Source organism: Coregonus lavaretus, assembly GCF_964263955.1.
Source record: "Coregonus lavaretus genome assembly, chromosome: 9".
Classification (NCBI taxonomy): domain Eukaryota; kingdom Metazoa; phylum Chordata; class Actinopteri; order Salmoniformes; family Salmonidae; genus Coregonus; species Coregonus lavaretus.
In genome coordinates, this window is record NC_139996.1 from 60,794,706 (window position 1) to 60,938,884 (window position 144,179).

Consider the following 144,179-nt stretch of genomic DNA (forward strand, 5'->3'; position numbering starts at 1 on the left):
TCTGCTGACTGGAAGTATCTCAGCAAGTCAACAGTTTGCCCAAGAGATGCTAAGCATGGCGACTTCTAAGATGTATTCCCATGCCATAGAGCATATTGCGCTCGGCCACAAGTCTCCCCTTGAGTAAGAGAGGGAGCTTGAGGCCATCTTGGGTCCTCTGGCTGGACAGGTCATAGTCATCATCATAGAGAGCATCATCAAGGCTAAAACCAACGGAGGAAATGAGGGGAGAGCGACCAGCCCCTTGACCTATTTTCTAACTGCCATTTCGGCAGAAATACAAAGCCTAGTGGTTCACAGATCGGCTAGCAGACCATCCACCAGACTGTCCAACAACGACCCACTGCTGAACATTTCCAAGTTGAAGGTCTTAAGATCAGTTCTGCTCAAAATGGCAGAGCTCTTTGGCCAAGGTCCAAGTGAAACCTGTCTAGTTCCACTAGTCCAGAGTCAGTCCAACAACTCCATTTGCGACTGGACTGTGAATGCAGGCACCATTCATCCAAGTACATTTCTGTCCGACAACAGAATGACAGAAGTGTCATCCGATGTTGTGGATCTTGTACTTGAGGTTTTTTGGATAACAGGATTTTTGGATAACAGGAACCCGTCAAGGGCACAGAGTGCCTGCTCCCACAACTCAGCTAGTGGAGCAATAGATATGAGAGCTCTTGCTGGGGACTTGGTCAGACAGGTGTCTGTCAAACTCAGTCCGTTTGTATCTGACAGTCAACTCTCCACCATGTCCATGACAGATCTGTCATCATCTTTTTCTGACTCCACCTTGAAGCAGTTGTGTTCTCGCTCTGCTGTTGCTCTGGCAACTGCCTGTCAAGCAATCAAAACAGAGCTCGAGAACCAGAGACCTACCAACCTGGCAGCCAGAGACCTACTATCGTCTCTGGTAGAGACCATTGAGGACATGGATATCTCTGACATCCTCCAGGGCCCGTCGGCCATTTTGGAGGAGGCTGCTGTGATAAAGCACCCAGAGATGTCCACCTCGACAATATACAGATCTCTGCTTCTCGACTCATCTCTCGCCTCCTCTAAGATGGTCACTGAGAGCATTATCTTCAACAACCGATGCCCATCAGAGGAGAATGTGAGTATTCAGAAGGAGCTCCCTGCTGATAAAGTTAACATCCTCCATGGTCAACCAGTGGAGGAGTATATTGTCAAAGCTGAGCAATGCATCATTCAGGTCATTCAGGATGCAGCTGTGACATATACTGCTGCGCTGGATAGAACCGACTCTTGTGGGAAACTGTCGGAAATCCTATCTGTCCATGTTTCCTCAGAGAATATTGAGGAGGCATCCTCTGATCTCTTTGGTGGAATTATTTCCGACCTGCATGAGGTATCTGAGGTCAATAAGGCCTCCATGCGTACGAAATCAGGTCGCAAAATGTTTTGGGTGGAAGTGAGTTCAGGTTCCCAGATGATTTATACCAAAACCCTGGACAAACTAAGGAAACTGTTCACCTCCCACCATCTCACTGAGGGAAAAAATACTCCTGTGCAAATCGAGCTCTCTGCAACTGGACTACTTGTAACTGAGGCCACTGTGGAGGAATCTCCTGTACAGAAGACAGACAGTAAGACCCCTTCTAAGTTCTCAGCCTCAGCCCACCAGCTCACCCTCGACACCTGCACTAAAGGGGTAATCAAACAGGTGATCTCGGTGCTGAGGGTGGACACTTCAAAGGAAGACTGCTCCGCTTCCGTTGGGGAGAGCACGTCAAATTCATCCTTCGATTTCAACCAGAAGTTGGACTCGATAATTTCGAAATTGGAGGACCTCACCATTTCGAGTGACGTGACGTCAGCCGAGATTGCCACACTCACGCAATCTCTTAGTGCAGCCAGCAGAACCTCTAACATTTCCATCCAGAGCTTTCACAGTGCTGAGTTCCGAGCTAAGGCCAAACACATTGTGAGTGAGACCATTCTCAGAGCTGCTAGCAAAGCCAGCCATTCTTTGCTATGCATGCCTAGCACCACCTTCTCACACCATGCGGTTTCTACAGCCGAAGATATAGTAAATATTATCATGCAAGACCTTGAAAGTGTATCCCAGTACACTGTGGATGACGCAGACTCCTTCCCACTAGGAGAGAAAAAGCTGGAGTCCCAGCTCAAACCCAGAGTTGTCTTTGACAACTTATTGAATGCTGCTCAAACCATGTACCACAGAGTAAAGGATAGACTGAACATCTTTTTCTCTTTTCCACCGGTGTCAGTCACCACAGCCAAATATGTGCTGGACTCCACCCCTGTGGAGACACTCAGACGTTCTAAGTCCGCTGACACTGCTCTTGTTGAGGACAGGAGCCGCCCTCCGTCTTTGAGAAGTGAGAAGCCTTTGTCAAAAGTCTGTTTGGCTAAATGGTCTAAAGCCCTTGTGTCTTCGAGTGGCTCTTCAACAGACCACCATGTAATTGACACATGCAGTGAGGATTTCACTCTGCCCACCAGGAGTATGTAAGTTGTGAGCAACAACAGTTTGAAGAGAGCCTCTCCTCTCCAAGGCAGTGGATTGAGTGAAAGTTGCAAACCTCTTGTGGCTCTAAAAGACGTAACAGTGGCAGTCAGCCAAGAAGGCTTTAGCAAAACTGCAAAGAAGACGCTCAGCTTGATCCTAAATGTGATCAAGTGTAGAGTGGCCAACTCTGAGAGTTCATCTGTTGGGCAGATTGCAAGTGAGGAGTGTCTGATGGCCACTAACATGTTAGACTCTGTACTGGAGAGCCTTGACCAGTTGCCAGACATGAGTGCTGCCGATGAGATCACAAGGACAGAATCCCATTCCTCTATCGCAATGGATGAGAAAGGTTCACGGTCAACGCTTGTGAGCCAACAAGAAATAAACATATCTGACACCAATATCATAGTGAAAACTATAATGGACACAATCAAGACGGACGACCCAGAGATGACTTCAGCAGAAGAAAATCTGGATAGGCTCCTGTCAGTTGAAGCCCTTCAAGGTGCGTCTGGCAACCTGATTGCAAAGGTCCATGGTCTTATTCAGGAGATAACCATAAACCGCCAGCTTCAATCCATGGTTGGCCACAGAAGCCTCTCTCAACCAGCGCTGCCTAAACCAGCCCTGAGGAAGCTGTCAAAGGACGATGCCTCAGAGCTCATTTACAACTTTGCCCAGACTTCTGTTAGGAGACTCCTGGGGCAGTGTATGGGAAGGCCTATGCAACCATCGGCTGAAATGGTTTTGGATCAGGTCATCAAGTTGATGACAGACGTGGTGATGGACAGCCTGACTTATGTGTCCAAGTCTACAATGGAGGATGGTAAGTGAAAGGACCTATTTTCATCTGCATAGGACTTAATTGTAACATGATGCTCAATACATTGCGTTTTATGATGTGAAATTCACTGGTTGTGTCCAAAATGGCACCTTCTTCCATATTTAGTGCACTACTTTTGACCCTATGGGCCCTGGTCAAAAGTAGTGCACTATTTGGGATGCAGTGACTGACTTCAATGGCTGCATCCTCTTCTCCCAGTTATTGTACACAGGTCGGTCACACTAGCGTGCTCTTCTCACTCAGACACCAGCAATGCCACAAGTGTCATCACTCATGGTGTTGTAGCTGACCTTAATGCTACTGAGGAATTCCCTGCCAGGAGCCTTAGCCCGGCTGATGTAAAGGCTGACGGCATGGCCCGTCTTCCCTCTGCCAGAGGGGAAGAGACTAAGAAGAACAGGAAGTGGCGTTTCCTACCGAAAATGCATTAGTTTCCAAAGATCATGATTAAGGCAGGGTGCTCTGTGTTTTGAGATTACCTCTGTAAGGCAGGGCTGAAATTTACCCTACAGATTCACTACACCCCTATTGTCTCTCAGCATTAGAACAAAACTGTTGTCATTGTCTTTAGGAGGTTGAGTGAGGACGCTGTAATGCAATCCTAATACACATGGGAGAGAGTCAATGGCTATGTCCCAAATGGCACCCTATTCCCTATATAGTGCACTACTTTTTACCAGAGCTCTCTGGGCCCTTGCCAAAAGTAGTGCCTTACGTAGCGAATAGGGTGCCTTTTGGGATGCACACTCTGTATTTTACACAGGCTCAGTTGTCCTGATGTGTTTTGTCAACAGCTGTTCAAGACAAAAGGGGAACCGAAGAGACACCCTGAACTGGATGCGCTGCCTACCAAACGTCTCAGAGAGACTCATATTTCACAGGGTAAGTGATAAGCATCGATAATGTCATATTGATGTATCACCCTATGACAAGCTTGTTAAAACAGTGACAACAGATACAGGCAGACCGACGGACAGACATGCAGACAGACAGGCAGACTGACAGGCAGACGGACAGGCAGACAGACAGACAGGCAGACAGAAAGACAGGCAAACAGGCAGACAGACAGACAGGCAGACAGGCAGACTGGCAGACTGGCAGACTGGCAGACGGACAGACACAAACACACACATTCATTTTCTGATTATGAAATGTTCTTATGACAGATGCTGAGTGTGAGGTTCCAGAGTTTCCATCCACTTCCCCACCCAAAGAGGACCTGACAACCACACCAGCCCCTGCTCCCCAGGAGTCCCAGTCCCGTAAACGCCCACTCATAGTCAGGGTGTTACACGCTCTCTCCAGAGCCATCTCCAAACCATTCAGAGGAGCTTCTGGGAAGAAGAATTAGCCAAATGCCTGATTTTATTAATATGATATTTTAATCAGAGCCTTTATTTAATAAAACAATACTGCATTGATTTCTGTCTATAGTAGTCTTCATGTATGTGCAAGATAACGGTAAAGTACTTCAAACCACATAGTCAAAAGTATTCATAGTGAAGTACCGTTTATGATTATTGATTGTGGAAATACACATAATACAGAAAAGTTGTTGTCACATATAAAGACAGACATAAAGGAGAACTCTGTAGACCAGTCACATTCTCAAGCCATAACTAAATCCATGAATGGATCTCCTATAAGATGACAGGAGAACATTTGTAACACTTTCTATGAAGCCTATATCTATAATGCATACACTCAAGTCATTTACATTTTACATTTTAGTCATTTAGCAGAAGCTCTTATCCAGAGCGACTTACAGTTAGTGAGTGCATACATTTTTTTTTCATACTGTCATACACTCATAATGACTTAATTGAGTTAAGTGTTAAGTTAAGTGCAGTTATAAACACATAATGAGGGCTTATTATGTATTTCTTGCAATAAAATAGAAAAATGCTACTAGTTTATTAAATATTCATGACTGCTATTGCACGGCTCATGTCCACACTTCTGTACAATAGGGGGCAGTAATGCACCATAACGTTGGATGCCAACTGCCTATAAACCCCACTGAAGAAGAAAAAGCTACTCATGTAATGCATGCTGGAAAGCAGACAAAAGCTAATGATTTGCAAGAGATCTAAACAAGATTTATAAGCTACTGAACAACAAGTCCAAGAAATCATTGCTAACCGCGTTTGCACTTTGAACAGATTTCTCGACAATAATAATGGAAGATGTGACTGGGGCTCAGCTCATTGCAGAGGCACTAAAAGCTCAGGTGAAGTGTGTGCAATATATATAAAACAGTGTTCTACTGTGTAACCGTGTTACTAATAATATATTAGTCGCTGATCATGTCCTTGGCAGTGAGAATGTAGCACTACGAGTTGTGAAAGTGTGCCATAGGTCATTGCACTGGTATAGCTAACTATTAATATTGTTGTAGAAAAACATTTAGATGTTTATGTGGAATAGTATATGTTAACACCCTTGTTGATGCATGCCAATGTGTGTGTCAATGCAAAGAAAATCTAAACTACATTGTAACAATTCATATACAATTCAGTATGAAAATGCTAAATGACTAAAAATGTAAAAAAAAAAAAGGTAAATATACTGTATCTACATGTAACTCTCTACAGAATGTAGAATATATGTTTGGAATAGTTGGTGTTCCAGTCATTGAAGTAGCTATGGCAGCTCAATCCTCAGGAATAAGCCACCTTTTTATTACTAAACCAGCTCTCCCCAAATCATGTGATATTAACTACCCGTACATAGACTACAGGAGCGTGTAGTGTGTGAGGGTCAGTTTCATAGCTTTTTTGCATTGCTAATTATGTCTGCCTGTCTGTCTGATCCTTTGTGTGTCTGTCTGCCTGTCTTCCTGTCTGTCCCTCTGTCTGTCTGTTCCTCTCCAGTCCAGGTGCGTGTCTGGTTGTGTCTGGACCGGGACTCATCCATGCACTTGGTGGAATGGCCAACGCTAACATGAACTGCTGGTATGCTAGAACTCCACAAACAGAAGACCCTACTACTCATGTTCAGTGGTCCTTTCAAAAGAAGGGATGCTATCCGCACACTGCAAAAAATGATCTGAGGACTCCAAACTATCTCAGATTGTCAGTTGATGTCATTGTGTGATACCTCTCTCTCTGTAGGCCTGTGATTGTTATTGGAGGCTCCTCCGATCAAAACCAAGAGACCACTGGGGCGTTTCAAGAGTTTCCACAGGTACCGATTCAACCATGATATTTCTGACTTTTGAACATTAGGGGGTTGTTTCCCAGGACACAGATTAAGCCTAGTCATGGCCTAAAAAGCAAACTCAATAGAGAATCTCTGTCTGGGAAACTGGCCCTAGCAGTTGAATTGCTGAAAAAGGAAATCATGTGTTATTTGTGGTCCTCTTTCTCTGTCAGGTGAAGGCATGCAGATTGTACAGTAAGTTCTCTGCTAGGTCTAGCAGTCTGGATATGATCTCCTCAGTGGTAGAGAAGGTATACAGTCTACTCTGACTCCCTCTGTGTAGTCCTCTTCATATCATTTGGTATCACCTGCAATTGTCTGTTTTCTGACCTCTAATTTTCCAGCTTAGCAAGGTACCTTAACTGCTTCATAAGAGCACAGCACAGCCTTAATTGATCTGAATGGAAGGGTGTTTTGTCTGTCTAAGGCAGCACGCACTAGCATGTATGGACGTCCAGGTGCTGTATACGTAGACATATTTGGGGACATGGTCAATGCTAAATTGGACAGGAGCAGAGCCAGGTTAGTGGCCATCACTGTCTTTCATCCATTTAAAAATGTCTACTAATGTGTTACTGTTGAATATGTATACCTCTGAATTCACATCACTGTAGTCATTTTTATTTTATCTTGTTATACCTTTTTAACGTCTGAAGTGAACCAGAAATTAAATTACTTAGAAAATATAGCACTATATCAAAATATTCTCATCAGAGAATAGCAATAAGCCTCGATAGACCTTCATGGTTTATTTACATATGCAATAAAGTTGCTAGGTAACATGTTTAATGTTTGACCTATTATTTATTATTTCCTTTGTCAGAGAGGTGCCCTGTAGTCCACCTCCTCCTGTGAGTATGGCTGACCATATGGCGATCACAGAAGCACTGGCGGTCCTGAAAGGAGCCAAACGGCCTTTACTCATCATTGGCAAAGGTAGGCATTGCTTTTTTAATAGCCAGATAATCTGGGGGAAACAGAACTAAAATCTTGCATAATTGCGTCAGATACTTGGATAAGGTCTGGGGAGATGCTAAGAGAAAGATACTAACGCCACTTGCGAACTCTCCACCCCCCTAAACGGAAACTCTCTGCAAGGTTCCGGCAAGTTTATGGGCCAAATGTCCCCTCCCGTTCTGAAATTGAAAAGATGCGAGCACCTGCGAAATCGGGATTTGTCCAAATGATTAGTGGTGAAAAATCAGCGTACCGGAACAAAGTTGTCACATCCCAGTCTGTTGACAGACGCTACTTCCAGTTATGTTACGTGCGTCTGTCCAAGAGAGATCAATAGCCAGCTGAGACGCACTGTAACACATATAGCACTGTACCACGGTTCAGTTGAAAACTGGGCCACGTTCAGTCGACAAATGTTGTTGACATGATTTCTCATTCTACCTGTCCGAGAGGCACGTTCGTTCTACATGCTATATTTCTATCTGAACGTTGCACAACGTTTTGCTCAGCTGAATGCATCCCAGTTGTGAAGGCCAGTCTGTTGAAATCCGTGTGGCAGTGCCCTCTGTCTGTGTCCCTCTGCAGGTGCAGTCCATTGAAGAGCAGAGGGGGCTCTGAAGGAGCTGGTGGAGGGGTGTGACCTGCCCTTCCTGCCCACCCCCATGGGTAAAGGGGTGCTGCCTGACGATCACCCCAACTGTGTTGCTGCTGCCCGCTCCAGGTCAGCCTCTCCTTCTCTCAGCTGGCATCATATTCATGTACAGACCATTGACTGTATAAGTAGGACCAAGAATTTCCCTGACCATTTGAACGGACCAGGAAACTCCTGAAATCCCTATCTATAACTAGTCTCTCCTGGCCAGGTCATGTCAATGTAAACTGGTGTCAATCAAACAACTACACTACTCCTATAACTAGCCTCTTTTCATTACATTTTGTTTTGTCCCTGCTCTCCTCCTCCTCTCTTCCTATCCTCCTCCTCCTCTCTTCCTAATAATAATAATAATAATAATAATAATAATAATAATAATATGCCATTTAGCAGACGCTTTTATCCAAAGCGACTTACAGTCGTGCGTGCATACATTTTTTTTTTGTGTATGGGTGGTCCCGGGGATCGAACCCACTACCTTGGCGTTACAAGCGCCGTGCTCTACCAGCTATCCTCCTCCTCCTCTTCCTATCCTCCTGGTTCTATGGTCTTGGTGGGGACTGCAGAGCTCTGCTCCAGTCTGATGTTGTGGTCCTACTTGGTGCCAGACTCAACTGGATCCTGCACTTTGGCCTTCCCCCCAGGTTTGACACCCAAGTAAAGGTCATCCATCTAGGTCAAAGGTCACCAGTAGGGTTTCTTTTTTTTCCTTATTTTTTTTGGATTCCAGATTTTCTGCTTATTCCGTTATGATTTTTGGAATCTTCCAACAGGGATTTCTGGGAATTTTGGGAAAGTAACTGTAACTTTGCAACCCTAGTCACAGGTCATTTCATAGTGAACTACATTTCATTGTAACCAGGTATAAAGGTATTTGACTCAGTCTATTGGATTTAGTCTATCAATTATATAGCTTCTCTATAAGTCTTTGTGGTCTCTCCAAATAATGTCATGGCTGTCTTAATGCTGTACAGTACATCTATATTTAAGCAATAAGGCCCGAGGGGGTGTGGTATATGGCCAATATACCACGTCTAGGGGCTGTTCTTAAGCACGATGCAAAGCGGAGTGCCTCGATACAGCCCTTAGCCGTGGTATATTGGCCCTATACCACAAACCCCAGAGGTGCCTTATTGCTATTATAAACTGGTTACCAACGTAATTCGAACAGTCAAAATACATTTCAAATCAAATCAAATCAAATTTTATTGGCCACATGCGCCGAAATACAACAGCTGCAGACATTACAGTGAAATGCTTACTTACAGCCCTTAACCAACAGTGCATTTATTTTTAACAAAAAAGTACAAATAAAACAACAACAAAAAAAGTGTTGAGAGAAAAAAAGAGCAGAAGTAAAATAAAATAACATTAGGGAGGCTATATATACAGGGGGGTACCGGTGCAGAGTCAATGTGCAGGGGCACCGGCTAGTTGAGGTAGTTGAAATAATATGTACACGTGGGTAGAGTTAAAGTGACTATGCATAAATAATTAACAGAGTAGCAGCAGCATAAAAGGATGGGGTGGGGGGGAGTGCAAATAGTCCGGGTAGCCATTATTAGCTGTTCACGAGTCTTAAGGCTTGGGGGTAGAAGCTGTTGAGAAGTCTTTTGGACCTCGACTTGGCACTCCGGTACCGCTTGCCGTGCGGTAGCAGAGAGAACAGTCTATGACTAGGGTGGCTGGAGTCTTTGCCTTCCTCTGACACCGCCTGGTATAGAGGTCCTGGATGGCAGGAAACTTGGCCCCAGTGATGTACTGGGCCGTAAGCACTACCCTCTGTAGTGCCTTGCGGTCGGAGGCCAACACAGGTGTATTTGGACCATGATAGTTCGTTGGTGATGTGGACACCAAGGAACTTGAAGCTCTCAACCTGTTCCACTACAGCCCTGTCGATGAGAATGGGGGCGTGCTCAGTCCTCTTTTTTTTCCTGTAGTCCACAATCATCTCCTTTGTCTTGGTCACGTTGAGGGAGAGGTTGTTATCCTGGCACCACACGGCCAGGTCTCTGACCTCCTCCCTCAACGTGACCCATGTTATACGGTCAGATATACCACAGCTTTCAGACAATCAGCATTCAGGGCTCGAGTCACCCGGTTTATAAAAGGGAACGTGTGTGTGTCAGCCTTAGCATTATGTGGTGGTGCCTGGTTATTTCTGTTGTGTTTAGCTTGAGGTTTGGCCACTCCTCCAGCTGCTGTTACATGTGTCACGCACGGCGCTCTTCCTGTCGTGTCGTTGCTGGTATGTTGTAGTAACGTTCAACATACGTTATTTATGTCAAGGTCAATGTCAAGGTTGATCTGTGTGCTGAGGAGATGGGGAACAACGTGCAACCTGCTGCTGCTCTCCTGTGGGACATCATTACTATTGTCAAGCCTGTAACACAACTCAGTCCTGGGGGACATCAATACTATTGTCAAGCAGGTAACACAACTCAGTCTTGGGGGACATCAATACTATTGTCAAGCAGGTAACACAACTCAGTCCTGGGGGAAATCAGTGCTATTGTCAAGCAGGTAACACAACACAGGCATCTAATATCTGCCCTATATCTGCATATTCTTTTTTAAAGAAACAAGCATTGATTGTCCTGCAGCACAGCAATGTGAGTTATTATATGGATTATAATGAATGGACATTTATGTAAGGGTTGATAGGGAAAATGATGTCTGACATTTCTAAGAGTACAAACTTCAGAAGCCTTTTTAAACCTCAAATACACTACACGTTTTAAATGTCCTGCATTGCAGGAAAGTTCTCCTGCAACAAGGTGATCAAATTAAGATCCTACATCTGTACTTGATTCAGTTTGTTTAGTTTCTACTCCTCATCTTTACGTTCAGCTCCTGGAGGACGTTCATAAAGATGGCTGAAGGTATCCAGCTGATACAGAATGGTGGACCACGTTGAAAGAGAATATGGTTGCTATGACAAAGGTGACAAAGGTGTGTTGGTGTGTCCGTCTGTGACCTGTGATCTGTGACCTAAGCATGTTAGATTCTGCCTGTGTGTCTGTATTACTGACTCTTTGTTATCTGTGAAATAACTTGACTTAAATCCAACAGGTAGAATACATTATGGTACAGATGTAGTATTGCACTTAAATCCAACAGGTAGAATACATTATGGTACAGATGTAATATTGCTCTTAAATCCAACAGGTAGAAGACATTATGGTACAGATGTATTCTGAGTCTTGTCATAGGCATGTATGATCCCGTCCGGTCAGGTCCAACAACTTTGCTGTTTGGGTACCTACCACTCCTGATTTGATTGTGTTTCTCTCTCCAGGAGTTAGCTCTACAGTCGACAACACCCATGAACTACTACCAAGTGTTCCACCACATCTCCCAGCTGCTGCCCCACGACTGTGTCATCGTGAGTGAGGGGGCCAACACCATGGACATCGGGCGCACCATGTTGAACAACTACCTTCCTCGACACAGACAAGGCATGCCGCCTCACACAGAGATCAAAGGTCAAATCCGCCAAGTATCCTGTGCCTTTGCCCTGAAGACAAGAATGAATGAGTTGGGATCTGTTGATAGTTCTGCCTGAGAAGACTTCTCAATGTAGTGCTGCCTGACAGGCTGACTGGATGACTTCTCAATGTAGTGCTGCCTGCCACGCTGACTGGATGACTTCTCAATGTAGTGCTGCCTGACAGGCTGACTAAATTACTTCTCAATGTAGTGCTGCCTGACAGGCTGACTAAATTACTTCTCAATGTAGTGCTGCCTGACAGGCTGACTAAATTACTTCTCAATGTAGTGCTGCCTGACAGGCTGACTAAATTATTTCTCAATGTAGTGCTGCCTGACAGGCTGACTAAATTATTTCTCAATGTAGTGCTGCCTGACAGGCTGACTAAATTACTTCTCAATGTAGTGCTGCCTGACAGGCTGACTAAATTATTTCTCAATGTAGTGCTGCCTGACAGGCTGACTAGATGGCCTAGTTACAGTATGTAGCCTAGTTGCTGTATGTAGCCTAGTTGCTGTATGTAGCCTAGTTGCTGTATGTAGCCTAGTTGCAGGATGTAGCCTAGTTGCAGTACGTAGCCTAGTTGCAGTACGTAGCCTAGTTGCAGTACGTAGCCTAGTTGCAGTACGTAGCCTAGTTGCAGTACGTAGCCTAGTTGCAGTACGTAGCCTAGTTGCAGGATGTAGCCTAGTTGCAGGATGTAGCCTAGTTGCAGGATGTAGCCTAGTTGCAGGATGTAGCCTAGTTACAGTATGTAGCCTAGTTGCAGTATGTAGCCTAGTTGCAGGATGTAGCCTAGTTGCAGGATGTAGCCTAGTTGCAGGATGTAGCCTAGATACAGTACGTAGCCTAGTTGCAGTACGTAGCCTAGTTGCAGTACGTAGCCTAGTTGCAGTATGTAGCCTAGTTGCAGGATGTAGCCTAGTTGCAGGATGTAGCCTAGTAACAGTATGTAGCCTAGTTACAGTATGTAGCCTAGTTGCAGTATGTAGCCTAGTTGCAGTATGTAGCCTAGTTGCAGTATAGGCTAGTTGCAGGATGTAGCCTAGTTACAGGATGTAGTCTAGTTGCAGTACGTAGCCTAGTTGCAGTACGTAGCCTAGTTGCAGTACGTAGCCTAGTTGCAGTACGTAGCCTAGTTGCAGTACGTAGCCTAGTTGCAGTATGTAGCCTAGTTGCAGTATGTAGCCTAGTTGCAGTATGTAGCCTAGTTGCAGTATGTAGCCTAGTTGCAGTATGTAGCCTAGTTGCAGTATGTAGCCTAGTTGCAGGATGTAGCCTAGTTACAGGATGTAGTCTAGTTGCAGTACGTAGCCTAGTTGCAGTACGTAGCCTAGTTGCAGTACGTAGCCTAGTTGCAGTATGTAGCCTAGTTGCAGTATGTAGCCTAGTTGCAGTATGTAGCCTAGTTGTTGTATGTAGCCTAGTTGCAGTATGTAGCCTAGTCGCAGTATGTAGCCTAGTTGCTGTATGTAGCCTAGTTACAGTACGTAGCCTAGTTGCTGTACGTAGCCTAGTTGCTGTACGTAGCCTAGTTGCAGGATGTAGCCTAGTTACAGTACGTAGCCTAGTTGCTGTACGTAGCCTAGTTGCTGTACGTAGCCTAGTTGTTGGATGTAGCCTAGTTGCAGGATGTAGCCTTGTTGCAGGATGTAGCCTAGTTGCAGTATGTAGCCTAGTTGCAGGATGTAGCCTAGTTGCAGGATGTAGCCTAGTTGCAGGATGTAGCCTAGTTGCAGGATGTAGCCTAGTTGCAGTATGTAGCCTAGTTGCAGGATGTAGCCTAGTTGCAGGATGTAGCCTAGTTGCAGGATGTAGCCTAGTTGCAGTATGTAGCCTAGGTGCTGGATGAAGCCTAGGTGCAGGATGTAGCCTAGGTGCAGGATGTAGCCTAGTTGCAGGAAGTAGCCTAGTTGCAGGAAGTAGCCTAGTTGCAGGAAGTAGCCTAGTTGATGTATGTAGCCTAGTTGCAGTATGTAGCCTAGTTGCAGGATGTAGCCTAGTTGCAGGATGTAGCCTAGTTGCATGATGTAGCCTAGTTACAGGATGTAGTCTAGTTGCAATACGTAGTGTAGTTGCAGTACGTAGCCTAGTTGCAGTACGTAGCCTAGTTGCTGTACGTAGCCTAGTTGCAGTACGTAGCCTAGTTGCAGTACGTAGCCTAGTTGCAGTATGTAGCCTAGTTGCAGTATGTTGCCTAGTTGCAGTATGTAGCCTAGTTGCAGTATGTAGCCTAGTTGCAGTATGTTGCCTAGTTGCAGGATGTAGCCTAGTTGCAGGATGTAGCCTAGTTGCAGGATGTATCCTAGTTGCAGTACGTATCCTAGTTGCAGTACGTAGCCTAGTTGCAGTACGTAGCCTAGTTGCAGTACGTAGCCTAGTTGCAGTACGTAGCCTAGTTGCAGTACGTAGCCTAGTTGCAGGATGTAGCCTAGTTGCAGGATGTAGCCTAGTTGCTGGATGTAGCCTAGTTGCTGGATGTAGCCTAGTTGCAGGATGTAGCCTAGTTGCAGGATGTAGCCTAGTTGCAGGATGTAGCCCGTTGCAGGATGTAGCCTAGTTGCAGGATGTAGCCTAGGTGCAGGATGTAGCCAAGTTGCAGGAAGTAGCCGAGTTGCAGGAAGTAGCCGAGTTGCAGGAAGTAGCCTAGTTGTAGTACGTAGCCTAGTTGCTGTACGTAGCCTAGTTGCAGTATAGGCTAGTTGCAGTATGTAGCCTAGTTGCAGTATGTAGCCTAGTTGCAGTATAGGGTAGTTGCAGGATGTAGCCTAGTTGCAGGATGTAGCCTAGTTGCAGGATGTAGCCTAGTTACAGGATGTAGTCTAGTTACAGGATGTAGTCTAGTTGCAGTACATAGCCTAGTTTCAGTACGTAGCCTAGTTGCAGTACGTAGCCTAGTTGCAGTATGTATCCTAGTTGCAGTATGTAGCCTAGTTGCAGTATGTAGCCTAGTTGCAGTATGTAGCCTAGTTGCAGTATGTAGCCTAGTTGCAGTATGTAGCCTAGTTGCAGTTTGTAGCCTAGTTGCAGGATGTAGCCTAGTTACAGGATGTAGTCTAGTTGCAGTACGTAGCCTAGTTGCAGTACGTAGCCTAGTTGCAGTACGTAGCCTAGTTGCAGTATGTAGCCTAGTTGCAGTATGTAGCCTAGTTGCAATATGTAGCCTAGTTGTTGTATGTAGCCTAGTTGCTGTATGTAGCCTAGTTGTTGTATGTAGCCTAGTTGCTGTATGTAGCCTAGTTGCTGTATGTAGCCTAGTTGCTGTACGTAGCCTAGTTGCAGGATGTAGCCTAGTTGCAGGATGTAGCCTAGTTGCAGGATGTAGCCTAGTTGCAGGATGTAGCCTAGTTGCAGGATGTAGCCTAGGTGCAGGATGAAGCCTAGTTGCAGGATGTAGCCTAGTTGCAGGATGTAGCCTAGTTGCAGGAAGTAGCCTAGTTGCAGGAAGTAGCCTAGTTGATGTATGTAGCCTAGTTGCAGGATGTAGCCTAGTTGCAGGATGTAGCCTAGTTGCAGGATGTAGCCTAGTTACAGGATGTAGTCTAGTTGCAATACGTAGTGTAGTTGCAGTACGTAGCCTAGTTGCAGTACGTAGCCTAGTTGCTGTACGTAGCCTAGTTGCAGTACGTAGCCTAGTTGCAGTACGTAGCCTAGTTGCAGTACGTAGCCTAGTTGCAGTATGTAGCCTAGTTGCAGTATGTTGCCTAGTTGCAGTATGTAGCCTAGTTGCAGTATGTAGCCTAGTTGCAGTATGTTGCCTAGTTGTTGGATGTAGCCTAGTTGCAGGATGTAGCCTAGTTGCAGGATGTATCCTAGTTGCAGTACGTAGCCTAGTTGCAGTACGTAGCCTAGTTGCAGGATGTAGCCTAGTTGCAGGATGTAGCCTAGTTGCAGGATGTAGCCTAGTTGCAGGATGTAGCCTAGTTGCAGGATGTAGCCTAGGTGCAGGATGTAGCCGAGTTGCAGGAAGTAGCCGAGTTGCAGGAAGTAGCCGAGTTGCAGGAAGTAGCCTAGTTGTAGTACGTAGCCTAGTTGCTGTACGTAGCCTAGTTGCAGTATAGGCTAGTTGCAGTATGTAGCCTAGTTGCAGTATGTAGCCTAGTTGCAGTATAGGCTAGTTGCAGGATGTAGCCTAGTTGCAGGATGTAGCCTAGTTGCAGGATGTAGCCTAGTTGCAGGATGTAGCCTAGTTACAGGATGTAGTCTAGTTGCAGTACGTAGTGTAGTTGCAGTACGTAGCCTAGTTGCAGTACGTAGCCTAGTTGCAGTACGTAGCCTAGTTGCAGTACGTAGCCTAGTTGCAGTATGTAGCCTAGTTGCAGTATGTAGCCTAGTTGCAGTATGTAGCCTAGTTGCAGTATGTAGCCTAGTTGCAGTATGTAGCCTAGTTGTTGGATGTAGCCTAGTTGCAGTACGTAGCCTAGTTGCAGTACGTAGCCTAGTTGCAGTACGTAGCCTAGTTGCAATACGTAGCCTAGTTGCAATACGTAGCCTAGTTGCAGTATGTAGCCTAGTTGCAGTATGTAGCCTAGTTGTTGAATGTAGCCTAGTTGTTGGATGTAGCCTAGTTGTTGGATGTAGCCTAGTTGTTGGATGTAGCCTAGTTGCAGGATGTAGCCTAGTTGCAGGAAGTAGCCTAGTTGCAGGAAGTAGCCTAGTTGCAGGAAGTAGCCTAGTTGCAGGAAGTAGCCTAGTTGTAGTACGTAGCCTAGTTGCTGTACGTAGCCTAGTTGCAGTATAGGCTAGTTGCAGTATGTAGCCTAGTTGCAGTATGTAGCCTAGTTGCAGTATAGGCTAGTTGCAGGATGTAGCCTTGTTGCAGGATGTAGTCTAGTTGCAGTACGTAGTCTAGTTGCAGTACGTAGCCTAGTTGCAGTATAGGCTAGTTGCAGTATGAAGCCTAGTTGCAGTATGTAGCCTAGTTGCAGTATAGGCTAGTTGCAGGATGTAGCCTTGTTGCAGGATTAGTCTAGTTGCTGTACGTAGCCTAGTTGCAGTATAGGCTAGTTGCAGTATGTAGCCTAGTTGCAGTATGTAGCCTAGTTGCAGTATAGGCTAGTTGCAGGATGTAGCCTTGTTGCAGGATGTAGTCTAGTTGCAGTACGTAGCCTAGTTGCAGTACGTAGCCTAGTTTCAGTATGTAGCCTAGTTGCAGTACGTAGCCTAGTTGCAGTATGTAGCCTAGTTGCAGTACGTAGCCTAGTTGCAGTACGTATCCTAGTTGCAGTACCTTGCCTAGTTGCAGGACGTAGCCTAGTTGCAGTACGTAGCCTAGTTGCAGTACGTAGCCTACCGACGGAGCTGTGCATGTGGATGAGGTGCACGACCTGCGCATGTGAATTTGTTGATGGCTTACTGTAAGTGAATATATACTGTAAACAGTGAAAGTGAATGTAGCATATTCATTAGATACAGGTATTCGTGCTTATTTGTATGTTTTGGATGAATTTGTTTATTGCATTTATTTTGGGGGTTATTTGAATGCACTAAATTACATTGTATTTTAGTGCTCTGTTGAGCCATGGAAGATTCTCAAATCCATAAGACGTGTTATGCTGGGGATTTTAGTGTGGGTAGAGGGATGGGTGTCCTTCCATTTACACCAATTGTACAGTCAGCTCCTGGGAGTAGAGCGTTTGCTAGTCCTGAGTTTGCAAGCACTGGGAGGGGTAGGCTGTTTGTTCCACCTGACCAGGGTATCCCACCTCTGTCTTTTGATGTACCATCATCCACAGTACTCGGTGATAATGGGACGCCTCCGAGTCAGCTTAGTGACCTTATTAAGCAGATTGGTTCAGAGATAGGAGAATCTATCAGAGCGAGTTTACTGCAGCCTGGGGTTTCAAGTCTTTCTCCTGCCCGTCCCCCTCACCAACCCCAGCAGTTTCCCCTGCCTGAGCAGTGTGGGTCAACCTTTATTGATGCGTCCAAGCTGAATCTGGTTGTGAAGTCAGATGTTAGTGCTCCACCTCTTTTTAGGGGTGATGGCTCAGATAAGTACTCTGTCCTGGAGTGGGAGGAGTTAATGGAAGTCTACCTAGAGAAGAGGGGTTACACTGGGTCTTGGAATGTTGGGGAGGTGATGTCTAGGCTCATGGGGAGGGCACGGGATGTGACCAAAGTCTGGAAGCGTAACAACCTTGTTGTCACAGATGTTAAGGCGTTGTTCAGTGTTTTCAAGCAACACTTTGGGGATACTGTCTGCTCAGGTATGCCATTAGCTGATTTCTATTCAATCAAACCATATGCTAATGAGGGTCCAATAGATTTCTGGATTAGGCTTAACAAAGCTGAAGAGGCAGCCGAACAGTACCTTGTGAGCGAGGGCAGGATCTTACCCAATCAGTGCTCAGAGTTGGCAGTCATGTTTGTACGCAACTGTCCTGATAAAGAGTTGGCCCAAGTGTTCAAGAGCAAACCCATTCGTGACTGGACAGCCAGTGAGGTACAGGATCGGTTGGATGAAGTGTTAAGGGAACGTAAAGCATGCAGAACACAACTATCTCAGCAGGTTGCTGCTGTTTTTGACTGCCCTCAGGAGGGAGTGGGTCCTGTGAAAAGACCTAATGTGTCATCTTTTTCTCAATGTGGCCGTGAACCAGACCAGGCACCATCTGTATCTGAGGGTGGGACATTAAAGAAAGTTTTAACTTTGTTAGAGAAGGCTCTGGTCAGCAATACTCAGTCTGTGAGTGGCGCAGTGGTCTAAGGCACTACATCGCAGTGCTAGCTGTGCCACTAGAGATCCTGGTTCGAATGCAGGCTCTGTCGTAGCCGGCCGAGACCTGGAGACCCATGGGGCAGCGCACAATTGGACCAGCGTCGCCTAGGGTAGTGGAGGGAATGGCCGGCTCAGTTCGTAGAGCATGGTGTTTGCAACGCCAGGGTTGTGGGTTCGATTCCCACGGGGGGTATTGTAGTGTCTGAAGGTCTATTGATTTTGCTGATGTTTGCAAATTGTGTAATAGATGAACTTTACTCTGCTTTGCTGAAGCATTTGGAAAAGCATTGCTACATAGGTTTCTTGGAATAGAGGACATTTGGAGATATGTGAAAGCCGGGGATTGGTTTATTAAAATCACGCCATACTATGTCACATAGGATATAAATACCGTGTCTTAAACAATGGACTGGGAGAGAGACAACATATTGGATCAACAGATTGGCCGTTTCTCTCCAGATATAACTGCAGATATCTGTAAATTAATACTGTGAACTTTGATACAATAAATCTTTATAATCAAAGAACAGTGTAAGCGGACTTCTTATCATCACAGCATAATTAGCAACGCTGTCTTGGACACCACAGTATGAAAAAAAAAAAAAGTAACGTATGCACTAACTGTAAGTCGCTCTGGATAAGAGCGTCTGCTAAATGACTTAAACATGTTAAATGTAGAGGGCCCCGTAAACAGTTCCACAAATGTCAGCATGAGTGCGCTGACTGTGGAAGCACTAATCACTGGACCAAAGCTCACTGTCAGATGCACCAGATGTGCGTCAAGTGCTTTTCTCCGGGCCACATGAGCTTTAACTGTAGTGAGCCTGGGCAGCGACAGAACCCTGGATGTGGACAGACTGGCAGGTTTCAGGAAAACTAGAAAGCCTCCGTTCTGAGGAGGGTAATGTGGGGCATTCTTATTTTTCCTCCACTGATGATGATATCCAATCTGTTTATTCTTACTTTTGTGAGTCAGTACCCAAGAACAACACAGTCATTTTTCAGAACACAATGAGAATTACTCAGAATGACAGTTTGTTTTACACCACTGTGCTGTACAGGATAAAGTTGAGCTGAAGGGGATGTTAGATAGTGGGTTCATGGCTACTACTCTGCGCGCAGATATTGTACCTCGGTTGAGGGAGGTAGGAGTGGTAGAGGGGAACTTTCTAGCTCCTTCAGACATCATCCTGGTGGGTTGTGGTGGGAACAAACTAGCCCAGTGGGCATGTGTGACTTAAAAATTCAACTTTATGGCTTCTGTTATGTAGTCCCAGTGCTTATTGTTGATGGGCAGGTTGATGAATTCATTGTGGGCACTAATGTGTTGAAGTCTCTGATTAGACAGTTCAAATCAAATGACAGCTACTTTCGGGTGGCGGGTACACCAGGTTCCTCTAGCCAGTGTGATGTCAAATCTGGAGAGATGGAGAGGAGACTCCATCCCAGATAAAGTGGGCACCATTAAGTTGAAGAGAGCAGTAACGCTCCAACCCATGCGTGAGCATCTGGTGTGGGGCAGCCTACCCCCAAAGACAAAACTCTCTGTGGGCAGTACTGTTGTTGTCGAGCCCAGCACGTCTCGCTGTGTGAATCGACACATACTAGTGGGGAGAGTAGTTACGCCTCTGTGGGGGGATGGATGGCTCCCTGTGAAGATTGTGAATCCAACAACATCGCCAGTTACCCTGAGACGAAATGCTAAAGTGGCGGATGTGTACCCTTGCATTGCATTGGAGTATTTTAATGATGTCAAGCAGCAAGCAGCTCATCAGAATGTGGCAAAGGCTCAATGTGACAGATCACATGGCAGTCTGACAGCTAAGAGTTCAGTTGGTGGCAGTGTAGATAATGGCAACAGTACACTGAGGAATCTTGGAATTCCAGGCCTGTCTGTTGAGGAGTGTCCAGTTTCACAGTTCTGGAAAGATAAACTTGTCAACTTAATTGGGAAGTATGACACAGTGTTCTCTAGACATAGCCTAGATTGTGGCGAGGCAAAGGAGTTCTGCCATCACATACGGCTGACTGATGACCGCCCATTTCGATGACCTTATCGTAGGCTGTCTCCAGCTCATTACCAAAAACTCTGGGAAACACTGGATGATATGGAGGAAAAGGAAATCGTCAGAAAATCCAGCAGCGAGTATGCCTTACCATTGGTGCTGTTGTGGAAAAAGAATGGGGACTTGCGCCTATGTACTGACTTCAGGTGGTTAAATGCCCGCACAGTAAAGGATGCTCATCCCCTGCCTCATCAGGCTGATGTACTGGCCGCGCTGGGAGGTAATGCCTTCTTCAGCACAATGGATTTGACGTCAGGGTATTACAACGTGCCCCTGCATGAAGAGGACAAGAAATACACTGCCTTTTCCTCCCCTTTAGGTCTGCATGAGTACAATCGGTTACCTCAGGGCCTCTGCAACAGCCCGGCTACTTTTATGAGAATGATGCTGACCATCTTTGGTGACCAAAACGTTCTAAGTCTCCTTTGTTACTTGGATGATCTGATGGTTTTTGCTAAGACGGAGGAAGAGAGTCTGCAGAGACTTGAGATGGTTTTTCAGCGGTTGCAGGAGCACAACCTTAAACTGTCTCCGTCTAAGTGCAAGTTTCTGAGGAGGTCTGTAAAGTTTTTGGGCCACATCATTTCTCAGGAGGGTGTAGCCACTGACCCTGCTAAAGTTCAAACCATTTTGAATGTGACTGAGAGTGAAGCTGAGAGTGAAGCTGATGGTGTCACACCGTCTCCTATCAAAATGGGTGCTTTCCTTGGTATGGTAGTATACTATCAGCACTACATTGAGAATTGTTCCCTGGTTGCTAGGCCATTGTTTCAGCTAACTACAGGTCAGAAGAAGCCTAGGAGAGGCAAGGGTAGGAAGAGTGATGTATGCACTCATAATGATGTATGCACTCACTAACTGTAAGTCGCTCTGGATAAGAGCGTCTGCTAAATGACTAAAAATGTAAAATAAAAATGATATCCAGTACATACGGTGGGGAGAACAAGTATTTGATACACTGCTGATTTTGCAGGTTTTCCTACTTACAAAGCATGTAGAGGTCTGTAAATTTTATCATACGTACACTTCAACTGTGAGAGACGGAATGTAAAACAAAAATCCAGAAAATCACATTGTATGATTTTTAAGTAATTAATTTGCATTTTATTGCATGACATAAGTATTTGATACATCAGAAAAGGAGAACTTATTATTTGGTACAGAAACCTTTGTTTGCAATTACAGAGATCATACGTTTCCTGTAGGTCTTGACCAGGTTTGCACACACTGCAGCAGGGATTTTGGCCCGCTCCTCCATACAGACCTTCTCCAGATCCTTCAGGTTTCGGGGCTGAGATCCCCAAAGCCTACAAGAATTCTGATAGTGAAACTCCACTCAGCTGGGATGGTGCTGTGCCTGATGTTGTTAACTTGATTGAAGATGCTTTGTCAGTCTGGTCTGTGACAATCTACCAGGATTCTGATCAGTCGTCTGACACTACTAGTGTTGAGTCGGAAATTGAAAGTGTGCTGGCTCCGGATATGCTGATCTGTAGTACTCCCCAACCTGAGGTTAGACCTTTGAGCACGGTTGGTGCTGTCCGTGACATTCCTGCTAGGTTTTTGGGTGAGGGTGTTCGGACTAGACTAGGTAGATTTATTAATCCAGTGAATAGGCTAATCCAAACTATGTCTACACAGGAAATGAAACAATTCTTGGTTTCTCAGTGACGGTAGGATATTGCCTACCTTTTTTGTTGTTGTGTATATGTGGTAATCTAAGTGGGTCTTAGAGTGATTTGTGGGTTTGTATAATATTTTTGACAATTCATGTAACTTTGTGTGTAGTTCATCAGCATAAAATGTATTTGGCATTTTATGTATAGGGTTGAATAAGGGATTAGCTACCTCTTATTTTTCCTAATCCTTCACGGGATAGCTTTCCAGCTGATCAACCATTTGTGGGTCTAGAATTAAGGGACTACACTGGGTTACTCTGTCGCCCTGTGGGTGTGAAATGTTTTTTTTCTTTCTTTGCTTTGTTACCTTCGAGGTAATGTGTTTTGTTTTGTGTTTATAATCTAGTGTAAAACAGTAGGGGTGAATGTAGTAGTGTGATGTTGTTCCCCTAGATTATGCACCAAGTTGCACACAAGGACAGTTCAACTAGGCCAGATCAAGAGGGGATGTTAATAAGTTAATAATAATAATAATAATAATAATAATAATAATAATAATAATTCAATGTGGTTTTTATTCAATTACAGATGCATAGCTAATGTAATTTTTTGGTGTACAAACATTTTTATATATCTATATTGTAAATACACCTAATTGTAAAAGTTTTGTATATTTTGGTTTGGTCCATCGCGGGTTATCTGTATTTATGTACCCTCTTATTGTTCTCTTTTGCCTGTCCTTCAACTAGCAAGGTATGTTGTCCTTGGCGCCGTAATTTGTCAATATAAAACTGTGGTAAAGTTACACAAAGTGCTGTTACGCAACTATAGGTTTTGTTACAATGTGGACAATATAAAGATTTATGTTAACAACGTTCACCAAGCTCGCTAATTTGGGTACCTATTGTAACTCGGGAGTATTTGGGTCAGTGTTTGAGTGAGTTTCTATGTGCTCACGCAGGTGCCCGAGAGCTGTGGCTGCACCAAGGGCTAACCTATTGTGTGTTGTCTCTTCGTGTACAGGTATGTCTTTTATTTTGTCAGAATTATGTTGTATATCATTTTACTTGTATTGTATAGTGTGTTGTTAGGCACTGAATGTGTGCATGCAACACCTGTTCTCTTTTGCCTGACCTTCAACTAGCAAGGTGCCCGAGAGCTGTGGCTGCACCAAGGGCTAACATCATTTTTTTGTCTCTTCGTGTGCAGGTCGAATAAAAATTATCCAACCATCAGAATTCCAGTTGTGGCAGTGTCCTAATTAAAAGTACACAACGCAGAACGAACCACGCTACATATGCATAATGATGTAGTAAACAACATCGCTCTGCGTGGGAACTTTTGGTGGGGGGGAAGTAGCCTTTATAAGTCTCCATGGTGGGTAAAGACCATCACTTCGTTGTCTTGTTGGGAATAGTAATAATTTGTGACAGTACGCATTGTATTAGTCTAACGGTTGTTTTTAATTTAGTTTCTCACATTAAACAGACATTTGAGAAGGATTTGAGAAGCAAATTGCTTGCAGTTGTACCTATGACACACAGACACACTAAAGCTGTACAGTGTAGTTAGAAAAGTCAATTTACATTATTTGCAGATGTGTTCCCTTTTATTTACAAATCGAAAAATGTAACATTTGAAATGAATGTGGCAGAACAGTTAAGCATAGAGTTCCTGTGGGAGTCTTCTCCTTCAGTCTTTTTGCCTCCTATGCCTCGTTTCCTATTAGATGGGATTTTCCCAATGCCAAGTTCACCTGAGACAGCCGCTATCCAGTGTCATGTGTTGCTGAATTACAGATCTCGCTAGCCCAATGTCGCTGCTGTCCATGGTGCTGAAATATCCAATCTCGGCTATTTGCATACATAGGACCATCCACACTTGACACCACACACACAAGTTAATGCTAATATCACACACACTTTTGAACATTGCACAACCTGCAACAAGACACTGAAACAGCACTTAATTTCAAGTTTGTTTGTTTCTGAATAAAGATGCAAAGAATGAAATCAATGTGTGGAAGGAGATTGGACAATGTATAGGCATTCCCTATAGCTGTATTTGACTGGAGCATGATCAGATTGCTTTGTTTCAGCCAGAATGGAAATTTGGTCTGAGAAACTATGCCCATTATAGCATGACTATTTCAGACAGAATTCACTTAATATTGTCTGTAAAAATATAAATAAGCCAATGATTATATGACCCCCTTTCAAACATTCACATATTTATCATTTTCTTGCAGATATACAGTGCATTCAGAAAGTATTCATACCCCTTAACTTATTCCACATGTTGTTTTCTTACAGCCTGAATTCAAAAAGGATTCAATTATAATATTTTCTCTCACGCAGCTACCTACAATACCCCATAATGACAAAGTGAAAACACGTTTTTGAAATTTTTGCAAATGTATTGGAAATGAAATACAGAAATATCTCATTTATATAAGTATTCACACCCCTGAGTCGATTAAAGCTGTATCTTTCTGGGTAAGTCTCCAAGAGCTTTGCACAACTGGATTGTAAAATATATGCAATATACATTATATAGACCAACATTTTTTTTTTTTGCCATAAGTTTTCAAGCCGAATTAAGTCAAAACTGTAACTAAGCCACTCAGGAACATTCAATGTCATCTTGGTAAGCAACTACAGTGAATATTTGGCCTTGTGTTTTAGGTTAATGTCCTGCTGAAGAGGGAATTTGTCTCCCAGTGTCTGTTGGAAAGCAGACTGAACCAGGTTTTCCTCTAGGATTCTGACTGTACTTAGCTCTATTCCGTTTCTTTTTATCCTAAAAAAGTCTCTAGTCCTTGACAATGACATGCATACCCATAACATGATGCAGCCACCACCATGCTTGGAAATATGAAGAGTGGTACTCAGTGATATGTTGTGTTGGATTTGCCCCAAACATTACACTTTGTATTCAGGACATAAAGTTAATTTCTTTGCCACATTATTTGCAGTTTTACTTTAGTGCCTTATTGCAAACACAATGCATGTACAGGTTTCCTTCTTTTACATTTACATTTTAGTCATTTAGCAGACGCTCTTATCTAGAGCGACTTACAGTTAGTGAGTGCATACTCTGTCAATTAGGTTAGTATTGTGGAGTAACTACAATGTTGTGTCACGATTCAGACAGACGACCAGAGGACCACAATTGCGTCACACCAGAAAGTTTATTAAAACTTAAGGGAAAAGGGAAGTAGGGAGTGAGTGAAGGCTCCAGGGGTAACAGGGATCCCGTCCAATGTGCTGGGTCTGTGCCCCCCCCCAGTGGCAGCGATGCGTCCTATGAAGCCGGTGGTGGGTGGTCCAGAAGTCCTGGGGGGGGGGAAGACACAGACACAACAGGGCGGATGAAACAAGGCAGCAGTACAGTTCAAGGGAAATCCAAATACGTAGTAGCAAGGCAGAAGGCTGGTCAGAGTTACCGGGATCGAAGAGTAGTCAGGAGTCGTTATGGCAAAAAGCAGGTCTGGATCTCCTGGGGCAGAAGAGTATCCAAACATCAGGCAGGTCCGGGAACACAAAACCAGGGTGAGCCAGAAGCGCGAGCAAACAGGTTCCGGGTGTGAGCTTTGCAGACGATCTGACAAAGGAGAGCTGAAAGACAGGGCTTTAAATACTGGGAGAGGTAGTGGGTAATGCAGCGCAGCTGGCAGAGTAATTAGAGCAGAGCAGAGCAGGGACAGGTGGAGCTAGTTAGGCTGAGTAGAGAGAGTGGTGAGCAGAGTGGAAGAAAATTAAGGTGGTAACCCGGTGGAGTGAGAGGCTCATGACAGAACCCCCCCCCCAAGGGACGGCCCCAGAAGTCCCAAGAGCAACACCACGCCGGGCGGGAGGAGGGGAGCCGGAGGAGGGCTAGAACTCCTCCGAACGGTCCGAGTGAACGTCCTCATCCTCGGAGGAAGCCGGAGGGCCGTGGTCGGGAGATGGGACAGGTCCCGAGACAGGATCAGGCACAGGACAGGAAGCCGAGCGGGCAGGACGGTTAGGGACCCCTCTGGGGCGGCCCCTACGGATTGCAGGTTGATCAGGATGCCGTTGGTGGAAGGCGGTGATGAGAGTCCTATCCACAATCCGACTAGCTGGCACCCAGGTCCTTTCCTCAGGTCCATAGCCCTCCCAGTCAATGAGGTACTGGAGACCCCTACCCCTCCGTCTGGACCGAAGCAGGCGGCGGACGGTGTAAACCAGACCACCATCGACGAGCCGTGGAGGAGGAGGACAAGGCGCAGCAGGGACCAGCGGACTCTCATGAATGGGCTTAATCTTAGACACATGGAAAGTGGGGTGCACCCTCAGGGAATTAGGCAGTTGGAGCCGGACAGCAGTTGGGCTAATCACTCTTATGATAGGGAATGGGCCAATGAACCGAGGTGCCAGCTTCTGCGACTCCACCCTGAGTGGCAGGTTCTTCGATGACAACCACACCCTTTGACCAACATGGTAGGTGGGAGCAGGAATTCTCCGACGGTTGGCCCCGGTAGTGTAGCTGGCAACGGATCTGAGGAGTGTGGCTCGGGCTTGTGACCAGGTGCGGCGACATCGACGGGCAAAAGCAAGTGCAGATGGGCAAGTAACCTCCTCTTCCTGGCTGGCAAATAGAGGAGGCTGGTATCCATAAACACATTGGAAAGGGGACATACCGATGGCAGAGCAGGTCAGAGAATTGTGTGCGTACTCCACCCATGTCAATTGCTGCGACCAGGAGTGGGGGTTGCGTGAAGTCATGCATCGCAGTGCCTTCTCGAGCTCCTGATTTGCCCGCTCTGACTGCCCATTGGATTGGGGATGGAATCCGGAAGTCAGACTGACTGTGGCTCCCAGCAGGTGACAGAACTCCTTCCAAAAAGCGGAGGAGAATTGTGGACCACGGTCAGAAACTACATCCTTTGGCAGTCCGTGGATCCGGAAGACGTGTTCCAGGACCACCTGGGCGGTCTCCTTGGCGGTTGGGAGCTTGGGGAGGGGAATGAAGTGTGCCATCTTGCTGAATCGGTCAACTATGGTGAGAATGACGGTCATGCCACTTGAAGGGGGCAGCCCCGTGACAAAGTCAAGGGCGATGTGAGACCAGGGACGTCTGGGCACAGGCAGGGGCTGCAGCAATCCGGCTGGGGGCTGGCAGGACGACTTGTGTTGGTTGCAGATGGGGCAGGCTTGGACGAATTCCCGTACATCCTTTCTCAGAGAGGGCCACCAGAACCTCTGGGCGAGCAGGTTGTAAGTGCGGGTGGAGCCAGGGTGACAAGCTAGGCGGGAGTCATGTCCCCACTGAACGACCTGGGACCTCAGGTTTTCGGGGACAAAAAGGCGGTCAGCTGGGCAAGTGCTGGGACCTGGCTGGTTACGGAGAGCTTCCAGCACCTGTTCCTCAACAGCCCAGGTCAGAGCTGCTACGATGCAGGGACTTGGCAGAATCGACACAGGGTCCTTGGAGGGGGTGTCATCCTTCTGGAATTGACGGGAGAGGGCGTCTGGCTTGGTGTTGCGTGATCCAGGCCGGTATGACAGAGTGAAATTAAACCTGGTGAAGAACAGGGCCCAGCGGGACTGCCTGGAGTTCAACCGTTTGGCCGTGCGGATGTACTCCAAGTTCTTATGATCGGTCCAAACGAGAAATGGAATGGTGGACCCCTCCAGCCAGTGACGCCACTCCTCCAAGGCAAGCTTCACAGCCAGCAGCTCACGGTTCCCTATGTCGTAATTGCACTCAGAGGGGGACAACCGACGTGAGAAAAAGGCACAGGGATGGAGCTTCCTATCCTCCGCAGCCCACTGAGAAATCACAGCACCAACTCCCACATCCGAGGCGTCCACCTCCACAATGAATTGCCGGTCCACATCAGGCATCTGGAGGATGGGAGCGGAGGTGAACCTCACCTTGAGGGTACTGAAGGCTTTGTCGGCTGCTGGGGTCCAGGTGAAGGGTTGCTTGGTGCTGGTTAGAGCAGTGAGAGGGGCAGCAACGGTACTGTAGTTCCGGATAAACTTTCTATAGAAGTTAGCAAACCCCAGAAACTGTTGCAGCTTCTTTCTGTTCTCCGGAACTGGCCATGAAGTGACTGCTGATACTTTGGCAGGATCCATTTGGATACTTCCCTCTGCCACTATGTACCCCAGGAAGGCCACTGTCTTGACGTGAAACTCACATTTCTCTGCCTTGGCGTAGAGGGAATTCTCCAGAAGACGGTGAAGGACTTGCTGGACATGGCGGGTGTGTTCAGACAGGTTTCTGGAGTAGATTAAGATGTCATCCAGGTAAACGAAGACAAACTTGTTTAACATGTCCCGCAGAACATCATTCACTAGAGCCTGGAACACAGCAGGAGCATTGGTGAGGCCAAAAGGCATAACCAGATACTCGTAGTGGCCTGTTGGTGTATTGAATGCGGTTTTCCATTCATCTCCCTCCCGGATCCGCACTAGGTGGTAAGCGTTTCTGAGATCCAACTTGGTAAAAACAGTGGCTCCCTGGAGCAACTCAAAAGCAGAGGTGAGCAGAGGCAGAGGGTAACGGTTTTTCACTGTGATGTCGTTGAGTCCCCTGTAGTCGATGCAGGGGCGAAGAGATCCGTCCTTCTTCCCCACAAAGAAGAAGCCAGCACCAGCAGGAGATGAAGATGAACGGATTAATCCTGCGGACAGAGAGCCATTGATGTAGTCCTCCATGGACCTTCTTTCAGGAGCAGACAACGAATAAAGACGGCCCTTTGGAGGGGCTGTTCCAGGGAGGAGGTCGATGGCACAGTCGTACGGTCGGTGAGGGGGCAGAGATGTGGCTCTTGCTTTGTTAAACACTTCTCTGAGACCATGGTAGCATTCTGGGACATTGGAGAGGTCAGGAGCGGAGTTAGTAGGTACTGGCCGAGGGGGTAGTGCGGCAGCAAGCAGGCAGGTTCGGTGGCAGTCCTCTCCCCACTCCCTGATCACCCCGGTCACCCAGTCGAGCTGAGGGTTGTGCCGGCGGAGCCATGGGTAACCCAGGATGAGGGGTTGGCCTGGAGAGGGGAGCAGGTGAAACTGGATAGTTTCTTGATGGTTTCCGGACAGACCCATCGAGACCGGGGCCGTGACATGAGTGACCGATCCGAGTAAGTGTCCGTCCAGTGCCCGGGCAGGAATAGGAGGTGTCAAACGGAGGTTCTCCAGTCCCAGTTGGCGTGCCAGCTTGATGTCCATTATGTTGGCTTCGGCGCCAGAATCCACCAGAGCAGCCAGGGTGTGAGTTGAGTCAGAGAGGCGGAGGTGAACTTGCAGCAGGGGTTTGCGGTCGGAGGACTGGATGGTCATTGAACTCAACCGGACTCCCCCTATGCCCGGTGAGCTTCGGCCCTTTAAAGGGCAGGTTACCACACGATGTCCATCACCTCCACAATAGAGGCAGAGGTTTGAGGTGAAGCGGCGCTGGCGCTCTGCAGGAGTGAGAGAGGCTCGCCCAATCTCCATAGGCTCAGACTGATCAAGCTGACCTGGGTGAGTGGCAGTAGATGACAGGAGCCCAGTCGGATCTCTCCGAATGCCGGTAGTAGGTGGACCTTGGCGCCCCCTCTCACGACGACGGGTCTGTATCCTTCTGTCGATCCTGACAGTCAGTGCGATGGCTTCATCAAGAGTGGAAGGCAGTTCATGGGAGACCAACTCGTCCTTGATATAGTCAGCCAAACTATGGAAGAACGCGTCCACCAACGATGGTGTGTTCCAAGAACTTCGTCTAGCCAGGGTTCGGAAGTCGATGGAATGGTCTGCGACTGTACGTCTGCCTTGTCGAATACTGAACAGTTCACGAGACGCCTCTGCGGTTGGTGAATCCAGGTCAAACACCTTCAGCATCTCCTCAGCAAACAGGTCGAAGGTTGCACATGCGGGGGTTTGACGTTCGAACTCTGCTGTTCCCCAGAGTCGAGCTCGGCCCGTCAGGTGAGTGATGGCATACCCAACTTTAGCCCCCTCCGTGGCGAAGGTCCTTGGCTGCAAGGAGAACTGAAGTCGGCAGCTAGTCAGGAATGGCCGGACCTGGGTTGAATCGCCGTTGAACCGCTCGGGGTTTCCAATCTTGGGTTCCGGAGCAGCGGCTGCAATGACCGGGGCAGGTAACTCGGGGGCAGGGCTGGTGGGCAGACTGGCTGGGGTAAGGTTGGTGAGGAGTTGAATGATCATGGCGAGTTGTTGTTGCTGCTGCTGGAACTGCTGCTCATGCTCGTCGGTTTCCATGTCGGGGGAAGTGTGCGCTGAGTCCATAAGTGTCAGATCGTACTGTCACGATTCAGACAGACGACCAGAGGACCACAATTGCGTCACACCAGAAAGTTTATTAAAACTTAAGGGAAAAGGGAAGTAGGGAGTGAGTGAAGGCTCCAGGGGTAACAGGGATCCCGTCCAATGTGCTGGGTCTGTGCCCCCCCCCAGTGGCAGCGATGCGTCCTATGAAGCCGGTGGTGGGTGGTCCAGAAGTCCTGGGGGGGGGGAAGACACAGACACAACAGGGCGGATGAAACAAGGCAGCAGTACAGTTCAAGGGAAATCCAAATACGTAGTAGCAAGGCAGAAGGCTGGTCAGAGTTACCGGGATCGAAGAGTAGTCAGGAGTCGTTATGGCAAAAAGCAGGTCTGGATCTCCTGGGGCAGAAGAGTATCCAAACATCAGGCAGGTCCGGGAACACAAAACCAGGGTGAGCCAGAAGCGCGAGCAAACAGGTTCCGGGTGTGAGCTTTGCAGACGATCTGACAAAGGAGAGCTGAAAGACAGGGCTTTAAATACTGGGAGAGGTAGTGGGTAATGCAGCGCAGCTGGCAGAGTAATTAGAGCAGAGCAGAGCAGGGACAGGTGGAGCTAGTTAGGCTGAGTAGAGAGAGTGGTGAGCAGAGTGGAAGAAAATTAAGGTGGTAACCCGGTGGAGTGAGAGGCTCATGACATGTTGATGATTCATCCTCAGTTTTCTCCTATCAAAGCCATTAAACTTTCTAACTGTTTTAAAGCCACCATTAGCCTCATGGTGAAATCCCTGATAGTTTTCCTTCCTCTCCGGTAGCTGAGTTAGAAAAGGACGCCTGTATTTTTGTAGTGACTGGGTGTATTAATACACCATCCAAAGCGTAATTAATACCTTCACCATGCTCAAAGGAATATTCAATGTCTGCTTTAATTGTACCCATCTACCAAAAGGTGCCCTACTTTGCGAGGCATTGGAAAACCTCCCTGGTCTTTGTGGTTGAATCTATGTTTCAAATTCACTGCTGGACTGAGGGACCTTATAGATAATTGTACGTGTGGGGTACAGAGATTATGTAGTCGTTTGAAAATCACTATTATTGCACACATAGTGAGTCCATCTATCTGATTATGTGACTTGTTAAGCACATTTTTACTCCTGAGATTATTTAGGCTTGCCATAACAAAGGGGTTGAAAACTAATTGATTAGATTACTAGATACTAGACTCTGTCAATAATTTTTTTGGAAGTGGCTCTGCATTTCTTGCATACACATCATATTTATGTAAGGATTATGACGACCTTCTAAAAGGACAAAGCTGTTTATGTGTGTTCCCTTGTCTCCACTGTCACCACATCCCTCGATGTGTGCAAACAGAGCATCTATATCAGGGATGGGCAACTCCAGTCCTCGGGACCTGATTGGTGTTACACTTGTTCCCCAGCCCCAGCTAACACATTTGACTCTAATAATCAAGTACTCATGGGTTTCAGTTTAGAATGCAATAAGTTTAATCAGCTGTGTTTGCTAGGGATGGGGAAAAAGTGTGACACCACTCCGACCCCCAAGGACTGGAATTGTCCATGCCTGATCTATATGGTAGGACCAGTACCAGATTAATATGGAGGCGAAAGAAACGCACACCTATTTAGGCGAGGTGCTGGCTATCGGAGTAGAACACTTGAAAAAGAAAAGGAGAGCCGCACACTCTAGGAGCTCAGATGCAATAATTTAATCACTTAATAACCAACGTCAGGATACCCTGATGAAGACAGCTTGTCTGTCAAAACTTTGGTTATTAGGTTATTAAATGATTGCATCTGAGCTCCTAGAGTGTGCGGAAAAAGTGTGACACCACTCCGGCCCCCAAGGACAGGAATTGTCCATCCCTGATCTATATGGTAGGAACAGTACCAGACCTGAATGAATGTGTCTGTTTTGAATATTCACGGAGACAGAATGATGTGGTTGATAGCACGAGACGTCATGCCCAAAGGGGGCACAGGGTCACCTGCCCCCTCAGATTTGTGATGTTTAAATTTGTATTGTTATTTTTTCTCTGTCATACTACTAACCATGAAGTTGGCTTTAGCTAGCCCAGATAGGATCCCATTCTCCCAACCTAATAACTACACTGAACAAAAATATTAACGCAATATGTAAAGTGTTGGTCCCATGTTTCATGAGCTGAAATAAAAGCGTGAAATATTTTGTTTGCACAAAAAGCTTATTTTTCTCAAATTGTGTGCACAAATTTGTTTACATCCCTGTAAGCGAGCATTTCTCCTTTGCCAAGATAATCCATCCACCTGACAAATATGGCATATCAAGAAGCTGATTAAACAGCATGATAATTACACAGGTGCACCTTGTGCTGAGGACAATAAAATGCCACTCTAAAATGTGCAGTTTTGTCACACAACACAATGCACAGATGTTTCAAGTTTTGAGGCAGCGTGCAATTGGCTTACGGACTGCAGGAATGTCCACCAGAGCTGCTAACAGATACGTTTATGTTAATTTCTCAACCATAAGCCAAGGCGGCTTTAGAGAATTTGGCAGTACTTCTAACTGGCCTCACGACTTCAGACCACTTGTAAAGCAGCGTATGGGCGAGCTGTTGGCTGATGTCAACGTTGTGAATGCTCCATGGTGGCAGTGGGGTTATGGTATGGGCAGGCATAAGCTACAGACAATGAACAAAATTGCATTTATCGATGACAATTTGAATGCACAGATATACCATGGGATAGTGTACGTGCACAAAGTGAATTTGTAACATGTATATCATTCTTACTTGTTGTTCTTTATATTTACTACCATTGCCTATTGTAAGTTGCCTCTCTGTGTTTTACTGTGTTGTGTAATACTCCGCAGGTAGCATTATGCCATTAATACAGCCCTTCCTTTGTTAATAGCGTTGTTGCTCTACTTGTGCTATCAGATATTGTGCATATTCATTACCCCTGTTATCTGTCCATTACAGGACCACTATCATTCCACTACCTTTCCATGTCCATTTCATCCGTGTGTGTCAATAAAGTATCCTTGAATGTAACTCTGAGGTTGCCTTATTCCCGTCTTACCGGGGGAGGTGAAAGCGCGACCTGGTCTCAGAACATTTCGTATTATTCTGTATTTACAAAGCTGTGATCAAGGCAAAGGGTGGCTACTTTGAAGAATCTCAAATCTGAAATATATTTTGATATGTGTAACACGTTTTTGGTTACTACATGATGCCATATGTGTTATTTAATAGTTTTGATGTCTTCACTATTATTCTACAATGTAGAAAATACACAAGACACAGAGGAGGAGAAACTATCCAACACCCTGGGAGAGAGAACGAGTGACCTCAGTCGAACTCACAGCCAGGAAGATGGGTTAGATACAGGAGAGGAGGAGGTTACCCCGGATGCCATCACCCCTGCTCCTGTGAACAAGAAATGAGAGGGGAAGCCTTCTAATCAGGCCAACGGGCAGGCGGAGCGAGAGGTCATAGTGATAGTGATTCACACCCAGAGAGAGACAGACAACCCATACAACCTCTTGGCTGAGATTAACCACACAGAGGTAGAGGCAGAGGGCCTTCAGGGCAAGCCAGTCAGCCTGCCTGCTCTGATCCTCAAGTCAATTGTATTTAAATTCATATTCATTAAAGATTTTTAGTCAAGACTTGAAAAGTGCCATTTATTTCAAATGATAATTATTCAGTGTCTGCAACCCTCAAGAACCAGGGTGAGTCTGGGTCCCCCTTTAACTGGGCAAACACAACTTGCATATTGTCATAGACTAGGCCGAAACGTTAATCTTTTAACCTTGCTTAAATAAAACAATGCATTTTTAATAGTGAGCAAGAGTTTTCTATGATGATTAAAGTTTTTTTGTCGCGCCCTCCACTTTTTTGTCAAATAATACATCAAAAAAATAAATAATAAGTTAATTATTAAAAGCATTACAATTGGGATTGGGATGTTTCCCACCTATTTATACAACCTACTCCAAAAAGTTTAGAGAAATGTTCTGAAATTAATTAAGAATGAAACAGAAGAAAATCAGAATTGAAGGCAACTATAATGCAAAGAATTTAATGGTATATGGTTCAATCCTGTTTCTGGTCTAATGAATAATTAATATTGTTCCTCCTCTTCCTTGTGGCAAGCGCAGCAGCACACTGCCCTCCAAAGCCTGCAAAAAAAACGCTGGACTGCCCCTTTCCTCGCCCTGCATGGAACATCCAGGGTCACGTCCTTGGTGACGTGTGGGGTGACGTCCAGGGTGACCACAGCAACATCCTCTGGAAAGGGACAAAAGCGGGACAGAATGTAAATAAATGCAAACCGTAGGTTCTAAACACTGGCCAGTTGAATGGGATCTTTTATTTCAGCTCATGAAACATGGGACAAACACTTTACATGTTATCATGATGAACGGCACCTGTCAGAGTGCTTTCTATAAGTCTTACTCACCTGCTTGGATGTCAGATGGCAGAGTGGCGTAGACGGCCACCATGAGAGGCTTTTCTTCAGGTGTGACGTCCACAACCTCCAAGAGTGAAGAAGCAGGGTATGCATCTGTGTTAGGGGTGAGGTCCACAAGCTCCAGGTGGGAAGAAGCAGGATCTGCCTCTGTGTTTGGGGTGATGTCCACAACCTCTATGTGGGAAGAAGCCGGGTCTGCATCTGTGTTAGGGGTGATGTCCACAAACTCCAGGTGGGAAGAAGCAGGATCTGCCTCTGTGTTTGGGGTGATGTCCACAAGCTTCAGGTGGGAAGAAGCCAGGTCTGCCTCTGTGTTAGGGGTGATGTCCACAACCTCCAGGTGGGAAGATGCTGGGTCTGCCTCTGTGTTAGTGATGATGTCCACAACCTCCAGGTGGGAAGAAGCCGGGTCTGTCTCTGTGTTAGGGATGGTTTCCACAACCTCCTGATAGGAAGAAGCCGGGTCTAACTCTGTGTTAGGGGTGATGACCACAAACTTCAGGTGGGTAGAAGCCGTCTCAGCCTCTGTGTTAGGGGTGATGTCCACAAGCTCCTTGTGGGAAGAAGCCAGGTGTGCCTCTTTGTTAGGGTTGATGACCGCAATCTCTAGGTGGGAAGAAGCTGGGTCTGCCTCTGTGTTTGGGGTGATGTCCTCAACTTCCAGGTGGTAAGATACCGGGTCTGCCTCTGTGCTACGGGTTTTGTCAGCAACCTCCAGGTGGGAAGAAGCCGGGTGTGCCTCTGTGTTAGGGGTGATGTCCAAAACCACTATGTGGGAAGAAGCCGGGTCTTCCTCTCTGCTACGGGTGATGTCAACAACATCTAGGTGGGGAGATGCTGGGTCAAACTCTGTGTTAGGGGTGAATCCTACAACCTCCAGGTGGGCAGAAGCTGGGTCTTTCTCTGTGTTAGGGGTGATGTCCACAATCTCCGGGTGGGAAGAAGCTGGGTCTGCCTCTGTGTTATGGGGGATTTCCACAACCTCCAGGTGGGAAGAAGCCTGGTCTGCATCTGTGTTAGGGGTGACAATTAAAATCCTGATTGGCTCTACTACTACAAGGCACCAGGATGTCATGACAAAAAGCATCTGTCAGAGTGCTTTCTATGAGTGCTACTCATCTGCTTGGATATCAGCTGGTAGTGTGGCGGAGAAGGCCACCACTAGGACAGGGGGAACTCGCAGGGTGTCTGCAGTAGGCTGGAAGTAGCTTTTCACCTCGTCCGCCACAAAGGCACAGACAGAGCTCATAAAAAAAGGGGTCTTGAGGTCATCCAGGGAGAAGGACTGGCTGATTCTCCCGAGGATCGACCTCACAGAGTCAAAAGCAGCAGCCCGGGAGAAAGGGGTGTGAGGAGAAGAGGCCTTCAACGTGTTGCAGAGCTTCTCCCCTACGGCCACCACCATACTCACAGCCATCCCGCTTAGGAGGATGGGGTGATCTGAATGGCCTTCCTCTGGCTGAAGCCACAGGGCCAGGAGGATCCTGGGTACCAGCTCCACCACCACCTGGGATGGGCTGAGCAGGTTGCTACAGGGCTTATTGGACAGCTTGTCCAGAATGCTCCTCACAGCTCTCTCCACGATGATGTGGACCTTGGGGTCGCTGAAATCAACAAAAAGCAGCAGAGAAAGCTAAACGATGTGCAATGTTCACACAGAGAACACTGCCCTAGTTATTTTCTGCATAGCTCCAGATGTGTAGATGAATGGAGCAAGCTGTATGCAGGGCATTACATGGAACTCACATGTCAGCGCCAGCTGGAGAGGTGGTGTGCATAGAGCGGCGGAGCTTGCAGACAGCCTTGTGCTCCATGTCAATCATTTTTAGGCAGGTGTTTACTTCCCAGGTCTGCCGTAGGAAACAGGAAGTCCCATTAGTGTAATTTCACAACAGATATATTCTGCTGTACTGACTAGTTGTTGAAAGTCTAGAAAGGAGCTCACTGACTGATAGTCTAAGTCTCTAACTCTCATTCTCTTACCAGCCGAGCGAGTTCATTCCCCTCCTCCAGGGTTTCCTTCCACACCCTTCAAATAAAACACAAAGCATTTCAACTTTCCTGGCTTCCTATTTATCTGTTGTTTATTTTACCCACACCTCCTGGAGTGCTGCTGGTGACAGAGAATGGCAGTGAAGGTGAGAGCTGACGTGGTACTCACCTCTCCCTAAGGGATTTTTTGCCCTGAGACACCAGCCAGTCGCTCATGTGCTCCATGGTGACATGGGGCGAGACCTGGCCTCGACTCTGGAGCAGCAGATAGTGGACCATGAACTTCTTCTGCAAGATGAGGTAAGGTGTGAGACCGTGCCACTAAAGACCATATAATGTGCTTTCAGAAAGGCCTCCCGCAACATTTCACAACTGCTCATGTCTCACAATTTGCAAGTGATATTAAAAACTCTTATGACCATCTTCTCTAAACTGTCTTGAAATAAAACTCTTGTTTTGGGATTAAATCTATCTCTTTTTTTCTGTGGTTACTGTTTTTGTGGGATGAATCTTACCTGTTTATTATAATATGCTTCCTCCCAGCAGGCCTGCAGAGTCTGCAAATAAAGGCTGCTTCTACAGAATTCCTTTGAAGATAATTAAAATAATTATGCTTTATTAGGTACATTATGCACAGGCATTTACAGTATGCCAAAAGGAATATCTCCTAAGATTACCTTAGTGGGACCATAAGTGAACTCAGGAATGCTCCCAACCCTATCCATGGTCAGAGGGGGACGAAATGCAGCGCTATAAATATACGGGATGCTTTAGAGATAACAGGAATTATTTAAAGTCGCGAATGATCAATGCCTGTGGAGTCGTCCAATATGCTGCGCTGAGAATTGAGTTGTAGGCGATATTTGGATATGTTTGGCGCAATTTACATGTTTACATTCTATTGCCATGGAGAAATTGAGTTTCTAGAACCTGTTTTCTTCTATGTCTTTATTTCGTGAAATATTAAGATCTTTATTTTGTCATAATGTGTATATGAGGACGTTGGAGCCCGTTCCGATTCATGACGCGGTTATCCAGGTGCATGTTGCATAGACTTTATAATCCAACCTTGGTTTACAAGTTAAATTAAATTAGTATATATGCCTATACAAATCTATTGACCACATCCATTTAAATCAATGATTGTCAATTGAAAATGTGGTAGTTGTGTTATCCTGTTGTGCGTGTCAGGGCTCCTCTTAAGCACGTTATTCCAATATTTCCTAGAATTGACGCAGGTTACACTTTTGCAAAACTACTAGGTTAAAAATAAGAGCATGAATGACAATAAAGGTATGACTTGAATTATATGTGTAGTAGTGTGATGTTGTTCCCCTAGATTATGCACCAAATTGCACACAAGGACAGTTCAAGTAGGCCAGGTCAAGAGGGGATGTTAATAAGTTAATAATAATAATAATAATTCAATACGGTTTCTTTATTTAATTACAGCTGGATAGCTAATGTTATTTTTTGGTGTACAAACATTTTTATGTATCTATATTGCAAATACACCTAATTGTAAAAGTTGTGTATATTTTGGTTTGGTCCATCGCGGGTTATCTGTATTTATGTACCCTCTTATTGTTCTCTTTTGCCTGACCTTCAACTAGCAAGGTATGTTGTCCTTGGCGCCGTAATTTGTCAATATAAAACTGTGGTAAAGTTACACAAAGTGCTGTTACGCAACTACAGGTTTTGTTACAATGTGGACAATATAAAGATGTATGTTAACAACTTTCACCGAGCTCGCTAATTAGGGTACCTATTGTAACTCGGGAGTATTTGGGGCAGTGTTTGAGTGAGTTTCTATGTGCTCACGCAGGTGCCCGAGAGCTGTGGCTGCACCAAGGGCTAACCTATTGTGTGTTGTCTCGTGGTGTGCAGTTATGTCTTTTATTTTGTCAGAATTATGTTGTATATCATTTTACTTGTATTGTATAGTGTGTTGTTAGGCACTGAATGTGTGCATGCAGCACCTGTTCTCTTTTGCCTGACCTTCAACTAGCAAGGTGCCCGAGAGCTGTGGCTGCACCAAGAGCTAACATATTGTGTGTTGTCTCTTCGTGTGCAGGTCGAATAAAAATTATCCAACCATCAGAATTCCAGTTGTGGCAGTGTCCTAATTACGTGACCTGCCGACTGGTCAGCTCAAGCCGACCGCCGGAGCTGTGCATGTGGATGAGGTGCACGACATGCGCATGTGAATTTGTTGATGGTTTACTGTAAGTGAATATATACTGTAAACAGTGAAAGTGAATGTAGCATATTCATTAGATACAGGTATTCGTGCTTATTTGTATGTTTTGGATGAATTTGTTTTTTGCATTTATTTTTTGGGGTATTTGAATGCACTAAATTACATTGTATTTTAGTGCTCTGTTGAGCCATGGAAGATTCTCAAATCCATAAGACATGTTATGCTGGGGATTTTAGTGTGGGTAGAGGGAGGGGTGTCCTTCCATTTACACCAATTGTACAGTCAGCTCCTGGGAGTAGAGTGTTTGCTAGTCCTGAGTTTGCAAGCACTGGGAGTGGTAGGCTGTTTGTTCCACCTGACCAGGGTATCCCACCTCTGTCTTTTGATGTACCATCATCCACAGTACTCAGTGATAATGGGACTAATCAAATGTTCTGGTTCTGTCCCCGTCTGGCAGATTAGTTGTCCACTATTTAAAACCCTTTCTGAAGCATTTGATATAAAGTTGCAGCCTAGTGCAGAAATTGCTATTTTTGGAGTACCAAACAACTATCCTTCTCTGACCAATAGACAGCTAGATGCCATTGCCTTTGCCTCCCTGTTAGCCCGCAGAAGGATTTTATTGGATTGGAAATCTATCAATCCTCCCTTAGCCTCTCTTTGGCTCAAAGATCTGAAGCTGTTCCTAAAATGAGAAAAAATGAAGTTACCATTCGAGGGTCAACCAACTCATTTTATTCCTCCTGGGACCCGATGATATCCTATTTTGAACAGCTCCAAACACTTCCTCCAGATTAGTACTCTTGGCCCCACCTTGAGATTACTGCTATATAGGCCTATAAAATCACTTAATCACCTGAAATTGTTAGGCTATTACATTTTTGCTTGAAGTAACGTTGTTGTATACTTTTGTTTTGTTTTCTGACATGTAACTCAATTACTTTCCCTTTCTTTTTAAATGTGTTTGGAGGCATTCTGGGGGGAGGGGGAGGTCAAAGGGGGACTAAAAGGGGAGAAATGTACCATGTCTTTACATGTTATCTTTCATTAATTGTGAATACAAAATATATAATTTTAAAGGGAAGGCTTTGAAGCCAGATTTAGCGGATTTTGCTGTTTAGTTTTCCTCAACCTGTGTTTTGTTTCTCTCTCCTCTCCCTGTTAGATGGTGAGGCTGCTTCTCTCCAGAGGAGCCAACATTAATGCCTTTGACAAGAAGGATCGCCGAGCAATCCACTGGGCTGCTTACATGGGTGATGAGTTTACCACATCATTTACATTCTGACTAATGTCCTTTATACCAATGAATGAATGAATGAATGGACTGTGTGTTAGTCTCACAGCTCAGCTGTATGAGCCACGTCTAGTGTGTTATTATGTCAGAATCATGTACTAAGTAGGTTGATTAGATGTTTTCAGTTGTACTAACATGATGTAGGTGTTGCTTATGGTGCTGTGTACCACTGTAAACTAATCTATCTCTCCCTCTCTCTGCCTATCTCTCTGTGTTTGTATCTCTGTTTCTCTCTCTCTCTCTCTCTCTCTCTCTCTCTCTCTCTCTCTCTCTCTCTCTCTCTCTCTCTCTCTCTCTCTCTCTCTCTCTCTCTTTATCCCTCCCCCTCTCTCTCTACCATAGGGCACATTGAGGTGGTGAAACTGCTGGCCTCTCATGGATCAGAGGTGTCCTGTAAATACAAGAAGGCCTACACCCCTCTCTACTCTGCAGCCTCCAGTGGAGTGATCAGTGTGGTCAAGTACCTGCTGGACCTTGGTGTGGATGTGAGTCAACACGCATTCAAATGTGTAGGGGGTTTTCATAATAGTAATGAAGAGAGAGAGGTTAGAGCCAGTGATTTGGACCAGGGGGTTTTCATAACCAAGTAATGAAGAGAGAGAGGTTGGACCAGGGGGTTTTCATAACCAAGTAATGAAGAGAGAGAGGTTGGACCAGGGGGCTTTCATAACCAAGTAATGAAGAGAGAGAGGTTGGACCAGGGGGTTTTCATAACCAAGTAATGAAGAGAGAGAGGTTGGACCAGGGGGTTTTCATAACCAAGTAATGAAGAGAGAGAGGTTGGACCAGGGGGTTTTCATAACCAGGTAATGAAGAGAGAGAGGTTGGACCAGGGGGTTTTCATAACCAAGTAATGAAGAGAGAGAGGTTGGACCAGGGGGTTTTCATAACCAAGTAATGAAGAGAGAGAGGTTGGACCAGGGGGTTTTCATTACCAAGTAATGAAGAGAGAGAGGTTGGACCAGGGGGTTTTCAGAACCAAGTAATGAAGAGAGAGAGGTTGGACCAGGGGGTTTTCAGAACCAAGTGATGAAGAGAGAGAGGTTGGACCAGGGGGTTTTCATAACCAGGTAATGAAGAGAGAGAGGTTGGACCAGGGGGTTTTCATAACCAAGTAATGAAGAGAGAGAGGTTGGACCAGGGGGTTTTCATAACCAAGTAATGAAGAGAGAGAGGTTGGACCAGGGGGTTTTCATAACCAGGTAATGAAGAGAGAGAGGTTGGACCAGGGGTTTTTCATAACCAAGTAATGAAGAGAGAGAGGTTGGACCAGGGGGTTTTCATAACCAAGTAATGAAGAGAGAGAGGTTGGACCAGGGGGTTTTCATAACCAAGTAATGAAGAGAGAGAGGTTGGACCAGGGGGTTTTCAGAACCAAGTAATGAAGAGAGAGAGGATGGACCAGGGGGTTTTCAGAACCAAGTGATGAAGAGAGAGAGGTTGGACCAGGGGGTTTTCATAACCAGGTAATGAAGAGAGAGAGGTTGGACCAGGGGGTTTTCAGAACCAAGTAATGAAGAGAGAGAGGTTGGACCAGGGGTTTTTCATAACCAAGTAATGAAGAGAGAGAGGTTGGACCAGGGGTTTTTCATAACCAAGTAATGAAGAGAGAGAGGTTGGACCAGGGGGTTTTCATAACCAAGTAATGAAGAGAGAGAGGTTGGACCAGGGGGTTTTCATAACCAAGTAATGAAGAGAGAGAGGTTGGACCAGGGGGTTTTCATAACCAAGTAATGAAGAGAGAGAGGTTGGACCAGGGGGTTTTCATAACCAAGTAATGAAGAGAGAGAGGTTGGACCAGGGGGTTTTCATAACCAGGTAATGAAGAGAGAGAGGTTGGACCAGGGGGTTTTCATAACCAAGTAATGAAGAGAGAGAGGTTGGACCAGGGGGTTTTCATAACCAAGTAATGAAGAGAGAGAGGTTGGACCAGGGGGTTTTCATAACCAAGTAATGAAGAGAGAGAGGTTGGACCAGGGGGTTTTCATAACCAAGTAATGAAGAGAGAGAGGTTGGACCAGGGGGTTTTCATAACCAAGTAATGAAGATAGAGAGGTTGGACCAGGGGGTTTTCATAACCAAGTAATGAAGAGAGAGAGGTTGGACCAGGGGGTTTTCAGAACCAAGTAATGAAGAGAGAGAGGTTGGACCAGGGGGTTTTCAGAACCAAGTGATGAAGAGAGAGAGGTTGGACCAGGGGGTTTTCATAACCAGGTAATGAAGAGAGAGAGGTTGGACCAGGGGGTTTTCATAACCAAGTAATGAAGAGAGAGAGGTTGGACCAGGGGGTTTTCATAACCAAGTAATGAAGAGAGAGAGGTTGGACCAGGGGGTTTTCATAACCAGGTAATGAAGAGAGAGAGGTTGGACCAGGGGGTTTTCATAACCAAGTAATGAAGAGAGAGAGTTGGACCAGGGGGTTTTCATAACCAAGTAATGAAGAGAGAGAGGTTGGACCAGGGGGTTTTCATAACCAAGTAATGAAGAGAGAGAGGTTGGACCAGGGGGTTTTCAGAACCAAGTAATGAAGAGAGAGAGGTTGGACCAGGGGGTTTTCAGAACCAAGTGATGAAGAGAGAGAGGTTGGACCAGGGGGTTTTCATAACCAGGTAATGAAGAGAGAGAGGTTGGACCAGGGGTTTTTCAGAACCAAGTAATGAAGAGAGAGAGGTTGGACCAGGGGTTTTTCATAACCAAGTAATGAAGAGAGAGAGGTTGGACCAGGGGTTTTTCATAACCAAGTAATGAAGAGAGAGAGGTTGGACCAGGGGGTTTTCATAACCAAGTAATGAAGAGAGAGAGGTTGGACCAGGGGGTTTTCATAACCAAGTAATGAAGAGAGAGAGGTTGGACCAGGGGGTTTTCATAACCAAGTAATGAAGAGAGAGAGGTTGGACCAGGGGGTTTTCATAACCAAGTAATGAAGAGAGAGAGGTTGGACCAGGGGGTTTTCATAACCAGGTAATGAAGAGAGAGAGGTTGGACCAGGGGGTTTTCATAACCAAGTAATGAAGAGAGGTTCATTACTTGGTAATGAAGAGAGAGAGGTTGGACCAGGGGGTTTTCATAACCAAGTAATGAAGAGAGAGAGGTTGGACCAGGGGGTTTTCATAACCAAGTAATGAAGAGAGAGAGGTTGGACCAGGGGGTTTTCATAACCAAGTAATGAAGAGAGAGAGGTTGGACCAGGGGGTTTTCATAACCAGGTAATGAAGAGAGAGAGGTTGGACCAGGGGGTTTTCATAACCAAGTAATGAAGAGAGAGAGGTTGGACCAGGGGGTTTTCATAACCAAGTAATGAAGAGAGAGAGGTTGGACCAGGGGGTTTTCATAACCAAGTAATGAAGAGAGAGAGGTTGGACCAGGGGGTTTTCATAACCAAGTAATGAAGAGAGAGAGGTTGGACCAGGGGGTTTTCATAACCAAGTAATGAAGATAGAGAGGTTGGACCAGGGGGTTTTCATAACCAAGTAATGAAGAGAGAGAGGTTGGACCAGGGGGTTTTCAGAACCAAGTAATGAAGAGAGAGAGGTTGGACCAGGGGGTTTTCAGAACCAAGTGATGAAGAGAGAGAGGTTGGACCAGGGGGTTTTCATAACCAGGTAATGAAGAGAGAGAGGTTGGACCAGGGGGTTTTCATAACCAAGTAATGAAGAGAGAGAGGTTGGACCAGGGGGTTTTCATAACCAAGTAATGAAGAGAGAGAGGTTGGACCAGGGGGTTTTCATAACCAGGTAATGAAGAGAGAGAGGTTGGACCAGGGGGTTTTCATAACCAAGTAATGAAGAGAGAGAGTTGGACCAGGGGGTTTTCATAACCAAGTAATGAAGAGAGAGAGGTTGGACCAGGGGGTTTTCATAACCAAGTAATGAAGAGAGAGAGGTTGGACCAGGGGGTTTTCAGAACCAAGTAATGAAGAGAGAGAGGTTGGACCAGGGGGTTTTCAGAACCAAGTGATGAAGAGAGAGAGGTTGGACCAGGGGGTTTTCATAACCAGGTAATGAAGAGAGAGAGGTTGGACCAGGGGTTTTTCAGAACCAAGTAATGAAGAGAGAGAGGTTGGACCAGGGGTTTTTCATAACCAAGTAATGAAGAGAGAGAGGTTGGACCAGGGGTTTTTCATAACCAAGTAATGAAGAGAGAGAGGTTGGACCAGGGGGTTTTCATAACCAAGTAATGAAGAGAGAGAGGTTGGACCAGGGGGTTTTCATAACCAAGTAATGAAGAGAGAGAGGTTGGACCAGGGGGTTTTCATAACCAAGTAATGAAGAGAGAGAGGTTGGACCAGGGGGTTTTCATAACCAAGTAATGAAGAGAGAGAGGTTGGACCAGGGGGTTTTCATAACCAGGTAATGAAGAGAGAGAGGTTGGACCAGGGGGTTTTCATAACCAAGTAATGAAGAGAGGTTCATTACTTGGTAATGAAGAGAGAGAGGTTGGACCAGGGGGTTTTCATAACCAAGTAATGAAGAGAGAGAGGTTGGACCAGGGGGTTTTCATAACCAAGTAATGAAGAGAGAGAGGTTGGACCAGGGGGTTTTCATAACCAAGTAATGAAGAGAGAGAGGTTGGACCAGGGGGTTTTCATAACCAAGTAATGAAGACAGAGAGGTTGGACCAGGGGGTTTTCAGAACCAAGTAATGAAGAGAGAGAGGTTGGACCAGGGGGTTTTCAGAACCAAGTAATGAAGAGAGAGAGGTTGGACCAGGGGGTTTTCAGAACCAAGTAATGAAGAGAGAGAGGTTGGACCAGGGGGTTTTCAGAACCAAGTAATGAAGAGAGAGAGGTTGGACCAGGGGGTTTTCATAACCAAGTAATGAAGAGAGAGAGGTTGGACCAGGGGGTTTTCATAACCAAGTAATGATGAGAGAGAGGTTGGACCAGGGGGTTTTCATAACCAAGTAATGAAGAGAGAGAGGTTGGACCAGGGGGTTTTCAGAACCAAGTAATGATGAGAGAGAGGTTGGACCAGGGGTTTTTCATAACCAAGTAATGAAGAGAGAGGTTGGACCAGGGGGTTTTCAGAACCAAGTGACCTGATCAGGAATGTATTGTTTTGTTCTCTCTCCCCCCCCCCCCCCCCCCCCTCCCTCTCTCTCTCTCTCCACTCTTCTCCCTCCCTTGCTCCCTCCAGATAAATTAGCCCAATGGGTTCGGTAACACCCCCCTCCACGTGGCATGCTACAACGGGCAGGATGTGGTGGTGAATGAGCTGATCGAGTGCGGCGCCAACGTGAACCAGGTGTACGAGAAGGGTTTCGCCCCACTCCACTTCACGGCCGCCTCGCGCCATGGGGCGCTCTGCCTGGAGCTGCTGGTGGGCAACGGGGCCCTCGTCAACATCAAGGTGAGGAGACCGGATGACCAACACTGTGTCTGAACTAAATAACACCCTATTCCCTATGTAGTGCACTACTTTTGACCAGGGGCCCATAGAGCAAGGAGCCGTGATGACACTGCCTGTGTCCCAAATGTCACCCTGTTCCCTTTATAAGTACACTACTTTGGTTCAAAAAGTAGTGTACTTATAAATAGGTTGCCATTTGGGACTTACACACTGACGCAGCACATGGCTTAGTATTTGGCCCTGGTCTACATTCAAATACCAATGGAATAGGCCTAACAATGCAAACTAAATGCAATCAAGCGCTCCTCCAATACGTGTTTGATTTTGCCTGTGGTCAGCAGCACAGACTGCCGTGTGAACCATCTTTGTCTTTCTATCTGCAGAGTAAAGATGGAAAGACCCCCCTCCACATGACGGCCATCCACGGACGCTTCTCCAGATCTCAAGCCATCATCCAGAATGGTGAGTCGCTGTGAATGCTCTCAACTGAATATATATGAACCAGTAGGCTCTTCAGCATTGTCTTTTGTCTTCAAACCATGATTCACTGGCACAGAGCAATGTTACTTGCAATGTGGTTGAACATGAAGCTTCATGAGGCCTCTAGGGTCAAGTGGTTGACGTGTGTGTGTGTCTGTGTGTGTGTCTGTGTGTGTGTGTGTGTTCTGTAGGTGCTGAGATCGACTGTGAAGAAAATAATGGAAACACACCTCTGCACATCTCTGCTCGCTACGGCCATGAGTTACTCATCAATACACTCATCACGAACGGAGCTGACACAGCCAAGTGAGAACACACACAGTTTCCAGCAAAAATGCAACATGCATCTGCAATTCTGTCATTGACCGAATTCCCGCTTGGAGACTATGCTCAACACATTGTGGTGTGTGGGGGGTTGATAGACAGGGCATTGCAGCATGCTGATGTGTTGATCTGCTGTGGGGTTTAATGAGGACTGTGATGTGGTGCTGTTTCCAATCTTAGCTGAATCAACTGTAAGTTGCTCTGGATAAGAGTGTCTGCTTAAAGTCTAAAATGTAAAAATGTGTTGCAGGCGAGGCGTCCATGGGATGTTCCCCCTCCACCTGTCTGCTCTCAGTGGGTTCTCTGACTGCTGTCGGAAGCTCCTCTCATCAGGCTTTGATATAGACACCCCTGACGACTTTGGAAGGACCTGTTTACATGCTGCAGCAGCTGTTGGGTGAGTGGACTGGTCCAGGCTTTACACCAAGGAATATTTAGTTCATGAACTGGAAAGCCACCAGAAAGAACAAACACATATTCACACTCTTACATTTCACATTGTTTAGCAGTATTAAAAAATCGTATAGATCATTAGTGCGGTATCATTTCTGTATAATGTGGTTCCATGCCATGGTGGTATTGACTTGCGCTCTGGTCTAAATTGTCTTTATATCTTCTTGAAAGAGAAGAGAAACCTGCAAACTGCTCTTGCTAGTATCACTTTTTATTATTGCTTTTATTAGCATTATAAAAACAGTGATACTAGCAAGAGCAGTGTACGGGTTTCTCTTTTCTTTAAGGTTCTCATTGTTACCATCCACCTGATAGCTCAGATGTGAAAGGGCCTTTCTGAACTTGATATCTTGTTACCAGGAACCTGGACTGTCTGAATCTGCTGCTCAACACAGGGGCAGACTTCAACAGAAAGGACAGCTTCGGAAGGTCTGTCTGTGGCATCAAATAACTTTCATATGTGATCTTTATGATAATGGGGAATATAGTATAGGGGCATATAGGAATTATTATGAGAAATATTGGGCGGCAGGTAGCCTAGCGGTTAAGAGCGTTGGGTCAGTAACCGAAAGGTTGCTGGTTCAAATCCCCTAGCTGACTAGGTGAAAAATGTGTCTATGTGCACTGCAGCAAGGCACTTAACCCTAATTGCTCCTGTAAGTCGCACTGGATAAGAGTGTCTGCTAAATGACGTAAATGTAAATGTTTTACAGCTCCAATAAGCTGTTTCTGTTGTTGATGTTGAATGGTTTCTGTGCGTTCTTCTAGGAGTCCTCTGCATTATGCGGCAGCCAATTGTAACTACCAGTGTCTGTTTGCCTTGGTGGGGTCTGGGGCCAGTGTGAACGATCTGGATAAAAGGGGTTGCACCCCGCTCCACTACGCTGCTGCCTCCGACACAGACGGAAAGTACGTCTCACACCTCTCTTACTGTTGTGTGTGTTGTGGTGCCATGACCTTTCACATTTCACTGTAGTCTGGAGAGTATGTTGTGGTGCCATGACCTTTCACATTTCACTGTAGTCTGGAGAGTATGTTGTGGTGCCATGACCTTTCACATTTCACTGTAGTCTGGAGAGTATGTTGTGGTGCCATGACCTTTCACATTTCACTGTAGTCTGGAGAGTATGTTGTGGTGCCATGACCTTTCACATTTCACTGTAGTCTGGAGAGTATGTTGTGGTGCCATGACCTTTCACATTTCACTGTAGTCTGGAGAGTATGTTGTGGTGCCATGACCTTTCACATTTCACTGTAGTCTGGAGAGTATGTTGTGGTGCCATGACCTTTCACATTTCACTGTAGTCTGGAGAGTATGTTGTGGTGCCATGACCTTTCACATTTCACTGTAGTCTGGAGAGTATGTTGTGGTGCCATGACCTTTCACATTTCACTGTAGTCTGGAGAGTATGTTGTGGTGCCATGACCTTTCACATTTCACTGTAGTCTGGAGAGTATGTTGTGGTGCCATGACCTTTCACATTTCACTGTAGTCTGGAGAGTATGTTGTGGTGCCATGACCTTTCACATTTCACTGTAGTCTGGAGAGTATGTTGTGGTGCCATGACCTTTCACATTTCACTGTAGTCTGGAGAGTATGTTGTGGTGCCATGACCTTTCACATTTCACTGTAGTCTGGAGAGTATGTTGTGGTGCCATGACCTTTCACATTTCACTGTAGTCTGGAGAGTATGTTGTGGTGCCATGACCTTTCACATTTCACTGTAGTCTGGAGAGTATGTTGTGGTGCCATGACCTTTCACATTTCACTGTAGTCTGGAGAGTATGTTGTGGTGCCATGACCTTTCACATTTCACTGTAGTCTGGAGAGTATGTTGTGGTGCCATGACCTTTCACATTTCACTGTAGTCTGGAGAGTATGTTGTGGTGCCATGACCTTTCACATTTCACTGTAGTCTGGAGAGTATGTTGTGGTGCCATGACCTTTCACATTTCACTGTAGTCTGGAGAGTATGTTGTGGTGCCATGACCTTTCACATTTCACTGTAGTCTGGAGAGTATGTTGTGGTGCCATGACCTTTCACAGTTCACTGTAGTCTGGAGAGTATGTTGTGGTGCCATGACCTTTCACATTTCACTGTAGTCTGGAGAGTATGTTGTGGTGCCATGACCTTTCACATTTCACTGTAGTCTGGAGAGTATGTTGTGGTGCCATGACCTTTCACATTTCACTGTAGTCTGGAGAGTATGTTGTGGTGCCATGACCTTTCACATTTCACTGTAGTCTGGAGAGTATGTTGTGGTGCCATGACCTTTCACATTTCACTGTAGTCTGGAGAGTATGTTGTGGTGCCATGACCTTTCACATTTCACTGTAGTCTAGAGTATGTTGTTGGCCGTGTTTGAATACATACTAGTGTTAAATCTGCAGTGTGAAAGCTTGGCCACGTCTCCTTTGGGAAAGTGTCTCTGCTTGCTTATCTGTCTGTCTTGATGTTGGTATAATGATTAGTGAACTCTTGACCTCTGACCTCTAGGTGTCTGGAATATTTGCTGCGAAACGACGCTAACCCAGGGATCAGGGACAATCAGGGCTACAACGCAGTCCATTACGCGTCTGTGTACGGACACCGCCTCTGTCTGGAGCTGGTGAGTCAGAACCACAGGGGACTAGACGCCCTGCATTCACAGACCATTTTGTCTGCGTCCCAAATGGATGTAGGGCCCATAGGGCTCTGGTCAAAAGTAATGCACTATATAGGGAATAGGGTGCCATTTGGGACAGACGTTGATATTCAGTAGGTTTTAAGGTGTGGTTGCATGTTTGTCGTGGCCGCATCGTCACTCTTGATGTTCTTTTTCCAGATTGCAAGTGAACACCTTTAGATGTGGTAAGTACCAGTTGGTTACTTTTCCTCACACTAGCTTGTTTAAGATACGAATGCAACACCCCAGTATGTCTGCAGGGGCTGGTCACTGAGATTTACAACATGAAACATGCTACTAGACTAACCTTCAAAGTAAACATGTTACAAGTCTAAACTGGCCCGTCCTTGTCTTTCCCCAGGAAACCTCAGGGACAGACATCCTGAACGACTCTGATGTCAGAGCTCCCATCAGCCCCCTACACTTAGCTGTGAGTAAAGCCTACCTGCTCCTGTAGGGGTCTCGCCACATGACAAATGGCACCCTCTTCCCTATTTAGTGCACTACTTTTGACCAGAACCTTATGGGCCCAGATCAAAAGTACTGCACTACATGGGAAATAGGGTGCTATCTGGGATGCAAGCATTGTGTTGTTTTTCCACGAAAAGTTGATTGTCCAGACACTCACACACCATGTTCCTATCTGTTCCTGATTAGTTTAAAATACATGCATATTTTGACACAGTGATGATGAGGATGATTTCCTTATTTTGCCATTTGAGTTAATCAACCTCCAACAGAGGAGTAGTAGTGTGTTTGTTTCTAAATCTCACGCTTGGCAGGGACCTTTGATGTTGATGCTGGGCGGGAGAAAAAATGGGCACCCGATTTGAGAGACACTGGTCTACTTTAGAGGTCTAGGACTGTTTCTGTTCAGGCATACCACTGGTCTACTATAGGACATTGATTATATTAAGAGTGTATATCTGTTCAGGCATACCACTGGTCTACTATAGGACATTGATTATATTAGGAGTGTATATCTGTTCAGGCATACCACTGGTCTACTATAGGACATTGATTATATTAAGAGTGTATTTCTGTTCAGGCATACCACTGGTCTACTATAGGACATTGATTATATTAAGAGTGTATATCTGTTCAGGCGTACCACTGGTCTACTATAGGACATTGATTATATTAAGAGTGTATATCTGTTCAGGTGCACCACTGGTCTACTATAGGACATTGATTATATTAGGAGTGTATATCTGTTCAGGCATACCACTGGTCTACTATAGGACATTGATTATATTAAGAGTGTATATGTTCAGGCGCACCACTGGTCTACTATAGGACATTGATTATATTAAGAGTGTATATCTGTTCAGGTGCACCACTGGTCTACTATAGGACATTGATTATATTAGGAGTGTATATCTGTTCAGGCATACCACTGGTCTACTATAGGACATTGATTATATTAGGAGTGTATATCTGTTCAGGCATACCACTGGTCTACTATAGGACATTGATTATATTAGGAGTGTATATCTGTTCAGGCATACCACTGGTCTACTATAGGACATTGATTATATTAGGAGTGTATATCTGTTCAGGCATACCACTGGTCTACTATAGGACATTGATTATATTAGGAGTGTATATCTGTTCAGGCGTACCACTGGTCTACTATAGGACATTGATTATATTAAGAGTGTATATCTGTTCAGGTGCACCACTGGTCTACTATAGGACATTGATTATATTAGGAGTGTATATCTGTTCAGGCATACCACTGGTCTACTATAGGACATTGATTATATTAGGAGTGTATATCTGTTCAGGCATACCACTGGACTTTGCTTCAGACTGTGTGTTTGTTTCCATTCAGGCGTACCACGGCCACCACCATGCTATGGAGGTCCTGGTTCAGTCTCTGCTGGATCTAGACGTGAGGAACAGCCAGGGGCGCACCCCTCTGGACCTGGCTGCCTTTAAAGGCCATGTGGAGTGTGTTGACGTCCTCATCAACCAGGGAGCCTCCATCCTGGTTAAAGACTTCACACTGAAGAGGACCCCCATCCACGCTGCAGGTACGCATAGGATATCACGTAAGACCTAGAGATTCTGTAATTCAAAAGTTTTCCTTACCAAGATGGACATTTGTTTGGTCATGTTGCTAGGATGCCAATGTCCACTCTAGGGATATTATATAGCATAGTGTGAAAATGCCCTCTACACACTGATCTAAGGTCATTTTTTGTCATTATTGCTGAGGATCTGGGGAGGGTAAGCTGATCCTAGATCAGTGCACAGGGGGACTTCTATCCAGAGCCAGGTACACAGCTAGCAGGTGACAGGCTTCGAGGGCCTCAGCCCCAAAATATTTTATTATCTGCTGTGTTAACATCCTGAGGATGTCATCTACCAATACCACTGTTCTAGAAATCTGTCTGTTCATGTGAAGGTAATAGTCGTCCAGCAATCAGCTCATATCCTCTCTGTTTAGCCTCCTCTAGCTACCAACGGTCAATCATCTCACATTCTTATATCCTCTCTGTTTATCCTCCTCTAGCTACCAACGGTCAATCATCTCACATTCTTATATCCTCTCTGTTTATCCTCCTCTAGCTACCAACGGTGATTCGGAGTGTTTGCGTTTGCTGATTGGAAATGCTGACCTCCAGAGTGCAGTGGACGTTCAAGACGGGAATGGACAGTAAGTCAATTGGGTTTTGGATACAATTCCTGAAATAAAGAGATTTTGACACTAGGTCTACGTCCCAAATGGCACCCTATGCCCTACTTGGTGCACTACTTTAAACCAGAACCCTATGGGCTCAGGTCAAAATTAGTGTACCATATAGGGAATAGGTTGCCATTTGGGACTCAACCTGGTTATTACCAATTTGTAATATGACCTTGTTGTCTTGTGTATCAGAACCCCTCTGATGCTGTCGGTGCTGAGCGGACACACAGACTGTTTGTACTCACTGCTCAACAAGGGAGCCAGCGTAGAAGCCAAAGACAAGTGGGGCAGAACAGCGCTACACAGAGGGGTGAGGAGGAGAGCTGGCTGTATACGCTCACACACAGAAAGAGACGGGGAGGCTCAAATATACATATTATCTTCAGAAAAGTAGTTGTCCATGGGTAGTGGTGTATTCATCCCTGTAGGGGGACCTGCCTCCAGACATCATTTGTAATAATTGATGATTCATTATTATATCATTGATTATTAGTTATTTCAAATCCATTCTTGTCTCCCCGCCCTTCCTCCCAGGCGGTGACGGGTCATGAGGAGTGTGTGGAGGCCCTGCTGCAGCACAGCGCCAGCTTCCTGGTTCGGGACTGTAAGGGGCGGACCCCTGTCCACCTGGCTGCGGCATCCGGACACATCGGGGTGCTGGGGGGGCTCCTACACGCCGCCCAGTCAGTGGAGACCCTCCCCGTCATCACAGACAACCAGGGCTACACGCCACTACACTGGGTCTGCTACAACGGTACGTACTGGACTAACGGAACACTAGATCTTTTCTGATTTTCTCTCTTCAGCACCGTAAACATGTCCCTGAATTAGGCAGGCCATACAACGGTACGTACTGACTAACTGGACTGTAGCTCTGTTCTCTCCTCCATGAAGTGTACACTCATTCACTCCCTCTTGTGGCTTGAAAAGCATTCGATTGGTGTGGACGGAGCCATGTGGGGGAATGAACAAGACTACAACAGAATTAGGGGTTATGACTCTCAGTGGAGGACCTTACACTGAAACAGGACTTTGTCAGGTATTGACATAGCATATGTTGTAGCTAAAACATCTTTTGTGACTTCACCATTGTCAGATGTGTAGCTTTCTCTGAGAGTATTGTTGTGGTCTGCAGCGACGTCATCTTTTTCCTGTATGAATCAATCTTCCACTAGGCCATGACACGTGTGTAGAGGTGCTGCTGGAACAGGAGGTTTTCCACAAGACCGAGGGCAACTCGTTCAGCCCCCTCCACTGAGCTGTGATCAATGACAACGAGGGGGCTGCAGAGATGTTGATTGACACTCTGGGGCCGGCCATTGTCAACGCCACTGACACCAAGAACCGGTAACTACAGCACATGACACAGTCCTTTTCTTATGGAGAATAATGTTGTCTGGGGAATAAAATGACCTCTGGGGTTGGATGAGGGATTGTAGATTACTTTTAATACATCTATTAGTGATTTTATATTTCTATGGTATAAACAGGGTTAATTGAACAAACTTGTTTATAACAGTCCTACATGATATCGGTGAAATAAGTTTCCTCTCTCTCCAGGACCCCCCTGCATGCGGCGGCTTTCACGGACCACGTGGAGTGTCTTCAGCTGCTGCTAGGCCACAACGCCCAGGTCAACTCCCCCGATGCCTCCGGGAAGACCTCCCTCATGATGGCTGCTGAGAACGGACAAACCAACGCTGTCGGTACGCAGCCCCCTCTCCTCCGCTTTGCCTCGCCCAGCCGGTTTAAGTTCAACATGTCTGTTTTACATTTTAATAAGTCGCTTCATTTCCTAATTGAGTTTCTTTATGTTTCTCTGTCTGTGTCAGAGCTGTTGGTGAGCAGTGCCAAAGCAGAGCTCACCCTGCAGGATGCAGTCATGAACACTGCTCTTCATCTGGCCTGCAGTAAGGTGAGCATCCCCACATGAAGATGACGTTCATCTGAACAGTTGGCTCTCTCTGGTTAAAATTTTGGTCTGACATGTTTGACTCTGGTTTTTAAAGGGGCATGAAACCAGTGCCTTGTTGATATTGGAGAAGATTACAGACAGGAACCTCATCAACTCGACTAACGCAGCCTTACAGACGTACGTATGGTTCAGCTGTATTAATTGGGCCAGAAGTATTAGAAGAAGTGCACTATATAGGGAATAGTCTGGCATTTGGGAGGTATCCTCATTTGCTGCTGGCTAATCTGACGGTACTTTCTCCTCAGGCCGTTACACGTTGCAGCCAGAAATGGTCTGACGGTGGTGGTTCAGGAGCTACTAGTGAAGGGTGCTAGCGTGCTCGCAGTCGATAAGAATGGTAAGATCCATAACGCTAACACCGTTTTCTTCTGTACTTCTCTTCTCAATGTGTCCACAAATGTTTCTCTCTAGTCCACTGCTTGGTTATTGTCTTAACTTTGTATCTCCTAGCCTGCTGTTATTTCATGTTTTTCACCAAAAGTGTTATAGTAAACTGTGATGCTCCTGAAGTGACCCTCTGCTGTTCTGTTTGAACCCCTCAGCTTACACGCCAGCCTTGGCCTGCGCACCCAACAAAGACGTGGCGGACTCCCTGGCGCTGATCCTGGCCACCATGATGCCCGTGTCCCCCTGCAACCCGGTGCCCAGCCTGTCCTTCAGTGCCATTAACCACTACACCACCAGCCCCTCCCAAGAGTGTGACCTTCGACAGCCTGCCCGTGCTGCGCAGCGAGCACAGCTCCTACTGCAGCTTCAACAACATCGGCCACCGCGAACACGATGGAGGCTTCTACAAGGATGAGGAACTCAACGACTCAGACTCAGAGACATACTGAGGGGGGTGGTGGTCGCTGCCCAGGAGGGGAGCCAAGGGCAGGCGGATGGACAGTGAAGTGGGGCAGAGGCCACAAACAAATACACACATACACACCGTTTCTTAAATCACCACAGCCAGCTTTGGGAGGGCACGAGCCGAGACAGTCCGCACAGGAGCCTTAAGAGTCCCGCAGATGGAGAGAGAGAAATGGAGGGAGGGAGGGAGAGGGGGAGGCACAACAGGCTGGCTGGCCACACTCATCCTCTCATACCACCAGGTGTCCTTCCAGCAGATACTGGACTTCAGAGGAACTGCTGCTGCTATACCCCACCTTTACCTTTACCCACAAAGGTCCTAAACGGTAGAAACTGTCCAGCCAACAGACAGACGGACACCTTATGACGGCAATAACCTGTAGTCCAAGGGGATAGTAGCACTTCACTGAGTGAAAAACAGACATGGACCAAAAGATGTGGAAGAAGCCTTTTCAAAACCTGTTTTGACAGTAGAAATGGGATTGAGTGTTTTGGGCTGAGAAAAAACATAAGGAGTGATGTTTCATTTAAGTTTTATGAGAGTGATGGTCATGTTTATCCGCACACTAAGACAGTCAGAACGCACCTAGCCTCTTGTCTGTAATCCATGTGGGAGGAGGGGAAATCATTGATTTTTTATGAACAAACATTTTAATAAAATCATTCATGTCTTAAGCTCCTGACCCTCTGTGGGAACCAAAAAATCGTAGTATTTGCTCTCATGAGTAATTTCAAAGAATTTCCATCCCCAATGGCACCCTATTCCCTTTATAGTACACTACTTAAGACCAGGGCCCATAGGGTTCTGGTCAAAAGTAGTGTACTCTATAAAGAATAGGGTGCCATTTAGGACGTACAGTTTTGCATTTGTATGACAGGACTATTTACATTTGTGTTTTTAAACCTACCTGTCCTTTGCCCTCTAGAAAATATTTTAGAAAGAATACATGAATGAATAATTTACTTTCTTGTGATATTTATGTCATCATTTTGTGCCTTCTTTAGTTACTGAGGGGAGGTTAGGAGAGTAGAGGCAGCTGTATGAGCGAAAACAATGATGCACACTAAGTACTACAACGTTTGTGAAAAGCACTGATACTATTCCGAGGCAGAAAACATGCCTCCCTTGGAGAGGAGAAACACTGTAAACCAATGGTAGGACAGCAGCATTTAGATTCTCTTCTGTTGAAAAAAATATATATATATATTATTTGTCTTGGTCTTATAATCAATTTATTTTGACAGGTTTTGCTTGCTTTAACTTCTTCAAAAAAATGAAACCACTCAATCCTTTTATGTGATTGCTTGTTCAAACCCCCGTTTCTGTCTCTTTTTGAAAATCATTTTAACTGGAAATATGTACAATACACATGTTTGTCAAATCAGGATCAGGAGGTTCACAGGTTTTTTCGTGTCCTTTTTTTTCTTTAAAAGGATGAAACTAACATGTACATATGAAATAGTGACTGAATTCGAAACTCCCATGAATTCTTTCAGTATCTGAAGATTGCTGTATATTTTATGAGTAATAAAATAAAGAAATGAGTTGTGTTATTTAATAATGAACTATGGGTTATCTGTTTTATGTGACAACCGCAGTATCAATTTCTAGGTGACAGTGGTGCTAATCCCAAAAGAAAGGCTACATGTGGTCCTCTGTAGCTCAACTGGTAGAGCACGGCGCTTGTAACGCCAAGGTAGTGGGTTCGATCCCCGGGACCACCCATACACAAAAATGTATGCACGCATGACTGTAAGTCGCTTTGGATAAAAGCGTCTGCTAAATGGCATATTATTATTATTATTATACAACAAGGAACAAGAAGTCTATTGGCAAAGTGATGAATATTTTTTATTTATTTATTTTTATTTCACCTTTATTTAACCAGGTAAGCCAGCTGAGAACAGGTTCTCATTTACAACTGCGACCTGGCCAAGATAAAGCAAAGCAGTGCAATAAAAACAACACAGTTACATATGGGGTAAAAAACATAAAGTCAAAAATACAACAGAAAATATATATACAGTGTGTGCAAATGTAGCAAGTTATGGAGGTAAGGCAATAAATAGGCTATGGTGCAAAATAATTACAATAGTATTAACACTGGAATGCTAGATGTGCAAGAGATTATGTGCAAATAGAGATACTGGGGTCCAAAAGAGCAAAATAAATAACAATATAGGGATGAGGTAGTTGGGTGGGCTAATTTCAGATGGGCTGTGTACAGGTGCAGTGATCGGTAAGGTGCTCTGACAACTGATGCTTAAAGTTATTGAGGGAGATAAGAGTCTCCAGCTTCAGAGATTTTTGCAATTCGTTCCAGTCATTGGCAGCAGAGAACTGGAAGGAATGGCGGCCAAAGGAGGTGTTGGGTTTGGGAATGACCAGTGAGATATATATTATTATAATATATTGCATGTACCTTGGCCTAACGGTGTGGGTTATGTATTTTATTTTTCATGGCGTCCTCAACATTACAGTTTTAAGGGCAACAATAGCCTAAATTTGTTTACAGCTCGCAGGATTTCCATACGTGAGCTTTCAACAACACAGATTGTTGCATCAGCACGAGATCGAAAGTGCATCAAATCTGTACAGCATTGTTACGTCATCACTGATAAACGTTGAAACTGATCAAAAACCGCTGCAGCAGTTCAGTCTAATCCTCCCTAGTGCTGGAGGATTGCGTTAGTTTTCGCTCTGGATGCGCGTTCATTTTGGCAAGGAAATGTGCTGATTTTGCAAGGAGATGGAGAATAAAGAGTTCAAGGTAGACATGTTATTTATTTTTAAATCTTCAATTATATTAATTACTGTGGATTAAATATTGTTTAACAAATGAAATAATGTGCTATTCATGCTGTAATATCAAACTAGAAAGTATATGGCCGGGGAGTCATGAGAGTTGGCTAAAGGTACAGTAGGGTCAAATGGGGGTCAAAGGTTATGACAGCACCTTCATAAATTCGTCCAAAATGGCACCCTCTTCCCTATGTAGGCTAGTGTACTACTTTTGACCAGGAACCATAGAAGGGTTGGCTGACGTCACGAAAATGATGCTCGCGCATCGATGGCCGGAAGTCGTATATCTTGTTATGATTCTGAACCTCAGCTAACAACAAGCTGCCATGTGGGGAATCGTAGCTCTGTGGCATGTTTCAGCTCGTTGTATGGTGTTATTGATACCAAGTCTTGTTTTGAGGTGTTTTGACTGATATCATGTCTATGCAATGGCTAAAATTCGCTACCTAGCTAACCAACAACAACTGTAACAATGTAGTTGATACGAGTTCATTGTTCAAATGTATTTATGTTTGCATTAAACATTTAGAGACTAAATATAGTTTACATGTTGTCAACAGTCTAAGTCAAACCCTGTCTATTTTGCCCCATAGTTGCATGCCAGTTTTGTTGCTTAACAACCAACCCCTCTATAGAGTCCCACAGTGGAGGTGTGATAATACCCATAAAACCTAGCGGTCAAACAGGGAAATGGTTCCAATCGTTTTCCACCATTCATTTTTCCCATAGGCGATTTTAGAAACACATAAAATAAGGGCTGTATTTCGTGTAGGCTTACCCTGGCGTGACGTTTTTGTAACCATGTAAATCTCTCTCGGACAAGTTGATGTATTTGATGTATTTTTCTATTACATGTATGACATTTCATTGAGATATTTTGTGTTTTAATGACGCAAAATTGAATTACAGCCTAACTCTGCTTTCTGTTGTCGCCATCAGGCTGCAGTGGTGACCTTCACTACCGTGACCCACAAGGATGAAACTTCCCAGACCAGCCTCACCCTCAGCAGGGGAAAGAGAAGCTACCCAGACCTACACACCTTTGTGCAGGACATGAAGGACGAGTAAGTTGCTCTTTGGCTTCCCCATGCATCCCCTAGATATGTTCCCTATCTCAATTGCATACTCCTCGTGTCCTCTCTTCTCAAAACCCATTGGATGAGAAAGCCAGAGGTCCCGCCCTTCTGACCTTCTCATCCAATGGGTTTTGAGAAGGAGGCGAGGAGATTGAGAGTCTCCCATAGTCTCGGGCCAATACAAAGGACTCAACGGACCAAATAACCAATCAGGGATGTCTGGGTGTGGCCTAGTTCCATAGAGGTCCATCCATAACGTAGTCTAAGATAATAGAGGTAATGTCCATCCATAACGTAATCTAAGATAATAGAGGTAATGTCCATCCATAACGTCATCTAAAATAATAGAGGTAATGTCCATCCATAACGTAATCTAAAATAATAGAGGTAATGTCCATCCATAACGTAATCTAAAATAATAGAGGTAATGTCCATCCATAACGTAATCTAAAATCATAGAGGTAATGTCCATCCATAACGTAATCTAAAATCATAGAGGTAATGTCCATCCATAACGTAATCTAAAATAATAGAGGTAATGTCCATCCATAACGTAATCTAAAATAATAGTGGTAATGTCCATCCATAACGTAATCTAAAATCATAGAGGTAATGTCCATCCATAACGTAATCTAAAATCATAGAGGTAATGTCCATCCATAACGTAATCTAAAATAATAGAGGTAATGTCCATCCATAACGTAGTCTAAGATAATAGAGGTAATGTCATGTAGTTCATTGTGTACTTGCATTTATTTACTTTTCAGCCATTGGAATCTGCTGAGTGAGAATATGCGTGCCGGGGTGAGTTTGAGTCACCTCTAAAGTAGTTAATGTTGGTAAAATGGACCAAACATTCATTTGTGGAAATCCTGCAGGACCTTTAATCCTGAACCACTGCTTTAATTGACTAGCTTGAGTAAATGGTTCTACGTTTTATATCAGTGCAGCCCCTTTAACAAACTACCTCTGTATGGTCTTTTAACATTGCAGATGAGCAGACATGAATTTAGTGCCAAGTGCATGGATATTGTAGCATGGGTGATGGAGTCTACATCCACTGTGGTTGTTCCCGCCCTTGACCTCACCATGTAGATAGAGCTCTCTGATTCGCCAAGCTCTTCTGGATCAGGAAGTAATGAGGCAGGAGAGGTGACCTCTCTTGGCCGTAGCGTCAGATTCAGCTGTAGTGAAGGACCCATTAGGTGCACCAGCGCCAGAACCGCCTGCAGCACACGCACTCCCACGCCTATCCCCTCCTCTCACAGGTACCTAGCCCTATCCCCTCCTCTCACAGGTGCCTAGCCCAATCCCATCCTCTCACAGGTACCTACCCCTATCCCCTCCTCTCACAGGTACCTACCCCTATCCACGCCTCTCACAGGTACCTAGCCCTATCCCCTCCTCTCACAGGTACCTAGCCCTATCCCCTCCTCTCACAGGTACCTAGCCCTAATATTGAATTATCTTTACAATTTTTCACATATCAACTTGAAATCAGTGAGTAATATTTTTGTTTTGCTTTGAAATGTTATATTGCTCATGTTTATGAACACATAACCCTAATGTCTATGATTAATACTCTTTGATTTAGATTATGTCCCACATGGAACCCTATTTCCTATATATTGAACTACTTTGACCAGACTCCTATAGGCCTTGGTAAAAAGCAGTGCACTACATAGGGAATAGGTTGCCATCTGGGAGACACCCAGAGCTGAGCTAGGTAGGCCTACTGAACTGATGCCATGCATTTCATTTTGCTAATATTGAAGCATTTTCTTTTCCACAGGCACTATTGACCATGGGATCTGCAATGTCTATCTCACTCCGCGAGAAGGCAGTCCACTTCAAAGATGGGCCGGACACGGTGGGCCACTTCTTTAAATCCAGACCCGTAAGAGCGGCAAAGACAAGACCCTGAAGCGCTACTCGCCATGGAGGCGGATTGTGAAGAAGAAGGGCTCCAAGAAGGTGCAGGCCCACGAGAACATCAACCAAAACAACATCGCCCATCTGAGTAACGAGAACCGGGAGAAGTCTCAGTCCTCCTCCAACTTGTCCACCCTCACCCTGGAGAAGTCTCAATCCTGTGACAAGCTGTCCACCCAGTACCAGAGCACTCCAGCCATTGCCAACAGCTCCAACAACGCCGCCTCGTTGGTCGAGAAGGCCCCCTTGACCAACTCCAACACGGCCCCCGACACGCCCCAAACGGTTATCGCCCAGGACCTCGACACGCCCAAGAGGCTGGTGATGGTCCACGCTACAACCGGCGAGCTGCTGCGCTGCCTGGGTGAGTTCCTGTGCCGGCGCTGCTACCTGATTCAGGACATGTCTTCCATGGACCCGGCGCTGTGGCTGCGGGTGGTTGACCGTTATCTGCTGGACAACTGCTATCAGAACCAGAGCTGCATTAACCCGGCCATGGTGGTCTTCCTCTACATGCTGTGCCGCGAGGCGGTCTCCTCCGAGGTGGCCACCTTGCATGAGCTGCATGCCGTGCTGCTTACCTGCCTCTACACGACCTGCTCCTACGTGGGCAACCAGATCTCCTACCCCCTGAGACCCTTCCTGGTGGAGACCTGCAGGCAGACCTTCTGGATCCGCTGCATGTCCATCACCAAGCTGATGAGTGGTAAGATGCTCCAGATGAACACAGACCCTAACTTCTTCTCCCAGATGTTTGCTGACCTGAAGAACGAGAGCCAGAAGGAGGAGAAGAAGAGCCGCCTGCTCAGCGGTGTGTACAGCACTCAGTGAGGGACCTAGGGTAGAGGGGCCAGGGGAGGGGAGGGGCCTACTATAGCCTGACATTTCAAAATGGGAGGGAAGAGGATTGGTTCAGTGAATGGGTAGAGGGTGAGCTTTGATGGGAAAATATGATTTATAGATTTTAAGGGTTAATATGAGGGTTAATTTGGCTTGAAAGAGAACACAAATCGGTAGGTATGAATGTGTAGAGGACTGAGGCTGTAGCTTACTATCTACTGTACCAGCTGACTGTCTGACGTGTGCACTGCCTACCACGGGAGGATTGGAGGCACACGAGTGACTGTGCTAGTGCTCACATCACACAGGCTGCAGCCTACCAGCCTACTGTTCTGACTGTGTGAGATGTGCACTTTCTACCACGGGAGGGAAGGAGGCACCCTTGTGTGAGTGGGCTAGTGCTCAGATCATGGTTGAACAGACAAGCTGCAACCCTGCCGCTTTAGACTGTGAAGTGAACACCCATGTTCCCGCACAGCAAGCACAGGACTGGACAGTTCTGGGGGACAGGGGTTCGTTTGAGGACCATTGGTTCTGATGAACTTGAACGAACAGTGTGACTGTTTTGGAATAAAATGCTATATATTCTCTTAAACATCCAGTGTTGTGTCCTTATTATTTTACAATTGATATTTTCCATGTCATTTTGAGATCTTGGTGGAGATAATACTTTACCAGTGGTGGAAAAAGTACCCAATTCAGTAAAACTTGAGTAAAAGTAAAGAAAATGACTCAAGTAAAAGTGAAAGTCACACAGTAAAATACTACTTCAGTAAAAGTCTAAAAGTATCTGGTTTTAAATGTACTTAAGTATCAAAAGTGAAAGCAAAGGCTATATATCAAATTCCTTATATTATGCTAATTGCCTTTATTTTTATTTATTTATGGGAATCCAGGGACACAGTTCAACAATATTTTACAAACCAGATCAGAGGCAGTAGGGATGCATTTTTCTTAATAAGTACATGAATTTGACCGTTTTGCTGTCCTGCCTGAGCATTAGAAATGTAACGAGCACATATTTTATTTCAGAATGTAGTCAGAAAAAACTCAAGTAAAGTACAGATACCTCAAAGTAGTACTTCAAAGTATTTTTACTTAGTTACTTTACACCACTGTACTTTACTAATGATTAGTAAATGTTTTATAAGGGTCTATATTAAACATCTAATGAATTATCCAATAATTCATTTGAAAATGTATAAATAACTATGTATAGCTTACTAACATTTGCAAATGTAGAAACAGCAATTAGTAAATAGTGAGAACTGTTTATAATAGCCTTAGAAATGATCTATTACTGGACATTATTATAAAGTGTGAATCAAACATTTGATGAGATTATTTTGAACAATAATTTCAATTGCCCATCCCTAACACCAGTGGACAGACAGACATTAATACACACATTCCTGTACCTGGTCGAAGTTGTCCAGAGCAGCATGAAGGTTGGCATGCATGCCAGTGGGAGGCTCGTTGGTGATCTTGATGGCATTCTTCAGGATGCCCTGAGTGAGGAGAGGAGAACAAACACACTTTTAAATTAGGAAAACACACCGTGTTATTATAAATGCATGTGTGTGTATGTGTGTGTGTGTGTGTACCTGAGGGATGATGTGCTCCTGTGGTGTGGGGGTAGGCTCAGCACTCATAAACACTCTGTAGTCCTGGTGACTGCCCTCACAGCAGCGTTCCAGAAGCTTCTCCAATGACCCCAGCCAGCAAGCCACCAGGTATATATTCTGACAGAGATGAATGAATGAATGAATGAATGAATGGATGGATGGATGGATGGATGAATGGATGGATGGATGAACAAATGTAAGCGCGAACAAACTAATAAATTGATTAATGAAACAATGAATGGATGGAAGGATGGATGGATGCAATGATGAATGAATGAATTATGTTTTATGTACAGTATATAGCAGGATAGCCATACCTGTGAAATGACCCAGTGTCCCTCCTTAGCAGCCATCTCCATGGCGACCTCAGGCACAGCCTCCTGACCCTTAACCAAAGACACATTGTGGAGTTTCCCCAGGTCTATGGTGAACCCCAACTTCCTGCCTGTTACCATGGAAACAATATTTTCTCAGTGTGTGTGTGTGTGTCATATTCATGCAGATTTACAGTGATCTTTACATTACAAAATTAGTTGTCTTAGTGTTACCCAGTGACTCCACGTCTTACAGAGGGTCTACTCCAGGAGACAGGATGAAGAATACAGGTGAGGCAGGTCCACTCTCTCTGAAGGACTTAGCAAACTCTGTCTTCCTCCCCTCTGTATACTTCACCCCCAACTTCTCCTCCACAAAGTTCCTACAGACAGAAAGAGAGTGCGCGAGAGCGAGGGGAGGGTATGTGGAGGGAGATTGATCGTCATTATAATTTGCCAGGGACATATAAAAGATGGGGATGGAAGGAGAGAAGAGGAGAGGGAGAGAAGAGGAGAGGGAGAGAAGACAGAGACTGTGGGAGGAGAGATTGATGGAGAGGTCCAATGTCACCCGTGAGTAGCCTACATATTTGCCGGGTTTCAAAGACCATGATGCTTCATTCATAAACATTTTCTATTTGTTTTACAACCTTATTTGAGATTTAGATATTAGAAACAGTCATGTTGTATGGAGTCAAAGCCCCGCATCCCTAGAGTAACAACACATTTATAGTGTGGTTAATGATGACATCTGGGTTGTGTTCAACACCCCCCCCCCCATCTCTTTTTCTCTTTCAGTTCTTCTCCCCCATAGCATCAGGCATCAGCTCGGAGTCGTTCTTCCGTTCTCAGTCTCAGGAGTCAAACAGCGCCAAGATATCCTGCCTCATCAGAGACCTCAGCAACGGAGGGAGAGGGGGATGGAGGGAGGGATAGACAGGGTGATAGGTGGGTTCCAGTCCATGATTAGGGGCTTCTCAATCAGTCTTGGGGAGGAGGATGGGGATGGAGGGATAGAGGTAACCTGGGGGGAGAGAGTGAAGGAGAGGGGGACGGAGGGAGGGATAGAAGGGGGTCGGCTGGAGCTAGGGGAAGGGGGGAGGCTACAAATCATGCTAAAGGGGTTCCAGGGTGGGATTGGAGAGGTAGATGGGGAGACAGAGAGGGAGGAGAGGGGATGGGGGGAGACTGGGAGACAAGAGGGATGGAGGGAGGTAACGAAGGAGGAGAGGGTGGTGGAGGGGGGGAGTGTGGAGGGAGGGAGGATGCAGTCAATGTTTAGGGAGCTGAGTGGGGGGAGTATGGTTGGGTTTGGGGATATGCACTCTCTGGATGATATTGGGGGGATAGAGAGGATAGGGGACATGGATATGAATATGAACATGGGGGTGGTAGGGGTCAGGGGTGACATGGCTAATGTTGGGGTCATAAGTCATAAGGTCAGGAGTGAGTTAGGGGTCAGAGGTCAGGGGGTGAAGTCGGGGGTACAGGTGAGCATGCGGACAACATCCAATCAGAACTCTTCTAAGACCTGCAGCCTACGACAGGGAACCAAAATCAATATGGCCGCCACCACCGCGACGCTGGACATGAACATGATGGACCTGGGCTGGTCTCACGACGACAGTGACTAGGAGAACACACAAACACTATTTTGTTTCTGTTATGTCATTTTCTTTTTTAATTGAAGCCAAACGTATACACGCCCCTGTGTGTGAGGACTGTAGGGGATAATAGTGAAGAATTATGAGCAGTGTTGATTTCCTCCTGCTAAGACCATCTCCGGTGACCTTCTCCCCTACCTCACCTCGCTGATCAACTCATCCTTGACCGCTGGCCATGTCCCTTCCGTCTTCAAGAGAGCGAGAGTTGCTCCCCTTCTCAAAAAACCAACACTCGATCCCACTGATGTCAACAACTACAGACCAGTATCCCTTCTTTCTTTTCTTTCCAAAACTATTGAGCGTGCCGTCTTTAGCCAACTCTCTTGCTATCTCTCTCAGAATGACCTTCTTGATCCAAACCAGTCAGGTTTCAGGACTGGTCATTCAACTGAGACTGCTCTTCTCTGTGTCACGGAGGCTCTCCGCACTGCTAAAGCTAACTCTCTCTCATCTGCTCTTGTCCTTCTAGACCTGTCTGCTGCCTTTGATACTGTGAACCATCAGATCCTCCTCTCCACCCTCTCCGAGCTGGGCATCTCCGGTGCGGCTCACTCCTGGATTGCGTCCTACCTGACCGGTCGCTCCTACCAAGTGTCGTGGCGAGAAGCTGTCTCCGCACCACGTGCTCTCACCACTGGTGTCCCCCAGGGCTCAGTTCTAGGCCCTCTCCTTTTCTCCCTATACACCAAGTCACTTGGCTCTGTCATATCCTCACATGGCCTCTCCTATCATTGCTACGCTGACGATACACAACTAATCTTCTCCTTTCCCCCTTCTGATAACCAGGTGGCGAATCGCATCTCTGCATGTCTGGCAGACATATCAGTATGGATGACGGATCACCACCTCAAGCTGAACCCTGGCAAGACGGAGCTGCTCTTCCTCCCGGGGAAGGACTGCCCGTTCCATGATCTCGCCATCACGGTTGACAACTCCGTTGTGTCCTCCTGCCTGTGCCATTAAACCCCTACAACTCATCCAGAATGCCGCAGCCCGTCTGGTGTTCAACCTTCCCAAGTTCTCTCACGTCACCCCCCTCCTCCGCACACTCCACTGGCTTCCAGTTGAAGCTCGCATCCGTTACAAGACCATGGTGCTTGCCTATGGAGCAGTGAGGGGAACGGCACCTCTGTACCTTCGGGCTCTGATCAGTCCCTACACCCAAATGAGGGCATTGCGTTCATCCACCTCTGGCCTGCTGGCTCCCCTTCCTCTGCGGTAGCATAGTTCCCACTCAGCCCAGTCAAAACTGTTCGCTGCTCTGGCACCCCAATGGTGGAACAAGCTCCCTCACGACGCCAGGACAGCGGAGTCACTCACCACCTTCCGGAGACATTTGAAACCCCACCTCTTTAAGGAATACCTGGGATAGGATGAAGTAATCCTTCTACCACCCCCCCCCCCAAAAAAAAAAAAATTTGTAAAGTGGTTATCCCACTGGCTATAGGGTGAATGCACCAATTTGTGAGTCGCTCTGGATAAGAGTGTCTGCTAAATGACGTAAATGTGCCCTTGAGCAAGGCACTTAACCCTAATTGCTCCTGTAAGTCGCTCTGGATAAGAGCGTCTGCTAAATGACTAAAATGTAAATGTAATGTAAATGAGTTACTTGAGTTTATTTTTTAACACAAGGCAACAATCAGACAGACAAAAATACAAAATAATCATCTTTAGGCAAATTATAGTTCATCCAACAATAAAATAAATTAAAATGAATTACAAAATAGCTTAAATTAAAATAATTCCGGTAAATTCAAGTACTTATCAAATAAAATAATAATAATAAAAAAATAAAAAAATAAGCACAAGTAACACACATTTCCAAACCTTTATACTTTTTTTTACCAGCCAGAACTAGAATGAGGCAGCCCATAAACTCTCATAAACTGTGTATGTGTGTGTCTCCACAGTGACAGAACAACAGAAGGAAACACACAAACATTTCATACCAGGTATGCTGAACAGAAAACTGCACACCAGAAGGAAGCGGTCAACATAAAATAATCAATAGGTGTTGATTAGGCCTACTCAGTACCTTTGTATTGCATGGCAAGCAACAGCCCTTTTTCTGTGTGCCTAGAAATTAATACTCTGATCTGTGATTAGGCCACACTGCACATCTCACTGAGCAGAGGAAAAGAGCAGCAATACACATCAACTGAAAAAGCACCAGTCCATGATAGATGGCCAAATAAAACAATATTGCAGGCCTAGTATCCCAGAACACAAATTAAGCTGAATGCATGTTCTCTAAAAGGTATCAGAGGAGAGTGATGTAGTTGTAGATGGGGCATTATGTTTACTTCCAGCTCCAATATCTAACAAGAAAAGTCAGCAAAAAAAAAGTCACACTTGTCCCCACCCCCCCAAGATAAGCAGCATAAAGCATGTATGATGTGTCTTTACAATGGAGTTATACATTAATAGCTCTGTGCTCTCTAGCACAACCATTACACAGTTAAGGGGATTACACGCTTTGCTCAAAAGCAGCTGAGAGAGGAGCAGCTTCCCCCATCTAGACTCCCACAGACAGACAACAGATTTGGCAGTATTCTAACCTTTAGGCTGACACTGGCCCTTTGACTGGTTGACTTCAGTCAACACTCCAGGAACTCTTTGGCACAGTAACATGAAAACCCTTTTATATTGAAGGCCCCACTGGGAGTTTGTGTGTGTGTGTCAAAACATGCAGAAACAAACTATTTCACCAAAGAATCGCTCAGTGATGTCACTATTAAGCTTCAACAGTAGCTGGCTCTCAAGGTTCTTGCTGTGAAGCTGTGATCGTTTAGCAGTGAACAGGAGTCCTGCATGACTGAAAAGTCTCTCACAGGCTGCAGATGCAGGAAGACCTGTGTTGACTTTGAGTGACAGCTTCTTGATGCGAGGAAAGGTGTGGAGTAGATCCATACCTGCAGGGGACAGACATGAAAGGTACCTCTCCAGCACTCCTACTTGTGATTTTCCCAACTCCATGGATGCAAAGAAGTCGTCTTCATCAGAGAGGCCGCTGTTTGCGCTGGTGACATCATCCAAGTCGGTGTTGAGGTGATTTCTGATGTAGTCAAGGCCTGTGGGTTTTAGGGCAAGATAAATCGTTTTTCAAACGAATTAAGTCTGCACATTATTCTTACCGTTCTACTGTATAGGCTGTCAAGCTGCTGATGTTTGACATTAAAAGCTACCTGAGCTTCTAACTATATTGCCACCCTGTGGTTTGTCACTGACACACTATAATCCTAAATTACAGTAAAATTATACAGAGTTATATAGGTCAATGTCTACTGGTTCACATTTGAATTGATAAACAATTATATTTACCAGCATTTAAGATGTTCTCCTCTGTGGTCCAGGATGTTCTGAATCTTGGTAGGAGTATTGCTGCTGCAATCAGCTCAGGCTCTTTCATGACGTCTCCAAAACGTTTCTGGATCCCTTGCTGCAGGGCGTGAACAAGAGGTGTACACATTTTGCAAGTTGACTCCAACCTCTTCAGCTTGTCCCGCAACTGTTAAGGTGTTGGCAGCAGGAGGCCCATATGCACAGATGATTCCCCTTGGAGGATATTAAGGACCATGGCAACAGGCTTCATCACAGCAGCATACTCGACCAAAAACCCAATTTCAGCTGGATTGAACCTATAAAAGATGTAACGATAAAAAAATTACTTATAGCTATTTCTGGTACAATGTGTTTATTATGCATTGTACATGTTAAATGCACAAATAAATAAAAATAAAATAAATTAGTTAAATTATTTCATTCAAGTCATCCACAATTGTCACACCACCATGCAAAGAAAACTTAGTTACTTGAGACAAGTGGAATCACCCATTAATCAGCAAGGCTTATTTATTTTTATTATTCTTTTAAAACAAAATATACATTTTGTCAACTTACATCTTTATCTTTATTGCTGTGCAGACATTGCGAATTGCTTGTTCTCCTTGCTCTCGGTGAATGCGCACAATCCTTTCTACAGCGAGGAACAGGGAGCTCCAGCGTATCTGATTGGGTCGGAGAAACAGCAGCTTGCATTTACGTTCCACTGTTTCATGAGCCATGGTTGACCTGCTGGTTTTATTCCAAAGAGCATGACACTTTGCAAAAGCAGACCGAGACAGCCTCTTATAGGTTTCGTTTGCAGCTCCTCCTGCAGCAGTGGCATCAACTGTGGATATAAGATTGAGGAGATGGCATGCACACTTTTGGTGCCTTGGAAGTTGGTACTCAAGGCCTGTGTTGTCATCCAGAATAGCAGACACATCTTGACACTCCACCTCTGACTCACTCTGATCTTCTGTTGCATCATCAAGGGTGGAGTCACTCTCCTCTTGTACATTGATGGCTTCCTCCTTTTTCTCCTCACCATATAATCGAAAGGCCTTCAGGAAGTTTGAGCCACTGTCTGTTGTCGCCATGGTCACTTTTTCCCTGATGTGGTACTCAGAATGTATTTCCTCTAATGCAGCAGCACGGACAACAAACGTGTGCGAGCCTTTGACAGGTCTACAAGCCAATGCAGCGGAGTGCCTCTCCAGTGAGGTGTTGTCTATCCAGTGACAGGTGACACCTAAGTAGCTACGTTGTCTGGCAGACCAGCAGTCTGTTGTGGTAGCAACATAGTTCACAGCACTCAGCTTTTTGATGATTATGCTCTTCTTGTGTTTTGCAGCTTCTTGTATTCTTGTGCATAACGTTTTCCTTGTCATTACTGTTTGAGGTTGCAAGGTTTCTATCAAAGTCTTGAAGGATGGCGTCTCAACCACAGAAAATGGTTGGTTGGCCTCACATACAAAATTTAGCACCAGCTTGTCAAGCGTTGCTTGTGTTACCAGTCCTGGGGCAGCGAAGGCTGTGATTTTTGCATTTTTCACAAGAGTATCACTGGAAGAGGAGGACTTACGCTTTCTGTGGTTCTCTAGTAAGTCTGTGTACTTTGCCAGTTTGTTGGGGAGAACCCTCTGTGGATAAAAAAAAATCTGTAATTTTCATCATACACGTCAACTATGACAGACAAATTGAGAAATTTGTTTCCAGAAAATCACATTGTAGGATTTTTAATGAATTTATTTGCAAATTATGGTGGGAAATAAGTATTTGGTCACCTACAAACAAGCAAGATTTCTGGCTCTCACAGACCTGTAACTTCTTCTTTAAGAGGCTCCCCTGTCCTCCACTCGTTACCTGTATTAATGGCACCTGTTTGAACTTGTTATCAGTAGAAAAGACACCTGTCCACAACCTCAAACAGTCACACTCCAAACTCCACTATGGCCAAGACCAAAGAGCTGTCAAAGGAACCAGAAACAAAATTGTAGACCTGCACCAGGCTGGGAAGACTGAATCTGCAATAGGTAAGCAGCTTGGTTTGAAGAAATCAACTGTGGGAGCAATTATTATGAAATGGAAGACATACAAGACCACTGATAATCTCCCTCGATCTGGGGCTCCACGCAAGATCTCACCCCGTGGGGTCAAACTGATCACAAGAACGGTGAGCAAAAATCCCAGAACCACACGGGGGGACCTAGTGAATGACCTGCAGAGAGCTAGGACCAAAGTAACAAAGCCTACCATCAGTAACACACTACGCCGCCGGGGACTCAAATCCTGCAGTGCAAGACGTGTCCCCCTGCTTAAGCCAGTACATGTCCAGGCCCGTCTGAAGTTTGCTAGAGTGCATTTGGATGATCCAGAAGAGGATTGGGAGAATGTCATATGGTCAGATGAAACCAAAATATAACTTTTTGGTAAAAACTCAACTTGTCGTGTTTGGAGGACAAAGAATGCTGAGTTGCATCCAAAGAACACCATACCTACTGTGAAGCATGGGGGTGGAAACATCATGCTTTGGGGCTGTTTTTCTGCAAAGGGACCAGGACGACTGATCCGTGTAAAGGAAAGAATGAATGGGGCCATGTATCGTGAGATTTTGAGTGAAAACCTCCTTCCATCAGCAAGGGCATTGAAGATGAAACGTGGCTGGGTCTTTCAGCATGACAATGATCCCAAACACACCGCCCGGGCAACAAAGGAGTGGCTTCGTAAGAAGCATTTCAAGGTCCTGGAGTGGCCTAGCCATTCTCCAGATCTCAACCCCATGGAAAATCTTTGGAGGGAGTTGAAAGTCCGTGTTGCCCAGCGACAGCCCCAAAACATCACTGCTCTGGAGGAGATCTGCATGGCGGAATGGGCCAAAATACCAGCAACAGTGTGTGAAAACCTTGTGAAGACTTACATAAAATGTTTGACCTGTGTCATTGCCAACAAAGGGTATATAACAAAGTATTGAGTAACTTTTGTTATTGACCAAATACTTTTTTTCCACCATAATTTGCAAATAAATTTATTAAAAACCCTACAATGTGATTTTCTGGATTTTTTTTCTTCTCATTTTCTCTGTCATAGTTGACCTATGATGAAAATTACAGGCCTCTCTCATCTTAAGTGGGAGAACTTGCACAGTTGGTGGCTGACTAAATACTTTTTCCCCCACTGTATGTATCTATATATATATATATATATATATATATATATATATATATATATATATATACATACAGTGGGGAAAAAAGTATTTAGTCAGCCACCAATTGTGCAAGTTCTCCCACTTAAAATGATGACAGAGGCCTGTAATTTTCATCATAGGTACATGTCAACTATGACAGACAAAATGAGATTTTTTTTTCTCCAGAAAATCACATTGTAGGATTTTTTATGAATTTATTTGCAAATTATGGTGGAAAATAAGTATTTGGTCAATAACAAAAGTTTCTCAATACTTTGTTATATACCCTTTGTTGGCAATGACACAGGTCAAACGTTTTCTGTAAGTCTTCACAAGGTTTTCACACACTGTTGCTGGTATTTTGGCCCATTCCTCCATGCAGATCTCCTCTAGAGCAGTGATGTTTTGGGGCTGTCGCTGGGCAACACGGACTTTCAACTCCCTCCAAAGATTTTCTATGGGGTTGAGATCTGGAGACTGGCTATGCCACTCCAGGACCTTGAAATGCTTCTTACGAAGCCACTCTTTCGTTGCCCGGGCGGTGTGTTTGGGATCATTGTCATGCTAAAAGACCCAGCCACGTTTCATCTTCAATGCCCTTGCTGATGGAAGGAGGTTTTCACTCAAAATCTCACGATACATGGCCCCATTCATTCTTTCCTTTACACGGATCAGTCGTCCTGGTCCCTTTGCAGAAAAACAGCCCCAAAGCATGAAGTTTCCACCCCCATGCTTCACAGTAGGTATGGTGTTCTTTGGATACAACTCAGCATTCTTTGTCCTCCAAACACGATGAGTTGAGTTTTTATCAAAAAGTTATATTTTGGTTTCATCTGACCATATGACATTCTCCCAATCCTCTTCTGGATCATCCAAATGCACTCTAGCAAACTTCAGACGGCCCTGGACATGTACTGGCTTAAGCAGGGGGACACGTCTGGCAATGCAGGATTTGAGTCCCTGGCGGAGTAGTGTGTTACTGATGGTAGGCTTTGTTACTTTGGTCCCAGCTCTCTGCAGGTGTGGTTCTGGGATTTTTGCTCACCGTTCTTGTGATCATTTTGACCCCACGGGGTGAGATCTTGCGTGGAGCCCCAGATCGAGGGAGATTATCAGTGGTCTTGTATGTCTTCCATTTCCTAATAATTGCTCCCACAGTTGATTTCTTCAAACCAAGCTGCTTACCTATTGCAGATTCAGTCTTCCCAGCCTGGTGCAGGTCTACAATTTTGTTTCTGGTGTCCTTTGACAGCTCTTTGGTCTTGACCATAGTGGAGTTTGGAGTGTGACTGTTTGAGGTTGTGGACAGGTGTCTTTTATACTGATAACAAGTTCAAACAGGTGCCATTAATACAGGTAACGAGTGGAGGACAGAGGAGCCTCTTAAATAAGTTGTTACAGGTCTGTGAGAGCCAGAAATCTTGCTTGTTTGTAGGTGACCAAATACTTATTTTCCACCATAATTTGCAAATAAATTCATTAAAAATCCTACAATGTGATTTTCTGGATTTTATTTTCTCAATTTGTCTGTCATAGTTGACGTGTACCTATGATGAAAATGACAGGCCTCTCATCTTTTTAAGTGGGAGAACAAGCACAATTGGTGGCTGACTAAATACTTTTTTTCCAAACTGTATATATATATATATATATACACACACACACACACACAGTATCTCACAAAAGTGAGTACACCCCTCACATTTTTGTAAATATTTGAGTATATCTTTTCATGTGACATCACTGAAGAAATGACACTTTGCTACAATGTAAAGTAGTGAGTGTACAGCTTGTATAACAGTGTAAATTTGCTGTCCCCTCAAAATAACACAACACACAGCCATTAATGTCTAAATCGCTGGCAACAAAAGTGAGTACACCCCTAAGTGAAAATGTCCAAATTGGGCCCAAAGTGTCAATATTTTGTGTGGCCACCATCATTTTCCAGCACTGCCTTAACCCTCTTGGGCATGGAGTTCACCAGAGCTTCACAGGTTGCCACTGGAGTCCTCTTCCACTCCGCCATGACGACATCACGGAGCTGGTGGATGTTAGAGACCTTGCACTCCTTCACCTTCCGTTTGAGGATGCCCCACAGATACTCAATAGGGTTTAGGTCTGGAGACATGCTTGGCCAGTCCATCACCTTTACCCTCAGCTTCTTTAGCAAGGCAGTGGTCGTCTTTGAGGTGTGTTTGGGGTCGTTATCATGTTGGAATACTGCCCTGCGGCTCAGTCTCCGAAGGAAGGGGATCATGCTCTGCTTCAGTATGTCACAGTACATGTTGGCATTAATGGTTCCCTCAATGAACTGTAGCTCCCCAGTACTCATGCAGCCCCAGACATTTACATTTTACATTTTAGTCATTTAGCAGACGCTCTTATCCAGAGCGACTTACAGGAGCAATTAGGGTTAAGTGCCTTGCTCAAGGGCACATTTACGTCATTTAGCAGACGCTCTTGTCCAGAGCGACTCACAAATTGATGCATTCACCCTATAGCCAGTGGGATAACCACTTTACAATTTTTTGGGGGGGACCATGACCAGACCATGACACTCCCACCACCATGTTTGACTGTAGGCAAGACACTTGTCTTTGTACTCCTCACCTGGTTGCCGCCACACACGCTTGACACCATCTGAACCAAATAAGTTTATCTTGGTCTCATCAGACCAAAGGACATGGTTCCAGTAATCCTTGTCCTTAGTCTGCTTGTCTTCAGCAAACTGTTTGCGGTCTTTCTTGTGCATCATCTTTAGAAGAGGCTTCCTTCTGGGACGACAGCCATGCAGACCAATTTGGTGCAGTGTATGGTCTGAGCACTGACAGGCTGCAGCAATGCTGGCAGCACTCATACGTCTATTTCCCAAAGACAACCTCTGGATATGACGCTGAGCACGTTCACTCAACTTCTTTGGTCGACCATGACGAGGCCTGTTCTGAGTGGAACCTGTCCTGTTAAACCGCTGTATGGTCTTGGCCACCGTGCTGCAGCTCAGTTTCAGGGTCTTGGCAATCTTCTTATAGCCCAGGCCATCTTTATGTAGAGCAACAATTCTTTTTTTCAGATCCTCAGATTTGTTTGCCATGAGGTGCCATGTTGAACTTCCAGTGACCAGTATGAGGGAGTGTGAGAGCGATGACACCAAATTTTAACACACCTGCTCCCCATTCACAACTGAGACCTTGTAACACTAACGAGTGAACATTTTCACTTAGGGGTGTACACACTTTTGTTGCCAGCGGTTTAGACATTAATGGCTGTGTGTTGAGTTATTTTGAGGGGACAGCAAATATACACTGTTATACAAGCTGTACATTCACTACTCTACAATGTAGCAAAGTGTCATTTCTTCAGTGTTGTCACATGAAAAGATATACTCAAATATTTACAAAAATGTGAGGGGTGTACTCACTTTTGTGAAATACTATATATATGTGTATATGTTTGGGAGGGAACAGCTATGTGTTTGATATTTTCTAAGAAGTGATATGTGTCCCTAAAATAACTGGGGTGCTTAGTGGAGAGGGGGTTGATATAATTAAGATGTTGTAGGACTCACTGTTGCAGTCAGAAACCATTTCTCTTCCGGGGGGAACCTCAACGGGAACTATCCAGGTGTCTGGTTCTTTGTGTATACACCCACTCAATTGGTTGGCACTTAAAATAGCCTTTGGGGGTTGAGTAGTCAAGTTGATGCCGCAGTAGCGAATTTACTTGGCTTTGACGGCATTCTCTGTCTTCTTGGGGAGTAGCACCGCCCAGATGTTGGGTCCTCGTCGTTACGGAAGGCCAGCTGCAGGTGACAGGGGATGATGTGAGTCTTCTTGTTTGCACAGGCAGTGTCTCCGGCCAACTCCAGGGTCTCAGCAGTCAGGTATTCAAGCACGGCGGCCAGGTAGACTGGTGCGACAGCGCCCACACGCTCAGCGTAGTTGCCTTTGCGCATCAGCCTCTTCACTACATTCTGATTTTAAAAAATAAGGGCATCTTGTAATCCAGCTTGATTTAAATGTTCATGTAACATTTGTTCCCAACATTGAAAGATTGTTTGTGTTTGTGTTTTTTTTTTTACAGGAAGATGAAGGGGGTGATGTCCTGCAGGACCTAGCACAACATGTAAGGAAAATCGTTGTGTACTAACCTGGGATATTTATGTTAAGGATTATGTTTACCAATAGATGTCAGTATTGACTCAATACGGGGTTTACTTTCCGCTATCCCTAGCCGTTTAAATGTCTGACATATAACCGTGCTCGAGAAAGCCACAGGTAGCATAATGTATTTCAGCAGATTTCGTGCGTTTCTGTGTGAAAAGACACAAATTTATGTGCTACTTAATTCGTGCGAAAAGACACCAATTTAACCAGTAGGCTACACACAACAACCATAAACGGATAGCCTATTTTTCTTTATTATAGTTGTGAATATACAGAAATGTTGTCTTTATTTAATAATGTTTCAAACATTGTAGTTGTATGCCTATGTACTGTTTGAGATTTTCTGAACATAATTTGTGAGAAAATGCACACATTTACGTGCAACTTAATTCGTGGGAAAAATTGTTTTATTACATTGCTGTCATTTAGCTGACGCTCTTATCCAGAGCATTTAGGGTTAAGTGCCTTGCTTAAGGGCACATCGACAGATTTTTCACCTAGTCGGCCCGGGGATTAGAACCAGCGACCTTTCGGTTACTGGCACAACGCTCTTACCCACTAAGATACCTGCCACCCGTATTAATGTTAACGCTGTTTTCTATGCTTGATTTCGATTAATACTTTAATACTTTTGGATACTGGTGTACTTTTGGTCAGAAAGGCCCCTTTTTCGTGTAGGCAACAGTACACGATTTTCTTCATAATGCATTTCATATTTCGTAGAGCCTAAATTACACAATTTTCTTCATAATTAATTTAATACATGTTAAAGAGGTTAATGTAAAATAATGAAATGTCGGCTTTCACTTATGGCACTTCCAAGGCCTTTCTATTATGGTTATGTCAATCATATTATATACTTGTTGTAACACGTTCAACCAGTTAGCAAGTCAGAAATGTCAGTTTCCAAGTACCGACTAGCACTTGAATGCTGTATTATGCCAACTTCACATTCTCGTGGAAAATGGGAAGTTGTAACTCCCACATGATTGTGTTCAAGTGGTTTTGAAGTCGGAACAATTCTTAAACCAATAAGATTGGCAACAACATTTTCACTATTTCTCACTTGTAATTCCTACTTGTAGGGTCATTCAAGGGAAACTTCCCAGTCGGAACTAGGTATATCTCCATAACTCTGATAGCACCCTGAACACGACATTAATATGTGTGATCGACAACAGTAGGGTCTGGGTCCCGGCGTGTCCAGTCCCCATACCCATTCCATGGGAGTGAGTGTCAGTAGTCTACTATATGTCCGTGCTATGTGAAGTAAGTATGGTGATTATTATTAAGGTTCTGGTCGTCTGAGATACCAACAAGTAAGGCTATACAACATACAATATCAATAAATATATATTTTCTCCTATTAGTGTATTTTAGTTTGTTCTGTCGTTTCTGGATGATTTAATTGAAATTGCAACCAACTTTCTATGGCTTGTTTTAGATAAAGTGATATTTGAGAGATTATTTCATTTCAAATAACTGAAAGTGAGAGGTTGTAATTTGAATAAAGTGGGGAAATGCCATTATTGAACATGTGGTGATTAGAACAAAAGATTTCACTCTTGACTTTGGCGAATATTATCGCGCGGCAGTGTCCTAATGCCTGCGCGCAGTGGACTATTTGCATCGTTTGCCATATTAGGCTGGCATTAGATTAGAACATAAGATTTCACTCTTGACTTCAGCGACTATTATTGCGCATAAAGGGCCGGCAGTGTACTCTTGCGCGCACATTGTGCTTTTGCCTGCGCGCAGTGTGCAGTTGCATCCGCGCAGTGGACTATTGGCCTCATTTGCCATAGCAGGCTAGCATTAAATTATAACACAAGATTGCACTCTTGACTTTGGCGACTATTATTGTGTGTGTTCTATTGTTTTGGGCGCGCAGTATATTATTGCGGGCGCACACAAATTGTATTGTTTTTTGAGGTACAGTGTGTTTTTTGGGCGCGCAGTGTATTATTTTGGGCGCGCAGTGTACAGTTTTGGGTGCGCGGTCAAAAAAAAAAAGAAGCAAAGCATCCCTTCCGATAGCCGACAGAGGAGGCCTCCGCAACGGGACAATCGGGGTGGTGGGGAGATGGTGTCCAATCTGCAGATGCCACTGCCTGCTTTATACATTTCACATGGGCATTTCGAGGCTATACTCCGACTGTCTAAGAAGGAAGCTAGCGCCATGGCCAGAACCAAGCAAACCGCTCGCAAATCCACCCCTGGCAAAGCCTACAGGATGCAGCTCGCCGCAGAGGCTGCGCGCAGGAGAGCCTCCCCGTTACAGGCCCGGCACCGTGTCTCAGAGAGATCCGTCGTTACCAAAGCTCCACTGAGCTGCTCCTCCGCAATGTGCCCTTCCAGCGCCTGGGGAGAAAAATCGCCCTGTTCTTCAAGACCGACCTGCGCTTCCAGAGCTCCGCCGTGATGGCCCTGCAGGAGGCCAGCGAGGCTTACCTGGTCGGTCTGTTCGAGGACACCAAACTGTGTGCCATCCACGCAAAGAGGGTGCATATCGTGCCCTAGGACATCCAGCTGGCCCGCCTTATTTGCAGAGAGCGCGCGTAAATGATGACCTGATCTCCAAAATCCCACCTCAATATTTCCATCAAAAAGGCACAATTGATCTATTTATACGTGGTCCTCTGTAGCTCAATTGGTAGAGCATGGCGCTTGTAACGCCAGGGTAGTGGGTTCCATCCCTGGGACCACCCATACGTAAACATGTATGCGCACATGACTGTAAATCGCTTTGGATAAAAGCGTCTGCTAAATGGCATATTAGCGGATTTCTGAACATCATTTGTGAGAAAATACACACATTAACGTGCAACTTAATTCGTGGGAAAATTTGTTTTATTAATGCTAACGCTGTTTTCTATGCTTGATTTCGATTAATACTTTGGGATACTGGTGCACTTTTGGTCAGAAAGGCCCCTTTTCCGTGTAGGCAACAGTACACGATTTTCTTCATAATGCATTTCATATTTCGTAGAGCCTAAATTACACAATTTTCTTCATAATTCATTTAATACATGCTAAAGAGGTTAATGTAAAATAATGAAATTTCGGCTTTCACTTATGGCACTTCCAAGGCCTTTCTATTATGGTTATGTCAATCATATTATATACTTGTTGTAACACGTTCAACCAGTTAGCAAGTCAGAAATGTCCGTTTCCAAGTACCGACTAGCACTTGAATGCTGTATTATGCCAACTTCACATTCTCGTGGAAAATGGGAAGTTGTAACTCCCACATGATTGTGTTCAAGGGGTTTTGAAGTCGGAACAATTCTTAAACCAATAAGATTGGCAACAACATTTTCACTATTTCTCACTTGTAATTCCTACTTGTAGGGTCATTCAAGTGAAACTTCCCAGTCGGAACTAGGTATTTCTCCATAACTCTGATAGCACCCTGAACACGACATTAATATGTGTGATCGACAACAGTAGGGTCTGGGTCCCGGCGTGTCCAGTCCCCATACCCATTCCATGGGAGTGAGTGTCAGTAGTCTACTATATGTCCGTGCTATGTGAAGTAAGTATGGTGATTATTATTAAGGTTCTGGTCGTCTGAGATACCAACAAGTAAGGCTATACAACATACAATATCAATAAATATATATTTTCTCCTATTAGTGTATTTTAGTTTGTTCAGTCATTTCTGGATGATTTAATTGAAATTGCAACCAACTTTCTATGGCTTGTTTTAGATATAGTGATATTTGAGACATTATTTCATTTCAAATAACTGAAAGTGAGAGGTTGTAATTTGAATAAAGGGGGGAAATGCCATTATTCAACATGTGGTGATTAGAACAAAAGATTTCACTCTTGACTTTGGCAAATATTATCGCGCGGCAGTTTCCTAATGCCTGCGCGCAGTGGACTATTGGCATCGTTTGCCATAGCATGCTGGCATTAGATTAGAACATAAGATTTCACTCTTGACTTCAGCGACTATTATTGCGCATAAAATGCCGGCAGTGTACTCTTGCGCGCACATTGTGCTTTTGCCTGCGCGCAGTGTGCAGTTGCATCCGCGCAGTGGACTATTGGCCTCGTTTGCCATAGCAGGCTAGCATTAAATTATAACACAAGATTTCACTCTTGACTTTGGCGACTATTATTGCGTGTGTTCTATTGTTTTGGGCGCGCAGTGTATTATTGCGGGCGCACGCAAATTGTATTGTTTTTTGGCGTACAGTGTGTTTTTTGGGCGCGCAGTGTATTGTTTTGGGCGCGCAGTGTACTGTTTTGGGTGCGCAGTCAAAAAAAAAAAGAAGCAAAGCATCCCTTCCGATAGCCGACAGAGGAGGCCTCCGCAACGGGACAATCGGGGTGGTGGGGAGATGGTGTCCAATCAGCAGATGCCACTGCCGGCTTTATACATTTCACATTTTGCATTTCGAGGCTATACTCCGACTGTCTAAGAAGGAAGCTAGCGCCATGGCCAGAACCAAGCAAACCGCTCGCAAATCCATCCGTGGCAAAGCCTACAGGATGCAGCTCGCCGCCAAGGCTGCGCGCAGGAGAGCCTCCCCGTTACAGGCCCGGCACCGTGTCTCAGAGAGATCCGTCCTTACCAAAGCTCCACTGAGCTGCTCCTCCGCAATGTGCCCTTCCAGCGCCTGGGGAGAAAAATCGCCCTGTTCTTCAAGACCGACCTGCGCTTCCAGAGCTCTGCCGTGATGGCCCTGCAGGAGGCCAGCGAGGCTTACCTGGTCGGTCTGTTCGAGGACACCAAACTGTGTGCCATCCACGCAAAGAGGGTGCATATCGTGCCCTAGGACATCCAGCTGTCCCGCCTTATTTGCAGAGAGCGCGCGTAAATTATGACCTGATCTCCAAAATCCCACCTCAATATTTCCATCAAAAAGGCACAATTGATCTATTTATACGTGGTCCTCTGTAGCTCAATTGGTAGAGCATGGCGCTTGTAACGCCAGGATAGTGGGTTCCATCCCTGGGACCACCCATACGTAAACATGAATGCGCACATGACTGTAAATCGCTTTGGATAAAAGCGTCTGCTAAATGGCATATTAGCGGATTTCTGAACATCATTTGTGAGAAAATACACACATTTACGTGCAACTTAATTCGTGGGAAAATGTGTTTTATTAATGCTAACGCTGTTTTCTATGCTTGATTTCGATTAATACTTTGGGATACTGGTGCACTTTTGGTCAGAAAGGCCCCTTTTCCGTGTAGGCAACAGTACACGATTTTCTTCTTAATGCATTTCATAATTCGTAGAGCCTAAATTACACAATTTTCTTCATAATTCATTTAATACATGTTAAAGAGGTTAATGTAAAATAATGAAATTTCGGCTTTCACTTATGGCACTTCCAAGGCCTTTCTATTATGGTTATGTCAATCATATTATATACTTGTTGTAACACGTTCAACCAGTTAGCAAGTCAGAAATGTCCGTTTCCAAGTACCGACTAGCACTTGAATGCTGTATTATGCCAACTTCACATTCTCGTGGAAAATGGGAAGTTGTAACTCCCACATGATTGTGTTCAAGGGGTTTTGAAGTCGGAACAATTCTTAAACCAATAAGATTGGCAACAACATTTTCACTATTTCTCACTTGTAATTCCTACTTGTAGGGTCATTCAAGTGAAACTTCCCAGTCGGAACTAGGTATTTCTCCATAACTCTGATAGCACCCTGAACACGACATTAATATGTGTGATCGACAACAGTAGGGTCTGGGTCCCGGCGTGTCCAGTCCCCATACCCATTCCATGGGAGTGAGTGTCAGTAGTCTACTATATGTCCGTGCTATGTGAAGTAAGTATGGTGATTATTATTAAGGTTCTGGTCGTCTGAGATACCAACAAGTAAGGCTAAACAACATACAATATCAATAAATATATATTTTCTCCTATTAGTGTATTTTAGTTTGTTCTGTCATTTCTGGATGATTTAATAAAAATTGCAACCAACTTTCTATGGCTTGTTTTAGATATAGTGATATTTGAGAGATTATTTCATTTCAAATAACTGAAAGTGAGAGGTTGTAATTTGAATAAAGTGGGGAAATGCCGTTATTGAACATGTGATGATTAGAACAAAAGATTTCCCTCTTGACTTTGGCGAATATTATCGTGCGGCAGTGTCCTAATGCCTGCGCGCAGTGAACTATTGGCATCGTTTGCCATAGCTGGCTGGCATTATATTAGAACATAAGATTTCACTCTTGACTTCAGCGACTATTATTGCGCATAAAGGGCCGGCAGTGTACTCTTGCGCGCACATTGTGCTTTTGCCTGCGCGCAGTGTGCAGTTGCATCCGCGCAGTGGACTATGGGCCTCGTTTGCCATAGCAGGCTAGCATTAAATTATAACACAAGATTTCACTCTTGACTTTGGCGACTATTATTGCGTGTGTTCTATTGTTTTGGGCGCGCAGTGTATTATTGCGGGATCACGCAAATTGTATTATTTTTTGGCGTACAGTGTTTTTTGGGCGCGCAGTGTACTGTTTTGGGTGCGCGGTCAAAAAAAAAAAGAAGCAAAGCATCCCTTCCGATAGCCGACAGAGGAGGCCTCCGCAACGGGACAATCGGGGTGGTGGGGAGATGGTGTCCAATCAGCAGATGCCACTGCCGGCTTTATATATTTCACATGGGCATTTCGAGGCTATACTCCGACTGTCTAAGAAGGAAGCTAGCGCCATTGCCAGAACCAAGCAAACCGCTCGCAAATCCACCCGTGGCAAAGCCTACAGGATGCAGCTCGCCGCCAAGGCTGCGCGCAGGAGAGCCTCCCCGTTACAGGCCCGGCACCGTGTCTCAGAGAGATCCGTCGTTACCAAAGCTCCACTGAGCTGCTCCTCCGCAATGTGCCCTTCCAGCGCCTGGGGAGAAAAATCGCCCTGTTCTTCAAGACCGACCTGCGCTTCCAGAGCTCCGCCGTGATGGCCCTGCAGGAGGCCAGCGAGGCTTACCTGGTCGGTCTGTTCGAGGACACCAAACTGTGTGCCATCCACGCAAAGAGGTTGCATATCGTGCCCTAGGACATCCAGCTTGCCCGCCTTATTTGCAGAGAGCGCGCGTAAATTATGACCTGATCTCCAAAATCCCACCTCAATATTTCCATCAAAAAGGCACAATTGATCTATTTATACGTGGTCCTCTGTAGCTCAATTGGTAGAGCATGGCGCTTGTAACGCCAGGGTAGTGGGTTCCATCCCTGGGACCACCCATACGTAAACATGTATGCGCACATGACTGTAAGTCGCTTTGGATAAAAGCGTCTGCTAAATGGGATATTAGCGGATTTCTGAACATCATTTGTGAGAAAATACACACATTTACGTGCAACTTAATTCGTGGGAAAATTTGTTTTATTAATGCTAACGCTGTTTTCTATGCTTGATTTCGATTAATACTTTGGGATACTGGTGCACTTTTGGTCAGAAAGGTCCCTTTTCCGTGTAGGCAACAGTACACGATTTTCTTCTTAATGCATTTCATAATTCGTAGAGCCTAAATTACACCATTTTCTTCATAATTCATTTAATACATGTTAAAGAGGTTAATGTAAAATAATGAAATTTCGGCTTTCACTTATGGCACTTCCAAGGCCTTTCTATTATGGTTATGTCAATCATATTATATACTTGTTGTAACACGTTCAACCAGTTAGCAAGTCAGAAATGTCCGTTTCCAAGTACCGACTAGCACTTGAATGCTGTATTATGCCAACTTCACATTCTCGTGGAAAATGGGAAGTTGTAACTCCCACATGATTGTGTTCAAGGGGTTTTGAAGTCGGAACAATTCTTAAACCAATAAGATTGGCAACAACATTTTCACTCTTTCTCACTTGTAATTCCTACTTGTAGGGTCATTCAAGTGAAACTTCCCAGTCGGAACTAGGTATTTCTCCATAACTCTGATATCACCCTGAACACGACATTAATATGTGTGATCGACAACAGTAGGGTCTGGGTCCCGGCGTGTCCAGTCACCATACCCATTCCATGGGAGTGAGTGTCAGTAGTCTACTATATGTCCGTGCTATGTGAAGTAAGTATGGTGATTATTATTAAGGTTCTGGTCATCTGAGATACCAACAAGTAAGGCTATACAACATACAATATCAATAAATATATATTTTCTCCTATTAGTGTATTTTAGTTTGTTCTGTCGTTTCTGGATGATTTAATTGAAATTGCAACCAACTTTCTATGGCTTGTTTTAGATATAGTGATATTTGAGAGATTATTTCATTTCAAATAACTGAAAGTGAGAGGTTGTAATTTGAATAAAGGTGGGAAATGCCATTATTGAACATGTGGTGATTAGAACAAAAGATTTCACTCTTGACTTTGGCGAATATTATCGCGCGGCAGTGTCCTAATGCCTGCGCGCAGTGGACTATTGGCATCGTTTGCCATAGCAGGCTGGCATTAGATTAGAACATAAGATTTCACTCTTGACTTCAGCGACTATTATTGCGCATAAAGGGCCGGCAGTGTACTCTTGCGCGCACATTGTGCTTTTGCCTGCGCGCAGTGTGCAGTTGCATCCGCGCAGTGGACTATTGGCCTCGTTTGCCATAGCAGGCTAGCATTAAATTATAACACAAGATTGCACTCTTGACTTTGGCGACTATTATTGTGTGTGTTCTATTGTTTTGGGCGCGCAGTATATTATTGCGGGCGCACGCAAATTGTATTGTTTTTTGGGGTAGAGTGTGTTTTTTGGGCGCGCAGTGTATTGTTTTGGGCGCGCAGTGTACTGTTTTGGGTGCGCGGTCAAAAAAAAAGAAGAAGCAAAGCATCCCTTCCGATAGCCGACAGAGGAGGCCTCCGCAACGGGACAATCGGGGTGGTGGGGAGATGGTGTCCAATCAGCAGATGCCACTGCCTGCTTTATACATTTCACATGGGCATTTCGAGGCTATACTCCGACTGTCTAAGAAGGAAGCTAGCGCCATGGCCAGAACCAAGCAAACCGCTCGCAAATCCACCCGTGGCAAAGCCTGCAGGATGCAGCTCGCCGCCAAGGCTGCGCGCAGGAGAGCCTCCCCGTTACAGGTCCGGCACCGTGTCTCAGAGAGATCCGTCGTTACCAAAGCTCCACTGAGCTGCTCCTCCGCAATGTGCCCTTCCAGCGCCTGGGGAGAAAAATCGCCCTGTTCTTCAAGACCGACCTGCGCTTCCAGAGCTCCGCCGTGATGGCCCTGCAGGAGGCCAGCGAGGCTTACCTGGTCGGTCTGTTCGAGGACACCAAACTGTGTGCCATCCACGCAAAGAGGGTGCATATCGTGCCCTAGGACATCCAGCTGGCCCGCCTTATTTGCAGAGAGCGCGCGTAAATTATGACCTAATCTCCAAAATCCCACCTCAATATTTCCATCAAAAAGGCACAATTGATCTATTTATACGTGGTCCTCTGTAGCTCAATTGGTAGAGCATGGCGCTTGTAACGCCAGGGTAGTGGGTTCCATCCCTGGGACCACCCATACGTAAACATGTATGCGCACATGACTGTAAATCGCTTTGGATAAAAGCGTCTGCTAAATGGCATATTAGCGGATTTCTGAACATCATTTGTGAGAAAATACACACAATTACGTGCAACTTAATTCGTGGGAAAATTTGTTTTATTAATGCTAACGCTGTTTTCTATGCTTGATTTCGATTAATACTTTGGGATACTGGTGCACTTTTGGTCAGAAAGGCCCCATTTCCGTGTAGGCAACAGTACACGATTTTCTTCATAATGCATTTCATATTTCGTAGAGCCTAAATTACACAATTTTCTCCATAATTCATTTAATACATGTTAAAGAGGTTAATGTAAAATAATGAAATTTCGGCTTTCACTTATGGCACTTCCAAGGCCTTTCTATTATGGTTATGTCAATCATATTATATACTTGTTTTAACACGTTCAACCAGTTAGCAAGTCAGAAATGTCAGTTTCCAAGTACCGACTAGCACTTGAATGCTGTATTATGCCAACTTCACATTCTCGTGGAAAATGGGAAGTTGTAACTCCCACATGATTGTGTTCAAGGGGTTTTGAAGTCGGAACAATTCTTAAACCAATAAGATTGGCAACAACATTTTCACTATTTCTCACTTGTAATTCCTACTTGTAGGGTCATTCAAGTGAAACTTCCCAGTCGGAACTAGGTATTTCTCCATAACTCTGATAGCACCCTGAACACGACATTAATATGTGTGATCGACAAGAGTAGGGTCTGGGTCCCGGCGTGTCCAGTCCCCATACCCATTCCATGGGAGTGAGTGTCAGTAGTCTACTATATGTCCGTGCTATGTGAAGTAAGTATGGTGATTATTATTAAGGTTCTGGTCGTCTGAGATACCAACAAGTAAGGCTATACAACATACAATATCAATAAATATATATTTTCTCCTATTAGTGTATTTTAGTTTGTTCTGTCGTTTCTGGATGATTTAATTGAAATTGCAACCAAGTTTCTATGGCTTGTTTTAGATATAGTGATATTTGAGAGATTATTTCATTTCAAATAACTGAAAGTGAGAGGTTGTAATTTGAATAAAGGTGGGAAATGCCATTATTGAACATGTGGTGATTAGAACAAAAGATTTCACTCTTGACTTTGGCGAATATTATCGCGCGGCAGTGTCCTAATGCCTGCGCGCAGTGGACTATTGGCATCGTTTGCCATAGCAGGCTGGCATTAGATTAGAACATAAGATTTCACTCTTGACTTCAGCGACTATTATTGCGCATAAAGGGCCGGCAGTGTACTCTTGCGCGCACATTGTGCTTTTGCCTGCGCGCAGTGTGCAGTTGCATCCGCGCAGTGGACTATTGGCCTCGTTTGCCATAGCAGGCTAGCATTAAATTATAACACAAGATTGCACTCTTGACTTTGGCGACTATTATTGTGTGTGTTCTATTGTTTTGGGCGCGCAGTATATTATTGCGGGCGCACGCAAATTGTATTGTTTTTTGGGGTACAGTGTGTTTTTTGGGCGCGCAGTGTATTGTTTTGGGCGCGCAGTGTACTGTTTTGGGTGCGCGGTCAAAAAAAAAAAGAAGCAAAGCATCCCTTCCGATAGCCGACAGAGGAGGCCTCCGCAACGGGACAATCGGGGTGGTGGGGAGATGGTGTCCAATCAGCAGATGCCACTGCCTGCTTTATACATTTCACATGGGCATTTCGAGGCTATACTCCGACTGTCTAAGAAGGAAGCTAGCGCCATGGCCAGAACCAAGCAAACCGCTCGCAAATCCACCCGTGGCAAAGCCTACAGGATGCAGCTCGCCGCAGAGGCTGCGCGCAGGAGAGCCTCCCCGTTACAGGCCCGGCACCGTGTCTCAGAGAGATCCGTCGTTACCAAAGCTCCACTGAGCTGCTCCTCCGCAATGTGCCCTTCCAGCGCCTGGGGAGAAAAATCGCCCTATTCTTCAAGACCGACCTGCGCTTCCAGAGCTCCGCCGTGATGGCCCTGCAGGAGGCCAGCGAGGCTTACCTGGTCGGTCTGTTCGAGGACACCAAACTGTGTGCCATCCACGCAAAGAGGGTGCATATCGTGCCCTAGGACATCCAGCTGGCCCGCCTTATTTGCAGAGAGCGCGCGTAAATTATGACCTGATCTCCAAAATCCCACCTCAATATTTCCATCAAAAAGGCACAATTGATCTATTTATACGTGGTCCTCTGTAGCTCAATTGGTAGAGCATGGCGCTTGTAACGCCAGGGTAGTGGGTTCCATCCCTGGGACCACCCATACGTAAACATGTATGCGCACATGACTGTAAATCGCTTTGGATAAAAGCGTCTGCTAAATGGCATATTAGCGGATTTCTAGCACTTTTGGTCAGAAAGGCCCCTTTTCCGTGTAGGCAACAGTACACGATTTTCTTCATAATGCATTTCATATTTCGTAGAGCCTAAATTACACAATTTTCTTCATAATTCATTTAATACATGTTAAAGAGGTTAATGTAAAATAATGAAATTTCGGCTTTCACTTATGGCACTTCCAAGGCCTTTCTATTATGGTTATGTCAATCATATTATATACTTGTTGTAACACGTTCAACCAGTTAGCAAGTCAGAAATGTCCGTTTCCAAGTACCGACTAGCACTTGAATGCTGTATTATGCCAACTTCACATTCTCGTGAAAAATGGGAAGTTGTAACTCCGACATGATTGTGTTAAAGTGGTTTTGAAGTCGGAACAATTCTTAAACCAATAAGATTGGCAACAAAATTTTCTCAATTTCTCACTTGTAATTCCTACTTGTAGGGTCATTCAAGTGAAACTTCCCAGTCGGAACTAGGTATTTCCGATAACTCTGATAGCACCCTGAACGCGACATTAATATGTGTGATCGACAACAGTAGGGTCTGGGTCCTGGCGTGTCCAGTCCCCATACCCATTCCATAGGAGTGAGTGTCAGTAGTCTACTATATGTCCGTGCTATGTGAAGTAAGTATGGTGATTATTATTAAGGTTCTGGTCGTCTGAGATATCAACAAGTAAGGCTATACAATATGAATAAATATATATTTTTTTCTATTAGTTTTTTTTCACAAATAGACAGGTATTTTTACCTTTCCTTGGTAGCAAGACCTTATATTTTTTTGCCAACTTTCTATTAACATTTAATAGAGTGAGATCATTATATTTATTTTGGGATATGAATCCACATCACCATCAGACCATTTTATTGGTAAACTACAAGTTGTATTGTCAGTGATCCAATTTACAGTTTAGTCATTTAGCAGACGTTCTTATACAGAGTGCATAAATTTTTCATTCTGGCCCCCGTGGGAATCGAACCCACAACCCTTGCGTTGCAAGCGCCATGCTCTACCAACTGAGCTACAGGAAGGTCAATACCTTATATAGTACATTTATCATAATGTGGTTGTATTCCAGAGAGGTTAGAAAATGTATCTAGATCCTCTGAGTACAATGACACGTTTGTTTTTAAACCTTGGATTTCTAATCCCTTGATATAATTGTTGGATCTGATTTGAATAGCTAACATTTCGATGGCCATAATAAATAGATATACCGATAGTGGACAACTTTGTACATTTCAGCACCACGGAGCTCCTCTATTACCCGTCTCGTGAGTGGAGATGAAGCAGAAGCTCTGTCCGTTCAACTGTGCTGAATAAAGCAACGCATGCACCGAGTCTTCCTTTGTCCTTCCTGATTTGGCCAATTATTTGGTTGGAGTATTTCGGCCTGCCGCGCGTCTTTGACTATTGTAGATAATCCCTTTGGATTTATGCGTTTTATTTAAACGCCTCAGGCAAGTAAAACGTGCAATACGTAGCTTTTAGACGGGTTAGTTAACAACATACATGGTGAGAAATGTAGAGGTGCGCGTATAAATGGAGCAATTGTGCCTTTTTGATGGAAATATGGAGGTGGGATTTTGGAGATCAGGTCATCATTTACGCGCGCTCTCCGCGAATACAGTGGGCCATCGGGATGTCCTAGGGCACGATGGACACACTCTTTGCGTGGATGGCACACAGTTTGGTGTCCTCGAACAGACCGACCAGGTAAGCCTCGCTAGCCTCCTGCAGGGCCATCACGGCGGAGCTCTAGAAGCGCAGGTCGATCTTGAAGAACTGGCTGTTTTTTCTCCCCAGGCGCTGGCAGGGCTCGTAACGGGGAGGCGCTCCTGCGCGCAGACTTGGTGGCTAGCTGCTTCCTGTAGGCTTTGCCACGGGTGGATTTGCGAGCGGTTTGCTTGGTTCTGGCCATGGCGCTTGCTTCCTTCTTAGACAGTCGGAGTATAGCCTCGAAATGCCCATGTGAAATGTATAAAGCCGGCAGTGGCATCTGCTGATTGGACACCATCTCCCCAATACCCCGATTGGTCCGTTGCGGAGGCCTCCTCTGTCGGTTACTGGAAAGGATGCTTTGCTTCTTTTTTTTTTAGAACCGCGCGCCCATCACAATATACTGCGCGCCAAAAACAATAGTACACTAAGCGCGTGCGTACAATAGCACACTGCTGGCCCTTTGCGCGCAATAATAGTCGTCAAAGTCAAGAGTGAAATCTTGTGTTATATTTTAATGCTAGCCTGTTATCGCAAACGAGGCCAATAGTACACTGCCTGCACACAACTACACACTGCGCGCTGGCAAAAGCACACTGACAGTCGGGAGTATAGCCTCGAAATGCAGAGACGCGCCATGGCCAGAGCCAAGCAAACCGCTCGCAATCCAGAGCGATTTACAGTTAGTGCATACATTATTCTTTTTAATTTTTTCATACTGGCCCCCCGTGGGAATCGAACCCACAACCCTGGCGTTGCAAACGCCATGCTCTATCAACTGAGCTACCTCCCTGCCGGCCATTCCCTCCCCTACCCTACCCTATTTCTCACCATGTATGTTGTTAACTAACTTGTCTAAAAGCTACGTATTGCACGTTTTACTTGCCTTGAAATAAAAGGCATCAATCCAAATGGATTATCTACAATAGTCAAAGTCGCATGGCCAAATCAGGAAGGCTCCGCGCATGCGTTGCTGTATTCAGCACGGTTGAATGCATTCAGAGTCAGAGGTTGAAGTTTTGTCTCTCTGGCGGGAGGTAAGTTTGGTTTACAGAGGTGGATAGAGTAGCCAAAAATTGTACTCAAGTAAAAGTACAGTTACTTCAGAATAATATTGTTATGTATGGTACGACGTGCTGTACGTCGTACTGCACGTTGTTATGGTTTACGACAGTGTGCTGCTTTACGGATGAAAGGGTTGTCAGAATGTGTGGCACATGTCATTAAATGACAGAGTGATGTACAATGTGAAACTGTCCAGATGTCCGTTCTTCTACAGCTAGGCTAGATATAACATTGGCAACGAAGATGGCTGAATTCAGTTTACCACCGCCAGCACCATTACTTGTCGTGCCTGGCGAACCTCCAGTCCTGTGGAATAACTGGCTTGAAAGTTTAAACACTTATCTCGAAGCTATGGACTTTTCTACAATCTCCGACAAGCGGAGGACAGCACTTCTCCGTCACTGCCTTGAGGGACAGAGGATTTTCAGAGCGCTTGGATCGGCTCCTACATTCACTGCTGCAGTCAGCCTCCTACGGAACCACTTCGCCGGGAAAGAGCGACGCTACCGGCTACGGAAGAGACACCAACGGCCGGGTGAGTCCATTCAAAGCTACGTGGCTAATCTGAGGGATTTGGCTAGCTCTTGTAACTACTACGGGTCACTTAAAGTATTTAGTCAGCCACCAATTGTGCAAGTTTTCCCACTTACAAAGATGAGAGGCCTGTAATTTTCATCATAGGTACACGTCAACTATGACAGACAAAATGAGAAAAATCCTGTAAATCACATTGTAGGATTTCTAATGAATTTATTTGCAAATTATGCTGGAAAGTAAGTATTTCATTATTATGGTTGGGTCGGTATATATCATGTGAATTTTTCTTGATTTTTTCGTAGTCCTATGTGGCTCAGTGGGTAGAGCGTAGCGCCTATAACCCCATGGAAGCGGGTTCGGTCCCCGAGGCTGCCCACGTATAATGTATGCAAGCATGACAGTAAGTACAGCGTCTGCTAAATGGCATAATGTTTTCTTATTATGATGGGGTTGTTGGTTGGTTAATAGTGATGGGGTGGTGTAAAGAGGAGGGTGAGAGGATTCTGGAGTGAGTATAATAATAATAATAACAATATGCCATTTAGCAGACGCTTTTATCCAAAGCGACTTACAGTCGTGCGTGCATACATTTTTTGTGTATGGGTGGTCCCGTGGATCGAACCCACTACCTTGGCGTTACAAGCGCCGTGCTCTACCAGCTGAGCTACAGAGGTGTGGCGTGATGCAAAGATTGTATGAAAATGAAATGATTTATGATGTATGGTTTTTGTACGATTTTTATAAAAACCCTTAAATCAGAACCAAGCAAACTGCTTTAGTGTTGGATAATTGTCTGTTTGCTTCGTATGTGTATTGGTGTTTATCTATTATAACTATTTTTGATCCTTTGTCTGCTGGTTTCGGTATTTTTGTGGGTTGTTTTTAAATTATTTTATGGCCTCTCTTTCTATGTGGGTGAGATTGTCTTTTGTGTCTGTCTGATGTTTGATAAACCAGGTGTAGTTCTGCCCTCTGCTGGGGGATCTGAGGTAGTGGCTGTGGCAGCAACAGTGAGGGAAGAGGGAAAGAGTTGTGAAAATATTCTGTTGGTGTGGCTATGATTGTCCAAGCTGTGGATGGAAGTCAATGTAAATGTAATGCTGGCACCAGTTATTTAATATCAGTCTTGCTGTGGTTGTTGTCCAGTGTATCAGATCTGGAGACGTATGGAATTGGAGGGTTGGGAATTGTGTGGTGATGTATCCATTCATGATTTTCAGGTTGCGTTTCTGCACTGGGGTGAGGAACTGAATGGTTAAGGATAGGGATATAAATAATAGCATTTGGAAAAGTGTTTTTTGCTTCTTTATACATGTCTGCCAGCTGTTTGAGGGAGGTCTGGTAGGGATCATGGTACTTGTTGGTTATACCCACCTAGAGAAACACCTGGCAGGTGTCTTTTTCAGAACCTTGGCAAAATGATAAATATTTGCACCTGGGTAGCTGTCGATTTGTATGTCTGGGTTATTGAATGAGGGTATTCTGTTGAGGTTGGAATCTCCTATTATCAGACTGGATGCTGTGCCTATGAAGTCCCAGTCAAGTCCTGTTGACGGGAGGAGATTCTATTGAAGCAAATTAATTGTGATTTCGCTATACCTTTTGAAAGTGTGTTTTGGATGGTAGCTGTGTTTATGGAGTAGAGCATGTGTATCTGTAGGTTTAAAGTATACTTTGGTGAGTAATGTTTTCTGTGTTGCATTGTTTTGGTTGAAGAAGGCTGTTGTATCCAAGATATGTACTTCCATTGGATCTATTGTGTATTTAACTTGAATTGATGCGTGGTGATTATTGAGAATATTAATGAAATCTGTGAAACGTGTGCATATGCAGGTGCAAATTTCTTAGCCATAGTTGTTCCCTCCACCTGTAAGTAGTGCCTACCATTAAACCTGAAGTCATTGCTCGTCAGGCTGATCTCTAATAGTTCTAATATGTCGTTGTCCAGTCTATCCCTATCTGGAAACCTATTGAAAAGTGTTCTAACTGCCTCTATCCCTACTACTGTGTTGATATTGGCGTATAAGCTATCTATATCAATGGTTATATATATATATATACACACACACACACACAGTGGGGAAAAAAAGTATTTAGTCAGCCAACAATTGTGCAAGTTCTCCCACTTAAAAAGATGAGAGAGGCCTGTAATTTTCATCATAGGTACACGCCAACTATGACAGACAAATTGAGAAAAAAGAATCCAGAAAATCACATTGTAGGATTTTTTTATGAATTTATTTGCAAATTATGGTGGAAAATAAGTATTTGGTCACCTACAAACAAGCAAGATTTCTGGCTCTCACAGACCTGTAACTTCTTCTTTAAGAGGCTCCCCTGTCCTCCACTCGTTACCTGTATTAATGGCACCTGTTTGAACTTGTTATCAGTATAAAAGACACCTGTCCACAACCTCAAACAGTCACACTCCAAACTCCACTATGGCCAAGACCAAAGAGCTGTCAAAGGAACCAGAAACAAAATTGTAGACCTGCACCAGGCTGGGAAGACTGCATCTGCAATAGGTAAGCAGCTTGGTTTGAAGAAATCAACTGTGGGAGTAATTATTATGAAATGGAAGACATACAAGACCACTGATAATCTCCCTCGATCTGGGGCTCCACGCAAGATCACACCCCGTGGGGTCAAACTGATCACAAGAACGGTGAGCAAAAATCCCAGAACCACACGGGGGGACCTAGTGAATGACCTGCAGAGAGCTGGGACCAAAGTAACAAAGCCTACCATCAGTAACACACTACGCCGCCGGGGACTTAAATCCTGCAGTGCCAGACGTGTCCCCCTGCTTAAGCCAGTACATGTCCAGGCCCGTCTGAAGTTTGCTAGAGTGCATTTGGATGATCCAGAAGAGGATTGGGAGAATGTCATATGGTCAGATGAAACCAAAATATAACTTTTTGGTAAAAACTCAACTTGTCGTGTTTGGAGGACAAAGAATGCTGAGTTGCATCCAAAGAACACCATACCTACTGTGAAGCATGGGGGTGGAAACTTCATGCTTTGGGGCTGTTTTTCTGCAAAGGGACCAGGACGACTGATCCGTGTAAAGGAAAGAATGAATGGGGCCATGTATCGTGAGATTTTGAGTGAAAACCTCCTTCCATCAGCAAGGGCATTGAAGATGAAACTTGGCTGGGTCTTTTTAGCATGACAATGATCCCAAACACACCGCCCGGGCAACAAAGGAGTGGCTTCGTAAGAAGCATTTCAAGGTCCTGGAGTGGCCTAGCCAGTCTCCAGATCTCAACCCCATAGAAAATCTTTGGAGGGAGTTGAAAGTCCGTGTTGCCCAGCGACAGCCCCAAAACATCACTGCTCTAGAGGAGATCTGCATGGAGGAATGGGCCAAAATACCAGCAACAGTGTGTGAAAACCTTGTGAAGACTTACAGAAAACGTTTGACCTGTGTCATTGCCAACAAAGGGTATATAACAAAGAGAATTGAGAAACTTTTGTTATTGACCAAATACTTATTTTCCACCATAATTTGCAAATATATTCATAAAAAATCCTACAATGTGATTTTCTCTGTCATAGTTGACCTATGATGAAAATTACAGGCCTCTCTCATCTTAAGTGGGAGAACTTGCACAGTTGGTGGCTGACTAAATACTTTTTTCCCCCACTGTGTATATACAGTGCCCTCCACTATTATTGGCACCCCTGTTTAAGATGTGGTTGAGGACTTCCAAAAATTCTCTTTTTTTTTTAAACAACATAGAACCCAAATGCAAAAAAAGAGAAAAATCCAACCTTTTATTTAAGTATATTACTTTGGTGGTAAAAAAAAAATCACACTTTTAGAAAAATAAAAACTTGAAATCATGTGTCCCACAATTATTGGCACCCCTAACAATTCCGCTGAAAATGTTAATTGATTTTTTTTAAAATATATTTTTCTGTAGTTGCTAAAGTTGGTCAGGGTATCTAGGAACTTTTAATTAGTAATTCATGACTTCCTGTTTCCCTGGGGTATAAATATGACGTGACACAGAGGCCTAATTCTCTAACCCATTTGTCAACATGGCAAAGACAAGAGAACACACCATTCAAGTAAGGCAGATTTGTGTCGACCTTCATAAGTCAGGCAATGGCTACAAGAAAATAGCCACTCGCCTTAACTTGCCCGTATCTACAGTCAGAGGAATCATTAAGAAGTTTAAAACAACTGGAACAGTGACAAACAAGGCTGGAAGAGGTCCCAAGTTTATCTTGCCACAACGCACAGTGAGGAGGATGGTAAGAGAAGTAAAAAAAAGTCCTAAGCTCACTGTCACAGAATTGCATCAAAGAGTGGCATCTTGGGGTCACAAAGTCTCCAAAACAACCATCAGACACTCTCTACATGCCAACAAGCTGTTTGGGATGCATGCAAGGAAAAAGCCTTTTCTCACTAACACTCACAAACGTAAACGTCTGGAGTTTGCTAAGCGGCACAGGGACTTCAACTGGGATCGTGTGCTTTGGTCAGATGAGACTAAGATTGAGCTTTTTGGCAACAAACACTCTAAGTGGGTCTGGCGTAAAACAAAAGATGAGTATGCCGAAAAGCACCTCATGCCCACCGTGAAGTATGGTGGAGGATCTGTGATGCTGTGGGCCTGTTTCTCTTCGAAAGGCCCTGGGAACCTTGTTAGGGTGCATGGCATTATGAACGTTTTGAACTACCAGGACATTTTAAATAAAAACCTGATGGCCTCTGCCAGAAAGCTGAAGATGGGTCGTCATTGGGTCTTTCAGCAGGATAATGATCCAAAACATGTGGCAAAATCTACACAAAAATGGTTCAGCAGTCACAAACTCAAGGTCCTCCCATGGCCATCTCAGTCCCCAGACCTCAACCCAATCGAAAACCTGTGGGGCGAGCTAAAGAGGAGAGTGCATAAGACAGGACCCAGGACACTGGATGATCTAGAAAGATTGTGCAAAGAAGAATGGTCAAAGATCCCTCTCACTGTGTTCTCCAATCTTGTGAAATGTTATAGGAGGAGATTAAGTGCTGTCTTGTTGGCAAAACGGGGTTGTACAAAGTATTGACATCAGGGGTGCCAATAATTGTGGGACACATGATTTCAAGTTATTTTTTTCTAAATGTGTGATTTTTTTTTTTACACCAAAGTAATGTACTTAAATAAAAGGTTGGATTTTTCTATTTTTTTGCATTTGGGTTCTATGTTGTTTAAAAAAAAAGGTGAATTTTTGGAAGTCCTCGACCACATCTTAAACAGGGGTGCCAATAATTGTGGAGGGCACTGTATATATATATATATATATATATATATATATATACATACATACATACATACATACATACATACATACATACATACATACATACATACATACATACATACAGTGGGGAAAAAAGTATTTAGTCAACCACCAATTGTGCAAGTTCTCCCACTTAAAAAGATGAGAGAGGCCTGTAATTTTCATCATAGGTACACGTCAACTATGACAGAGAAAGTTAGATTTTTTTTTCTCCAGAAAATCACATTGTAGGATTTTTTATGAATTTATTTGCAAATTATGGTGGAAAATAAGTTTTTCTCAATTTCTCTGTCATAGTTGACGTGTACCTATGATGAAAATGACAGGCCTCTCTCATCTTTTTAAGTGGGAGAACTTGCACAATTGGTGGCTGACTAAATACTTTTTTCCCCCACTGTATATATATATATATATATATATATATATACACACACACACACACAGTATCTCACAAAAGTGAGTACACCCCTCACATTTTTGTAAATATTTGAGTATATCTTTTCATGTGACATCACTGAAGAAATGACACTTTGCTACAATGTAAAGTAGTGAGTGTACAGCTTGTATAACAGTGTAAATTTGCTGTCCCCTCAAAATAACACAACACACAGCCATTAATGTCTAAATCGCTGGCAACATAAGTGAGTACACCCCTAAGTGAAAATGTCCAAATTGGGCCCAAAGTGTCAATATGTTATGTGGCCACCATCATTTTCCAGCACTGCCTTAACCCTCTTGGGCATGGAGTTCACCAGAGCTTCACAGGTTGCCACTGGAGTCCTCTTCCACTCCGCCATGACGACATCACGGAGCTGGTGGATGTTAGAGACCTTGCACTCCTTCACCTTCCGTTTGAGGATGCCCCACATATACTCAATAGGGTTTAGGTCTGGAGACATGCTTGGCCAGTCCATCACCTTTACCCTCAGCTTCTTTAGCAAGGCAGTGGTCGTCTTTGAGGTGTGTTTGGGGTCGTTATCATGTTGGAATACTGCCCTGCGGCTCAGTCTCCGAAAGGAAGGAGATCATGCTCTGCTTCAGTATGTCACAGTTCATGTTGGCATTAATGGTTCCCTCAATGAACTGTAGCTCATATAAAATCAAATCAAATTTTATTGGTCACATGCGCCGAATACAACAGGTGCAGACATTACGGTGAAATGCTTACTTACAGCCCTTAACCAACAGTGCATTTATTTTAAACAAAAAAAGTAAGAATAAAACAACAACAAAAAAAGTGTTGAGAAAAGAAGAGCAGAAGTAAAATAAAATAACAGTAGGGAGGCTATATATACAGGGGGGTACCGTTGCAGAGTCAATGTGCGGGGGCACAGGCTAGTTGAGGTAGTTGAGGTAATATGTACATGTGGGTAGAGTTAAAGTGACTATGCATAAATACTTAACAGAGTAGCAGCAGCGTAAAAGGATGGGGTAGGGGGGCAGTGCAAATAGTCCGGGTAGCCATGATTAGCTGTTCAGGAGTCTTAAGGCTTGGGGGTAGAAGCTGTTGAGAAGTCTTTTGGACCTAGACTTGGCACTCCGGTACCGCTTGCCGTGCGGTAGCAGAGAGAACAGTCTATGACTAGGGTGGCTTGAGTCTTTGACAATTTTGAGGGCCTTCCTCTGACACTGTCTGGTATAGAGGTCCTGGATGGCAGGAAACATGGCCCCAGTGATGTACTGGGCCGTACGCACTACCCTCTGTAGTGCCTTGCGGTCGGAGGCCAAGCAGTTGCCATACCAGGCGGTGATGCAACCAGTCAGGATGCTCTCGATGGTGCAGCTGTATAATTTTTTGAAGATCTGAGGACCCATGCCAAATCTTTTCAATCTCCTGAGGGGGAATAGGCTTTGTCGTGCCCTCTTCACGACTGTCTTGGTGTGTTTGGACCATGATAGTTCGTTGGTGATGTGGACACAACCTGTTCCACTACAGCCCCGTCGATGAGAATGGGGGCGTGCTCAGTCCTCTTTTTTTTCCTGTAGTCCACAATCATCTCTTTTGTCTTGGTCACGTTGAGGGAGAGGTTGTTATCCTGGCACCACACGGCCAGGTCTCTGACCTCCTCCCTCAACGTGACCCATGTTATACGGTCAAATATACCACAGCTTTCAGCCAATCAGCATTCAGGGCTCGACTCACCCGGTTTATAAAAGGGAACGTGTGTGTGTCAGCCTTAGCATTATGTGGTGGTGCCTGGTTATTTCTGTTGTGTTTAGCTTGAGGTTTGGCCACTCCTCCAGCTGCTGTTACATGTGTCACGCACGGCGCTCTTCCTGTCGTGTCGTTGCTGGTATGTTGTAGTAACGTTCCACGTACGTTATTTATGTCAAGGTCAATGTCAAGGTTGATCTGTGTGCTGAGGAGATGGGGAACAACGTGCAACCTGCTGCTGCTCTCCTGTGGGACATCATTACTATTGTCAAACAGGTAACACAACACAGTCCTGGGGGACATCAATACTATTGTCAAGCCTGTAACACAACACAGTCCTGGGGGACATCAATACTATTGTCAAGCAGGTAACACAACTCAGTCCTGGGGGACATCAATACTATTGTCAAGCCTGTAACACAACTCAGTCCTGGGGGACATCAGTGCTATTGTCAAGCAGGTAACACAACTCAGTCCTGGGGGACATCAATACTATTGTCAAGCAGGTAACACAACTCAGTCTTGGGGGACATCAATACTATTGTCAAGCAGATAACACAACTCAGTCCTGGGGGAAATCAGTGCTATTGTCAAGCAGGTAACACAACACAGGCATCTAATATCTGCCCTATATCTGCATATTCTTTTTTAAAGAAACAAGCATTGATTGTCCTGCAGCATAGCAATGTGAGTTATTATATGGATTATAATGAATGGACATTTATGTAAGGGTTGATAGGGAAAATGATGTCTGACATTTCTAAGAGTACAAACTTCAGAAGCCTTTTTAAACCTCAAATACACTACATGTTTTAAATGTCCTGCATTGCAGGAAAGTTCTCCTGCAACAAGGTGATCAAATTAAGATCCTACATCTGTACTTGATTCAGTTTGTTTAGTTTCTACTCCTCATCTTTACGTTCAGCTCCTGGAGGACGTTCATAAAGATGGCTGAAGGTATCCAGCTGATACAGAATGGTGGACCACGTTGAAAGAGAAGATGGTTGCTATGACAAAGGTGACAAAGGTGTGTTGGTGTGTCCGTCTGTGACCTGTGATCTGTGACCTAAGCATGTTAGATTCTGCCTGTGTGTCTGTATTACTGACTCTTTGTTATCTGTGAAATAACTTGACTTAAATCCAACAGGTAGAATACATTATGGTACAGATGTAGTATTGCACTTAAATCCAACAGGTAGAATACATTATGGTACAGATGTAATATTGCTCTTAAATCCAACAGGTAGAAGACATTATGGTACAGATGTATTCTGAGTCTTGTCATAGGCATGTATGATCCCGTCCGGTCAGGTCCAACAACTTTGCTGTTTGGGTACCTACCACTCCTGATTTGATTGTGTTTCTCTCTCCAGGAGTTAGCTCTACAGTCGACAACACCCATGAACTACTACCAAGTGTTCCACCACATCTCCCAGCTGCTGCCCCACGACTGTGTCATCGTGAGTGAGGGGGCCAACACCATGGACATCGGGCGCACCATGTTGAACAACTACCTTCCTCGACACAGACAAGGCATGCCGCCTCACACAGAGATCAAAGGTCAAATCCGCCAAGTATCCTGTGCCTTTGCCCTGAAGACAAGAATGAATGAGTTGGGATCTGTTGATAGTTCTGCCTGAGAAGACTTCTCAATGGAGTGCTGCCTGACAGGCTGACTGGATGACTTCTCAATGTAGTGCTGCCTAACACGCTGACTGGATGACTTCTCAATGTAGTGCTGCCTGACAGGCTGACTAAATTACTTCTCAATGTAGTGCTGCCTGACAGGCTGACTAAATTACTTCTCAATGTAGTGCTGCCTGACAGGCTGACTAAATTACTTCTCAATGTAGTGCTGCCTGACAGGCTGACTAAATTACTTCTCAATGTAGTGCTGCCTGACAGGCTGACTAGATGGCCTAGTTACAGTATGTAGCCTAGTTGCTGTATGTAGCCTAGTTGCTGTATGTAGCCTAGTTGCAGGATGTAGCCTAGTTACAGGATGTAGCCTAGTTGCAGGATGTAGCCTAGTTGCTGTATGTAGCCTAGTTGCAGGATGCAGCCTAGTTGCAGTACGTAGCCTAGTTGCAGTACGTAGCCTAGTTGCAGTACGTAGCCTAGTTGCAGTACGTAGCCTAGTTGCAGTACGTAGCCTAGTTGCAGTACGTAGCCTAGTTGCAGGATGTAGCCTAGTTGCAGGATGTAGCCTAGTTACAGGATGTAGCCTAGTTGCAGGATGTAGCCTAGTTGCAGGATGTAGCCTAGTTGCAGTATGTAGCCTAGTTGCAGTATAGGCTAGTTGCAGGATGTAGCCTAGTTGCAGGATGTAGCCTAGTTGCAGTACGTAGCCTAGTTGCAGTACGTAGCCTAGTTGCAGTACGTATCCTAGTTGCAGTACGTAGCCTAGTTGCAGTATGTAGCCTAGTTGCAGTATGTAGCCTAGTTGCAGTACGTAGCCTAGTTGCAGTACGTAGCCTAGTTGCTGTACGTAGCCTAGTTGCAGGATGTAGCCTAGTTACAGGATGTAGCCTAGTTGCAGGATGTAGCCTAGTTGCAGGATGTAGCCTAGTTGCAGTATGTAGCCTAGTTGCAGTATAGGCTAGTTGCAGGATGTAGCCTAGTTGCAGGATGTAGCCTAGTTGCAGGATGTAGCCTAGTTGCAGTACGTAGCCTAGTTGCAGTACGTAGCCTAGTTGCTGTACGTAGCCTAGTTGTAGGATGTAGCCTAGTTGCAGGATGTAGCCTAGTTGCAGGATGTAGCCTAGTTACAGGATGTAGCCTAGTTGCAGTACGTAGCCTAGTTGCAGTACGTAGCCTAGTTGCAGTACGTAGCCTAGTTGCAGTACGTAGCCTAGTTGCAGTATGTAGCCTAGTTGCAGTATGTAGCCTAGTTGCAGTATGTAGCCTAGTTGCAGTATGTAGCCTAGTTGCAGTATGTAGCCTAGTTGCAGTATGTAGCCTAGTTGCAGGATGTAGCCTAGTTACAGGATGTAGTCTAGTTACAGGATGTAGTCTAGTTGCAGTACGTAGCCTAGTTGCAGTACGTAGCCTAGTTACAGTACGTAGCCTAGTTGCAGTACGTAGCCTAGTTGCAGTATGTAGCCTAGTTGCAGTATGTAGCCTAGTTGCAGTATGTAGCCTAGTTGCAGTATGTAGCCTAGTTGCAGGATGTAGCCTAGTTACAGGATGTAGCCTAGTTGCAGTACGTAGCCTAGTTGCAGTACGTAGCCTAGTTGCAGTACATAGCCTAGTTGCAGTACGTAGCCTAGTTGCAGTATGTAGCCTAGTTGCAGTATGTAGCCTAGTTGCAGTATGTAGCCTAGTTGCTGTATGTAGCCTAGTTACAGTACGTAGCCTAGTTGCTGTACGTAGCCTAGTTGCTGTACGTAGCCTAGTTGCAGTATGTAGCCTAGTTGCAGTATGTAGCCTAGTTGCAGTATGTAGCCTAGTTGCTGTATGTAGCCTAGTTGCAGGATGTAGCCTAGTTGCAGGATGTAGCCTATTTGCAGGATGTAGCCTAGTTGCAGTATGTAGCCTAGTTGCAGTACGTAGCCTAGTTGCAGTACGTAGCCTAGTTGCAGGATGTAGCCTAGTTGCAGGATGTAGCCTAGTTGCTGGATGTAGCCTAGTTGCAGTACGTAGCCTAGTTGCAGTACGTAGCCTACCGACGGAGCTGTGCATGTGGATGAGGTGCACGACCTGCGCATGTGAATTTGTTGATGGCTTACTGTAAGTGAATATATACTGTAAACAGTGAAAGTGAATGTAGCATATTCATTAGATACAGGTATTCGTGCTTATTTGTATGTTTTGGATGAATTTGTTTATTGCATTTATTTTGGGGGGTATTTGAATGCACTAAATTACATTGTATTTTAGTGCTCTGTTGAGCCATGGAAGATTCTCAAATCCATAAGACGTGTTAAGCTGGGGATTTTAGTGTGGGTAGAGGGATGGGTGTCCTTCCATTTACACCAATTGTACAGTCAGCTCCTGGGAGTAGAGCGTTTGCTAGTCCTGAGTTTGCAAGCACTGGGAGGGGTAGGCTGTTTGTTCCACCTGACCAGGGTATCCCACCTCTGTCTTTTGATGTACCATCATCCACAGTACTCGGTGATAATGGGACGCCTCCGAGTCAGCTTAGTGACCTTATTAAGCAGATTGGTTCAGAGATAGGAGAATCTATCAGAGCGAGTTTACTGCAGCCTGGGGTTTCAAGTCTTTCTCCTGCCCGTCCCCCTCACCAACCCCAGCAGTTTCCCCTGCCTGAGCAGTGTGGGTCAACCTTTATTGATGCGTCCAAGCTGAATCTGGTTGTGAAGTCAGATGTTAGTGCTCCACCTCTTTTTAGGGGTGATGGCTCAGATAAGTACTCTGTCCTGGAGTGGGAGGAGTTAATGGAAGTCTACATAGAGAAGAGGGGTTACACTGGGCCTGGAATGTTGGGGAGGTGATGTCTAGGCTCATGGGGAGGGCACGGGATGTGACCAAAGTCTGGAAGCGTAACAACCTTGTTGTCACAGATGTTAAGGCGTTGTTCAGTGTTTTCAAGCAACACTTTGGGGATACTGTCTGCTCAGGTATGCCATTAGCTGATTTCTATTCAATCAAACCATATGCTAATGAGGGTCCAATAGATTTCTGGATTAGGTTTAACAAAGCTGCAGAGGCAGCCGAACAGTACCTTGTGAGTGAGGGCAGGATCTTACCCAATCAGTGCTCAGAGTTGGCAGTCATGTTTGTACGCAACTGTCCTGATAAAGAGTTGGCCCAAGTGTTCAAGAGCAAACCCATTCGTGACTGGACAGCCAGTGAGGTACAGGATCGGTTGGATGAAGTGTTAAGGGAACGTAAAGCATGCAGAACACAACTTTCTCAGCAGGTTGCTGCTGTTTTTGACTGCCCTCAGGAGGGAGTGGGTCCTGTGAAAAGACCTAATGTGTCATCTTTTTCTCAATGTGGCCGTGAACCAGACCAGGCACCATCTGTATCTGAGGGTGGGACATTAAAGAAAGTTTTGACTTTTTTAGAGAAGGCTCTGGTCAGCAATACTCAGTCTGTGAGTGGCGCAGTGGTCTAAGGCACTACATCGCAGTGCTAGCTGTGCCACTAGAGATCCTGGTTCGAATGCAGGCTCTGTCGTAGCCGGCCGAGACCTGGAGACCCATGGGGCGGCGCACAATTGGACCAGCGTCGCCTAGGGTAGTGGAGGGAATGGCCGGCTCAGTTCGTAGAGCATGGTGTTTGCAACGCCAGGGTTGTGGGTTCGATTCCCACGGGGGGTATTGTAGTGTCTGAAGGTCTATTGATTTTGCTGATGTTTGCAAATTGTGTAATAGATGAACTTTACTCTGCTTTGCTGAAGCATTTGGAAAAGCATTGCTACATAGGTTTCTTGGAATAGAGGACATTTGGAGATATGTGAAAGCCGGGGATTGGTTTATTAAAATCACGCCATACTATGTCACATAGGATATAAATACAGTGTCTTAAACAATGGACTGGGAGAGAGACAACATATTGGATCAACAGATTGGCCGTTTCTCTCCAGATATAACTGCAGATATCTGTAAATTAATACTGTGAACTTTGATACAATAAATCTTTATAATCAAAGAACAGTGTAAGCGGACTTCTTATCATCACAGCATAATTAGCAACGCTGTCTTGGACACCACAGTATGAAAAAAAAAAAAGTAACGTATGCACTAACTGTAAGTCGCTCTGGATAAGAGCGTCTGCTAAATGACTTAAACATGTTAAATGTAGAGGGCCCCGTAAACAGTTCCACAAACGTCAGCATGAGTGCGCTGACTGTGGAAGCACTAATCACTGGACCAAAGCTCACTGTCAGATGCACCAGCTGTGCGTCAAGTGCTTTTCTCCGGGCCACATGAGCTTTGACTGTAGTGAGGCTGGGCAGCGACAGAACCCTGGATGTGGACAGACTGGCAGGTTTCAGGAAAACTAGAAAGCCTCCGTTCTGAGAAGGGCAATGTGGGGCATTCTTATTTTTCCTCCACTGATGATGATATCCAATCTGTTTATTCTTACTTTTGTGAGTCAGTACCCAAGAACAACACAGTCATTTTTCAGAACACAATGAGAATTACTCAGAATGACAGTTTGTTTTACACCACTGTGCTGTACAGGATAAAGTTGAGCTGAAGGGGATGTTAGATAGTGGGTCCATGGCTACTACTCTGCGCGTAGATATTGTACCTCGGTTGAGGGAGGTAGGAGTGGTAGAGGGGAACTTTCTAGCTCCTTCAGACATCATCCTGGTGGGTTGTGGTGGGAACAAACTAGCCCAGTGGGCATGTGTGACTTAAAAATTCAACTTTATGGCTTCTGTTATGTAGTCCCAGTGCTTATTGTTGATGGGCAGGTTGATGAATTCATTGTGGGCACTAATGTGTTGAAGTCTCTGATTAGACAGTTCAAATCAAATGACAGCTACTTTCGGGTGGCGGGTACACCAGGTTCCTCTAGCCAGTGTGATGTCAAATCTGGAGAGATGGAGAGGAGACTCCATCCCAGATAAAGTGGGCACCATTAAGTTGAAGAGAGCAGTAACGCTCCAACCCATGCGTGAGCATCTGGTGTGGGGCCGCCTACCCCCAAAGACAAAACTCTCTGTGGGCAGTACTGTTGTTGTCGAGCCCAGCACGTCTCGCTGTGTGAATCGACACATACTAGTGGGGAGAGTAGTTACGCCTCTGTGGGGGGATGGATGGCTCCCTGTGAAGATTGTGAATCCAACAACATCGCCAGTTACCCTGAGACGAAATGCTAAAGTGCCGGATGTGTACCCTTGCATTGCATTGGAGTATTTTGATGATGTCAAGCAGCAAGCAGCTCATCAGAATGTGGCAAAGGCTCAATGTGACAGATCACATGGCAGTCTGACAGCTAAGAGTTCAGTTGGTGGCAATGTTGAATATGGCAACAGTACACTGAGGAATCTTGGACTTCAAGGCCTGTCTGTTGAGAAGTGTCCAGTTTCACAGTTCTGGAAAGATAAACTTGTCAACTTTAATTGGGAAGTATGACACAGTGTTCTCTAGACATAGCCTAGATTGTGGCGAGGCAAAGGAGTTCTGCCTTCGCATACGGCTGACTGATGACCGCCCATTTCGATGACCTTATCGTAGGCTGTCTCCAGCTCATTACCAAAAACTCTGGGAAACACTGGATGATATGGAGGAAAAGGAAATCGTCCGAAAATCCAGCAGCGAGTATGCCTCACCATTGGTGCTGGTATGGAAAAAGAATGGGGACTTGCGCCTATGTACTGACTTCAGGTGGTTAAATGCCCGCACAGTAAAGGATGCTCATCCCCTGCCTCATCAGGCTGATGTACTGGCCGCGCTGGGAGGTAATGCCTTCTTCAGCACAATGGATTTGACGTCAGGGTATTACAACGTGCCACTGCATGAAGAGGACAAGAAATACACTGCCTTTTCCTCACCCATTTACATTTTACATTTTAGTCATTTAGCAGACGCTCTTATCCAGAGCGACTTACAGTTAGTGAATACATTTTTTATTTTTATTTTTTTATACTGGCCCCCCGTGGGAAACGAACCCACAACCCTGGCGTTGCAAACGCCATGCTCTATCAACTGAGCTACATCCCTGCCGGCCATTCCCTCCCCTACCCTGGACAACGCTGGGCCAATTGTGCGCCGCCCATGAGTCTCCCTGTCACGGCCGGCTGTGACAGAGCCTGGATGTCTGCACGAGTACAATCGGCCTTTAGGTCTGCACGAGTACAATCGGTTACCTCAGGGCCTCTGCAACAGCCCGGCTACTTTTATGAGAATGATGCTGACCATCTTTGGTGACCAAAACGTTCTAAGTCTCCTTTGTTACTTGGATGATCTGATGGTTTTTGCTAAGACGGAGGAAGAGAGTCTGCAGAGACTTGAGGTGGTTTTTCAGCGGTTGCAGGAGCACAACCTTAAACTGTCTCCGTCTAAGTGCAAGTTTCTGAGGAGGTCTGTAAAGTTTTTGGGCCACATCATTTCTCAGGAGGGTGTAGCCACTGACCCTGCTAAAGTTCAAACCATATTGAATGTGACTGAGAGTGAGATAATGGAAGCTGATGGTGTCACACTGTCTCCTATCAAAATAGGTTATTTCCTTGGTATGGTAGTATACTATCAGCACTACATTGAGAATTGTTCCATGGTTGCTAGGCCATTGTTTCAGCTAACTACAGGTCAGAAGAAGCCTAGGAGAGGCAAGGGTAGGAAGAGGCCTGGTCCCCCTCGCAGGCTCACTGCTGCAGACTGGACTGCCGAATGTCGACTCGCTTTTGAAGCTTTGAAATCAGCACTAGTTGACCAGGAACTGCTGGTTCATCCAGATTTTTCTCAGCCATTTCTACTTTCCGTGGATGCATCTACTAGTGGTTTGGGAGCTGTACTATCACAAGTGCAAGATGGGAAGGACATAGCCAGGCCGATAGCTTTTGCTAGTAAATCTCTTAATCATGCACAATCCAAGTATCCTGCTCACCGGCTGGAATTTCTAGCCATGAAATGGGCCATTCATGATAAATTCAGCCATTGGCTGCGAGGGCATAAGTTTACTGTGTGGACCGACAACAATCCACTCAAATATATTCTTACAAAGCCGAGACGATGCATGCGAGCAGAGATGGGTTGCAAAGCTGGCACCCTTTGAGTGGCGCAGTGGTCTAAGGCACTGCATCGCAGTGCTAGCTGTGCCACTAGAGATTCTGGTTCGAATCCAGGCTCTGTCGTAGCCGGCCGCGACCGGGAGACCCATAGGGCGCCGCACAATTGGCCCAGTGTTGTCCAGGGTAGGGGAGGGAATGGCCGGCAGGGATGTTGCTCAGTTGGTAGAGCATGGCGTTTGCAACGCCAGGGTTGTGGGTTCGATTCCCACGGGGGGCCAGTATGAAAAATAAAAATGATGTATGCACTCACTAACTGTAAGTCGCTCTGGATAAGAGCGTCTGCTAAATGACAAAAAATTTAAAATAAAAATGATATCCAGGACAGTGGGGAGAACAAGTATTTGATACACTGCCGATTTTGCAGGTTTTCCTACTTACAAAGCATGTAGAGGTCTGTAACTTTTATCATACGTACACTTCAACCGTGAGAGACGGAATGTAAAACAAAAATCCAGAAAATCACATTGTATGATTTTTAAGTAATTAATTTGCGTTTTATTGCATGACATAAGTATTTGATACATCAGAAAAGCAGAACTTATTATTTGGTACAGAAACCTTTGTTTGCAATTACAGAGATCATACGTTTCCTGTAGGTCTTGACCAGGTTTGCACACACTGCAGCAGGGATTTTGGCCCGCTCCTCCATACAGACCTTCTCCAGATCCTTCAGGTTTCGGGGCTGAGATCCCCAAAGCCTACAAGAATTCTGATAGTGAAACTCCACTCAGCTGGGATGGTGCTGTGCCTGATGTTGTTAACTTGGTTGAAGATGCTTTGTCAGTCTGGTCTGTGACAATCTACCAGGATTCTGATCAGTCGTCTGACACTACTAGTGTTGAGTCGGAAATTGAAAGTGTGCTGGCTCCGGATATGCTGATCTGTAGTACTCCCCAACCTGAGGTTAGACCTTTGAGCACGGTTGGTGCTAGACTAGACTAGGTTGATTTATTAATCCAGTGAATAGGCTAATCCAAACTATGTCTACACAGGAAATGAAACAATTCTTGGTTTCTCAGTGACGGTAGGATATTGCCTACCTTTTCTTTTGTTGTGTGTATGTGGTAATCTAAGTGGGTCTTAGAGTGATTTGTGGGTTTGTCTAATATTTTTGACAATTCATGTAACTTTGTGTGTAGTTCATCAGCATAAAATGTGTTTGGCATTTTTTGTATAGGGTTGAATAAGGGATTAGCTACCTCTTATTTTTCCTAATCCTTCACGGGATAGCTTTCCAGCTGATCAACCATTTGTGGGTCTAGAATTAAGGGACTACACTGCCGCCCTGTGGGTGTGAAATGTTTTTTTTCTTTCTTTGCTTTGTTACCTTCGAGGTAATGTGTTTTGTTTTGTGTTTATAATCTAGTGTAAAACAGTAGGGGTGAATGTAGTAGTGTGATGTTGTTCCCCTAGATTATGCACCAAGTTGCACACAAGGACAGTTCAACTAGGCCAGGTCAAGAGGGGATGTTAATAAGTTAATAATAATAATAATAATAATAATAAAAATTCAATGTGGGTTTTATTTAATTACAGCTGCATAGCTAATGTAATTTGTTGGTGTACAAACATTTTTATATATCTATATTGTAAATACACCTAATTGTAAAAGTTTTGTATATTTTGGTTTGGTCCATCGCGGGTTACCTGTATTTATGTACCCTCTTATTGTTCTCTTTTGCCTGACCTTCAACTAGCAAGGTATGTTGTCCTTGGCGCCGTAATTTGTCAATATAAAACTGTGGTAAAGTTACACAAAGTGCTGTTACCCAACTATAGGTTTTGTTACAATGTGGACAATATAAAGATTTATGTTAACAACTTTCACCAAGCTCGCTAATTTGGGTACCTATTGTAACTCGGGAGTATTTGGGTCAGTGTTTGAGTGAGTTTCTATGTGCTCACGCAGGTGCCCGAGAGCTGTGGCTGCACGAAGGGCTAACCTATTGTGTGTTGTCTCTTCGTCTACAGGTATGTCTTTTATTTTGTCAGAATTATGTTGTATATCATTTTACTTGTATTGTATAGTGTGTTGTTAGGCACTGAATGTGTGCATGCAGCACCTGTTCTCTTTTGCCTGACCTTCAACTAGAAAGGTGCCCGAGAGCTGTGGCTGCACCAAGGGCTAACATAATTTTTTTGTCTCTTCGTGTGCAGGTCGAATAAAAATTATCCAACCATCAGAATTCCAGTTGTGGCAGTGTCCTAATTAAAAGTACACAACGCAGAACGAACCACGCTACATATGCATAATGATGTAGTAAACAACATCGCTCTGCGTGGGAACTTTTGGTGGGGGGGAAGTAGCCTTTATAAGTCTCCATGGTGGGTAAAGACCATCACTTCGTTGTCTTGTTGGGAATAGTAATAATTTGTGACAGTACGCATTGTATTAGTCTAACGGTTGTTTTTAATTTAGTTTCTCACATTAAACAGACATTTGAGAAGGATTTGAGAAGCGAATTGCTTGCAGTTGTACCTATGACACACAGACACACTAAAGCTGTACAGTGTAGTTAGAAAAGTCAATTTACATTATTTGCATATGTGTTCCCTTTTATTTACAAATCGAAAAATGTAACATTTGAAATGAATGTGGCAGAACAGTTAAGCATAGAGTTCCTGTGGGAGTCTTCTCCTTCAGTCTTTTTGCCTCCTATGCCTCGTTTCCTATTAGATGGGATTTTCCCAATGCCAAGTTCACCTGAGACAGCCGCTATCCAGTGTCATGTGTTGCTGAATTACAGATCTCGCTATCCCAATGTCGCTGCTGTCCATGGTGCTGAAATATCCAATCTCGGCTATTTGCGTACATAGGACCATCCACACTTGACACCACACACACAAGTTAATGCTAATATCACACACACTTTTGAACATTGCACAACCTGCAACAAGACACTGAAACAGCACTTAATTTCAAGTTTGTTTGTTTCTGAATAAAGATGCGAAGAATGAAATCAATGTGTGGAAGGAGATTGGACAATGTATAGCCATTCCCTATAGCTGTATTTGACTGGAGCATGATCAGATTGCTTTGTTTCAGCCAGAATGGAAATTTGGTCTGAGAAACTATGCCCATTATAGCATGACTATTTCAGACAGAATTCACTTAATATTGTCTGTAAAAATATAAATAAGGCAATGTTTATATGACCCCCTTTCAAACATTCACATATTTATCATTTTCTTGCAGATATACAGTGCATTCAGGAAGTATTCATACCCCTTAACTTATTCCACATGTTGTTTTCTTACAGCCTGAATTCAAAATGGATTCAATTATAATATTTTCTCTCACGCAGCTACATACAATACCCCATAATGACAAAGTGAAAACACGTTTTTGAAATTTTTGCAAATGTATTGGAAATGAAATACAGAAATATCTCATTTATATAAGTATTCACACCCCTGAGTCGATTAAAGCTGTGTCTTTCTGGGTAAGTCTCCAAGAGCTTTGCACAACTGGATTGTAAAATATATGCAATATACATTAAATAGACAGACATTTTTTTTTTTTGCCATAAGTTTTCAAGCCGAATTAAGTCAAAACTGTAACTAAGCCACTCAGGAACATTCAATTTTTCGTCATTTAGCAGACGCTCTTATCCAGAGCGACTTACATTATTTATTTTTTCATACCCCCTGTGGGAATAGAACCCACAACCCTGGCGTTGCAAACGCCATGCTCTATCAACTGAGCTACATCCCTGCCGGCCATTCCCTCCCCTACCCTGGACGACGCTGGGCCAATTGCGCGCCGCCCCATGGGTCTCCCGGTCACGGCCGGCTGCGACAGAGCCTGGATTCGAACCAGGATCTCTAGTGGCACAGCTAGCACTGCGATGCAGTGCCTTAGACCACTGCGCCACTCAGGAGACTTCAATGTCATCTTGGTAAGCAACTCCAGTGAATATTTGGCCTTGTGTTTTAGGTTATTGTCCTGCTGAAGAGGGAATTTGTCTCCCAGTGTCTGTTGGAAAGCAGACTGAACCAGGTTTTCCTCTAGGATTCTGACTGTACTAAGCTCTATTCCGTTTCTTTTTATCCTAAAAAAGTCTCTAGTCCTTGCCAATGACATGCATACCCATAACATGATGCAGCCACCACCATGCTTGGAAATATGAAGAGTGGTACTCAGTGATGTGTTGTGTTGGATTTGCCCCAAACATTACACTTTGTATTCAGGACATAAAGTTAATTTCTTTGCCACATTATTTGCAGTTTTACTTTAGTGCCTTATTGCAAACACAATGCATGTACAGGTTTCCTTCTTTTACATTTACATTTTAGTCATTTAGCAGACGCTCTTATCCAGAGCGACTTACAGTTAGTGAGTGCATACTCTGTCAATTAGGTTAGTATTGTGGAGTAACTACAATGTTGATGATTCATCCTCAGTTTTCTCCTATCAAAGCCATTAAACTTTCTAACTGTTTTAAAGCCACCATTGGCCTCATGGTGAAATCCCTGATAGTTTTCCTTCCTCTCCGACAGCTGAGTTAGAAAAGGACGCCTGTATTTTTGTAGTGACTGGGTGTATTAATACACCATCCAAAGCGTAATTAATACCTTCACCATGCTCAAAGGAATATTCAATGTCTGCTTTAATTGTACCCATCTACCAAAAGGTGCCCTACTTTGCGAGGCATTGGAAAACCTCCCTGGTCTTTGTGGTTGAATCTATGTTTCAAATTCACTGCTGGACTGAGGGACCTTATAGATAATTGTATGTGTGGGGTACAGAGATTATGTAGTCGTTTGAAAATCACTATTATTGCACACATAGTGAGTCCATCTAACTGATTATGTGACTTGTTAAGCACATTTTTACTCCTGAGATTATTTAGGCTTGCCATAACAAAGGGGTTGAAAACTAATTGATTAGATTACTAGATACTAGACTCTGTCAATATGTTTTTGGAAGTGGCTCTGCATTTCTTGCATACACATCATATTTATGTAAGGATTATGACGACCTTCTAAAAGGACAAAGCTGTTTATGTGTGTTCCCTTGTCTACACTGTCACCACATCCCTCGATGTGTGCAAACAGAGCATCTATATCAGGGATGGGCAACTCCAGTCCTCGGGACCTGATTGGTGTTACACTTGTTCCCCAGTCCCAGCTAACACATTTGACTCTAATAATCAAGTACTCATGGGCTTCAGTTTAGAATGCAATAAGTTTAATCAGCTGTGTTTGCTAGGGATGGGGAAAAAGTGTGACACCACTCCGACCCCCAAGGACTGGGATTGTCCATGCCTGATCTATATGGTAGGACCAGTACCAGATTAATATGGAGGCGAAAGAAACGCACACCTATTTAGGCGAGGTGCTGGCTATTGGAGTAGAACACTTGAAAAAGAAAAGGAGAGCCGCACACTCTAGGAGCTCAGATGCAATAATTTAATAACTTAATAACCAACGTCAGGATACCCTGATGAAGACAGCTTGTCTGTCGAAACTTTGGTTATTAGGTTATTAAATTATTGCATCTGAGCTCCTAGAGTGTGCGGAAAAAGTGTGACACCACTCCGGCCCCCAAGGACAGGAATTGTCCATCCCTGATCTATATGGTAGGAACAGTACCAGACCTGAATGAATGTGTCTGTTTTGAATATTCACGGAGACAGAATGATGTGGTTGATAGCAGAGACGTCATGCCCAAAGGGGGCACAGGGTCACCTGCCCCCTCAGATTTGTGATGTTTAAATTTGTATTGTTATTTTTTCTCTGTCATACTACTAACCATGAAGTTGGCTTTAGCTAGCCCAGATAGGATCCCATTCTCCCAACCTAATAACTACACTGAACAAAAATATTAACGCAATATGTAAAGTGTTGGTCCCATGTTTCATGAGCTGAAATAAAAGCGTGAAATATTTTGTTTGCACAAAAAGCTTATTTTTCTCAAATTGTGTGCACAAATTTGTTTACATCCCTGTAAGCGAGCATTTCTCCTTTGCCAAGATAATCCATCCACCTGACAAATATGGCATATCAAGAAGCTGATTAAACAGCATGATAATTACACAGGTGCACCTTGTGCTGAGGACAATAAAATGCCACTCTAAAATGTGCAGTTTTGTCACACAACACAATGCACAGATGTTTCAAGTTTTGAGGCAGCGTGCAATTGGCTTACGGACTGCAGGAATGTCCACCAGAGCTGTTAACAGATACTTTTATGTTAATTTCTCAACCATAAGCCAAGGCGGCTTTAGAGAATTTGGCAGTACTTCTAACTGGCCTCACGACTTCAGACCACTTGTAAAGCAGCGTATGGGCGAGCTGTTGGCTGATGTCAACGTTGTGAATGCTCCATGGTGGCAGTGGGGTTATGGTATGGGCAGGCATAAGCTACGGACAATGAACACAATTGCATTTATCGATGACAATTTGAATGCACAGATATACCGTGGGATAGTGTACGTGCACAAAGTGAGTTTGTAACATGTATATCATTCTTACTTGTTGTTCTTTATATTTACTACCATTGCCTATTGTAAGTTGCCTCTCTGTGTTTTACTGTGTTGTGTAATACTCCGCAGGTAGCATTATGCCATTAATACAGCTTTTCCTTTGTTAATAGCGTTGTTGCTCTACTTGTGCTATCAGATATTGTGCATATTCATTACCCCTGTTATCTGTCCATTACAGGACTACTATCATTCCACTACCTTTCCATGTCCATTTCATCCGTGTGTGTCAATAAAGTATCCTTGAATGTAACTCTGAAGTTGCCTTATTCCCCTCTTACCGGGGGAGGTGAAAGCGCAACCTGGTCTCAGAACATTTCGTATTATTCTGTATGTACAAAGCTGTGATCAAGGCAAAGGGTGGCTACTTTGAAGAATCTCAAATCTGAAATATATTTTGATATGTATAACACGTTTTTGGTTACTACATGATGCCATATGTGTTATTTAATAGTTTTGATGTCTTCACTATTATTCTACAATGTAGAAAATACACAAGACACAGAGGAGGAGAAACTATCCAACACCCTGGGAGAGAGAATGAGTGACCTCAGTCGAACTCACAGCCAGAAAGATGGGTTAGATACAGGAGAGGAGGAGGTTACCCCGGATGCCATCACCCCTGCTCCTGTGAACAAGGAATGAGAGGGGAAGCCTTCTAATCAGGCCAACGGGCAGGCGGAGCGAGAGGTCATAGTGATAGTGATTCACACCCAGAGAGAGACAGACAACCCATACAACCTCTTGGCTGAGATTAACCACACAGAGGTAGAGGCAGAGGGCCTTCAGGGCAAGCCAGTCAGCCTGCCTGCTCTGATCCTCAAGTCAATTGTATTTAAATTCATATTCATTAAAGATTTTTAGTCAAGACTTGAAAAGTGCCATTTATTTTAAATTATAATTATTCAGTGTCTGCAACCCTCAAGAACCAGGGTGAGTCTGGGTCCCCCTTTAACTGGGCAAACACAACTTGCATATTGTCATAGACTAGGCCGAAACGTTAATCTTTTAACCTTGCTTAAATAAAACAATGCATTTTTAATAGTGAGCAAGAGTTTTCTATGATGATTAAAAAAAAATTGTTGCGCCCTCCACTTTTTTGTCAAATAATACATCTAAAAAAAATGTAATAAGTTAATTATTAAAAGCATTAAAATTGGGATTGGGATGTTTCCCACCTATTTATATAACCTACTCCACAAAGTTTAGAGAAATGTTCTGAAATTAATTAAGAATTTAACAGAAGAAAATCAGAATTGAAGGCAACTATAATGCAAAGAATTTAATGGTATATGGTTCAATCCTGTTTCTGGTCTAATGAATAATTAATATTGTTCCTCCTCTTCCTTGTGGCAAGCGCAGCAGCACACTGCCCTCCAAAGCCTGCAAAAAAAACGCTGGACTGCCCCTTTCCTCGCCCTGCATGGAACATCCAGGGTCACGTCCTTGGTGACGTGTGGGGTGACGTCCAGGGTGACCACAGCAACATCCTCTGGAAAGGGACAAAAGCGGGACAGAATGTAAATAAATGCAAACCGTAGGTTCTAAACACTGGCCAGTTGAATGGGATCTTTTATTTCAGCTCATGAAACATGGGACCAACACTTTACATGTTATCATGATGAACAGCACCTGTCAGAGTGCTTTCGATAAGTCTTACTCACCTGCTTGGATGTCAGATGGCAGAGTGGCGTAGACGGCCACCAAGAGAGGCTTTTCTTCAGGTGTGACGTCCACAACCTCCAAGAGTGAAGAAGCAGGGTATGCATCTGTGTTAGGGGTGAGGTCCACAAGCTCCAGGCTGGAAGAAGCAGGATCTGCCTCTGTGTTTGGGGTGATGTCCACAACCTGTAGGTGGGAAGAAGCCGGGTCTGCATCTGTGTTAGGGGTGATGTCCGCAATCTCTAGGTGGGAAGAAGCCGGGTCTGCCTCTGTGTTTGGGGTGATGTCCACAAGCTCCAGGTGGGAAGAAGCCGGGTCTGTCTCTGTGTTAGGGGTAGTTTCCACAACCTCCTGATAGGAAGAAGCCGGGTCTAACTCTGTGTTAGGGGTGATGACCACAAACTTCAGGTGGGTAGAAGCAGTCTCAGCCTCTGTGTTAGGGGTGATGTCCACAACCTCCTTGTGGGAAGAAGCCAGGTGTGCCTCTTTGTTAGGGGTGATGTCCACAACCTCCAGGTGGGAAGAAGCAAGGTGTGCCTCTTTGTTAGGGGTGATGTCCACAACCTCCAGGTGAAAAGAAGTCGGGTCTGCCTCTGTGTTAGGGGTGATGTCCACAACCTCCAGGTGGGAAGATGCTGGGTCTGCCTCTGAGTTATGGTTGATGTCAACAACCATACGGTGGGAAGAAGCAGGGTCTGACTCTGTGTTAGGGGTGATGTCCACAAACTTCAGGTGGGTAGAAGCCGTCTCAGCCTCTGTGTCAGGGGTGACGTTCACAACCTCCAGTTGGGAAGAAGCCAGGTGTGCCTCTTTGTTACGGTTGATGACCGCAATCTCTAGGTGGGAAGAAGCCGGGTCTGCCTCTGTGTTTGGGGTGATGTTCTCAAGCTCCAGATGGGAAGAAGCCAGGTGTGCCTCTGTGTTAGGGGTGATGTCCTCAACTTCCAGGTGGTAAGATACCGGGTCTGCCTCTGTGCTACGGGTTTTGTCAGCAACCTCCAGGTGGGAAGAAGCCAGGTGTGCCTCTGTGTTAGGGGTGATGTCCAAAACCACTATGTGGGAAGAAGCCGGGTCTTCCTCTCTGATACGGGTGATGTCAACAACATCTAGGTGGGGAGAAGCTGGGTCAAACTCTGTGTTAGGGGTGAATCCCTCAACCTCCAGGTGGGCAGAAGCCGGGTCTTTCTCTGTGTTAGGGGTGATGTCCACAACCTCCGGGTGGGAAGAAATTGGGTCTGCCTCTGTGTTATGGGGGATTTCCACAACCTCCAGGTGGGAAGAAGCCTGGTCTGCATCTATGTTAGCGGTGACAATTAAAATCCTGATTGGCTCTACTACTACAAGGCACCAGGATGTCATGACAAAAGGCATCTGTCAGAGTGCTTTCTATGAGTGCTACTCACCTGCTTGGATATCAGCTGGTAGTGTGGCGGAGAAGGCCACCACTAGGACAGGGGGAACTCGCAGGGTGTCTGCAGTAGGCTGGAAGTAGCTTTTCACCTCGTCCGCCACAAAGGCACAGACAGAGCTCATAAAAAAAGGGGTCTTGAGGTCATCCAGGGAGAAGGACTGGCTGATTCTCCCGAGGATCGACCTCACAGAGTCAAAAGCAGCAGCCCGGGAGAAAGGGGTGTGAGGAGAAGAGGCCTTCAACGTGTTGGAGAGCTTCTCCCCTACGGCCACCACCATACTCACAGCCATCCCGCTTAGGAGGATGGGGTGATCTGAATGGCCTTCCTCTGGCTGAAGCCACAGGGCCAGGAGGATCCTGGGCACCAGCTCCACCACCACCTGGGATGGGCTGAGCAGGTTGCTACAGGGCTTATTGGACAGCTTGTCCAGAATGCTCCTCACAGCTCTTTCCACGATGATGTGGACCTTGGGGTCGCTGAAATCAACAAAAAGCAGCAGAGAAAGCTAAACGATGTGCAATGTTCACACAGAGAAAACTGCCCTAGTTATTTTCTGCATAGCTCCAGATGTGTAGATGAATGGAGCAAGCTGTATGCAGGGCAGTACATGGAACTCACATGTCAGCGCCAGCTGGAGAGGTGGTGTGCATAGAGCGGCGAAGCTTGCAGACAGCCTTGTGCTCCATGTCAATCATTTTTAGGCAGGTGTTTACTTCCCAGGTCTGCCGTAAGAAACAGGAAGTCCCATTAGTGTAATTTCACAACAGATATATTCTGCTGTACTGACTAGTTGTTGAAAGGCGAGAAAGGAGCTCACTGACTGATAGTCTAAGTCTCTAACTCTCATTCTCTTACCAGCCGAGCGAGTTCGTTCCCCTCCTCCAGGGTTTCCTTCCACACCCTTCAAATAAAACACAAAGCATTTCAACTTTCCTGGCTTCCTATTTATCTGTTGTTTATTTTACCCACACCTCCTGGAGTGCTGCTGGTGACAGAGAATGGCAGTGAAGGTGAGAGCTGACGTGGTACTCACCTCTCCCTAAGGGATTTTTTGCCCTGAGACACCAGCCAGTCGCTCATGTGCTCCATGGTGACATGGGGCGAGACCTGGCCTCGACTCTGGAGCAGCAGATAGTGGACCATGAACTTCTTCTGCAAGATGAGGTAAGGTGTGAGACCGTGCCACTAAAGACCATATAATGTGCTTTCAGAAGGCCTCCCGCAACATTTCACAACTGCTCATGTCTCACAATTTGCAAGTGATATTAAAAACTCTTATGACCATCTTCTCTAAACTGTCTTGAAATAAAACTCTTGTTTTGGGATTAAATCTATCTCTTTTTTTCTGTGGTTACTGTTTTTGTGGGATGAATCTTACCTGTTTATTATAATATGCTTCCTCCCAGCAGGCCTGCAGAGTCTGCAAATAAAGGCTGCTTCTACAGAATTCCTTTGAAGATAATTAAAATAATTATGCTTTATTAGGTACATTATGCACAGGCATTTACAGTATGCCAAAAGGAATATCTCCTAAGATTACCTTAGTGGGACCATAAGTGAACTCAGGAATGCTCCCAACCCTATCCATGGTCAGAGGGGGACGAAATGCAGCGCTATAAATATACGGGATGCTTTAGAGATAACAGGAATGATTTAAAGTCGCGAATGATCAATGCCTGTGGAGTCGTCCAATATGCTGCGCTGAGAATTGAGTTGTAGGCGATATTTGGATATGTTTGGCGCAATTTACATGTTTACATTCTATTGCCATGGAGAAATTGAGTTTCTAGAACCTGTTTTCTTCTATGTCTTTATTTCGTGAAATATTAAGATCTTTATTTTGTCATAATGTGTATATGAGGACGTTGGAGCCCGTTCCGATTCATGACGCGGTTATCCAGGTGCATGTTGCATAGCCCTACTAATCCAACCTTGGCTTACAAGTTAAATTAAATTAGTAGATATGCCTATACAAATCTATTGACCACATCCATTTAAATAAATGATTGTCAATTGAAAATGTGGTAGTTGTGTTATCCTGTTGTGCGTGTCAGGGCTCCTCTTAAGCACGTTATTCCAATATTTCCTAGAATTGACGCAGGTTACACTTTTGCAAAACTACTAGGTTAAAAATAAGAGCATGAATGACAATAAAGGTATGACTTGAATTATATGTGTAGTAGTGTGATGTTGTTCCCCTAGATTATGCACCAAATTGCACACAAGGACAGTTCAAGTAGGCCAGGTCAAGAGGGGATGTTCATAAGTTAATAATAATAATAATAATAATTCAATACGGTTTCTTTATTTAATTACAGCTGGATAGCTAATGTTATTTTTTGGTGTACAAACATTTTTATGTATCTATATTGCAAATACACCTAATTGTAAAAGTTGTGTATATTTTGGTTTGGTCCATCGCGGGTTATCTGTATTTATGTACCCTCTTATTGTTCTCTTTTGCCTGACCTTCAGCTAGCAAGGTATGTTGTCCTTGGCGCCGTAATTTGTCAATATAAAACTGTGGTAAAGTTACACAAAGTGCTGTTACGCAACTACAGGTTTTGTTACAATGTGGACAATATAAAGATGTATGTTAACAACTTTCACCGAGCTCGCTAATTAGGGTACCTATTGTAACTCGGGAGTATTTGGGGCAGTGTTTGAGTGAGTTTCTATGTGCTCACGCAGGTGCCCGAGAGCTGTGGCTGCACCAAGGGCTAACCTATTGTGTGTTGTCTCGTGGTGTGCAGTTATGTCTTTTATTTTGTCAGAATTATGTTGTAAATCATTTTACTTGTATTGTATAGTGTGTTGTTAGGCACTGAATGTGTGCATGCAGCACCTGTTCTCTTTTGCCTGACCTTCAACTAGCAAGGTGCCCGAGAGCTGTGGCTGCACCAAGAGCTAACATATTGTGTGTTGTCTCTTCGTGTGCAGGTCGAATAAAAATTATCCAACCATCAGAATTCCAGTTGTGGCAGTGTCCTAATTACGTGACCTGCCGACTGGTCAGCTCAAGCCGACCGCCGGAGCTGTGCATGTGGATGAGGTGCACGACATGCGCATGTGAATTTGTTGATGGTTTACAGTAAGTGAATATATACTGTAAACAGTGAAAGTGAATGTAGCATATTCATTAGATACAGGTATTCGTGGTTATTTGTATGTTTTGGATGAATTTGTTTTTTGCATTTATTTTTTGGGTTATTTGAATGCACTAAATTACATTGTATTTTAGTGCTCTGTTGAGCCATGGAAGATTCTCAAATCCATAAGACATGTTATGCTGGGGATTTTAGTGTGGGTAGAGGGAGGGGTGTCCTTCCATTTACACCAATTGTACAGTCAGCTCCTGGGAGTAGAGTGTTTGCTAGTCCTGAGTTTGCAAGCACTGGGAGTGGTAGGCTGTTTGTTCCACCTGACCAGGGTATCCCACCTCTGTCTTTTGATGTGCCATCATCCACAGTACTCAGTGATAATGGGACTAATCAAATGTTCTGGTTCTGTCCCCGTCTGGCAGATTAGTTGTCCACTATTTAAAACCCTTTCTGAAGCATTTGATATAAAGTTGCAGCCTAGTGCAGAAATTGCTATTTTTGGAGTACCAAACAACTATCCTTCTCTGACCAATAGACAGCTAGATGCCATTGCCTTTGCCTCCCTGTTAGCCCGCAGAAGGATTTTATTGGATTGGAAATCTATCAATCCTCCCTTAGCCTCTCTTTGGCTCAAAGATCTGAAGCTGTTCCTAAAATGAGAAAAAATGAAGTTACCATTCGAGGGTCAACCAACTCATTTTATTCCTCCTGGGACCCGATGATATCCTATTTTGAACAGCTCCAAACACTTCCTCCAGATTAGTACTCTTGGCCCCACCTTGAGATTACTGCTATATAGGCCTATAAAATCACTTAATCACCTGAAATTGTTAGGCTATTACATTTTTGCTTGAAGTAACGTTGTTGTATACTTTTGTTTTGTTTTCTGACATGTAACTCAATTACTTTCCCTTTCTTTTTAAATGTGTTTGGAGGCATTCTGGGGGGAGGGGGAGGTCAAAGGGGGACTAAAAGGGGAGAAATGTACCATGTCTTTACATGTTATCTTTCATTCATTGTGAATACAAAATATATAATTTTAAAGGGAAGGCTTTGAAGCCAGATTTAGCGGATTTTGCTGTTTAGTTTTCCTCAACCTGTGTTTTGTTTCTCTCTCCTCTCCCTGTTAGATGGTGAGGCTGCTTCTCTCCAGAGGATCCAACATTAATGCCTTTGACAAGAAGGATCGCCGAGCAATCCACTGGGCTGCTTACATGGGTGATGAGTTTACCACATCATTTACATTCTGACTAATGTCCTTTATACCAATGAATGAATGAATGAATGGACTGTGTGTTAGTCTCACAGCTCAGCTGTATGAGCCACGTCTAGTGTGTTATTATGTCAGAATCATGTACTAAGTAGGTTGATTAGATGTTTTCAGTTGTACTAACATGATGTAGGTGTTGCTTATGGTGCTGTGTACCACTGTAAACTAATCTATCTCTCCCTCTCTCTGCCTATCTCTCTGTGTTTGTATCTCTGTTTCTCTCTTAACCCCCCTCTCTCTCTCTCTCTCTCTCTCTCTCTCTCTCTCTCTCTCTCTCTCTCTCTCTCTCTCTCTCTCTCTCTCTCTCTCTCTTTATCCCTCCCCCTCTCTCTCTACCATAGGGCACATTGGGGTGGTGAAACTGCTGGCCTCTCATGGATCAGAGGTGTCCTGTAAAGACAAGAAGGCCTACACCCCTCTCCACTCTGCAGCCTCCAGTGGAATGATCAGTGTGGTCAAGTACCTGCTGGACCTTGGTGTGGATGTGAGTCAACACGCATTCAAATGTGTAGGGGGTTTTCATAATAGTAATGAAGAGAGAGAGGTTAGAGCCAGTGATTTGGACCAAGGGGTTTTCATAACCAAGTAATGAAGAGAGAGAGGTTGGACCAGGGGGTTTTCATAACCAAGTAATGAAGAGAGAGAGGTTGGACCAGGGGGTTTTCATAACCAAGTAATGAAGAGAGAGAGGTTGGACCAGGGGGTTTTCATAACCAAGTAATGAAGAGAGAGAGGTTGGACCAGGGGGTTTTCATAACCAAGTAATGAAGAGAGAGAGGTTGGACCAAGGGGTTTTCATAACCAAGTAATGAAGAGAGAGAGGTTGGACCAGGGGGTTTTCATAACCAAGTAATGAAGAGAGAGAGGTTGGACCAGGGGGTTTTCATAACCAGGTAATGAAGAGAGAGAGGTTGGACCAGGGGGTTTTCAGAACCAAGTGATGAAGAGAGAGAGGTTGGACCAGGGGGTTTTCATAACCAGGTAATGAAGAGAGAGAGGTTGGACCAGGGGTTTTTCAGAACCAAGTAATGAAGAGAGAGAGGTTGGACCAGGGGGTTTTCATAACCAAGTAATGAAGAGAGAGAGGTTGGACCAGGGGGTTTTCAGAACCAAGTGATGAAGAGAGAGAGGTTGGACCAGGGGGTTTTCATAACCAAGTAATGAAGAGAGAGAGGTTGGACCAGGGGGTTTTCAGAACCAAGTGATGAAGAGAGAGAGGTTGGACCAGGGGGTTTTCATAACCAAGTAATGAAGAGAGAGAGGTTGGACCAGGGGGTTTTCATAACCAAGTAATGAAGACAGAGAGGTTGGACCAGGGGGTTTTCAGAACCAAGTAATGAAGAGAGAGAGGTTGGACCAGGGGGTTTTCAGAACCAAGTAATGAAGAGAGAGAGGTTGGACCAGGGGGTTTTCAGAACCAAGTAATGAAGAGAGAGAGGTTGGACCAGGGGGTTTTCAGAACCAAGTAATGAAGAGAGAGAGGTTGGACCAGGGGGTTTTCAGAACCAAGTAATGAAGAGAGAGAGGTTGGACCAGGGGGTTTTCATAACCAAGTAATGAAGAGAGAGAGGTTGGACCAGGGGGTTTTCATAACCAAGTAATGATGAGAGAGAGGTTGGACCAGGGGTTTTTCATAACCAAGTAATGAAGAGAGAGAGGTTGGACCAGGGGGTTTTCAGAACCAAGTGACCTGATCAGGAATGTATTGTTTTGTTCTCTCCCCCCCCCCCCCCCCTCTCTCTCTCTCTCCACTCTTTTCCCTCCCTTGCTCCCTCCAGATAAATTAGCCCAATGGGTTCGGTAACACCCCCCTCCACGTGGCATGCTACAACGGGCAGGATGTGGTGGTGAATGAGCTGATCGAGTGCGGCGCCAACGTGAACCAGGTGTACGAGAAGGGTTTCGCCCCACTCCACTTCACGGCCGCCTCGCGCCATGGGGAGCTCTGCCTGGAGCTGCTGGTGGGCAACGGGGCCCTCGTCAACATCAAGGTGAGGAGACCGGATGACCAACACTGTGTCTGAACTAAATAACACCCTATTCCCTATGTAGTGCACTACTTTTGACCAGGGGCCCATAGAGCAAGGAGCCGTGATGACACTGCCTGTGTCCCAAATGGCACCCTGTTCCCTTTATAAGTACACTACTTTGGTTCAAAAAGTAGTGTACTTATAAATAGGGTGCCATTTGGGACTTACACACTGACGCAGCACATGGCTTAGTATTTGGCCCTGGTCTACATTCAAATACCAATGGAATAGGCCTAACAATGCAAACTAAATGCAATCAAGCGCTCCTCCAATACTTGTTTGATTTTGCCTGTGGTCAGCAGCACAGACTGCCGTGTGAACCATCTTTGTCTTTCTATCTGCAGAGTAAAGATGGAAAGACCCCCCTCCACATGACGGCCATCCACGGACGCTTCTCCAGATCTCAAGCCATCATCCAGAATGGTGAGTCGCTGTGAATGCTCTCAACTGAATATATATGAACCAGTAGGCTCTTCAGCATTGTCTTTTGTCTTCAAACCATGATTCACTGGCACAGAGCAATGTTACTTGCAATGTGGTTGAACATGAAGCTTCATGAGGCCTCTAGGGTCAAGTGGTTGACGTGTGTGTGTGTCTGTGTGTGTGTCTGTGTGTGTGTGTGTGTGTTCTGTAGGTGCTGAGATCGACTGTGAAGAAAATAATGGAAACACACCTCTGCACATCTCTGCTCGCTACGGCCATGAGTTACTCATCAATACACTCATCACGAACGGAGCTGACACAGCCAAGTGAGAACACACACAGTTTCCAGCAAAAATGCAACATGCATCTGCAATTCTGTCATTGACCGAATTCCCGCTTGGAGACTATGCTCAACACATTGTGGTGTGTGGGGGGTTGATAGACAGGGCATTGCAGCATGCTGTTGTGTTGATCTGCTGTGGGGTTTAATGAGGACTGTGATATGGTGCTGTTTCCAATCTTAGCTGAATCAACTGTAAGTCGCTCTGGATAAGAGTGTCTGCTTAAAGTCTAAAATGTAAAAATGTGTTGCAGGCGAGGCGTCCATGGGATGTTCCCCCTCCACCTGGCTGCTCTCAGTGGGTTCTCTGACTGCTGTCGGAAGCTCCTCTCATCAGGCTTTGATATAGACACCCCTGACGACTTTGGAAGGACCTGTTTACATGCTGCAGCAGCTGTTGGGTGAGTGGACTGGTCCAGGCTTTACACCAAGGAATATTTAGTTCATGAACTGGAAAGCCACCAGAAAGAACAAACACATATTCACACTCTTACATTTCACATTGTTTAGCAGTATTAAAAAATCGTATAGATCATTAGTGCGGTATCATTTCTGTATAATGTGGTTCCATGCCATGGTGGTATTGACTTGCGCTCTGGTCTAAATTGTCTTTATATCTTCTTGAAAGAGAAGAGAAACCTGCAAACTGCTCTTGCTAGTATCACTTTTTATTATTGCTTTTATTAGCATTATAAAAACAGTGATACTAGCAAGAGCAGTGTACGGGTTTCTCTTTTCTTTAAGGTTCTCATTGTTACCATCCACCTGATAGCTCAGATGTGAAAGGGCCTTTCTGAACTTGATATCTTGTTACCAGGAACCTGGACTGTCTGAATCTGCTGCTCAACACAGGGGCAGACTTCAACAGAAAGGACAGCTTCGGAAGGTCTGTCTGTGGCATCAAATAACTTTCATATGTGATCTTTATGATAATGGGGAATATAGTATAGGGGCATATAGGAATTATTATGAGAAATATTGGGCGGCAGGTAGCCTAGCGGTTAAGAGCGTTGGGTCAGTAACCGAAAGGTTGCTGGTTCAAATCCCCTAGCTGACTAGGTGAAAAATGTGTCTATGTGCACTGCAGCAAGGCACTTAACCCTAATTGCTCCTGTAAGTCGCACTGGATAAGAGTGTCTGCTAAATGATGTAAATGTAAATGTTTTACAGCTCCAATAAGCTGTTTCTGTTGTTGATGTTGAATGGTTTCTGTGCGTTCTTCTAGGAGTCCTCTGCATTATGCAGCAGCCAATTGTAACTACCAGTGTCTGTTTGCCTTGGTGGGGTCTGGGGCCAGTGTGAACGATCTGGATAAAAGGTGTTCCATCCCGCTCCACTACGCTGCTGCCTCCGACACAGACGGAAAGTACGTCTCACACCTCTCTTACTGTTGTGTGTGTTGTGGTGCCATGACCTTTCACATTTCACTGTAGTCTGGAGAGTATGTTGTGGTGCCATGACCTTTCACATTTCACTGTAGTCTGGAGAGTATGTTGTGGTGCCATGACCTTTCACATTTCACTGTAGTCTGGAGAGTATGTTGTGGTGCCATGACCTTTCACATTTCACTGTAGTCTGGAGAGTATGTTGTGGTGCCATGACCTTTCACATTTCACTGTAGTCTGGAGAGTATGTTGTGGTGCCATGACCTTTCACATTTCACTGTAGTCTGGAGAGTATGTTGTGGTGCCATGACCTTTCACATTTCACTGTAGTCTGGAGAGTATGTTGTGGTGCCATGACCTTTCACATTTCACTGTAGTCTGGAGAGTATGTTGTGGTGCCATGACCTTTCACATTTCACTGTAGTCTGGAGAGTATGTTGTGGTGCCATGACCTTTCACATTTCACTGTAGTCTGGAGAGTATGTTGTGGTGCCATGACCTTTCACATTTCACTGTAGTCTGGAGAGTATGTTGTGGTGCCATGACCTTTCACATTTCACTGTAGTCTGGAGAGTATGTTGTGGTGCCATGACCTTTCACATTTCACTGTAGTCTGGAGAGTATGTTGTGGTGCCATGACCTTTCACATTTCACTGTAGTCTGGAGAGTATGTTGTGGTGCCATGACCTTTCACATTTCACTGTAGTCTGGAGAGTATGTTGTGGTGCCATGACCTTTCACATTTCACTGTAGTCTAGAGTATGTTGTTGGCCGTGTTTGAATACATACTAGTGTTAAATCTGCAGTGTGAAAGCTTGGCCACGTCTCCTTTGGGAAAGTGTCTCTGCTTGCTTATCTGTCTGTCTTGATGTTGGTATAATGATTAGTGAACTCTTGACCTCTGACCTCTAGGTGTCTGGAATATTTGCTGCGAAACGACGCTAACCCAGGGATCAGGGACAATCAGGGCTACAACGCAGTCCATTACGCGTCTGTGTACGGACACCGCCTCTGTCTGGAGCTGGTGAGTCAGAACCACAGGGGACTAGACGCCCTGCATTCACAGACCATTTTGTCTGCGTCCCAAATGGATGTAGGGCCCATAGGGCTCTGGTCAAAAGTAATGCACTATATAGGGAATAGGGTGCCATTTGGGACAGACGTTGATATTCAGTAGGTTTTAAGGTGTGGTTGCATGTTTGTCGTGGCCGCATCGTCACTCTTGATGTTCTTTTTCCAGATTGCAAGTGAACACCTTTAGATGTGGTAAGTACCAGTTGGTTACTTTTCCTCACACTAGCTTGTTTAAGTTACGAATGCAACACCCCAGTATGTCTGCAGGGGCTGGTCACTGAGATTTACAACATGAAACATGCTACTAGACTAAACTTCAAAGTAAATATGTTACAAGTCTAAACTGGCCCGTCCTTGTCTTTCCCCAGCTAATGGAAACCTCAGGGACAGACATCCTGAACGACTCTGATGTCAGAGCTCCCATCAGCCCCCTACACTTAGCTGTGAGTAAAGCCTACCTGCTCCTGTAGGGGTCTCGCCACATGACAAATGGCACCCTATTCCCTATTTAGTGCACTACTTTTGACCAGAACCTTATGGGCCCAGATCAAAAGTACTGCACTACATGGGAAATAGGGTGCTATCTGGGATGCAGGCATTGTGTTGTTTTTCCACGAAGAGTTGATTGTCCAGACACTCACACACCATGTTCCTATCTGTTCCTGATTAGTGTAAAATACATGCATATTTTGACACGGTGATGATGAGGATGATTTCCTTATTTTGCCATTTGAGTTAATCAACCTCCAACAGAGGAGTAGTAGTGTGTTTGTTTCTAAATCTCACGCTTGGCAGGGACCTTCGATGTTGATGCTGGGCGGGAGAAAAAATGGGCACCCGATTTGAGAGACACTGGTCTACTTTAGAGGTCTAGGACTGTTTCTGTTCAGGCATACCACTGGTCTACTATAGGACATTGATTATATTAAGAGTGTATATCTGTTCAGGTGCACCACTGGTCTACTATAGGACATTGATTATATTAGGAGTGTATATCTGTTCAGGCATACCACTGGTCTACTATAGGACATTGATTATATTAGGAGTGTATATCTGTTCAGGCATACCACTGGTCTACTATAGGACATTGATTATATTAAGAGTGTATATCTGTTCAGGCATACCACTGGTCTATCAATCAATCAATTTTATTTTATATAGCCCTTCTTACATCAGCTAATATCTCGAAGTGCTGTACAGAAACCCAGCCTAAAACCCCAAACAGCTAGTAATGCAGGTGTAGAAGCACGGTGGCTAGGAAAAACTCCCTAGAAAGGCGAAAACCTAGGAAGAAACCTAGAGAGGAACCAGGCTATGAGAGTCTACTATAGGACATTGATTATATTAAGAGTGTATATCTGTTCAGGCATACCTGAACAGGAGTGTATTTCTGTTCAGGCATACCACTGGTCTACTATAGGACATTGATTATATTAGGAGTGTATATCTGTTCAGGCATACCACTGGTCTACTATAGGACATTGATTATATTAGGAGTGTATTTCTGTTCTGGCATACCACTGGTCTACTATAGGACATTGATTATATTAGGAGTGTATATCTGTTCAGGCATACCACTGGACTTTGCTTCAGACTGTGTGTTTGTTTCCATTCAGGCGTACCACGGCCACCACCATGCTATGGAGGTCCTGGTTCAGTCTCTGCTGGATCTAGACGTGAGGAACAGCCAGGGGCGCACCCCTCTGGACCTGGCTGCCTTTAAAGGCCATGTGGAATGTGTTGACGTCCTCATCAACCAGGTAGCCTCCATCCTGGTTGAAGACTTCACCCTGAAGAGGACCCCCATCCACGCTGCAGGTACGCATAGGATATCACGTAAGACCTAGAGATTCTGCAATTCAAAAGTTTTCCTTACCAAGATGGACATTTGTTTGGTCATGTTGCTAGGATGCCAATGTCCACTCTAGGGATATTATATAGCATAGTGTGAAAATGCCCACTACACACTGATCTAAGGTCATTTTTTGTCATTATTGCTGAGGATCTGGGGAGTGTAAGCTGATCCTAGATCAGTGCACAGGGGAACTTCTATCCAGAGCCAGGTACACAGCTAGCAGGTGAAAGGCTTCGAGGGCCTCAGCCCCACAATGTTTTATTATCTGCTGTGTTAACATCATGAGGATGTCATCTACCAATACCACTGTTCTAGAAATCTGTCTGTTCATGTGAAGGTAATAGTCGTCCAGCAATCAGCTCATATCCTCTCTGTTTAGCCTCCTCTAGCTACCAACGGTCAATAATCTCACATTGTTATATCCTCTCTGTTTATCCTCCTCTAGCTACCAACGGTCAATCATCTCACATTCTTATATCCTCTCTGTTTATCCTCCTCTAGCTACCAACGGTGATTCGGAGTGTTTGCGTTTGCTGATTGGAAATGCTGACCTCCAGAGTGCAGTGGACGTTCAAGACGGGAATGGACAGTAAGTCAATTGGGTTTTGGATACAATTCCTGAAATAAAGAGATTTTGACACTAGGTCTACGTCCCAAATGGCACCCTATGCCCTACTTGGTGCACTACTTTAAACCAGAACCATATGGGCTCAGGTCAAAAGTAGTGTACCATATAGGGAATAGGTTGCCATTTGGGACTTAGCCTGGTTATTACCAGTTTGTAATATGACCTTGTTGTCTTGTGTATCAGAACCCCTCTGATGCTGTCGGTGCTGAGCGGACACACAGACTGTTTGTACTCACTGCTCAACAAGGGAGCCAGCATAGAAGCCAAAGACAAGTGGGGCAGAACAGCGCTACACAGAGGGGTGAGGAGGAGAGCTGGCTGTATACGCTCACACACAGAAAGAGACGGGGAGGCTCAAATATACATATTATCTTCAGAAAAGTAGTTGTCCATGGGTAGTGGTGTATTCATCCCTGTAGGGGGACCTGCCTCCAGACATCATTTGTAATAATTGATGATTCATTATTATATAATTGATTATTAGTTATTTCAAATCCATTCTTGTCTCCCCGCCCTTCCTCCCAGGCGGTGACGGGTCATGAGGAGTGTGTGGAGGCCCTGCTGCAGCACAGCGCCAGCTTCCTGGTTCGGGACTGTAAGGGGCGGACCCCTGTCCACCTGGCTGCGGCATCCGGACACATCGGGGTGCTGGGGGGGCTCCTACACGCCGCCCAGTCAGTGGAGACCCTCCCCGTCATCACAGACAACCAGGGCTACACGCCACTACACTGGGCCTGCTACAACGGTACGTACTGGACTAACGGAACACTAGATCTTTTCTGATTTTCTCTCTTCAGCACCGTAAACATGTCCCTGAATTAGGCAGGCCATACAACGGTACGTACTGACTAACTGGACTGTAGCTCTGTTCTCTCCTCCATGAAGTGTACACTCATTCACTCCCTCTTGTGGCTTGAAAAGCATTCGATTGGTGTGGACGGAGCCATGTGGGGGAATGAACAAGACTACAACAGAATTAGGGGTTATGACTCTCAGTGGAGGACCTTACACTGAAACAGGACTTTGTCAGGGATTGACATAGCATATGTTGTAGCTAAAACATCTTTTGTGATTTCACCATTGTCAGATGTGTAGCTTTCTCTGAGAGTATTGTTGTGGTCTGCAGCGACGTCATCTTTTTCCTGTATGAATCAATCTTCCACTAGGCCATGACACGTGTGTAGAGGTGCTGCTGGAACAGGAGGTTTTCCACAAGACAGAGGGCAACTCGTTCAGCCCCCTCCACTGAGCTGTGATCAATGACAACGAGGGGGCTGCAGAGATGCTGATTGACACTCTGGGGCCGGCCATTGTCAACGCCACTGACACCAAGAACCGGTAACTACAGCACATGACAAAGTCCTTTTCTTCTGGAGAATAATGTTGTCTTGGGAATAAAATGACCTCTGGGGTTGGATGAGGGATTATAGATTACTTTTAATACATCTATTAGTGATTTTATATTTCTATGGTATAAACAGGGTTAATTGAACAAACTTGTTTATAACAGTCCTACATGATGTCGGTGAAATAAGTTTCCTCTCTCTCCAGGACCCCCCTGCATGCGGCGGCTTTCACGGACCACGTGGAGTGTCTTCAGCTGCTGCTAGGCCACAACGCCCAGGTCAACTCCCCCGATGCCTCCGGGAAGACCTCCCTCATGATGGCTGCTGAGAACGGACAAACCAACGCTGTCGGTACGCAGCCCCCTCTCCTCCGCTTTGCCTCGCCCAGCCGGTTTAAGTTCAACATGTCTGTTTTACATTTTAATAAGTCGCTTCATTTCCTAATTGAGTTTCTTTATGTTTCTCTGTCTGTGTCAGAGCTGTTGGTGAGCAGTGCCAAAGCAGAGCTCACCCTGCAGGATGCAGTCATGAACACTGCTCTTCATCTGGCCTGCAGTAAGGTGAGCATCCCCACATGAAGATGACGTTCATCTGAACAGTTGGCTCTCTCTGGTTGTTATTTTGGTCTGACATGTTTGACTCTGGTTTTTAAAGGGGCATGAAACCAGTGCCTTGTTGATATTGGAGAAGATTACAGACAGGAACCTCATCAACTCGACTAACGCAGCCTTACAGACGTACGTATGGTTCAGCTGTATTAATTGGGCCAGAAGTATTAGAAGAAGTGCACTATATAGGGAATAGTCTGGCATTTGGGAGGTATCCTCATTTGCTGCTGGCTAATCTGACGGTACTTTCTCCTCAGGCCGTTACACGTTGCAGCCAGAAATGGTCTGACGGTGGTGGTTCAGGAGCTACTAGTGAAGGGTGCTAGCGTGCTCGCAGTCGATAAGAATGGTAAGATCCATAACGCTAACACCGTTTTCTTCTGTACTTCTCTTCTCAATGTGTCCACAAATGTTTCTCTCTAGTCCACTGCTTGGTTATTGTCTTAACTTTGTATCTCCTAGCCTGTTGTTAGTTCATGTTTTTCACCAAAAGTGTTATAGTAAACTGTGATGCTCCTGAAGTGACCCTCTGCTGTTCTGTTTGAACCCCTCAGGTTACACGCCAGCCTTGGCCTACGCCCCCAACAAAGACGTGGCGGACTGCCTGGCGCTGATCCTGTCCACCATGATGCCCGTGTCCCCCTGCAACCCGGCGCCCAGCCTGTCCTTCAGTGCCATTAACCACTACACCACCAGCCCCTCCAAGAGTGTGACCTTCGACAGCCTGCCCGTGCTGCGCAGCGAGCACAGCTCCTACTGCAGCTTCAACAACATCGGCCACCGCGAACACGATGGAGGCTTCTACAAGGATGAGGAACTCAACGACTCAGACTCAGAGACATACTGAGGGGGGTGGTGGTCGCTGCCCAGGAGGGGAGCCAAGGGCAGGCGGATGGACAGTGAAGTGGGGCAGAGGCCACAAACAAATACACACATACACACCGTTTCTTAAATCACCACAGCCAGCTTTGGGAGGGCACGAGCCGAGACAGTCCGCACAGGAGCCTTAAGAGTCCCGCAGATGGAGAGAGAGAAATGGAGGGAGGGAGGGAGAGGGGGAGGCACAACAGGCTGGCTGGCCACACTCATCCTCTCGTACCACCAGGTGTCCTTCCCGCAGATACTGGACTTCAGAGGAACTGCTGCTGCTATACCCCACCTTTACCTTTACCCACAAAGGTCCTAAACGGTAAAAACTGTCCAGCCAACAGACAGACGGACACCTTATGACGGCAATAACCTGTAGTCCAAGGGGATAGTAGCACTTCACTGAGTGAAAAACAGACATGGACCAAAAGATGTGGAAGAAGCCTTTTCAAAACCTGTTTTGACAGTAGAAATAGGATTGAGTGTTTTGGGCTGAGAAAAAACATAAGGAGTGATGTTTCATTTAAGTTTTATGAGAGTGATGGTCATGTTTATCCGCACACTAAGACAGACAGAACGCACCTAGCCTCTTGTCTGTAATCCATGTGGGAGGAGGGGAAATCATTGATTTTTTATGAACAAACATTTTAATAAAATCATTCATGTCTTAAGCTCCTGACCCTCTGTGGGAACCAAAAAATCGTAGTATTTGCTCTCATGAGTAATTTCAAAGGATTTCCATCCCCAATGGCACCCTATTCCCTTTATAGTACACTACTTTTGACCAGGGCCATAGGGTTCTGGTCAAAAGTAGTGTACTCTATAAAGAATAGGGTGCCATTAAGATTTTGCATTTGTATGTGAGCGACAGGACTTTTTACATTTGCGTTATTAAACCTACCTGTCCTTTGCCCTCTAGAAATTATTTTAGAAAGTAAATTATTAATTCATGTATTCTTTCTTGTGATATTTATATCATCATTTTGTGTCTTCTTTAGTTACTGAGGGGAGGTTAGGAGAGTAGGGGCAGCTGTTTGAGCGAAAACAATGATGCATACTAAGTACTACAACGTTTGTGAAAAGCACTGATACTATTCCGAGGCAGAAAACATGCCTCCCTTGGAGAGGAGAAACACTGTAAACCAATGGTAGGACAGCAGCATTTAGATTCTCTTCTGTTGAAAAAAATATATATATATATTATTTGTCTTGGTCTTATAATCAATTTATTTTGACAGGTTTTGCTTGCTTTAACTTCTTCAAAAAAATGAAACCACTCAATCCTTTTATGTGATTGCTTGTTCAAACCCCCGTTTCTGTCTCTTTTTGAAAATCATTTTAACTGGAAATATGTACAATACACATGTTCGTCAAATCAGGATCAGGAGGTTCACAGGTTTTTTCGTGTCCTTTTTTTTTCTTTAAAAGGATGAAACTAACATGTACATATGAAATAGTGACTGAATTCGAAACTCCCATGAATTCTTTCAGTATCTGAAGATTGCTGTATATTTTATGAGTAATAAAATAAAGAAATGAGTTGTGTTATTTAATAATGAACTATGGGTTATCTGTTTTATGTGACAACCGCAGTATCCATTTCTAGGTGACAGTGGTGCTAATCCCAAAAGAAAGGCTACATACAACAAGGAACAAGAAGTCTATTGGCAAAGTGATGAATATTTTTTATTTATTTATTTTTATTTCACCTTTATTTAACCAGGTAAGCCAGCTGAGAACAGGTTCTCATTTACAACTGCGACCTGGCCAAGATAAAGCAAAGCAGTGCAATAAAAACAACACAGAGTTACATATGGGGTAAAAAACATAAAGTCAAAAATACAACAGAAAATATATATACAGTGTGTGCAAATGTAGCAAGTTATGGAGGTAAGGCAATAAATAGGCTATGGTGCAAAATAATTACAATAGTATTAACACTGGAATGCTAGATGTGCAAGAGATTATGTGCAAATAGAGATACTGGGGTCCAAAAGAGCAAAATAAATAACAATATAGGGATGAGGTAGTTGGGTGGGCTAATTTCAGATGGGCTGTGTACAGGTGCAGTGATCGGTAAGGTGCTCTGACAACTGATGCTTAAAGTTATTGAGGGAGATAAGAGTCTCCAGCTTCAGAGATTTTTGCAATTCGTTCCAGTCATCGGCAGCAGAGAACTGGAAGGAATGGCGGCCAAAGGAGGTGTTGGCTTTGGGAATGACCAGTGAGATATATATTATTATAATATTGCATGTACCTTGGCCTAACGGTGTGGGTTATGTATTTTATTTTTCATGGCGTCCTCAACATTACAGTTTAAAGGGCAACAATAGCCTAAATTTGTTTACAACTCGCAGGATTTCCATACGTGAGCTTTCAACAACACAGATTGTTGCATCAGCACGAGATCGAAAGTGCATCAAATCTGTACAGCATTGTTACGTCATCACTGATAAACGTTGAAACTGATCAGAAACCGCTGGAGCAGTTCAGTCTAATCCTCCCTAGTGCTGGAGGATTACGTTTGTTTTCGCTCTGGATGCGCGTTCATTTTGGCAAGGAAATGTGCTGATTTTGCAAGGAGATGGAGAATAAAGAGTTCAAGGTAGACATGTTATTTATTTTTAAATCTTCAATTATATTAATTACTGTGGATTAAATATTGTTTAACAAATGAAATAATGTGCTATTCATGCTGTAATATCAAACTAGAAAGTATATGGCCGGGGAGTCATGAGAGTTGGCTAAAGGTACAGTAGGGTCAAATGGGGGTCAAAGGTTATGACAGCACCTTCATAAATTCGTCCAAAATGGCACCCTATTCCCTATGTAGGCTAGTGTACTACTTTTGACCAGGAGCCATAGAAGGGTTGGCTGACGAAAATGATGCTCGCGCATCGATGGCCGGAAGTCGTGTATCTTGTTATGATTCTGAACCTCAGCTAACAACAAGCTGCCATGTGGGGAATCGTAGCTCTGTGGCATGTTTCAGCTCGTTGTATGGTGTTATTGATACCATGTCTTGTTTTGAGGTGTTTTGACTGATATCATGTCTATGCAATGACTATAATTCGCTACCTAGCTAACCAACAACAACTGTAACAATGTATTTGATACGAGTTCATTGTTCAAATGTATTTATGTTTGCATTAAACATTTAGAGACTAAATATAGTTTACATGTTGTCAACAGTCTAAGTCAAACCCTGTCTATTTTGCCCCATAGTTGCATGCCAGTTTTGTTGCTTAACAACCAACCCCTCTATAGAGTCCCACAGTGGAGGTGTGATAATACCCATAAAATCTAGCGGTCAAACAGGGAAATGGTTCCAATCGTTTTTCCACCATTCATTTTTCCCATAGGCGATTTTAGAAACACATAAAATAAGGGCTGTATTTCGTGTAGGCTTACCCTGGCGTGACGTTTTTGTAACCTTGTAAATCTCTCTCGGACAAGTTGATGTATTTGATGTATTTTTCTATTACATGTATGACATTTCATTGAGATATTTTGTGTTTTAATGACGCAAAATTGAATTACAGCCTAACTCTGCTTTCTGTTGTCGCCATCAGGCTGCAGTGGTGACCTTCACTACCGTGACCCACAAGGATGAAACTTCCCAGACCAGCCTCACCCTCAGCAGGGGAAAGAGAAGCTACCCAGACCTACACACCTTTGTGCAGGACATGAAGGACGAGTAAGTTTCTCTTTGGCTTCCCCATGCATCCCCTAGATATGTTCCCTATCTCAATTGCATACTCCTCGTGTCCTCTCTTCTCAAAACCCATTGGATGAGAAAGCCAGAGGTCCCGCCCTTCCGACCTTCTCATCCAATGGGTTTTGAGAAGGAGGCGAGGAGATTGAGAGTCTCCCATAGTCTCGGGCCAATACAAAGGACTCAACGGACCAAATAACCAATCAGGGATGTCTGGGTGTGGCCTAGTTCCATAGAGGTCCATCCATAACTTAGTCTAAGATAATAGAGGTAATGTCCATCCATAACGTAATCTAAAATAATAGAGGTAATGTCCATCCATAACGTAATCTAAGATAATAGAGGTAATGTCCATCCATAACGTAATCTAAAATAATAGAGGTAATGTCCATCCATAACGTAGTCTAAGATAATAGAGGTAATGTCATGTAGTTCATTGTGTACTTGCATTTATTTACTTTTCAGCCATTGGAATCTGCTGAGTGAGAATATGCGTGCCGGGGTGAGTTTGAGTCACCTCTAAAGTAGTTAATGTTGGTAAAATGGACCAAACATTCATTTGTGGAAATCCTGCAGGACCTTTAATCCTGAACCACTGCTTTAATTGACTAGCTTGAGTAAATGGTTCTACGTTTTATATCAGTGCAGCCCCTTTAACAAACTAACTCTGTATGGTCTTTTAACATTGCAGATGAGCAGACATGAGTTTAGTGCCAAGTGCATGGATATTGTAGCATGGGTGATGGAGTCTACATCCACTGTGGTTGTTCCCGCCCTTGACCTCACCATGCAGATAGAGCTCTCTGATTCGCCAAGCTCTTCTGGATCAGGAAGTAATGAGGCAGGAGAGGTGACCTCTCTTGGCCGCATCGTCAGATTCAGCTGTAGTGGAGGACCCAGCATGTGCACCAGCGCCAGAACCGCCTACAGCACACGCACTCCCACGCCTTTCCCCTCCTCTCACAGGTACCTAGCCCTATCCCCTCCTCTCACAGGTACCTAGCCCTAATATTGAATTATCTTTACAATTTTTCACATATCAACTTGAAATCAGTGAGTAATATTTTTGTTTTGCTTTGAAATATTATATTGCTCATGTTTATGAACACATAACCCTAATGTCTATGCTTAATACTCTTTGATTTAGATTATGTCCCACATGGAACCCTATTTCCTATATATTGAACTACTTTGACCAGACTCCTATAGGCCTTGGTAAAAAGCAGTGCACTACATAGGGAATAGGTTGCCATCTGGGAGACACCCAGAGCTGAGCTAGGTAGGCCTACTGAACTGATGCCATGCATTTCATTTTGCTAATATTGAAGCATTTTCTTTTCCACAGGCACTATTGACCATGGGATCTGCAATGTCTATCTCACTTCGCGAGAAGGCAGTCCACTTCAAAGATGGGCCGGACACGGTGGGCCACTTCTTTAAATCCAGACCCGTAAGAGCGGCAAAGACAAGACCCTGAAGCGCTACTCGCCATGGAGGCGGATTGTGAAGAAGAAGGGCTCCAAGAAGGTGCAGGCCCACGAGAACATCAACCAAAACAACATCGCCCATCTGAGTAACGAGAACCTGGAGAAGTCCCAGTCCTCCTCCAACTTGTCCACCTTCACCCTGGAGAAGTCTCAATCCTGTGACAAGCTGTCCACCCAGTACCAGAGCACTCCAGCCATTGCCAACAGCTCCAACAACGCCGCCTCGTCGGTCGAGAAGGCCCCCTTGACCAACTCCAACACGGCCCCCGACACGCCCCAGACGGTTATCGCCCAGGACCTCGACACGCCCAAGAGGCTGGTGATGGTCCACGTTACAACCGGCGAGCTGCTGCGCTGCCTGGGTGAGTTCCTGTGCCGGCGCTGCTACCTGATCCAGGACATGTCTTTCATGGACCCGGCGCTGTGGCTGCGGGTGGTTGACCGTTATCTGCTGGACAACTGCTATCAGAACCAGAGCTGCATTAACCCGGCCATGGTGGTCTTCCTCTACATGCTGTGCCGCGAGGCGGTCTCCTCCGAGGTGGCCACCTTGCATGAGCTGCATGCCGTGCTGCTTACCTGCCTCTACACGACCTGCTCCTACGTGGGCAACCAGATCTCCTACCCCCTGAGACCCTTCCTGGTGGAGACCTGCAGGCAGACCTTCTGGATCCGCTGCATGTCCATCACCAAGCTGATGAGTGGTAAGATGCTCCAGATGAACACAGACCCTAACTTCTTCTCCCAGATGTTTGCTGACCTGAAGAACGAGAGCCAGAAGGAGGAGAAGAAGAGCCGCCTGCTCAGCGGTGTGTACAGCACTCAGTGAGGGACCTAGGGTAGAGGGGCCAGGGGAGGGGAGGGGCCTACTATAGCCTGACATTTCAAAATGGGAGGGAAGAGGATTGGTTCAGTGAATGGGTAGAGGGTGAGCTTTGATGGGAAAATATGATTTATAGATTTTAAGGGTTAATATGAGGGTTAATTTGGCTTGAAAGAGAACACAAATCGGTAGGTATGAATGTGTAGAGGACTGAGGCTGTAGCTTACTATCTACTGTACCAGCTGACTGTCTGACGTGTGCACTGCCTACCACGGGAGGATTGGAGGCACACGAGTGACTGTGCTAGTGCTCACATCACACAGGCTGCAGCCTACCAGCCTACTGTTCTGACTGTTTGAGATGTGCACTTTCTACCACGGGAGGGAAGGAGGCACCCTTGTGTGAGTGGGCTAGTGCTCAGATTATGGTTGAACAGACAAGCTGCAACCCTGCCGCTTTAGACTGTGAAGTGAACACCCATGTTCCCCCACAGCAAGCACAGGACTGGACAGTTCTGGGGGACAGGGGTTCGTTTGAGGACCATTGGTTCTGATGAACTTGAACGAACAGTGTGACTGTTTTGGAATAAAATGCTATTATATTCTCTTAAACATCCAGTGTTGTGTCCTTATTATTTTACAATTGATATTTTCCATGTCATTTTGAGATCTTGGTGGAGATAATACTTTACCAGTGGTGGAAAAAGTACCCAATTCAGTAAAACTTGAGTAAAAGTAAAGAAAATGACTCAAGTAAAAGTGAAAGTCACACAGTAAAATACTACTTCAGTAAAAGTCTAAAAGTATCTGGTTTTAAATGTACTTAAGTATCAAAAGTGAAAGCAAAGGCTATATATCAAATTCCTTATATTATGCTAATTGCCTTTATTTTTATTTATTTATGGGAATCCAGGGACACAGTTCAACAATATTTTACAAACCAGATCAGAGGCAGTAGGGATGCATTTTTCTTAATAAGTACATGAATTTGACCGTTTTGCTGTCCTGCCTGAGCATTAGAAATGTAACGAGCACATATTTTATTTCAGAATGTAGTCAAGATGAAGTAAAAGTTGTAAAAAATATAAAAACTCAAGTAAAGTACAGATACCTCAAAGTAGTACTTCAAAGTATTTTTACTTAGTTACTTTACACCACTGTACTTTACTAATGATTAGTAAATGTTTTATAAGGGTCTATATTAAACATCTAATAAATTATCCAATAATTCATTTGAAAATGTATAAATAACTATGTATAGCTTACTAACATTTGCAAATGTAGAAACAGCAATTAGTAAATAGTGAGAACTGTTTATAATAGCCTTAGAAATGATCTATTACTGGACATTATTATAAAGTGTGAATCAAACATTTGATGAGATTATTTTGAACAATAATTTCAATTGCCCATCCCTAACACCAGTGGACAGACAGACATTAATACACACATTCCTGTACCTGGTCGAAGTTGTCCAGAGCAGCATGAAGGTTGGCATGCATGCCAGTAGGAGGCTTGTTGGTGATCTTGATGGCATTCTCCAGGATGCCCTGAGTGAGGAGAGGAGAACAAACACACTTTTAAATTAGGAAAACACACCGTGTTATTATAAATGCATGTGTGTGTATGTGTGTGTGTGTGTGTGTACCTGAGGGATGATGTGCTCCTGTGGTGTGGGGGTAGGCTCAGCACTCAAACACTCTGTAGTCCTGGTGACTGCCCTCACAGCAGCGTTCCAGAAGCTTCTCCAACGACCCCAGCCAGCAAGCCACCAGGTATATATTCTGACAGAGATGAATGAATGAATGAATGAATGAATGAATGAATGAATGAATGAATGAATGAATGAATGAATGAATGAATGGATGGATGGATGGATGGATGGATGAATGGATGAATGGATGGATGGATGAACAAATGTAAGCGCGAACAAACTAATAAATTGATTAATGAAACAATGAATGGATGGAAGGATGGATGGATGCAATGATGAATTAATGAATTATGTTTTATGTACAGTATATAGCAGGATAGCCATACCTGTGAAATGACCCAGTGTCCCTCCTTAGCAGCCATCTCCATGGCGACCTCAGCCACAGCCTCCTGACCCTGAACCAAAGACACATTGTGGAGTTTCCCCAGGTCTATGGTGAACCCCAACTTCCTGCCTGTTACCATGGAAACAATATTTTCTCAGTGTGTGTGTGTGTGTCATATTCATGCAGATTTACAGTGATCTTTACATTACAAAATTAGTTGTCTTAGTGTTACCCAGTGACTCCACGTCTTACAGAGGGTCTACTCCAGGAGACAGGATGAAGAATACAGGCGAGGCAGGTCCACTCTCTCTGAAGGACTTAGCAAACTCTGTCTTCCTCCCCTCTGTATACTTCACCCCCAACTTCTCCTCCACAAAGTTCCTACAGACAGAAAGAGAGTGCGCGAGAGCGAGGGGAGGGTATGTGGAGGGAGATTGATCGTCATTATAATTTGCCAGGGACATATAAAAGATGGGGATGGAAGGAGAGAAGAGGAGAGGGAGAGAAGAGGAGAGGGAGAGAAGACTGAGACTGTGGGAGGAGAGATTGATGGAGAGGTCCAATGTCACCCGTGTGAGTAGCCTACATATTTGCCGGGTTTCAAAGACCCTGATGCTTCATTCATAAACATTTTCTATTTGTTTTACAACCTTATTTGAGATTTAGATATTAGAAACAGTCATGTTGTATGGAGTCAAAGCCCCGCATCCCTAGAGTAACAACACATTTATAGTGTGGTTAATGATGACATCTGGGTTGTGTTCAACTGCCCCCCCCCCCCATCTCTTTTTCTCTTTCAGTTCTTCTCCCCCATAGCATCAGGCATCAGCTCGGAGTCGTTCATCCGTTCTCAGTCTCAGGAGTCAAACAGCGCCAAGATATCCTGCCTCATCAGAGACCTCAGCAACGGAGGGAGAGGGGGATGGAGGGAGGGATAGACAGGGGGATAGGTGGGTTCCAGTCCATGATTAGGGGCTTCTCAATAAGTCTTGGGGAGGAGGATGGGGATGGAGGGATAGAGGTAACCTGGGGGGAGAGAGTGAAGGAGAGGGGGACGGAGGGAGGGATAGAAGGGGGTCGGCTGGAGCTAGGGGAAGGGGGGAGGCTACAAATCATGCTAAAGGGGTTCCAGGGTGGGATTGGAGAGGTAGATGGGGAGACAGAGAGGGAGGAGAGGGGATGGGGGGAGACTGGGAGACAAGAGGGATGGAGGGAGGTAACGAAGGAGGAGAGGGTGGTGGAGTGGGGGAGTGTGGAGGGAGGGAGGATGCAGTCAATGTTTAGGGAGCTGAGTGGGGGGAGTATGGTTGGGTTTGGGGATATGCACTCTCTGGATGATATTGGGGGGATAGAGAGGATAGGGGACATGGATATGAATATGAACATGGGGGTGGTAGGGGTCAGGGGTGACATGGCTAATGTTGGGGTCATAAGTCATAAGGTCAGGAGTGAGTTAGGGGTCAGAGGTCAGGGGGTGAAGTCGGGGGTACAGGTGAGCATGCGGACAACATCCAATCAGAACTCTTCTAAGACCTGCAGCCTACGACAGGGAACCAAAATCAATATGGCCGCCAACACCGCGACGCTGGACATGAACATGATGGACCTGGGCTGGTCTGACGACGACAGTGACTAGGAGAACACACAAACACTATTTTGTTTCTGTTATGTCATTTTCTTTTTTAATTGAAGCCAAACGTATACACGCCCCTGTGTGTGAGGACTGTAGGGGATAATAGTGAAGAATTATGAGCAGTGTTGATTTCATTTTACATTTTAGTCATTTAGCAGACGCTCTTATCCAGAGCGACTTACAAGAGCAATTAGGGTTAAGTGCCTTGCTCAAGGGCACATCGACAGATTTTTCACCTAGTCGGCTCGGGGATTAGAACTAGCGACCTTTCGGTTACTGGCACAACGCTCTTACCCACTAAGCTACCTGCCGCCCTATTTCCTCCTGCTAAGACCATCTCCGGTGACCTTCTCCCCTACCTCACCTCGCTGATCAACTCATCCTTGACCGCTGGCCATGTCCCTTCCGTCTTCAAGAGAGCGAGAGTTGCTCCCCTTCTCAAAAAACCAACACTCGATCCCACTGATGTCAACAACTACAGACCAGTATCCCTTCTTTCTTTTCTTTCCAAAACTATTGAGCGTGCCGTCTTTAGCCAACTCTCTTGCTATCTCTCTCAGAATGACCTTCTTGATCCAAACCAGTCAGGTTTCAGGACTGGTCATTCAACTGAGACTGCTCTTCGCTGTGTCACGGAGGCTCTCCGCACTGCTAAAGCTAACTCTCTCTCCTCTGCTCTTGTCCTTCTAGACCTGTCTGCTGCCTTTGATACGGTAAACCATCAGATCCTCCTCTCTACCCTCTCCGAGCTGGGCATCTCCGGCGCTGCTCACTCCTGGATTGCGTTCTACCTGACCGGTCGCTCCTACCAAGTGGCGTGGCGAGAAGCTGTCTCCGCACCACGTGCTCTCACCACTGGTGTCCCCCAGGGCTCAGTTCTAGGCCCTCTCCTTTTCTCCCTATACACCAAGTTACTTGGCTCTGTCATATCCTCACATGGCCTCTCCTATCATTGCTACGCTGACGATGCACAACTAATCTTCTCCTTTCCCCCTTCTGATAACCAGGTGGCGAATCGCATCTCTGCATGTCTGGCAGACATATCAGTATGGATGACGGATCACCACCTCAAGCTGAACCCTGGCAAGACGGAGCTGCTCTTCCTCCCGGGGAAGGACTGCCCGTTCCATGATCTCGCCATCACGGTTGACAACTCCGTTGTGTCCTCCTCCCAGAGTGCGAAGAGCCTTGGCGTGACCCTGGACAACACCCTGTCGTTCTCCGCTAACATCAAGGCGGTGACCCGCTCCTGCAGGTTCATGCTCTACAACATTCGGAGAGTACGACCCTGCCTTACACAGGAAGCGGCACAGGTCCTAATCCAGGCACTTGTCATCTCCCGTCTGGATTACTGCAACTCGCTGTTGGCTGGCCTCCCTGCCTGTGCCATTAAACCCCTACAACTCATCCAGAATGCCGCAGCCCGTCTGGTGTTCAACCTTCCCAAGTTCTCTCACGTCACCCCCCTCCTACGCACACTCCACTGGCTTCCAGTTGAAGCTCGCATCCGTTACAAGACCATGGTGCTTGCCTATGGAGCAGTGAGGGGAACGGCACCTCTGTACCTTCGGGCTCTGATCAGTCCCTACACCCAAATGAGGGCATTGCGTTCATCCACCTCTGGCCTGCTGGCTCCCCTTCCTCTGCGGAAGCATAGTTCCCACTCAGCCCAGTCAAAACTGTTCGCTGCTCTGGCACCTCAATGGTGGAACAAGCTCCCTCACGATGCCAGGACAGCGGAGTCACTCACCACCTTCCGGAGACATTTGAAACCCCACCTCTTTAAGGAATACCTGGGATAGGATAAAGTAATCCTTCTACCCCCCCCCAAAAAAAATAAATAAATAAATTGTAAAGTGGTTATCCCACTGGCTATAGGGTGAATGCACCAATTTATGAGTCGCTCTGGATAAGAGCGTCTGCTAAATGACGTAAATGTGCCCTTGAGCAAGGCACTTAACCCTAATTGCTCCTGTAAGTCGCTCTGGATAAGAGCGTCTGCTAAATGACTAAAATGTAAATGTAATGTAAATGAGTTACTTGAGTTTATTTTTTAACACAAGGCAACAATCAGACAGACAAAAATACAAAATAATCATCTTTAGGCAAATTATAGTTCATCCAACAATAAAATAAATTAAAATGAATTACAAAATAGCTTAAATTAAAATAATTCCGGTAAATTCAAGTACTTATCAAATAAAATAATAATAATAAAAAAATAAGCACAAGTAACACACATTTCCAAACCTTTATACTTTTTTTACCAGGCAGAACTAGAATGAGGCAGCCCATAAACTCTCATAAACTGTGTATGTGTGTGTCTCCACAGTGACAGAACAACAGAAGGAAACACACAAACATTTCATACCAGGTATGCTGAACAGAAAACTGCACACCAGAAGGAAGCGGTCAACATAAAATAATCAATAGGTGTTGATTAGGCCTACTCAGTACCTTTGTATTGCATGGCAAGCAACAGCCCTTTTTCTGTGTGCCTAGAAATTAATAATCTGATCTGTGATTAGGCCACACTGCACATCTCACTGAGCAGAGGAAAAGAGCAGCAATACACATCAACTGAAAAAGCACCAGTCCATGATAGATGGCCAAATAAAACAATATTGCAGGCCTAGTATCCCAGAACACAAATTAAGCTGAATGCATGTTCTCTAAAAGGCATCAGAGGAGAGTGATGTAGTTGTAGATGGGGCATTATGTTTACTTCCAGCTCCAAT

At 44.8% G+C, this 144,179-nt stretch overlaps 5 protein-coding genes and 3 pseudogenes across 8 annotated transcripts; 7 read left to right on the plus strand and 1 right to left on the minus strand.

The window, feature by feature from the left end:
* The first annotated feature begins 6,143 nt into the window (after window positions 1–6,143).
* On the plus strand, window positions 6,144–111,768 carry LOC311135400 (2-hydroxyacyl-CoA lyase 1-like; annotated as a pseudogene). Its single transcript has 12 exons — window positions 6,144–6,283; window positions 6,443–6,515; window positions 6,704–6,781; window positions 6,958–7,052; window positions 7,354–7,466; window positions 8,073–8,208; window positions 8,706–8,811; window positions 98,745–98,828; window positions 99,478–99,579; window positions 99,926–100,112; window positions 109,169–109,230; window positions 111,760–111,768. The product of its transcript is annotated as a 2-hydroxyacyl-CoA lyase 1-like (transcript).
* Window positions 45,976–46,786, plus strand: LOC311134802 (uncharacterized protein; the record flags this gene model as incomplete). Its single annotated transcript, XM_084168585.1, has 3 exons — window positions 45,976–46,043; window positions 46,253–46,367; window positions 46,636–46,786. Exons 1-3 carry the CDS (start codon window positions 45,992–45,994, stop codon window positions 46,784–46,786), a joined length of 318 nt encoding a protein of 105 aa, XP_084024711.1. The 5' UTR covers window positions 45,976–45,991.
* LOC311134803 (serine/threonine-protein phosphatase 6 regulatory ankyrin repeat subunit A-like) lies at window positions 51,452–60,208 on the plus strand (the record flags this gene model as incomplete). Its single annotated transcript, XM_084168586.1, has 11 exons — window positions 51,452–51,458; window positions 51,506–51,541; window positions 52,080–52,167; window positions 52,390–52,507; window positions 52,732–52,951; window positions 53,817–53,903; window positions 54,030–54,112; window positions 54,207–54,289; window positions 54,418–54,509; window positions 54,715–54,804; window positions 60,201–60,208. The coding sequence occupies 11 exons, from the start codon at window positions 51,452–51,454 to the stop codon at window positions 60,206–60,208; spliced, it is 912 nt and encodes a 303-aa protein (XP_084024712.1).
* Window positions 60,124–62,109, plus strand: LOC311134553 (cyclin-dependent kinase 5 activator 1-like; annotated as a pseudogene). Its single transcript has 2 exons — window positions 60,124–60,171; window positions 60,696–62,109. The product of its transcript is annotated as a cyclin-dependent kinase 5 activator 1-like (transcript).
* On the minus strand, window positions 111,765–116,134 carry LOC311135401 (uncharacterized protein; the record flags this gene model as incomplete). Its single annotated transcript, XM_084169334.1, has 3 exons — window positions 115,409–116,134; window positions 115,141–115,236; window positions 111,765–111,778 (listed from the first exon to the last, which is right to left on the minus strand). The coding sequence occupies exons 1-3, from the start codon at window positions 116,079–116,081 to the stop codon at window positions 111,765–111,767; spliced, it is 783 nt and encodes a 260-aa protein (XP_084025460.1). The 5' UTR covers window positions 116,082–116,134.
* An 11,947-nt stretch (window positions 116,135–128,081) lies between these two features.
* Window positions 128,082–129,925, plus strand: LOC311135402 (serine/threonine-protein phosphatase 6 regulatory ankyrin repeat subunit A-like; the record flags this gene model as incomplete). The annotated part of the gene is made up of 5 exons (XM_084169335.1): window positions 128,082–128,259; window positions 128,798–128,885; window positions 129,108–129,225; window positions 129,450–129,669; window positions 129,846–129,925. The coding sequence occupies 5 exons, from the start codon at window positions 128,082–128,084 to the stop codon at window positions 129,881–129,883; spliced, it is 642 nt and encodes a 213-aa protein (XP_084025461.1). The 3' UTR covers window positions 129,884–129,925.
* A 657-nt stretch (window positions 129,926–130,582) lies between these two features.
* On the plus strand, window positions 130,583–132,152 carry LOC311134467 (serine/threonine-protein phosphatase 6 regulatory ankyrin repeat subunit A-like). The gene is made up of 5 exons (XM_084168150.1): window positions 130,583–130,621; window positions 130,748–130,830; window positions 130,925–131,007; window positions 131,136–131,227; window positions 131,433–132,152. Exons 1-5 carry the CDS (start codon window positions 130,585–130,587, stop codon window positions 131,723–131,725), a joined length of 588 nt encoding a protein of 195 aa, XP_084024276.1. The 5' UTR covers window positions 130,583–130,584; the 3' UTR covers window positions 131,726–132,152.
* Window positions 132,153–136,817: 4,665 nt separating this feature from the next.
* On the plus strand, window positions 136,818–138,085 carry LOC311134534 (cyclin-dependent kinase 5 activator 1-like; annotated as a pseudogene). The gene has a single exon. The product of its transcript is annotated as a cyclin-dependent kinase 5 activator 1-like (transcript).
* Window positions 138,086–144,179: the final 6,094 nt, after the last annotated feature.

Excerpts from the sequence above, each read along its gene's own strand:
- LOC311134467 (XM_084168150.1), top strand. The coding sequence starts at position 130,585 with ATGATGGCTGCTGAGAACGGACAAACCAACGCTGTCG. Across the intron at positions 130,622-130,747 it reads CGGACAAACCAACGCTGTCG|AGCTGTTGGTGAGCAGTGCC; the intron begins GTACGCAGCCCC and ends TGTCTGTGTCAG. Across the intron at positions 131,008-131,135 it reads ACTAACGCAGCCTTACAGAC|GCCGTTACACGTTGCAGCCA; the intron begins GTACGTATGGTT and ends CTTTCTCCTCAG.